This window comes from Hibiscus syriacus, unplaced genomic scaffold (genome assembly GCF_006381635.1).
Source record: "Hibiscus syriacus cultivar Baekdansim isolate YM2019G1 unplaced genomic scaffold, ASM638163v2 tig00116951_pilon, whole genome shotgun sequence".
NCBI lineage: Eukaryota > Viridiplantae > Streptophyta > Magnoliopsida > Malvales > Malvaceae > Hibiscus > Hibiscus syriacus.
Genome location: NW_024063482.1, coordinates 3,613,683 through 3,715,584, shown reverse-complemented (window position 1 = coordinate 3,715,584; position 101,902 = coordinate 3,613,683). Strand labels below are relative to the sequence as shown.

General features: G+C 33.8%; 3 protein-coding genes and 3 pseudogenes across 5 annotated transcripts; 3 read left to right on the top strand and 3 right to left on the bottom strand.

Moving 5' to 3' along the window:
- Positions 1-30,606: 30,606 nt before the first annotated feature.
- LOC120188863 lies at positions 30,607-31,732 on the top strand (annotated as a pseudogene).
- Positions 31,733-34,248: 2,516 nt separating this feature from the next.
- LOC120188847 lies at positions 34,249-48,769 on the top strand (annotated as a pseudogene).
- Positions 48,770-50,117: 1,348 nt separating this feature from the next.
- Positions 50,118-54,643, bottom strand: LOC120189011 (annotated as a pseudogene).
- A 2,113-nt stretch (positions 54,644-56,756) lies between these two features.
- LOC120188710 (ribosome-recycling factor, chloroplastic-like) lies at positions 56,757-60,286 on the bottom strand. The gene is made up of 11 exons (XM_039192119.1): positions 60,090-60,286; positions 59,872-60,010; positions 59,681-59,750; positions 59,509-59,604; positions 59,163-59,260; positions 58,740-58,851; positions 58,157-58,198; positions 57,708-57,764; positions 57,542-57,592; positions 56,921-56,977; positions 56,757-56,826 (listed from the first exon to the last, which is right to left on the bottom strand). The coding sequence occupies exons 1-11, from the start codon at positions 60,175-60,177 to the stop codon at positions 56,809-56,811; spliced, it is 828 nt and encodes a 275-aa protein (XP_039048050.1). The 5' UTR covers positions 60,178-60,286; the 3' UTR covers positions 56,757-56,808.
- A 14,803-nt stretch (positions 60,287-75,089) lies between these two features.
- On the top strand, positions 75,090-76,735 carry LOC120188585 (probable inactive patatin-like protein 9). Its single transcript, XM_039191975.1, has 3 exons — positions 75,090-75,559; positions 75,830-76,295; positions 76,435-76,735. Exons 1-3 carry the CDS (start codon positions 75,090-75,092, stop codon positions 76,642-76,644), a joined length of 1,146 nt encoding a protein of 381 aa, XP_039047906.1. The 3' UTR covers positions 76,645-76,735.
- A 1,724-nt stretch (positions 76,736-78,459) lies between these two features.
- Positions 78,460-80,283, bottom strand: LOC120188586 (cyclin-U3-1-like). Of its 3 annotated transcripts, none has more exons than XM_039191979.1 (3): positions 80,116-80,283; positions 79,187-79,599; positions 78,460-78,938 (listed from the first exon to the last, which is right to left on the bottom strand). In XM_039191979.1, the coding sequence occupies exons 2-3, from the start codon at positions 79,585-79,587 to the stop codon at positions 78,683-78,685; spliced, it is 657 nt and encodes a 218-aa protein (XP_039047910.1). In that variant the 5' UTR covers positions 79,588-79,599; positions 80,116-80,283; the 3' UTR covers positions 78,460-78,682. The 3 variants fall into 3 exon arrangements, with proteins under 3 accessions (XP_039047910.1, XP_039047908.1, XP_039047909.1); XM_039191977.1 differs by having other exon boundaries at positions 79,187-79,594; positions 80,124-80,280; XM_039191978.1 differs by having other exon boundaries at positions 80,119-80,166.
- Between the last annotated feature and the right edge of the window lie 21,619 nt (positions 80,284-101,902).

Here is a 101,902-nt window from a genome sequence, read left to right as displayed (position 1 = left end):
TTAGGTGATTTTTAAATACAAACGTTGTATTATGTGGATTTTATGTGTGAACTTTTAACATTTTCAGTTAGGCATGTATTAGTAACTTGAGTTTGAAAATTGCTATGATCTGTTCAGTTGTTATCACTTATTAGGCATTCATTTGACTATCGCAACGCGGAAATGACTATCGCAATGCGAAATAAAAATCGCAACGAGAGAATCGCAATGCGAAATGAAAATCGCAATGAGAGAATCGCAATGCGAAATGAAAATCGCAACGAGGGAATCGCAAAGCGAAATGAAAATCGCAACGCGAATTTAGTTTCGCGTTGCGATTTTAGTTTCGCGTTGCGATTTTAGTTTCGCGTTGCGATTTTCATTTCGGGTTGCGATTCTCTCGTTGCGATTTTCATTTCGCATTGCGATAGTCATTTTTTTCCTTCAACATAATGCAGATTGAAATCAACAAAATCAACTATTACATTTTAATCAATTAAACAAGCACAAATAAGAATTATGTTCACATCAATTAAAAAAATCAACTTTTACAAATCATCTTTTACAAATCAATTAAACAATCAAAAAATAAGCAATAATTCTTATTTCCTCATCTACTATTGAATCAACTTTTGCAGCCATACATCATTTTCACGCAGCTCACTTCTGAGATTAACCTGCAGAAACCAAACATTTGCTCAAACAACACTTTCTACACATCTAAAACCTACAAACAACAAATTATTGAATTCTAGGTACTTAACCAAACATTTTCAAACCAAAAGCCTATAAACTTACCAATTGTTTATGGACATTTTTATAACGCGGATGTAGGTAGGCAGCGTCTCGTATATATCGATCTAGCCATATATTGCCGAAACCACAAGCCTACTGCAACTCTATCTCTATCGGTGGGAGGTAGATACTTTATACTTCCTGTGATCAAACGCTCCAACGCCAAAGCATACGAGAGGACCACAATCCTCTCTGGGTCCTTTCATTTGTTGTGGTGCGGTCTCGTCTCTGCTAACTGTAATATTGAGCTTCTTTGGCTTCTTGTTTCCAGAACGAGTCCAATAATTTATCGCATCCAAGAATTTAGCCAAATGAGAGCTCCATCCCTTAATAATATCTCTTAAATCAGCCAATGATATGTAATTTATCATGCTGTCATATACTATTGCCTTAAGGGATGAGAGCTGAAGCTCGACGAGAAGCCAATGTTTACGTTCCAAAACAGGGATAAACACCTGCAATCATAAGTAATAATTCATTCATTTGCGCTCTTATTTATGAATATCTTTAAACTCAATCTAAAATAAATACTAACCTTATCGACCTCCCACCATGCAGGATAAAGTTTAGCTTGTCCATTGCCCAACGCAAATGATTCATCTCGTTGATTCTTCAAGTGAACGGCGTTAAAAGACATCGGCATAATTATATATCGTGTATTTCTTTTATTTTCCTTAAGTTTCCTAATTATTAAAAGACGTGACACCCACGCATCGATATGCTGTTTTACAAAAAAAGACATATATTAGTAACTTACATAAATTTTAAAAAAAAATAATCAAATTGAAATATAAGAAAAATATAAGACTTACCCCTCCATCGAAATAGCCATTGTCTTCGACCCCTAATAGTACAGCCCACCAAGACCGATCAAGCAACAAATAGATATCATCGTTGAGCTTGCATATGTCAGTGAAACACCCCTGGCTCCACTCATGTAGATAAAAATCAACTGCGGTCTTAGCCCAAAGGGTGTTATCCAGAATTGTGTCCGGTAGTTGTCTCCTCTCCACTTCAGATACCGGTATGGTACTGGCCGGTAACTCATACGAGAGCCAACTCTCATCCATCATGTATGGCACGTCAGAGGGTTTCTCAAGAATCTTACATATGACGCCATGTGAATCGGGCTCTTGAATGGTGGGAGGGACCTCTTCAACGATGATAGTGGCCTCTTGAACGGTGGGAGGGGACTCCCGAGGAATGATAGGGGCCTCTTCAACGATAGGAGTGGACTCTTGAGGGATGACAGGTGAGTCAGGCTTCTTCTTGTGGTGTCTTCGCACTATTGGGGTGTACGGAGACTTAATAGCACGTGCACGCCGTCTGATGCGTGAACTTTGTCGTGCAAGAAAAACCCGACGTAAAGCATCCACCTTATCGGGCCGCTAAATAATTAAATGCAAAAATCAGTAAATAAACAGACATGATATTTAAACAGTGAAAACAAAGACAAATATGTTTCAAACTTGCATTGAATTCACCCAAGTCATTATTCTATCATAATTCACAAAATGCATAAGATAATAAAGGCAAATATGTTTCAAACTTGCAACACTGTCAACTTAGTATTTGTCTTTGTCTATTGGTTGAAGTAATGCAATTCATTCAAGTTTCAATTTGCAGAAGAAGAATAGTTTCTGGAACTTAAAATCGCAACGTGAAAAATGACTATCGCAACGCGAAATGAAAATCGTAACGAGAGAATGAAAATCGCAACGCGAAATAAAAATCGCAACGAGAGAATCGCAATGCGAAATTAAAATCGCAACGCGATTATAGTTTCGCGTTGCGATTTTTGGTTTCGCGTTGCGATTTTGTCTTTGCGATTTTCATTTCGCGTTGCGATTTTCATTCTCTCGTTGCGATTTTCATTTCAACCAAAAGATAAAACAGTGTTGCCAAAATATAGTTTCAAGAATAAACTATTTCTTATTCTTCTGCAAATTGAAACTTGAATGGATTGCATTACTTCAACCAAAAGACAAAACAAAGACAAATACTAACTTCATAGTATTAAAGAATACACAGTTTAGCAGAATTGGCAGCAAACGAACAAATTTACTCTCAACCAAAAGACAAAACAAAGACAAATACTAACTTCACAGTGTTAAAGAATACACAGTTTAGCAGAATTGGCAGCAACCGAATAAATTTACTTCAACCAAAAGACAAATACTAACTTCACAGTGTTAATAAATAGTTTAGCAGTATTGGCAGCAACCGAATAAATTTACTAAGCAATCTAAGTGAAATGGTTAATCTAAGTGAAATTACGAGTAAATTTATCATCAAGTTAAATATGGAAAATCTTAAACTTACCTCGTTGCGTAGAGTATGAACCTCATTCTGCAATGATACTACCATCTCACGTAGAGCGACAACCTCACCACGTAAAGTAGACACCTCCACACGCCATGCACCATCGTTATCGCGTAAAGTACCGATCTCCTCACGCAAAGCATTGACCTCATCACGTAACTCCCTTAACTCATCCCGTAGAGGTGGAGGTGGAGAACAGGGAGATAGAAGTCGTGGCATCTTTACCGGTCGCCTATCATGAGGTGATGGTGGAGAAGAGGCTCGATGATGTGACGGGATAGGTGATGGCTCTCGTTGTAGAGGTGTATAGTCGGGTCGATCAGGTGATGGCTTTGGGTGAGGTGATGGCTTTGGGTGAGGTGATGGCTCTCGAAGTGGAGGCTGCTCATCATTCGTGCCATCAAGAAAACGCTGACTAGCTTGCCACCAATCAGTGGCAAGCTCAGCCTCCGTGGGTGTCAGTCTCATTAATGGAGTGTTGACCTCCTAAAAATATAAAAACTCAAACAAAGTTAAACGTCTACTATTAATAACTTGTTTATATATGATAGTATTTGTGTTAACTTACATTATTTATTGTCGCATATGGTATTAAGTCTTCCCAATCCAACAGACATTTCCTCTTCCAGGAAATAGCCCTAGGAATATCATTTGAGGTTTTTAATGCATATGCCCGCATGCTGGGGAAAGCCTCGAATATCCAAATCTACAAACAATATAATAACAAACATTAGTAATTGTTAAATAATTAATTATAATTTTGAAAACATTATATAGAAATTCTTACCTTAAAGGCCCAAACAAAGCCTGACAAAGTGTATTTCGACCCATCGCCACGCAAACTTTTACGGTCATCAAAGGCAGACGACAACTTAGTCCAGGTAGCTTTACATATATACGAACCCCACGAAAACAGATTCCATGCATTTAGGTCCTCTACCAATAATATTAGCTCCTGAGGAATAGGTTGTCCGGCCTCTCTGCCTAAAAAGCCGACATACAAAAGTAGTAGAAGAAATACTCGGACAACATCGACGTCATTCATCCGAGTAAAACCATCTTTCTTATTAAACAATTTCTTCAGGTCGTCGACGTGTAAGTTCGGCTTCTCTATTGACTCATCAGGAAAAACCCTGGATAACCATGATGGGCGGGTGATATGACGAGTGTACCGGCCTACATCATCGTGTCCGAATCGTAGACCAGTGATTAAGCAGAACTCCTTCCGCCCAAAACAAGTATACGCCAGTGGAAAATGAAACCATATCTCTTCTTCACCACGCTGTATACTGTCGGGTAGATCGCTAGTCATGGTCTGAAGCCACAAATGGGTCAAATTAGCATCTCTACACGGATACTGTACTCTCAGCCATGGCCCGAAGCAGGTTTCCTCAAACAATTTTCTTTGTGCAGGTGAAAGCTTCGAAGCAATTGTAGTGGCTAGGCTAACTTTATTCCTTAATGTCAATGAAGCCGAAAAAAATTTATACAAAAACAATAAACATACCAAGTTAGATATACCAAAAACTATACTGTGAAGATATACAAAAAACAATAAACATAAATAGTAGTTTATTCTTGAAACTAAAATTTGCAACATTGTTTTGTCTTTTGGTTGAAATGAAAATCGCAACGAGAGAATGAAAATCGCAACGCGAAATGAAAATCGCAATGCAATTTTGGTTTCGCGTTGCGATTTTCATTTCGCGTTGCGATTTTCATTTCTCTCGTTGCGATAGTCCTTTTCGTGTTGCGATTTTCATTTTCATGTTGCGATTTTAAGTTTAGAAACTATTCTTCTTTTGCATTACTTCAACCAAAAGACAAAACAAAGACAAATACTAACTTCACAGGGTTAAAGACTAAACAGTTTAGCAGTATTGGCAGCAATCGAATGAATTTAATAAGAAATCGAAGTGAAATGGTTAATCTATTATTGAAATTACCAGTAAACTTATCATCAATTTCAATATGAAAAACCTAAAATAATGCACAAATTTCAAAATAAAAATAATTAAAAAAACTAACCCTCGGAGGTTGATTTTCCATTTCTGAATGATTATGAGGGATTTCTGACCGTGAATGGTTGTGAGGGATTTCGTCGGCGACGGGGACGGAAATCTTCAGAGATGGGGATGGATTTCACCGTAGAGAGTGAGAGATGGAGATGGGATTGAGTGTTGTGATTTAGGTTTAAGGTTATGAGTTGCGATTACTGTGGACGGTTCAGTTTTCGATATATTAAGAAAAAATTCGTGTTTGGAATTTGAAAAAAAAATACGCGTTAATACGAATGGCGCTATGTAAATCGCATTGCGATAGTCAGATTCGCATTGCGATTTACGAATTTGGGAAATCGAAATGCGATAGTCAGAATCGCATTGCGAATCTGGAAACTGATTTGCGATACCGGAGATCGCGTTGCGAATTATCGATCGCATTGCGATTTAGTTGGTCATTTTGGCAAATCCAAAAAAAGTTGGTTAAAATCGTATATTATAAGGCATTTTTGGTCACTGAGGTTATTTTCTCATTTTTTATTTTTCAGTTTACTTAAAAATTTTAATTAACTCGACTAAAAATTTATTTGACAAATCAAATTAATTCAAATAACTCAATTTGAATAATTTAAAATTAAAAAAAATAATTTTCTAAATCAAATTAAATTTCACCCACCCATTCAAATCAATACCACTTAACACTTCCATTTTTTTATCAAACACTTTACACTTTGATTGAGCCAAGCATTTAGAGTGCCATGATTTTTGTGGCATCACACGAATCATCATCATCATCATAATATCCGTTTTTAAAAGAAAGCAAATGATGAAGAAAACCTATCTGAACCAAACCCAGAATTTAAAATAAAGTTTAAAATTTTTTAAATTGTTTTTTTATCACGAAGCCATTTTATTATAAAGTCCATTTATTATCTATCCTTTTTTGTGTGTGTGTGTGTGGTGTGGGTGTAATCCAAATCCAGTGGTGGAAGTATTTTCCTTGTCTTGAGACAAAGATTGGGTATACAATTAAGGGTAAACTACACGGGAGACTACCAAACTATGCTCATAAATCAATCTTACCACCGAACTATTTTTTGTCTCAATTCGACCACCACCAAACTTTTTAATTGCTTCAATCAGACCACTCTCCGTTAAAAAAAACGGAGAGTCCGACGTGACTGCTGAGTAAGCTGGTTGTTTCCAAGTTTGACATGCAGGACTCCACATCATTGACATGCAGGACGCCACCTCAATTAAAACATAAGAAAAAAGAACCCCATTTAAAGGGCACCCAAAGTTTAAAATTCAAATGTTTTATCATTCTAAAAACCCTAACATAGCTGCTGGCAATTGAAGAAAGAAAGAGTGGAGGAAGAAGAAGAGAAGAATGCCTCAAAACATGGATGAAGAAAATGAGAATCGGATGTGTTTATGTGGAGTTTGTTCGACGCTAACAACCGGATAGACTGACGAAAATTCTGGTAGGAGATTTTGGGGTTGTGGAAAATATGGAAAAGGGGCTCGGGTTTGCAAGTTTTTTTGCTGATATGATCCACCAGTAAGTTATCGGTTAAAAACTATTATTGTTGGTCTTCTAAGAAAAATTGGATCTATGGAGGAGGAACAAAGAAAACGAAAATCTGCTTGGATTTTGACTTATACTCTTGTTTTCTTTGCGGGAGTGATAGTGGGAATTATAATCTCTTAAGTCTTGTTTTTTTGTCTTCTTTGTTGGAGTTATTTCTGGTAATATTATGTTGTGTTGTTAACTACATTGTATGGGTTAATAGACGTGTGTTAGAATTGAAGATGCAAGACTTGTGTTGGAATTGAAGATGGAATGTATGTAACCTGTTATTTTCAGTGTAATGCTTTAAGTATTAATGAAATGTTAAATTTGTGAGATAGATTTGTCTTAAGGAAATGCTTCAAATATAAGGATATAAAACATACAAAAAATTGCATTGAATTCATTTTCAAGCCAATATATGGCATACATCGAATGTTTGACCAATACACATAAGCAAATATACAAAAGATTTAGAGAACAATTGTTTGGACATACAAAAGCTGCTGTCAATTGTCACCACAAAACCTAACAATATCAACTGATCAAAGCACTATAATGTGTATGGTCAATTGTAATACTAAAAATATCAAACAAAAGGTCTAGTTTTGTGGAGATGGTTGGCTGCCAGAAGTATCACTTTTATGCCTCTTTGGAGATGACTGACTGAAATAAGTTTGCTGCCTAATGTGGACAGTGGGGGTAGGCATCCATCTAACCGTATAGCCTTGTAAAGGTGATTATGCCCTTGGACTAGTTCTTTGATTTTGCATCACAACTTGGTTTGGTGTTGGAGCTTGTTGATGGGGAGACGATTGAGTGACACAACTATCTTGACTCAATGGTACAGTAGGAGTGGGCATGCATCAAACAGTATGGACCCCTGCAGGTTGTTGAGACCTTGAACTACTTGTTTGATTTTGCATGACAACTTCATTTGATATTCTAAACTGTAATAAAAAACAAATACAATCAATAAGCTCCAATCAATCTAAAACAAATGCAAGCTAAAACAAGGTCAATCTATAACATACTGCATTTTGATCTTCTTGCAGCAGATGTTTGTTGGAGGGCCTTGTATTGCGACCAACCTGACCCTTGCATGTTCTGACATTATGTCCAGAACCCCCACACTTTCTACATAATATTTTAACTCCCCTCTTTGTCACCCTACAAGAATAAGGGGGTGCTTCATCAACCTCCCTTCTTCTGTTCTTGTGTGGTCTTCCCGGTGGCATTCTCAAGGTAAGTGGTAAGATAGGCTCCATTGTTTCAATAGGAGTCCACTGATTAAGACCTCTTATTGGGTTGATAAAATTTGAGCATATGTCCATTTGGGTTTTCACTAAGTAACATTGGTCCATAAAGTTTTCTGGGTTTTCATGATTCATGATTATAACAGAAATTGCATGTATACAAGGAATACCTAGATTAAAAAACAATTAGTTATTATAAAAATAAAGAAAAGAAAAAATTAACATTATATTAATAAAACATTAAGTTACATGTTAGTTCCCATTTTCTACATGAACAAGGTCTAGTTTCAATGTTGACACAATGCTGATTTGAAGGACCACATGAAACTTGGTATGTTGGTCCACCAGCATGAATAGGCCAACAACTGTATGCATTAACAATATGCAATAACATTATACAGTAACAATATGTAATAACAATATGCATGAAGAATATGTATTACCAAGTTAACCAAAAGCATACATAAGTATTACCAATATGCAATCAAAACAAATGGCAAAAATATAAAAAGTTATACCTATTTGCTTGTGATATTGCATTGCATAGTTTCTTCTGAATTTTAGGGCATACAAGCCCAACAAACTTATTAGCTTGATCCTTTTTTTTTTTTGCAATTCTTTGCATCAACATTGTTCTAATGGACTCCAACAATGTAATAATTGGTTTGTCTCTAGCTTCAAGTATCAACTAATCATAAAATGAAAAAAAAAACATCTTAGATTACATAATAACTGTCGTAACCAGTTTCAGATAAAGACACTAGTTTTTTTATTTCATTTGTTTTATCTATTATTATTATTTTGTTTTAATATTATTATTATATTATATTATTATTATTAAATAAATAATTTATTATTATTACAGGCCCAATTACAAATCAACTCAGTCCAGTTTACATGCCCAGGCCCAATCAGATACAAGCCTACAGGAAACCCTAAACCCAATTTAGGGGTTATATCATCTAACCCTAGCCCCAGCTGCTAATGATCCTTTCTCCACGCGGCCGCCGCCGTTGATTCCAGAACATCCAGCGCCGACGCCTCTGACGCCAAGTGGTCCAAACAACTGTTGCCGACGCTGTTGCTACCACGCCAAGCCTTCACCGAGCTTTCCAGAGAGCCAGCTGCCCCATCCACATCAAGACACTACTGTGAGTCACCAGCATAGCTTTGGTGACTCACCAAGGCTTTCATCCTCTGGACTGGTCCAACGAGAGCCTCGGTGGTGGCTATAAAAGCCACCCCACCTGCAAGACAGAAGAAGGGACGGACAACAAGCAACAAAGAACCAGAGATAACAAAAATGGAGGCAACCAACAGCCACAGAGCAACCAAACAGAGAGCAGAATACGAGCACAAATCAACACTCAATAACCAGAAAGAAGAGGAAAAGAAGCATCTTACCATCGTAGAAGCCTCCAAACCGTCTGGAACCACCAGAATCATTGTAAAACCGAAGGTAAAACCTTCGATTTATTTTAGATCTAGAACGATCTAAAGCGTTTTAAGACAAGCGAAGGCCATATTCGGCCTTAGGAGGTCGAGATCTACACTCTAGGGTAATTTGGGAATTCCGACCACCGTTAGTGGTGGCCGGCAGTGGTGATCGGCGTCGTTGATGGTGGTCGGTCGATGACTTTTAGAGAGAAGCGAGAGAAATGATATTTCTCTTCTCTAGAGAGAGAAGAGAAATGAGAGAGCTGGCCCGAAGGGCCAGCCGTTTCGGGTATAAATACCCCTTCCCAAACGACGCCATTTTGGGAGAGGTATATCTGTAATTTCGTGCATGGCCAAACCCTTTCCGCAGCCATCCTAGTTTGTAATCCTTACATTTTAGTCACTAAAGCAAATTTTAGATCCTTTTAATTCGGTATTCGAATTTTACATATATTCATTTTAGTCCTTTACATAAAACAATATATATTAGGTAAATGTCATATTTAGTCCTTTAATTTTAATAATTAATATTTTAAACCCCAAACAACATTTTTCAATTTATTTTAATTTGACATTCGAATTTAATATAGTTTTATTTTAGTCCGTAAATTAATAAATGAGTAAAATAACATGTTTAATCCCTGTAATTTTAAATAATTAATTATGAATTAGGTATTTAATTCTATTAGGTTATAATTTAGTCACTAATTTCAATTTTTATTTATTTTTTACAAGTTTTATTTATTTTAAATATATAGTTTTAATTTTATTCATTGTTTAGTTATATGTTAATTTTATATGTTTACTTTTAATTATTATTACTATTATTATTATTTAGCCATATATATATATATTTATATAATAAATAATATTTATTTTATTTATTAAAATCTTATTTAATTACTTTTAACTTATTTTAATCATATTTTAATATATATTTATCAATATTAAGAAAGGACTGTCTTAAAGCACCTAGAAGTCATTTTCTGATATTTTTAAATAAATAAATATCTTATTTATATAAATTAATAAATTTACTTAAAATTATAGTAATAAATTTAAATTAAATATATCTTTGAATTTTTAATTTCTAATAATATAGATAATTTATAATTAAAAAGTACCAATTTTGGGCGTTATAGGGGTGCTAATCCTTCCCTAAACGTAACCGACCATGAATCCCTTTTTTATTATTAAAAAGAACGATTTTTTGGTTAAAACGCTTATCAGTTTATCTTTTAATCGATGTTTTCTTAAAAAATCTTTTAAATGATGATTTTTAGGTATTCGACCTACCTGACTCAAAAGGTCGATGGCGACTCCCAAATCATTTTAAAAACCATTTATTCACATCACTTTTCCCGCCAAGTAAAAAATTCGTGCCCAGACGAAAATCGGTTACGACAGCTTGGCGACTCCGCTGGGGACTGTCAAACATTAAAATTAATTATAAATTGTATGTATTAATTAGAAATTAGATATTAAATTTGTCCTCATAAACAGTAAAAACTATCTTTATTTTTTTTATTTTTTATTTTTACTTTATTTTCAGATATTAAATTTTATTATTTATTGTCTGTCAAAGGTTTGAATATTTCTCCTCATACACAACACTTGCATTGCATAACATAAGCTTTCTAATCAAGTTTGTCCCTTTTAAGTGGGAGTGAAAGCGACGTCTTCGTGAGAATTTATTCTCCGTGTCAGACCTAGCAAGTAACTTTCGGGGTTCATATGCTCTATGTCTTCGTGAGAATTTATTCTCCGTGTCAAGCATAGAGAAATGTGTCCCCTCGAATTAAACTCGATCCGCTTAAGTCTGCAATGGACTAGGATTGAGGGTTGACAGCCCAAGGGGGTATCAACAAGGATAGTTCGAGTACCTTTACTCCTAGAACTGAAAACCTATATATAATAAACCCTAGAAACTCTCCCGATCTGAAACCATGCCGAAATTTTGTCAGTAGGTATACACAAAGGAGAAATAAGCTCTAGCTTTTAATTTATTTTATTTCATTTTCTTTTTCCTGAGTAAATGCATGCGAACTAGAAATCATGCGGTTAGGTTAAATTTTCCAAACAAAGCATGGAACTAGAAAGCATGAGGTTAAGATTTATACCTTGATAGATAGATTTTTTTCCATTAGTTGGTACTAACTATTCTATTTTTTCTTATTTTTTCATGCATGTTACATTGCTCTAATATGTTCATATTGATTTCTTTTGTTTGCGTTGCATGATCATGGCATAACCAAAAAGTGTTGACTTGAAAGACTGTTCATCAAATTGGAAAGAAATCGTAAATGGACAAAAAGTTTTATGATCAAACAAAATATGATGCGGCCAAAGAAAGACATCCTGAGGAAACTCCGAGGATAGAAGCAAGCAAAGCAAACAGAGATCCTGTTATATTAATACCAAAAGTACTCCACAAAGATCCTGCCAGATTGATACCAAAAGCAGTCTACAGTAAGAGTATCAGTCGGGACATTCAGAGTAGTGGAGGTTTTTATGAAGCTCAAGCATGTTATTTGAAGGACTTGAACGACCAAAACAAGAAATTGAGCACAGAAAAGAAAACCATGCATGAAGATTTTCAGAAGATCAGTCAAGCCTTTCGAAATGCTGGCATAGGAAACACCCCAGAAGAGTGGATCACAGGGGTCACCAAGCTGAAAAAGAACTGCAACATATATGAAGATCTTATTCAAGAACTTCTTGGACAGAAAGGATCTCTTACAAGGGAAAATGAGAAACTCCGAGAAGTGACACAGAAGATGAAAGAGAATGTCATGGAAGAAGTTGTAGTCCAGACAAGCAATATGGTTCTTAAATGATAGATTTAGCTGACTTTATAAGGAGATGAAGCAAACTAAAGACTCAACTTTTGAGCATGAATGGAAACTAACTGGGCTTTGGAGAAGTTAGAAGTGAAAGATATCCCTATATGTAAAGTTTTATTTGATGTACCGAAACTTTTATGTTCAATGAAATCTGTTCTAAGATGATCACTCTTGAGTAACACCTTTTCATACATACATTTGCATTTTGCATTTTGCATTTTGCATTTTGCATTTTGCATCCTTGCATTTTTCATTTTGCATTTTGCATTTATACTTTTATGTTTCCTTTTGTATTGTACAATTTATATTTTTATTGTTACATTCACATATTTACATTTGCATTTACATTTTGCATTTTTACGTTTATATTTTCATTTTTGCATTTGCATCTTTGCATAATTACATTTTATTTTAAACTATTTTTCATGCATTTAATCATGACAACGTGGAATAATTCGTGGAGAATTCCATGACAGAATTTTTGAAATCAAAGTGGAGCTAACTTGGTCTTCCTAAAGAAGGATAATAGCCATGAATGAGATTTTAGCAAGAGTTGGTAGAATTGAGAAACTGCAAGAGCAAATTATCAAGACTCAACAAGAGATGATTGAACAAGCAAAAAAATTCCAAGATGATTCAAAAGAACAAATGACCAAACTGCTGGACATGATGAATGATATGATCCATGGAGAGAAACCAGAAGATCCTGCTGCGAAGGCTATGAATGAGGTTCTGAATGATAATGACGAGTTCGACATGATAGTGTATGATGATCAAGAACCTATTAGTGAGTATGGTAATTCAAGACAGCCTTAAGATTTGGTCCCAAGAGACATTTATGAATTAATGGTGAATGAAGAATCAATGAAAGAAAGAAGTTCTGTTGTAAGACATAAGCTTTACCCAAAGAAGAGGAGCATAAAAAAGGGTCAAAGGCTGATCAATGAGAAAAAGAATGTTCAGGATTTTCAATTTCCTCCCTTCCACTTTTCGGGTGAAAAATTACATTAAAAAATGCTCTCAGCTGGATTAACTACTCCGCGCTATGTTCAGCCACAATGGCTTCCAAATGAAAAGTGGACCTATATGGAGGTTCCATGGATATACGACATTGAAACTCCAAATTGTTCAGCTAAGGTTCCTAGTAACCTTGAAGGAAATTTCCAAGATCCCTTAGAGCAAGCAATTCAAAAGTGCAAGGTAAAAGAAGGGGTTAAAATTTGATACTCAGAAATCATTGCCTCGACGGAGACTAATGTGATTAAATCTTGCAAAGAATATGGAGTGCAAGAAAATGACAAAGGAAATAGAAACAAAAAATTTCCCATGGATGTAATCCGAGATTGGCCCATAGGTTTAAAAATAAACTGGGAAGATGCGACCATGAAAAAATCTCAAACACCTATATCAGACTTCCTGAGGACAGAGGGAACTTTGGGCAGTGTAGAGAACTTGACAAATACTACACCCATCACAGCTGCAATATGTGTTCAAAACCAGGATAAGGCTATTGTCACCAATGAGAATTATTTTGAGCCCAACTTCCAACTGATAAACGAGGAGATGAGATCTGAACAAAAAGTTGCTAAGAAAGAAGTAGAAACTGGTGCGTCTGAGGAATCATCCAAACAAGCCCAGATAAGAGAAATGATCAAGAAATGGGGTGCAAATGAGGACAATGACCCTGATCCTATTACATACCCAACTTTAGAGGATTAATGATGCATAAACAAGTGGAAGTGTTATCTACCACTGTAGTACTTTCTATTTTCAGCATCTTGTTTGAACTTTTTTTTGTTTCTTTTCTCCGCTTTTGTGCAATAAATAAATGTGTGTTGCTTTTATGGTTATGAGCAAGGAATCAAGTTTTAACCTTGAGATTATTGAGTATCAAGTAGATTAAATATTCTTTTAATTTTTCAAGAGATATAGATCTTTGGCAAGTGGTAAAATTATATCATTCATATCCTATCCAACGCCAATTACTTGATCCTTACAAAAAAACCAAATCCCGACACTACATTTAGCTGAGATTCTGAAGAAATGTCTCTGCCTGTTTTTGAGACACCAACTCCAGATGTTTACTTGTTTATGATACTACAATTACACCATATATATAACCTCAAAAGTCACACATTTGACCTTCCAAATACAAAACCATACAAAAAAAAAACCTCAAAAGAACCAAACTTTCAATTATCTGGGAATCTTCCTGTAAAAAAAGAGACGAGATGAGGCATTATGGATCAACTTATCGAATATAATTTTGAGTGATTGGGGTATACTCAAATAAAAGAAAAAGAAAAAGATGGATTGATTCGAATAAATATGTCATGCATTAATTACATTTTCATGTAAATAAAGATAAATCTTGAATATTCATCCCCTTGGAGATACCTCTTTTTACAAAGGTTTCTGTGTATGAGATGACAAACGACATTGTTTTATTTATCCTTTTAAATATATATATATATATATATATATATATATATATATATATATATATATATATATATATATATCCTTTGTTGTCCTCACTTGAGCCTGAATGATTTTTCTTCTGATTCAACCCTAACCAAGGATCACCCTCCACATTAGGGGGCAAGGTAAATGATATTGGCTCACAAGAATAAAGATTGTCAATACAGTTTTATTACGAAGACAAGTTTCCATGAAGTCAAGAAAGTTTTAAACTACAAGGTATGTCAAATACAGAGTGCTTGAAGATCAATCCAATGAAGAATAATGGAAAATCTCCAAAATGCAAAAGGAAAAGGAGGTGCTCAAAGCAATTGAAGTATTATACTCATCCAGCAAAGAAAGAAGAAGGAAAAAAGAAAAAGGGAAAAAAAGAAAAAAAAAGAAAAAGGAAAAAGGAAAAAAGGAAAATTGAATCAAGATGAGTGACTTATTGAGCCTCAAGTTACAAAGTTGATCAAGTACAAACAAGAAGAGTAGGAAATGTTGGAGATATGAGAAAATGGAAATGAATCCAAAATTTTGCAGTCTAGAGGGATCCAGATGATGGAAAAATCCCCAACAAAGCAGATCCAAGTTAAGCAAGGCAAGGTGAAGGCATCAGAATGAATTGATCCTTGGTTTGATTACCTTTAAACACTTATTTGGGCCTTTTTATCCCTTTCTTTCATAACCATAAGCCATGGGCTACATTACGTACCTGAAAAGTCCATTTTAATCATACATGGATTTCTAAGTAAAAGAGAATATCTTTAGAATTCATTCCGCCTCTCAAGATTGATTTTTTATTTGCAAAAATTAGTTTTTAAAATATTTAATGCATGATATGAAAAATGATAAAAAGAGGGTTCAAGATATAAATTTTTAAATAATATATTAGAACTAAAGGAGGATTCGAGTTGAAAACCTGAAAAGGTGGCTCGAATATTGAATGGTGCAACAACGACATAAGAGATGATTTTAAGCTCTTAAATGAAGCACCGCACATCTCAAAGACGTTCCTGAGATTCTGTAATCAAGAAGTATCTCTACAAGATGAGCATAACAACCATTTCTTCAAGTTAGTGGAAGCCGAAGTGACATATTGAACCAACTTGAAAGAACCTACTTTACCAAAATCAACCTACACCTCAAATCAGTCAATAATTTTGACACTTGCCATAAGACTATGATTTTTGAATGATTTAAAAGTGTAGTTGATTTATTTGATATTCATTAAATTCATTGTTTATGATTTGATTATATTGTGAACTTGAGAAGGGCATTACTTTGCAAAATTCTTTCATTCTTCAATAAAGAAAAGAGAAAAAAACATTTTCAAACAGGACAGTCTCAAATGAAGAAGGTCATTGAAGCAATTGTTGCTTATTCTACCTCTGTTGTAGAAAAAGAATGAACGAGGCTAGAATAATGAAGCACTTCACATTTTTGAAGGCAAGTGGTCCAAGAAGCCAGAAAGTCTGGAGAATTGAACTTGTGACACTCTCCTATGACATTATTAGTAGCTCATCAAGAAAGATTATCGTTTATCTCATGCTGAGGGCGATAAGCATCACCAGACAAATTATTTTCCCCAACCATCAATTCATGTTCTCTAGAAGATTACATCATAGAGCCATGAACAAGTCACTACCTGCACTCTGGTTATACCGTGATGCTGGCTCAAGTCTTGATACATCATTGCTACTTCTTCTATGCCGATCATTTTCTTTGTCAAGATGATATCCATTATGTCCTTCAGAAGATTGCTGAATTTGAATTTGAGGACTTATGGCACAGAATAAGACATTGGAACAGAATCTACCCTTATAGGCCTTTTATATAGGGTAACATTGGTTACAGGATTCCAAAAGTTGAAGATGGCCAGTTTTACTGTCAACTAAACCATTCCATGATTCGAAAAGAGTGGGATATATTGGAGCAGCAGAAGAGACAGCTGTCGTAGCAGTCATTGCAAGAAAATGCACCAACAAAAATCTTCTAGTTCATCCTGATGATGTTTATTTCTTCCAGTAAGGTTGTTACGCTAGATGCCACTGACAACAAGGTCGAATTCGACAAATCTACTCGTCAATTTCTCCAAACGATCATCATTCAGTTCTTGCACATCTGTTTTCAAAGATATGCCAAGACAGTAGAAGGCGACCTTTGCATCACTGATCCCAGAAAAAAGACAGGACATGGATATCACTGGAGAACATGTCTCTAGTAGCTCCTCGTATATGGTTTTTAGGGAAACCTAAAAGCATTTCCACCTTATCAGGTTCAAGTGGAACAATTTTATTCCTTCCAACCCATACCAGATTCCATTTTCAGCACTCATCAAGAACATTCTTCTGGACACTCGAAGGTGACTCATCGTCATAAGCTTCAAGAGCCTTACGGATCTTTCTGTCAATTTGGCACTTCCTGTATATATTTGTAAACAGTTCAACTTTGTTCTGGGATCCCATAAAGGCCACCATTTTGTGTCAATGAAAAAGCATCATGTATGGCGCAAAGAGAAAGCAGAATAAAAGGAAATCTGTTCTCAATGGGCAGATTATGAACATAGCCCCTTTTCAGTGTAGTAGCATGAAAATACTTCGAATCTACAAATTCTGGCTCTACATCAGTACCGTGATATTTCGTTCCAAACACCAACTGGAGCAAGTTCCATGTTCTCATAGTAGAAATAAGGAGGCCCAATAGCATATTCTAGAAGTGTTCTTTGAGTTATCTGATTTGGTTTGGTAGGAACCCTTAAACCAATCATTTAATTTGAAAGATGAACTGCATGATCGTCTTGATTAAGAAGTTTCTTTTCAAGCTTCCTTTGATCCTTCATTTTCTACAAATCATAGCTCGAGTTTTGTCTTTTCTCGTAATTGGGATCATTGCATAATGGCTTCCTATCTTCTACTGGAAGAAGTGTGTCAGCAGCCTTAGCCATTTGAGCAACACATATAAAATCTTTCAACTCTGCAATTTATGAATCCGGACCACATCTTTCCATGGCTATTGAAGCCTCAACCTCTGAATATCCTATTTTTATCAAGTATAACAGTTTATTCTCCTCATCATAATCAGAATTCAGGATTCCCTTGGTATCAGAAAAGCTATCAATATTTGTGAAATCATCCTGAAAGATCGCTTCATAATCAGATGAGTTGTTATCAGAATCAACATGTTGCATGGGTGTGGATTTTTGACCTGTACCACTGTATATGTAGTCTTGTTATTGCATCAGATTACTGTTCGCATAAATTAGTTTCTCTCCCATAGAAAAGTATATTTCAGAGATGACCTTCACTGAAAGATGATAAGCCACTGTGTCAGCCTGAAACGGATTACCAAGTTATTTATACTGCTCTGTCTGACTAAATCCCTCCAGATACAGAAAATGGTCACCTCATTCAGAAGACATATATCTCAGACGTTTTTGTCAGAATGATTGAGTACTTCTTAAGTTTGTGACAACATGAAGAGAATTTCTCCAGTTACTTGACAATACTACTGTTTAGTGACACCAGAATGAGAAAATTCAAGATAAACAGATTTGGGGCACGAATAAAGCTACAAGTACCTACAACAGTTCATTGTCAAAATTGGACCTCATAAGGATCATGACATTTCAGTCAAACAGACATTGAGAGTGAATCAGACAGATCTAGAGGGACATCTTGAGGGCCAATTTCAACCAGAAATAGAATATTGGGGCATTTTGAAGGCTCACAACAATATGAATATTTGGGCATTCTTGGAGGCTCATCTCAACAAGAAATAATGTTGAGCACACTTTTAACATCTGTATCAGCAAATGTTGGGGTATTTTAAAGGTTCTTTCAGACAGATTCATGTGGGGTATTTTGAAGGCTCAAATTAATAAGAAGCGAATATTGTGGTATGGTAAAAACCCTTTTCAATCAGAATCAGGAATATTAAAGTATTCTGAATATTTATATCAGCAAAATACTGGGGCATGCTGAAAGCCCCTTTCAATCAGAATCAGGACTGTTGATGCATTTTGAACACTTGTATTAGCCAATGTTGGGGCATGCTGAAGGCCCATATCATCCTGTGTCAAGATTATTGCCTTGAACAAATATTTCCAATGAGACAGAAAGATATGAAGAATGAAAATGGTGAAACAGTGATAGTTGAGCTGACTATACATAATTGCTTCGTTCATCAGGCAGTTGCATTAAGGTCCTGTTGTTGAACAAATATCTACTCAGCAAGTATGGTTTCAAATACCCAATCTTCTTAACCATGTGTCACATGACAGTGTGTTCTTTATTAAGCTACACCATGGTTGCATGAATAAAGATGATCCCCAGGTAGACCATTCGATCCGAGGTTCAGTTCTTCAAAATCTCAACTTTGAATTTTGCATTCTCTGTGTCGATGACAATTGAAAATATTTCTTTGAGATTCATGGCAGTTAGTTTCAACCATACTGTTGGGGTTACGAAGCTGTTTTTCACATCAGTTTTGCTTACTTGATGACATTGGAAATGAAGACTCGACTTACTTACATTACTGTTATTCCCGTTGTTACTGGGGTTATCATTGCCAGCCATGATGAACTGAGTTTTCATCTATTTTGGTTTTATCATGTACGTTTCATCCCCAGCAGCAAGAATTCTATGAATATCTTTCTGTACATGGATCCTATAGCTGAAGTGTTTCTACTTTCTACAATGTTCATTACAGAAGAAAACATTATCAGTATTATACTTGCCCTTGCCCGAGATAATATCAAGATCAATTAGTGTCTCCTATTCAATTTGACACCAGCACATTTTGTGAATTTGACCAACTTTTTGGTCATACCAGTATTTTACTTGTATTCCCATTGAGTTTTGTTCTCAAGTGGTCTTGTGACATCATACAAAAAATTTGAACACCATGCAAAGAGCTTCACTAACCAGAAATCTGTGCAGAAACCGCAGGAAATGATGAATGTGTTGTCAAATGTTTTACGAACCAGTTATTCTGATGCTAAACAATTGTTGGAATCATATGGTTTTCATTTTTGATACAAGATGAAGTTTGTCTTCTTCAACACCAAGCTTTGAAGTGAGATATGATGAAGATTTCTTTTTACAGAAGGGAAGCGAAAATTTTAACAACAAGAAACTAGTGGATCCAACTATGGTTGAACGACATGTTGTTGTTAAGCATCTCGATATGATATGGTCCAAGTTGCCTTATTCGAGATTTGATTAGATGTGGAGGCATGAAAGGAATTAGGATAAATCCTTCTTGTGATGTGTTTTCAAGAGTCAAATCAGAACAGACGTTACTCACCTAAATAATCTCTGTTGAGTTGGGCATATCTACATCTACATTCTTCAAAGATGATAGATTCTCTCTTCAAAGATGATAGATTCTCTTTTTAAAGATGATAGATTCTCTTTTCAAAGATGAAAACTTTATTGGATTTCTACACAAGTCTAGGAAAAGAAAGTCGGTCTTATCAAAGATAAAATGGGGGCATCAAGGTCATAGTTCTGACTACGACAACAGTTCCACAAATGAAACATTTCTTTTGAGACTTTACTGAAATGAAGAAGACACAAAGATACAAGTTGATCAGATGGTTCGTCAGAAATGCAAGTTTGATAACATAAGTTGCTACACTGATATATGTAGAAAACCTTGGAAATAAATGATCAAGTGAAGGAAGACCGAGTTCACCACTTTGAAATCAAATAAAGATTGCATCAACATTTATGCATTCATAAGAACATTATTTGCATAATAGAAAATGCATTACATTGTTATATTTGATTGCATTCAAACATGAAGTTTTACAGGTTTTCATATGATCAAAGAAGATTCATGAAGAAAAATACCTTACAAAAAGAAGAAAGAGTTCATAATGAGAAGAACCCATCTGAAGAGTAAGAAGAAGTTCATAATGAGAAGAACTTGTTCAACCTTTTGCTCGACTCTATCGCAGAAAGAGATAGATCAGCATCAACATTTCCAGAAGGAGTTCATAATGAGAAGAACTCATCTGAAGAAGGAAGAATAAGTTCATAATGAGAAGAACTTGTTCAACTTTTTGCTCGAATTCATCATTCGATGGATTAGCATTGCCAGGTAGAGTTCATAATAAGAAGAACTCATCTGAAGAAGGAAGAATAAGTTCATAATGAGAAGAACTTATTCAACTTTTTGCTAGAATTCATCATTCGATGGATCAGCATTACCAGGTAGAGTTCATAATGAGAAGAACTCATCTGAAGAAGGAAAAAGAAGTTCATAATGAGAAGAACTTGTTCAACCTTTTGCTCGAATTCATCACTCGATGAATCAACATTTTCAGAAAAAGTTCATAATGAGAAGAGCTTGTTCAACCTTTTGCATGACTCTATCACAGAAGGAGATAGATCAGCATCAATTTTTCAAGAGAAAGTTCATAATGAGAAGAACTCATCTGAAGAAGGAAGAAGAAGTTCATAATGAGAAGAGCTTGTTCAACCTTTTGTTTGACTTTATCACAGAAGGAGATAGATCAACATCAACATTTCCAGAAATGTTCATAATGAGAAGAACTCATCAGAAGAAGGAGAAGAAATTCATAATGAGAAGAATTTGTTCAACATTGCCTTAATTTATCACATATAAAGTTGAATCAATGACACCTCCTTCAAGGATCAGCATTTCCATAAGAAGTTCATAATGAGAAAAACTCATCTGACGAAGAAGAAGTTCATAATTAGAAGAACTTGTTCAAACTTTTTGCTAGATTATATCACAGAAGGAGATGAATTGTCATCCCCAGTGGAAGAGTTCATAATGAGAAAAACTCATCTGAAGAAGGAAGAAGAAATTCATAATGAGAAGAACTCATCTAAAGAAGAAGAATAAGTTCATAATGAGAAGAACTTATCTTGAGAGGAAGAAGAAGTTCATAATGAGAAGAACTTGTTCCGCCTTATCTTAATTCATCACATATGAAGTTGAATCAACACCTCTTTTAAGGATCATCATTTCCAGAAGAAGTTCATAATGAGAAGAACTCATCTGAAGAAGAAGAAGAAGTGCATAATGGGAAGAACTTATTCAACCTTTTGTTCGACTCGTCATAGAGAGAAATATATCAACATTATTTAACCTTTTGTCAAATCCATCACAGAAGGAGGTGGATCGTCATTCCCAGCAGAAGAGTTCATAATACGAAGAACTTATAGCTCAAAAGTTTGGACAATTCAAGCTAAAAATGGTGCTTTTTGTCTTTGCTCCATTCCTGTTCCACAACAACGAGCAAAGAGGGGCAGTTGTAATCACCATTTTTACCTTCCCTATCCAGCAACCAACGACAGCTGCCTCTCCACGTTGCAGCTACAAACGACCTCCAGCAAGCTGGGACAGCAGCCCCTCCATGTCCCAGTTCCAGTGGCTTCCATCACCTCCTTTGGCCAGTGACTCACCGGGTTATCCTTCTTTAACCGGTCCAAAGGGTGTACGAAAAAGCCTATAAAAAGCCTCCATCAATGAAGCAAAGGAGAGGGGGCAGAGCAATCAAACAAAAATAATAATAAAATAGAGTGAAGATACCGAGCAACTTACCTTCGTCGGAGCATCCAAATCACCGGAAAACCACCAAAAACTGAAGGTAAAAACTTAGGTCTATGGAGTTTGGGGTTTTTTAGAACAAGAGGAAGCCGGAATCGGATTTAGAAATAAAAGAGGATTTTTTTTGGGTAATTTTGTAAAATTCCGGTCACCGGTATTCCTCCGGTGAGGGAGCTCTAGAGAGAAGCTAGAGCTTCTATCTCTAAGAGAGAGAAGCAAATGGAGAGAAATGATAATTTAGGCCTATTTTGGCCTATTTATACCCTTACCAAAACGACGTAGTTTTGGTGAGGGCCTCTGTGTAATTTTCCGGATGGGAAAACCATACGCATTATCCTCCTGATTTTATAGACTTATATTTTAGTCACTAAATTAAGTTTTAGAGCATTTTAATTTTGTTCCTGAATTTATTTTATTGTATTTAGTCCTTTCCAGTAATTATGTAATTTAGGGTAAATAATATATTTAGCCCCTGTAACTTTATTAATTTTTAATTCAATCCCAAATAATTAATATAAGATAAATCATATTGTTAATACTTAGTTTTTATAATATTTTAAATTAGAGCTTTTAATTTTAATATGTTATAATTTAGTCCTTAATTTTAATACTTTCATTTATTTTACAAGTTTTATTATCGTTTATATTTTAATAATATAAATTTATTTTTATTTATTTTAGTCGTTATTTATTTATTTTTATATGTTTATATATTTAATTATTATTGATTATTATTATGTATCATATAAATATATATAATAAATAATATTTATTTACTTATTTTTATATTTTATATATATATTAAATAAAAATCCTATTTAAAATTTTAATTTTATATAAATTACTTTTAAGAAAAATAATCATATTTTAATATTTATTTTTTAATTTTAAGAAATGGGCTGTCTTAAAGCACCTAGAAGTCATTTTCTGATATTCTTAAATAAATAAATATCATATTTTTATAAATTATATATATATATATATATATTAATTTATTTTAATTATTTTTAGAAAGATGTTATTTTAATATTTATTTATTTTTAAGAAAAGAGCTGTCTTAAGGTACTTAGAAGTTCTTTTCTGATATTTCTAAATAAATAAATATTTTATTTATAAATATATATAAATTAATAGATTTTCTTAAAAATTATAGTAATAAATTTGTGATAACAGAATTATAAATTAAATATATTTGAATTCTTAAATTCTATTATTAGAGACAATTTATAATTAAAAAGTACCAATTTTGGGCGTTGTAGGGGTGCTAATCCTTTCCTAAACGTAACCGACCACGAATCTCTTTTTATTATTAAAAAGAACAAATTTTTGGTTAAAACGCAGATTAGTTTATCTTTTAAATGATGTTTTCTTAAAAACTCTTTTAAAAGATGATTTTTTAGGTATTCGACCTACCTGACCCAAAAGGCCGATGGCGACTCCCAAAATATTTTTTAAAATCAAAATCATTAATTTATTCATATTACTTTTCCCGCCAAGTAAAATTTCATGCCCGGACGAAAACCGGTTACGACAATAACAATTTTTTAAAACTTTTATGAATTGGTTTGTCATATTCACCTTATTGAAACACTCACAAAAATTGTTTAACAGCATGTCTGACTTGGCTCTGGAAGAGAAGTGTGACTTTGACCACTGTTTAGGATCCTTCTCTGACAACCACTCGTGTGCTGTCCCTGATAAAAGCTGCATGAAATAATTTATTTTAATATACTCTTCATCAACATGAACACATGTAAAATAACAAGTTTACCAAAAATATATATGCATTCATTCCTTCCATGGCATATTCAAACTCCCTAAGATATGTTGCCCTAGCAGCCATCCACAGTTGGTCCTTCAATGCTTTCCCCTCGTGATGACCATTGCTCTTAAAATTTGAATATAAGTGTCTCACACTCTATGTTCTGCATTGGGGAACAATTCTGCTACAGCTTCTACCAGCCCCTACACACAGTAAAATAAAAGATTAGAAATCAATAGAAATCAATATTAGATTGATTTAAATTAAACAAAAATTTAAAATTATGAGAATAAATACCTTTTGTCTATCAGTCATGAATGTCAATATGTGAGAATTATTCAACTCCAAATCATTACCCAATAATTCTAAAAACCAGAACCAGGATGATTGATTCTCACTCTCTACAACTGCAAAGGCTAATGGATAAATAGAGTCATCTGCATTAACTCCAACAACGGCTAGCAGATGACCCCCAAAAAACCCCTTTAGGTGACACCCATCCAAACATATAATCGACATACACACTAGTTTGAACCCATCATTCGTTACTTGCATACAAATATAACCCTCTTGAAAACTCTCTCATCCAAATGACAAACAGTGGTTGTGCCTAGATTTGTGTACCTATTAGGTAATCATACAATTTGGTGTATTGTTCTGTATGGTTACCATGAAGCTTTTCAAGAGCTATGCACTTAGCTCTAGAACACTTAGATGCAGAAACCATGATGTCATAATCATTACACACATCTTGCTAAAGGGATTTAACAGAATAATTGGGATCAACATGGAATGATTGAAACTACTGTTTTGCTATCCAATTAGCAGTTATATTATGATTTCAAACCCCCTAAGACATGTATGTTCATCATTCAGTGACTTAATTTGCCAAGTACCATCACTAGGATCTTTAGGGTTAAGTGGAGAGACCCATAAAACCCAAGGACAACCTGCCTTACATCTTACTTGGATTCTTCTGTTGTCATTTCTTCTAAACTTCACATTATACCTATTTTTAATTGCATACATTCTGATTGCCTCCCTTAATATTGTCTTGTTAGCAAAGATCAGTCTAACCTTTAATTTAGGGTTTGTAATATCTATGGCAATATTAAATTCAGGGTGTCTAGGATTCCTATGTGAACCATCACCATCTAACTCATCTGCACTGTATAATGAGTCAAAATTTCCATTTTCAGAGTCACTAAAAACCCTCATTCCATCACTTTCCACCCCAGTATTCAAATCATGTAATTCAACTTATGAATTTTCAAAGTCATTATCACTAGCAGAAAAGTCAGATTCATCACTACTTATCTGTGGGGCTTCATACTCAGAATCTATCCTCACCTCAGCAGGTTCTGGTTCATCAATTTCAGGTTCATTAATTTCTGGCTCAGCTGGTTCTGATTCATTAATTTCAGGTTCATTAATTTATGGCTCAGCTTGTTCTGGTTCATTAATTTCTGGCTCAGCTGGTTCATTAATTTCGGGTTCAGTAATTTCTTGTTGAACTGGTTCTGCTTCATCGATTTCAGGTTCATTATGTTCAGACCAATGTTGATTATGTTCATTAAGTCTTTCAATGCATTCCAAATATATGTGAATGTTATGGTCACTAGGTAAAACCCTAAGCATTTCAAGGATATCACTATCAGTTAAGAGTGGTTTGACCTCTAGTGGAATGTTTGACACTTGCCAAAATATCTTAAGTGAATAACTAATTTTTAATTTGGTTATCATATCAATAATTTCAAAGATGGACATCTCATCAGCATCACAATTGTCAAAGTAGTCCACTAGTATGCCAGTGTATTCCAGCCTTGTCCTCTTAACAAAAAAACCACCATGATGTACTACAGTTGTAATTTTTTTAGAATTCAAATATGTTAATGAAAAAAATTCATTATTATTCAAATAATTAAAGAATATTTAACTACAACTGAATATACTAACAATATATCAAAAGAGACAAAAAATAACTTTTCAAATAATAGATTCTATCACATAACATGTGGGGATCACATTCAAAATACTATACTAATAGCAACACATAACATGTGGGGACCACAAAAATTGCAAAGTTACATGTTTGCATATGTGCACTGCATATATTCATGCAAAAGTCAACTTGCTGAAATTCATTAAACACATATATTCATACACAACATATACATGCAGAACATATACATGCAGTACTCACATTCATTGTTTTCATGCAAAACATATATATGCATGCAAATAATTCTATCACTACATATAAACTCATGTATTCTATAAAATAGTAAGTATATATAGCAGTAAACCCATGTATACTAACATCAAACCAATTTGTGCAATCAGTAAGCATAAGAAAAAGCCATATAATCTCATATATACTATTCTTATTTGTGTAATCAGTAAGCATGAAAACCATTAATACTAACAGTAAACCCACTAAACTCATACAATCTCGTTAAGCAGAAATATTAACATATATACTAACCATTTATACTAACATTAAGCAGTACACCCAAATAAACTCCCTAACATATATAGCATTTTAACAGAAGAAAGTTTTCAAATTTAACATAATAAAATAAGAGTTTTCAAATTTATTTTGAGGAGCTTCAAAAATATTTTTTAAACGGAAGAAGACCCATTTTTTCAGCGCTTACCATATCTCGCTTTTAAGTCTTCTTCCTAACGATGATATCTACTACCCATTGTTAAACGGGGAGGTTGAAGGCGAATGGGTTTTCTGCGATGAAGGCGAATGGGTTTTCAGACGAAATCTTTCGAAATCTCTCTAAAGTGCGAAGGATTTTTAGATGAGGAGGTTGAAAGTGAATGAGTTTTCTGCGATGAAGGCGAATGGGTTTTCAGACGAAATCTCTCTAAAGTGCGAAGGATTTTCAGACGAGGAGGTTGAAGGCGAATGGGTTTTCTGCGATGAAGGCGAATGGGTTTTCAAACGAAATCTCTCTAAAGTGCGAAGGATTTTCATACGAGGAGGTTGAAGGCGAATGGTTTTCTTTGATGAAGGCGAATGTGTTTTCACTCTTTCAACGAGTGTAATGCAAAAGTGAGGTGAAGGCGAATGTGTTTAGTTTGAAAAAATCCATTGGTTTTCCACGTGTGTACTCAGTTGGCATTAATTATAATTAAAAAATATCACCGTTAGTTTATAACAGCCACGTTGGACTCTCCATTTTTTTTAACGGAGAGTGGTCAGATTGAAGCAATTAAAAAGTTTGGTGGTCGAATTGAGACAAAAAATAGTTCGGTGGCAAGATTGATTTATGAGCATAGTTTGGTGGTATCCCGTGTAGTTTACCCTACAATTAATACAAAAGTAAAAGATCTCGTGGATGATGATGTAGATTTCTTAGAAATAAAGTTTGGCATTTAGGGTTTTTAACTTTGGAATTGTTTTTTGCATTCAGTGTACGCCCCACACGTTGGCCTAGGGGAGGGGGAGAAACTTTTCTTCTGGGATCAGTTAGATGATGTACTTAGGAGCATTCCGGAGGACCAAAGAGTTTTCATAGGGGAGACTTCAATGGCCATATAGGTAGTGCAACCGACGGGTATGACAGTGTTCATGGGGGTTTCGGTTATGGTAGCAGGAACGATGAGGGGAGTACGTTGCTTGAATTTGCTGCTGCACACGATTTGGTGGTCACTAACTCATTCTTTAATAAGAGAGATGTGAACTTGATTACGTTTCATAGCGGGGGACATTGTAACCAAATCGACTACATCCTGGTTCGAAATCGGGATCAATGGGCTTGCATTGACTGTAAGGTGTTCCCTGAAGAGGCATGTGCATCACAACACAAATTGTTGGTTTTGGTGTTCTGCGTACCCCACGGGCGGAGCACTCATAGGAGGGCTAAACTTGGTAAACCTAGGATCCTTTGGAAGAACTTACATGAAGCGACAACTGATGAATTTAGGAGTAAGGTTTTGTCTAATACAGGTTTTGGAACTACAAACTCAAATAATGCAGATTTGTTATAGAAAAATATGGCAAATTCCATCAGAGAGGTAGGCAAAAACACCCTGGGGTTGTCGATAGGGAAGCCCAAGGAACATAAAGAATCATGGTGGTGGAACGACGAAGTCCAAACTAAGGTGAAGACAAAGCAAACTTGCTTCAAGGAGTTTCTACAATGCAATGACGACGCAGAAAGATCGACAGCTAAACAAAGATACAAGGAGGCAAAGCAGGAAACCAAGAAAACGGTGGCTAAAGCAAATGATAAGGCATACAAGGAAATGTACAAGAGATTAGACACCAATGAAGGACAAAACGGCATCTTCAGGCTTTCAAAATCTAGGGAGAATAGGAAAAAGGACCTAGGTAGCATTAGGTTTATTAAGGACAACAATGATGTTCTTTTAGCGAAAGATCATGATATTAAGAGGGTTTGGGGTAGTTACTTCTTTGGCTTATTTAATGGCGGTGCCTCTCCATGTAGAGATAGTACCGTGGATGGGTCAGTCGACCATCATGCTACGACCAATGACTGCCCTACAAGTAGGATTGGGTTTGAGGAAGTCAAAATGGCTCTTAGAAAGATGGGAAGGGACAAAGCTATCGGTCCTAATCAAATTCCTATTATTGTGTGGTTGGCCCTAGGAGAAGAGGGAGTTAAGTGGTTGACCAACATCTTTAATATTATTTTAGAGACTTTCAAGTTGCCAGAGGAGTGGAGAGAGTCTACGGTGATACCAATCTATAAGAATAAAGGAGATCTCCAACGTTGTGGTAACTACAGAGGTATTAAACTACTCATTCATACCATGAAGCTATGGGAAAGGGTGATAGAGGCAAGGCTGAGACAAGTTACTAGGGTTTCGGAAAACCAATTTGGCTTTATGCCAGGCAGGTCTACCACAGAGGCGATTCATCTACTTCGATGGCTTATAGAGAAATATAGGGAAAATTCTAGAGATCTTCACATGGCGTTCATTGACCTTGAGAAGGCTTATGATAGTGTTCCCTGCGATACGATCTGGAAGACTTTGGAAACGAGACGGATCCTAACTGCTTATATCCAGGCGATTCGTGATATGTACTGTAGATCTACTACATTCGTCAGGACTACAGTTGGAGATACCGAGGCATTTCAGGTGGAAATCGGACTCCACCAGGGGTCGGCCCTTAGCCCTTACATCTTCACCTTGGTTATGGATGACATCTTTTGTGCGACACCAGCCGGTGTACCATGGTGTATGCTTTTCGCTGACGACATTGTCCTAGTTGCTGAAACAAAATATGATTTGAATAGTAGACTGGCTACCTGGAAGACTAATTTGGAATAAAAAGGTCTAAGGATCAATATTGAAAAGACAGAGTATTTATGTTCAAACTTTAGTGGGAACCAAAACGATGAAGATGTAGAAGTATGCATAGAAGGACACTTTCTCCCCTCAAAGGATTGTTTCAAGTACCTAGGGTCTATGATACATAAAGATGAGGGTGTAGATGATGACGTTACGCACCGTATAAAGGTGGGATGGCTAAAGTGGAAGGTCGCTACTGGAGTTTTGTGTGACAAGAAGGTGCCTCTAAAACTCAAGGGAAAATTTTATAGAATGACAATAAGACCAGCGCTGTTGTATGGATCAGAATGTTGGGCAATCAAGAAGGATCACGTAAGGAGGATAGAGGCCGCAGAAATGAGAATGCTTCGATGGACATATGGTAGGACTCTGTGGGATATGACAACAAACTCTGCTATTAGGATGTCCTTGGGGGTGGTGTCTATTTCCGAAAAATTGAGGGAGGGAAGACTACGGTGGTTTGGGCATGTCCTTAGGCGACTACCGTCGGATGCGGTCAGGAAGGTAGAGTCGATTACAGTCGACGGTGCCAGAAGGAGAGGACGGCCAAGGCGGAAGTGGGAAGACTGCTTGAGATCTGATTTGATGGATTTAGCCCTTACCAAGGACATGTCCTCTGATAGGAAAGTATGGAGACTTAAGACTAGGGTAATCGAGTAGTGTGGGTCACATCATTAGGGTGTATCATCTCTGTCTTCTTTTAATGCCTTTGTAGTAATTTCCATGACTTCTACTTTTTATACGTTTCTGTTATTGGTATTTATGAAGGCTTAGAACTGGACTTGCTATCGTTGGCTTCTGTGTATCATTCTCTTCATGTTTCCTCTTTTAAATTTAGCCAGGTCTAACGTTACTGTCTATATGCAGAGATTTTTTCGCAGGGTTTTATTTGCAGGGATTACTTCCCATTAAAGACGCGCATAGGATATTAATGACTACATATGAATACTGTTCAACTATGTATTTATGTCTTTATTTATACATGCATTGCATTTTTATCTATATTTTTTATTTTCTGACTGCCGGAGGTCTTCCACGGAAGCTACTCTCAACCTGGCGTTGGAGGCAGCCTACTATCCTACCTCCCCTTACCCCATTGCATATGAGAATTGGGTTTTGTTGTTGTTGTTGTTGTTCTTTTAAGCTTTTATAGTACATATACAGTGAATGTACATGAATGAAACATACAGATTAAGAAATACCCTTTTCAGCTTCTCTTTTCTTTTAAGTTAAAAAACCCAGCGTTTTGCTAGTTTTCATCCAAATTTCTTTTCCATGTATATATTTTTTCCTGGCCCTCCCTTTAAAACTTGTCCAAAACCAGATACCTCAGATCAAGCTGAAGCCTTTTGAGAAATGGGTTTTTGAGTTCATCATTTATCCAAGGTAGGACTGTTTTTACTGTCGATTTTGTTCATTTTTGGTTAGCAAAAGGATACCAAAGAAGAAGAAAATAATGAGGGACTTTCCTTCTTGTTTCGGTGAAAACGGTGTTCAAGTTGCTGATTCATCGTCTTCATCGAGTGCAGCTAAAGCTTCCCAGAACTTCGTTACTTGTGTTTATCAGTGCAGATTACACCGTCGTTTATGCTTGATTACTGTTACATGGACCAAGAATCTGATGGGTCAAGGCCTTAGTATTGTGATCGATGATTCAACCAATCATTGTTTATGCAAAGTTGATATAAAGCCATGGTTGTTCACCAAAAGAAAAGGGTCAAAGAATTTGGAGGTTGATTGTGGTAAAATCGATATCTGTTGGGACTTGTCTAATGCTAGATTCGGTGCCGGCCCGGAGCCGATCGAAGGGTATTTCTTGGCCGTTGCGTTTGAACAAGAAATGGTGTTCCTTCTTGGGGATTTGAAGAAGGAAGCAATCAAGAAAGTCTACGCCGGTGGAGCTCGTCTCGATTCCGATACCGCTGCTGTTTTTTTTTTGCAAAGAGAGAGCACATTGTTGGGAAGAAGTTTTACTACGCCAAGGAACAGTTTCGCGATAAGGGACGGACGCACGATGTTACGATCGAATGCGACACGGTGGATCTTAAGGATCCATGCCTTGTGATACGCATCGACAGTAAGACGGTGATGAATGTGAAGCGACTCAAGTGGAAGTTCCGCGGCAATCATACCATTTTAGTCGATGGAGAAGCGGTGGAAGTGTTTTGGGATGTGCACAATTGGCTATTCGGCAATGCTACGGGGAATGCTGTTTTCATGTTCCAAACTTGCCTCTCTGCTGATAAATTGTGCGGAAACCAGCCGGGTTTTGATCCGTCCGTGTTCACATTGTCTTACTCTCAAAAGTTTAGAGATCATCAAGCACAGAGTCTTGGTTTTTCTTTGATATTGTATGCCTGGAAACATGAATAGAAGTGTTTCCCCCCCTCCATTTTCTGCCATGAAATTCAGTGATATGTGATTAAAAGATGCTGCATAAAACAATTACATCATCCATCATCTCTTAACTTGTTTCCCATGTGATGTCAACTTTGCTTTTCTGACCAGTCATGAGGTGCTTCATCTGTTGAAAAAGACAAACGTGAGAATTATGGAAAGAAATTCTTTTCAATTCATACATAAAAAAAAAGCTTTAGTATACAAAATGTGTCTAATCTATGCCTATTTTTTCAGTTTAATGTCGAACATTTATTTTGTTCCAGTTTAATGCCTAATGTTTTATTCTGTTATTCAAAATGAGTCAAGTCGTGATGGACTGTTAGTTTTTTTTGTTAAGCGACATATGTCACAATCTCATAATTTTGAAAATTATTTTTTTTAAAATAATAAAAATATTATTATATTTATAAAAAACGTTTATTTCTTTTTAATTAAAAAAAATCTCAAAATTCCTAAAATTCTCAAATCCTAACAATAACCCCCCATCGCCGTCCTTTCTGGCCACGACCGCCGTCGCCGCCGTAGTTCTTGTCATCATCTTAATTATAATTCTTCGTATTTATCGTCGATTGGCCGTCGAAATCGCCTGGGATTGTGATTTTCATCCTAGGGTTCGCGGGTTATAAAACATCAATTTGTCAATCGACCGTTGATCAGTAATGATTTCATAGGGGTTTTGGTCGCCGGGGGAGGTGAGGTTGAGTGGAGCTTCGTCAAAGGCAAAGGGCAGCCGCCGGCTTGGGTTTAGGGGTTGAAATGAAGGTTTTCAAAGTTTTAAGATTTATTCAAATTTTATGTGTGTTTTTTAAAAAATATATATATAATTTTATTTTTTTAATTTTATATAAAAAATTTAAAACTATTAGATTGTAACACATGTCACTTAACGGAGGAAATTAACGCCGTTGCCGGCTTGACCCATTTTAAGTAACAGAATGAAACGTTAGACACCAAACTATAACGGAATAAATGTTAGGCACTAAACTGAAAAAGTAAACATATGTTGAGCACCTTTTGTATACTTAAGCCTAAAAAACCCAATACATAATGTTTAGAAAAACTACAAGTTTAGTACCCAACTATCACTTTTATTCCCTTTTAGTCACCCAAATATTTTTGTTCCAAAATCATATCTAACGTTTAGTCTTAGTTTCATTTTGGTCATCCATCGTTAAAAAAAATTAATAAAACTATAGGCATTGCATTATCCTACGATGACATGTCAGAATCACCGTTAATTTTTTAACGGCCGGTGACTAAAATAAAACCAAAACTAAACATAAAGTATGATTTCAAAATAAAAATAGTTGAGTGAGCCAAAATTGAACAAAAGTGATAATTGATATACTAAATGTGTAGTTTATCCTAATATTTATATACTAGTTGAGGTAATCTGTTGGAAATTTTTGTATATTAATTTCTTTAATTTATTTTATTCGATTCATTTAAATAAAAAATTATATTATACATCTTATATTATCCAAATTGGAATTACTTGTAATTTATTAAGTGATAATTTAAATGAAATTTTTAATTAATAAAAGTATCTTAAAAAATAATTCATGTTAGGACAATATTATATTATACCGTCGGCCATTTTTTCCGGTGCCTGACTAACCGTTTTAATATTGAAATGGACTCGAGTTGGCCCAAAGGGTATTTTCAAAGTCCAAACAAAATATTAAACTCTAATCTTAGTCCCTATACATTATACTGATATTGATATTTAATACTTTATTTTAATTCCATATAATTTGATACTGTGTATCTACAATTTTAATAAAATTGTTGTCAGAATCAGATTAAACTGATTAATTGAACCAAAAATTGAATGATTTAACTTTTTAACTAGTGAGTTCCTTAACTATTAAAAGTTATAAAATAGTCACATGACTGTACATATGTTCCAAAATTATCATTTTTCTATTAAAAATTGACATCTATCTGAGTTGGACGTTAATTTATTGACTGAAATATGATAAAATCATATTTTAATGATGTATACTAGTATCATCATTGTTTTTAACCACTGTATTGCTAACATAATGTTTCAAGCATTAACTAAATAACATAATGTAAACGAAGATTCTATATAAAAAATATAACTAAAACAATTATAAAATCAGATTTTATCATATCTTAGTACATGTTAACATCTATCTCAGACGACCGTCAATTTTAACAGAAAAAGATGAGTTTGAAACATATAAATAGTCGATTGACCATTTTATAACTTTTAATAGTTGAAAGATATAATAAAACAATACCCCATAATAATATAGTCTTGACCATTTTATAACATTTAATAACAAACTTAACAAAATAATAATATAGTAGAAGGAATATTCGGGAAACTCGTAAATTTATTATTATTTGATTGATTGAAATTTTTATGTCCTTAGACCGAATAATAATATAGTAGAAGGAATAAATTCGTAATTAGATAAAACAAAATGTGAAAGTGGCCCATCCTAAATATAATCGAACGGACCTGCTTTATCGTTTTCGACCGATAGCGTCATTGACCTTTGAAGTTTGAACCGCCGTTTCAGCAGCCCTCGTCTCATTAAGCTTCCGTTACCGGCGCATAAAGATTGAGATGACAACGATACGCCGATTCTGCTGCAATGATCTTTTACGTTTCGCATCCGTCAATCTCGACCACTTAACGGAAACAGTAAGCTTTAAAACTCTCGCCTTTTAGCTTTTTTCCCTCATTTTTCTAAAGACAAATGCTTGGACGAGTTGTGAATTGTTTTCAACAGTGGAAATTGTGTGATTATTACAGTTTAACATGTCATTTTACATGACGTATTTAGCTCATGACCCGATTACTTTCATGTAGCTGAAGGCCCCGGCAAACAAATAATGGGTTACAGTAAGTTTTCCTTGTTCTTTTCTGATCAACACTATTGAAAAGGAATTTTGACAATCATAATGTGAAAACAAAGAATTGAGTTCTAATTATGATGTTCAGTGCCTTTTATATTTAATTTATTACTATAAGCATCTGGAATTACATCTTATTATAAGTTGGTCACATTTAAGGTGTACTTGAATAGGGATATGCTTCTTATTGACTATTCTGTTTTGAGATTGGAGGATCTAGATTTAATACCTTTGAAATTGGTTGCAGTTATGGGGAAAGTTGTGGGGCAAGGTGAGTCTTGGCATGGCCATCTAACAGCAGTCACTGTAGTGCCAGAATATCGTAGGCAGCAGCTTGCTAAGAAACTAATGAACCTTTTGGAAGACATCAGCGATAAAATGTAAGGATGTTTTATATTATTATTCATTTGACTTTGGGTATTTCTCTACGATGAATTCTCTCTCAATTGATATGAGTAACCTTCATCTGCTGTTTGCCTGTAGCAAGGGCTGATAACAGAATTAGAGATTACAAAAGTATTAAGTTTTATAATAGATTATTAAGAACTGATTACAGGATTAGAAATTACTAGAGCATTATGTTCTTTAATATTTTCTTACTAATCTTTTTTAGAAATTTGCTCAATGCTATAGTCATTTTAATTTGAAAAGCAAAAATAAGTTGTAAGGTTCATTATGAGATGTCCTTAGTGAAACTAATACACGTTTCTAACCGCAAACATCTTTGATTGAAATGGTGATGATGAAGAACTCGCACAACAAGCATGGTCGTTAGCTTCATCTGATACTTTTGTGTAGCTTCCTTTGAAACTAACTTGTATTAGATGTATCATAAAGGAATTGGTTTTGCTTTGGGTATTATTATTATTTTTACTGTGCATTTCTATCTTTACATTGTCTTAGACTATGCAGTGCTCGATTAGTTTTATCTTGCTATGTACTTTCTTTTCAGCTTCTTTTATATGACATCTTGACGTAAGCCAGACTTATATAATATAAAAGCTAGTGTTATTGAATATAATTTCTTGTCTTTCTTTTGACAGTGACAAGGCATATTTTGTGGATCTTTTCGTGAGAGCTTCTAATACACCGGCCATAAAGATGTATGAGAAGGTAATAGTTCTAAAATTTCCGTTTTGGACATTATTGTACCATTCCTTTTATCCCTTCAGACTTTATCTTGCAATCACAGTTTTCCCATGTCATTTTTGGTGTATCAGATTTTGGCATGTAACCATCCTCAGCCTGAAGTTTAAGGCTTTATCCATACACGCAAGCACACATATGCATAAAAGCACTCCATTCATAAGTGAGTCAGGATCGAGTGACTTGTACGAAAGGAACATACCACCATCGAGTTTCGGAAAGTTTTGAGTTTTGGTTTTGGATTGTAAAAGAGATTCCGATGAGATTCATAAGTGTTGAGTTAATCGATCGATGGAATAGGTCAAGAGGGGGTGAATTGGCAATAAAAATTTCGGTGGAAGCTTTTGCAAAAAATTGAAAATATTTGCACAGCGATTTAGAGTAGTTCGACTTTCTCAACCAAAGTTTACGTCCACTACTTTAACTATCCACACTAAGGGTTTTCTACAAATTCACTAATTTGTCTTTCTTTTGAGGATAAATAGTAACCTTACAAATCTCTTAAGAATTATACCTCAAATTCTTGAGAACACTCTCTCCCAAAGAGAATAATACAAAAATATTTGCACAGCGATTTAGAGTAGTTCGACTTTCTCAACCAAAGTTTACGTCCTACTTTAACTATCCACACTAAGGGTTTCTCTCACTAATTTGTCTTTCTTTTGAGGATAAATATAACCTTACAAATCTCTTAAGAATATACCTCAATTTGAGAACACTCTCTCCCAAAGAAATAATACAAATTTTGCAAACTTACAAGAAAATCCTCAAAAGACAAGATGTTTGCACAATTCTAGAACAAATAAAAAACACTCAAGAATAATATAATTGAGCACAATATGTGTTCTTGAAAGTAAAAATGAATATTGAATGAAATATGTTTGAAAATACTCAAACTTAAGGTTTGATGCTTTCTCTTTGATTCTCTCTTGATTCTTGTTTCTTGTTGTTTCTTCTTGTTGATCAATGACTTCTAAACTTGCTTAAATACTCCTTCAATTGATTCTGAATGTTGGGGATGATTAGTGGAGTCAATAGAGTAGTTTAAGTACGAAAACAATTAATAAAACATGTGGGAGCGTATGGTGCATAGATGTATAGGGCTAGTGCATCGGTATACTATGTGTAAAATTCAAATATTTCGACCGTTGGAAGACTTAGTGCATCGGTACATTGAGGGTGCATCGATGCATAAAATACATTCGGTGTTTTAAAATAGCCTGAGTGCATCGATGCATAGTTTGTGCATTGAATGCATTCGATGTTTCTATTTGTTCAAGAGTGCATCGATGCATAGAGAGTGCATCGGTACACTAAATGCATTTGAAATTCAATTTAATTGAGAGTGCATCGATACATTTTTTTGAAAATTGAATTATTGGCTCGTTTTTGGTTCGAAATACTTTGTGAAAATTGTTTCAAAAACATTTTAAGATTAAAACATAACTTTACACTTTAATAAGGATTGAAATTGAACTTTGAAAGACTTGGAGTAATATTTTGATATTCAAATAAATATATCAAATATTCTTTAGAAAATCTTAAAATTCATTTAACTTAATTTGTTATATAGAAACATTAAAATGTTTTCAACAATCTCTCCCTTTTTGATATAACAAAACATTTTAGTAAATTTAAGATTTTTTAATAAATTTTGAAATCAAGTTTTGAAATTACTCCCCCTTACTTTAACACTACTCTCCCTTAACACTTCTCTCCCTTTTTGTTAAATCAAAAAGACTCTAAAACGTTTTTAAACAAGGTTTTGAAAAAGTAGCCAATTGATATTTAGAAATTTAAAGCTTAAGCAGCTAAGATCACAATCAAGAGAAATGCTAGCTATTAGTTGCATAATTCAATATTCATACATAAAACGTGTAATGGAGAATTGGTCATATATGTTTAAATGATGCAAAAATTAAGATAAAAATTCAAACACACCAAATATGTATTAAGTTCAAATATCTAAGCATCCAAAACATAAATCCAAACATATAATCATCCAAAATCAAACAACTAAAGAACATCAAAATGTTTATCAATCCAAGTTCTAAATCCAAGAAAACATTACAAGTAAAGATCTACTCCATTGGAGGATTGGAAGGAGGAGGATAACGTACTCGCATCTCAAGTGTGAGCGCATCTAAACGGACGTTCATCTCCCGTTGTTGAGCCCCCATAAAGGATAACTGAAACTCGATGGATACAAACCTGAGATCAAATGTCTCCGTGAAGGACCGAAAGTATGGAGACATTTGTTCGTCTTGTTGTGCTGTTTCTGGTGCCAGAGGATCGTCTGGTATTTCATCGTCAATATCTTGCATAAGCTGTTGAAGCTCAGGATCATCGTCAGCAGCCAGTGCCAGAGGAAGTGGAGCACGAGAGGAGCTAGGTGCAGAAGGAACTCGTGAAGAACTAGCTCTCGGAGTTTGCTTATTGGGTCGAAAAACCCATTGACCAGTTTCCTCGTCCTGTTTTCAATCAGCTTTCTTCAAAGAAGCGAGATTGATTTGGTTTTAAAGAGGGATGAGATTGTCAAGAGAAACTCTAAGACCTAGTTTGATAAAAAGATTACTAAGTAGACACCCATAAACTAAACTTTCTGCATGTTTGGATGGGACTACATTTATAGTATCTACTAGTTCACTAAAAATGATTTGTGGCAAATTTATCTTTCTGTTATGTTGGATACAATGTATCTACCATAAATCTCTGACACGAAGAGTGGAGTACCTACCTCCGGATGGTCTAAACCACCAAGAGATCATCAAATGAAGGAATCGATCATGATGAGACCGTAAAGTACTAACACTAACATTGGGAAGATAGGGATATGCCACAGTCTCTTTTTCATTATATAAACCATTGTCATCTAGCCCAAAGTGAGTAGCGATTGTTTCAGAATCAATATAAATGTATTGTCCTAAAAGATATGATCTAGTTCCTATGGTACCATTTTGATGCGCATTTTGAACACAAATCGCATTAGAGTAGAAAATGTGGACTAACTGATGATAGACAATTGGTTTAAGGTGAAAAAATTTATCAAACTTCCAAGACTTAAGAGTTGGTAGGTATTCAAAGTTGATATCTACCATTGCTTGAATAGAGGAAATATGTTCTTCTCGGATTTTGTATGTTCGGAAGGAATTCATGTACCTATGGTAGAGTTATTCTCTATTACGACCAGGCATATTAAAACATGAATTTAGAATGGTCATATTGGGATCGTTTGAATTTGGAGCTTGAGGAGGAATAGGATTAAGAGGCCGGTTAGAACGACTCGAAGAGGACCTAGGTCGTTTTGGATTAGACATGGTTTAAGGAATGGAATGGGATAAGTATCCTGCAATTTGAAAAACATGTATGCAATATAATCAATCCCAAAACTCAAGTGAGTCCGCAATAATTCAAGGTTATCGAAACCGAATCCTAATGGGGAAGATTTTGAAAACTATTTGAAAATAATATTTGAAAAATTATAATATGTATAGTTTTAATGAAAACAACACAATTAAATAAAAACAAATTAATAATTTTCGAAACTAATTAATTTTTTTTTTTGAAATTCAAAGAACATTTTTGAAAAATTGTTTGTTTTTGACGAAATTGATTGTAAAATATAGTTTAGAATCATAATATCATCAATGCCCGATATAATGTTCATCCTAGAACTAATCTAAACTAGTTCTAAAATCAAAATTTGATAAATAGGGGTTTTAGAAAAATACCTTGAAAAATTCAGATTTGTGAGAATGAGATGTTTTGCACGATTCAATGATATTAGCAGGATTTAGAGATGTAATGCACGAAGAATCCGACTTGTAACAGTTGTTTTTTGAGTCAAATTTGAGAGGAGAGAGAGAGAGGGACGAACGACGGTTTGAGAGGTGTTTTAGGGGTTTGAGAGGTATTTTAGGTGTTTGAGAAAAATAAAGGAAAACAAGCATTTTATCCCAAAACCCGACGGATGCATCGATGCATGGCAGTGTGCATTAATGCAAATTCAAGGAGTGCATCGGTGCATCTTCATGATGTATCGATGCACATTAAAAGGGATGCATCGATGCACTATTTAGTGTATCGATGCATTATGCACAAAAATGTCAAAAATCCATTTTAAACACTTAAAATGTTAAATTATTTAGCTCTAGTAGTATTGGCAACACATATATTGAAAATTAATCATGTTCAATCAATCAATTTTATCCTTAAACTTCATTTGAACATAAAATTAATTAAGAATCATAAACTCTCCCTAACTAATAATAATATTATTTATTATAAACGTTTTCAAATCTAATTTAAAAGTGTTAAAATTATTTTAAACACCGAGTGAAGATAGGTCAGTTAAACCTAATTCTCTTAAGTGTCCAAAATTTTTATTTGTCTAAAGATTTTGTAAAGATATCTGCTAATTGGTGCAAAGTATCAACAAATTCTAGAACTACATATTCCTTAGTGACATGGTCTCTAATGAAGTGATGTTTAATTTCAATATGCTTAGTTCTAGAGTGTTGGATGAGATTTTTAGTGAGACAAATATCACTAGTATTGTCACACTTGATAGGAATTGTACCTACTTCAATTCCATAATCAAAAAGTTATTATTTCATCCATAAAACTTGTGCACAACAACTACCGGCTGAAATGTATTTCACTTCAGTGGTAGATAATGCAACACAATTTTGTTTATTTGAAAACTAAGAAATCAACATATTTTCAAGGAATTAACAAGTACCGGATGTGCTTTTCCTATCTAATTTGCATCCTCCATAATCCGCATCAGAGAATGTATGCAAGCTAAAGCTAGAGTCTCTAGGATATCAAAGTCATAAACTATGAGTATCTTTAAGGTATCTAAATATTCTCTTAACAGCTAGTAAATGTGATTCCTTAGGACATGATTGAAATCTAGCACATAAGCAAACACTAAACATAATGTTCGGTCTACTTGCGGTTAGATAAAGCAAAGAGTCAATCATTGACCTATATAATTTAACATCCACACATTTACCTCCTTCATCTTTGTCAAGCTTTGTTGATGAGCTCATTTGAGTGTCATGAGGTTTTCCATTTTCTAGTCCAAACTTCTTGAGCATATCTTTGACGTACTTAGCTTGATTGATGAAGATTTCATCTTTTTTTGCTTGATTTGGAGTCCCAAGAAAAATGAGATCTCCCCCATCATGCTCATATCGAATTCACTTTGCATTAGCTTAGAAAATTCTTGGCAAAGAATATCATTAGTAGAACCAAATATTATATCATCAACATAAATTTGTACTAATAAATATTTATCTTTATGCTTTAAAAACAATGTAGTGTCAACATTCCCTTTTAAAAAACCTTTTTCAATTAAAAAGTTTGACAATCTTTCATACCAAGCTCTAGGAGATTATTTTAAACCATAAAACTCTTTTGTCAATTTAAGAACATGATTTGGAAATTTTGAATCTTCAAAACCAGGAGGTTGTTCCACATACACTTCTTTTATAAAACCATTTAAAAATGCACTTTTAACATCCATTTGATATAATTTAAATTCATTGAAACATGCAAATGCTAATAACATTCTAATTGCTTCCATCCTAGCTACGGGAGCATATGTTTCATCATAGTCTATGTCTTCTTTTTGAGTATAGCCTTGAGCAACAAGTTTAGCATTGTTTCTCACTATATTACCACTTTCATCAAGCTTATTCCTAAATACCCATCTAGTACCTACAGTTGACTTGTTACTAGGCCTTTCAACTAATGTTCATACTTTGCTTCTCTCAAATTGATTTAACTCTTCTTGCATAGCCATAATTCAATGTTCATCATTTAATGTTTCTTTAATATTTTTAGGCTCTATGCATGAGATAAATACCACATAATTACAAATATTTCTAAGAGAAGATCGAGTTGTTACCCCTTTGGATGGATCACCTATTATTTAACCATCATTGTCATAGTTGTATTCCCTTGGGTAAGAGACTTCCCTTTCTTCAATGGTTGGATTCTCGAGAGGATCTTGAGTTTCCTCATCTTTCGTTTCTTCCTTTGATGATAGTTCTTCAACGTTATTTATGTTTATAATACATACATCATCATTCACACAAGAATCCTTCCTCGGAAGGGGATTATCATCGAAAACAACATGTATAGACTCTTTTACAACTAAAGTTCTTTTATTAAATACTCGATAAACTTTAAAATTTAAGGAAGAACCCAGAAAAATTCATTCATCACTTTTAGCATCAAATTTGCCAAGATTGTCTTTACCGTTGTTTAAAACAAAACATTTACATCCAAAAAGATGAAAATAGCTATTAGACTTTTTATTTTTAAAAAGTTCATATGGAGTTTTCTTTAAAATAAACCTAATCATTACTCGATTAATAACATACAAGCGGTATTTGTGGCTTCCGTCCAAAAATATTTTGGCAAATTGTTTTCACAAAGCATGGTTCTAACAATTTCTTCTAAAGTTCGATTTTTCATATCAACAACTCCATTTTTTTGAGGAGTTATAGGTGCTGAAAAATTATGGCTAATACCATTAGAATTACAAAATTCAGTAAATTCAATATTTTCAAATTCAGTTCCATGATCACTCCTAACACTAGTTATAGAGTAACATTTTTCGTTTTTGATTACTTTTGAAAACGTGATGAATTTTTCGAATGCTTCATCTTTAGTACTTAAGAATAGAATCCAAGTATATCTAGAATAGTCATCTACCAATACCAATGCATATTGTTTTTCACCCAAGCTAGTAGTTCTAGATGACCCAAAAAGATCTAAATGGATCAATTGTAATACTCTACTAGTGGATACATCATTAATTGATTTAAAAGAAACTTGCTTTTGTTTTCCTTTAGCACAAGCATCACAGATTTTATCATTATCAAATTTTAGTTTAGGAAACCCTCGAACTAAATCTCTTTAAATTAACCGTTGCAAAACACTCATAATAGCATGTCCTAGTCTCCTATGCCATAACCAACTATCATGCTTATTCTTAACAACTAGGCATAAATTTGTCATATCTATAGAATCTAAATGCACAATGTAAATATTTTATATTCTATGACCAACAAGCATAATCCGATTAGATGCAATGTCAATAACTTTACAACCATTAATATCAAACATGACATTGAATCCCTTATCGCACAATTGACTAATACTCAATAGATTATGTTTTAATCCATTCACATATAAAACATTCTTAATTTGTATGGAAGAGGTATTACATATAATGCCTATACCTTCGATATGACCTTTTGAGTTATCATCAAAAGTCACATCTCCTCCATTTTTGGCGTTGAGCTCTATGAACCGGTTTTTGTCTCCGGTCATGTGTGTTGAGCATTTACTATCAAGGTACCATGAGTTTGAATTTGTTTTTCGTGCCTTGTAGCAATGCTCCTTTTCATACAAACATAGATTAATTTTTTATTTTTGGTACCCAAATTCTTTTGGGTCCATATTCATTAGTTTCCAAAATCCTAGTCCCCTTAGGTATCCATTTGTGTAGGATATCCTTATCTTTAGTAGTAATGAGTTCTTTAGAAACCCATATACTTATAACGATTTTTCCATTAGAGATTCTACCTCTATGATTGTAGTTTTTAAAACTTTTTCTATCAAAGTTGGATTTTGAATTTTCTCCATTTTCAAAAAGTTTTAATTGGACTACTTGAAAAATCAGGAATTTAATTGTGTTTGAAGGGGGGGAGTTAGATATGGCAGAATTCTTTTTCTTAGCAAGATATAGGCTTGCGTCTTGGTTCCTTGCTAAGAATAATGAGGTTTCTATACTCTCTTATTTCAGATCCTTCTATAGGGGACTCTTGTTCTTTCTATTCTAATCAGATTGTTTCTATTTTTCCTTGGTCTCCTCCTCTATTGGGGTTTGTTAAACTTAATATTGATGCTGCTACTACAAGAGATTGGAAGAAAAGTGGGTTAGGAGGAGTTTTGAAGGATTCTTCAGGATTTATTTTAGGCTCTCTCAAGGATTCTGCTGGTCCGGGGCCTCCGACATTTATGGAGCTAAAAGCTATTCAAAGGGGTTTGTTATTCTATACTTCTTTTCGAGAGCGGATCAAGGAGCGTTTGATTATTGAAAGTGACAACAAGGTGACAGTGAATTGGGTTAGGGAGGTTGAATTATGTCCTGATGTTTATGCTTATATTATTAAAGACATTGTTCATAGACTTAATGTATTTGAAGGTGTTATTAGATGGGTTAATAGGACAACCAATCTAGAGGTTGATGCCTTAGCTAAAGAAGGAATAAGCTGAATTTATGTTGTTGTTTCTGGTTGTTTAGGTTTATTTTCTGTTCCTAGGGTTTTGTTTGAGGTTTTCTAGATGTACCTTATGTAACTCCTTTTGTTGAATAAAATCCTAATGCGCTCTTTTTCTCCTTCCGCTGATTAAGGAGTTTAACTACAAGCTCCATTAATTATTAAGGGAGGTTTTTAACGAGGCCTGAATTCCTTATAAAAAAAAGTTTTGTTCCAACTTTATCAAAAGAAGCTTTAAGATCATTAATTTTCTTTTGATGATCATAATTGACCTTTGAAAGTAAATTTTGCAAATCAAAATTTTTCTTTTCAAACTCTTCTAGTTTGATTTGCAAATTTTTAATTTTACTTTCAAGATCATTGTTGGTCTTGGATATGAGATTATTTTCATTTTTCAATTTAAAAATATCATTTTTATACTTTAAAAATAATTTCTCATAATCCGAAGCCAACCCATTATATTCCTCTAATAGCTCATCAAACGAATAATCTTCAAAATTAAATGAGCTAGAGGTTACCTGAGAATCTTCCCCGAATGCCTTCAAGCACAAGTTTGCTACTTCTTGTTCCTCTTCATCGGAACCTTCTTCATCACTTCATGTAGCCACATGAGCCTTGTGTTTATTCTTGGATTAACCCTTTTTCTTTAATTGAGGGCAATCGTATTTGACATGTTTCGGTTTTTTGCATTTGTAGCAAATGATCGAGTACTTCTCCTTTGGTTCAGTTTTGAAGCCTTCATTTCGTTTGAATTTTCTTCCTCGGTTGGGCCTCATTAATTTTTGAACCGTTTGGCAAATAATGTCATTTCCTCGTCATCGTCATCTTCATCCAAATCACTTCTCATCTTTTGTGGATTTGAGAGCAACTCCAACGTTCTTCTTCTTCTCATTCTCATTTGGTGTCTCATCAATCTTATCGAGGTCTACCTCATCTTGAAGCATCATTTAATGAGTGAGGAGTGAACCGATTAGTTCTTCAAGGGTTAAGGACTTTAAGTTCTTAGCCTCGATGATTGTCGTCTTCTTTGATTGCCACGATTTTGGAAGTGAGTAAACCAACTTCCTCACAAGCTTTTCATTTGAAATGATCTCTCCATATGATTTGAGACAATTGACAATCGTGAAAAATTTATTCGTCATAGCTTTGATGTCTTCATCCGGTTTCATCCTGAAATTTTCATAGCTATAAGTTAGAAGACTAATTTTAGATTCTTTTACCTCGTCGGTGCCTTCATGAGTGACTTGTAATTTGTCCCATATCTGCTTGGCGGTTGTACAAGATGAAATTCTCTCGTATTTATCCGGTCCAAGAGCACAAAAGATAATATGTGTGGCTTTGGAGTTGAGCTGGAACATTCTTATTTCTCCTTCACTCCACAATCTTGGATGAGTGGAAGGTTTGATGTATCCGTCTTCTATAATATTCCATGCTCCCATGTCATTTGCTTGAATGAAATACATCATCATATTCTTCCAATAAGCATAATTAGCTCCATTAAAGAAAGGAGGCATGTTAACGGGCAATGAATCAAGACCGAAGTCGGAGTTTAAAGTGGAGGCCATTGATGACTTGATTATCGATTTACCTCTTCCCGGATCTACTCAAGAGGCAATTAAACCTTCAAATGAGTCAAGCTATGATACTAATTGTTGAGTTAATCGATCGACGAAATAGGCCAAGAGGAGGGTGAATTGGCAATAAAAATTTCGATGGAAGTTTTTGCAGAAAATTGAAAATATTTGCACAGCGATTTAGAGTGGTTCGACTTTCTCAACCAAAGTCTACGTCCACTACCTTAGCTATCCACACTAAGGATTTTCCACAAATTCACTAATTTGTCTTTCTTTTGAGGACAAAGAGTAACCTTACAAATCCCTCAAGAATTATACCCTAAATTCTTGAGAACACTCTCCCAAAGAGAACAATACAAATTTTGCAAACTTACAAGAAAATCCTCACAAAGCAAGATGTTTGCACAATTCTAGAACAAAGAAAGAACACTCAAGAATAATACAATTGAGCACAATAAGTGTTCTTGAAAGCAAAAATGAATATTGAATGAAATAGGCTTGAAAATGCTCAAACTTGAGGTTTGATGCTTTCTCTTTGATTCTCTCTTGATTCTTGTTTTTTGTTGTTTCTTCTTGTTGATCAATGGTTTCTAAGATTGCTTAAATACTCATTCAATTGATTCTGAACGTTGGGAATGATTAGTGGAGTCAATAGATCCGTTTAAGTGTGAAAAAAATTAATAAAACAGGTGGGAGCGTATGGTGCATCGATGCATAGGGCTAGTGCATCGGTACACTATGTGTAAAATTCAAATATTTCGACCGTTGGAAGACTTAGTGCATAGGTACATTGAGGGTGCATCGATGCATAAAATACATTCGGTGTTTTAAAATAGCCTGAGTGCATCGATGCATAACTTGTGCATCGGTGCATTGAATGCATTCGGTGTTTCTATTTGTTCAAGATTGCATCGTTGCATAGAGAGTGCATCGGTACACTAAATGCATTCGAAATTCAATGTAATTGAGAGTGCATCGATGCATGGACTAGTGAACCGGTACATCTCTTTGAAAATTGATTTTTTGGCTCGTTTTTTGTTCGAAATACTTTGTGAAAATTGTTTCAAAAACATTTTAAGATTAAAACACAACTTTACACTTTAGTAAGGATTGAAATTGAACTTTGAAAGACTTGGAGTAATATTTTGATATTCGAATAAATATATCAAATATACTTAAAAAAATCTTAAAATTCATTTAACTTAATTTGCTATATCGAAACATTAAAATGTTTTCAACAATAAGTTATCTTCACTACTTTGTCTTTTAAGAAGACTAAACTAGGAGTAAATTCAACGGTGGAACTTAGAAGTACAGATGCTCGTACTTGTACGCTATTAAATCTTTCTTCATCATTATATGCACGCCTTTTAAAACCCAGATTCCTATCTTTCTTTGCGCGCCTAGGCGCAAGGTGCAGTCGGGCGATGAAGGTAGCGTCCGCCTGGGTTGAGGCGAGGCGATTTACAAGAGGCGGCGAGAGGCGCGCGCCTACGGGCTTTAGGCGCAGCGCCTTTGTGCTTTTCAGATTTTTTTTAAGATATTAATATTTTTAATAAAAATTTATATTTTTAGTATTAAAAAAAAACCCATCTAACTTTACTAACTCTCAGTCTCTCACGATACACAATTGGAGAGGGAAAAAAACTCACCAAACAAAATCCCTAACATTCTTTCTCTCCATCACACGCCACTCTTCACTATAATATTATTTATCATGTTAGTTTGAGTGCAAAATATAGCTTAAACTTGATCTATATTATATATTACAAACAATGTGCCTTGCATATGAAAGGCGCGTGCTTGCGCCTTGCACCTTGGCTTAAGGGACCTTTTGCATGCCTTGCGCCCTTAAAAACCAAGATAGGAATAGGAAAAAGAGGAAAGAAAAGATCACACTAAGATTATATATGTTAAAAATCCTTCATTTAAGGACCTTTTAAAATGCTATGTACTTAGAATTGATTAAATGAATACTTTGATTCAAAATTTTCTTGCCATAATCATGGAAAAAATTATGCATTTAAAGTCAAAATTAATTGTCATAAGTCATTATTTCCTCTTAAGTTCAAAGTAAGTTGGGCGGTCTTAGTAGCATTAGCTCATGGCTTATTGCTCCATATCTTTTGAGAGGTAAATTTTGGTTTTCTCCTAAACTATTTCTATTTTAGGAGACTGCTTTTTGAAGGCCATATTATTGGGTTTTTTCTGGCTAATAATGTCAACCACGTAATGTACAACATTCCATTGTTAGCAATTTGTTTTCTATCTTGGTAGTAATTTCTTGTTACCTACAAACTGCATCTGATATTATAGAGGTTGAATTCTGGATCTTCTTGTTCTTTATTTGGAATGGTTCTACAACATAAATAATTAGTTGGAAGCTTCTAGTTGTCAAAACCGTTTTTCGTTTTGACTAATATGATTGCGAGTGGAGTGTTGCATGAGTGATGGCTTTCATTCCCGAGATTCTTTTCACATTAAACCAGTTTGGTTCTATGGAAAAAATGCGCTCTCTTTCTCATGTTTTCATGTGTTTGTGTCTGCGAATGTAAATAAATTCAAGAAAGGCTTATCTACTCTTTTTTTTAAACAGCTTGGATATGTAATATAAAGAAGGGTGCTACTCTATTATTCTGGAGAGGAAGATGGGTTAGGTAAGGGGACTTTGATGCTCAACCAGAATGTTTCTTTTTTCTTTTTGGTCTGCATATTTGTTTCTTACCTTTCATTTTGTGGCTTGGTTTTAGATATGAGGAAAGCATTATCTAGAGATGTTGAAAAGAAATCAATCATACCCCTCAAGCGGCCGGTTACGTCTGATGAACTGGAGTATGATTAGATCCCCTTTCTATGGAACTTCTCCGTACTATTTTTTATGCTGATGCTTCAGAACATGTTCATGTTTTTCTTCAGATGCAGAGGTGGGATATCTGAGAGCTTTACGTATGTCAAACATGTGAAACAAGAAACTGTTCTTAGTTATGACTCATTTAGTGTTTTCTATGTGGTCGTGAGCTTTATCTTTTATCGTATCTTGTATTTTTGTAACCCTTGGATTATGCTTTTACAATGTTATCCTTTATAAATTATGATACTTCGAATTTTCCTTTCCAAATATTTCTAGCTTCCAATTTTTGTGATTAGAACTGCCTGCTGATCTGATGTCTACCTGGCGTTGCATATTTTGTAAAGTTCAAACTAGATTCTTAGAGCTCACATTCAAGCGAGCATGTCAATAGGTCATCACTTTGTGGAGATTCAAGTGTGTTTATGACGTTTCCATTCCTACAGTTTTCTTTCAATACTAGTTTCTATGTACATTTTCAGAGGGGATGCCACAGTGTGCTGGACTATCAAATTTAGCAAGTAGCCCCTAACACTATTATCTTGAGCAAAAGAAGAAAAAAACCCAATACATCTTTCGGTTGTGTATCAATATATTTTTCAAATAATAAGTTTGTTTGGTTATTCTAGTAAGACTAATATATAGTTGTCAAACATGATTAAAAAAAGATTGACAGGAAGTTATCCTGTTTTAATCCAAAGGAAATGGTGTTTGTGGTCTAAATTTGGGCAAAAATGGTAGGATGCCTCAGGAATAAGTTTGCCAACTTGTTTATGGGTCTGACCCATGTGCATGTTCGCCTCTTTGGAAAACAAAGGGTGTGCTCATGAACCCACCTCTGCTTCAAGAAGAAATTATGGATCAATAGGTTTGGTCATCGAAGCAGCATATCACATATTGCTGGATCCTTACTAAAAATGGGTTTTCATCCAAATGAGGGTTCACTTTCACTCATTTCATCCTTTGTATCGTTTCTTGCTTCCACATCGCCTATGCATTTTTTTTCTAATTGAAATTCTAAGTAGCTTTGTTTCCTAGCTAACATGGTCATGGGTGAGTAGTTCCAACTTTAACTCTGTACCGTTAAGTGCCCTTCGGCCTGGTGGTTTTCTTATGTTTTACATGATTCCAGTAAATGCCAAACAATAAAGAGCTGATGATGCCAACTATGAGGGTTTAGTGTGCATGCATAGCTTTAGACCAGCTTTAGGATCCTGGTTCCTTAGTTGAGCTAACCAATTTCTATTTTCATGATCTTTGAGTTGGATTGCTTAGATTGGAATGGTTTTAATCTATTCTCATGGCTGAAGGATATCACATGATCATAATTATGCAAAGTTTTTGATTAATCTATCCAGGAGTTCTATCAGATTAGTTTTGGGTTAACAATACCAATATTATTATATTAAATCGGTCTTTTCTTTTTGGAATTTTGTACTCATTTTTTTGACAAAGTTATAGAGTATTGTCATTTCATTTTGCTTTGCATTTTTTAAAGTTTTAAACTTTGCAAGTAATTTAAGCAGATATTTTTTTATAATTGGACAAACCCATGGATCTTGTCTAAGACTTGATTTATGTGAGCAATTGCTTCCTTTTATCATTTTCTATTTGGTTTACCTTAAAACTAAAAAACAGTTCCTTCAATTTTCTGTGGCCATAACTTGGTTTAGGCATGAAGGAAATTTATTTTTCAAGAGTGATCACACGATCACATCAACCTTAGAAGAAGGTTGATCAGTCTACTTTCTCAAAGAGTACTTTAGCAATGTGAAATACGGTAGTCTCCAAGTCACAGTGTGCAGCATAGTAAAAACTTCGTGCCACTGTAAGAAAAGTTTGCTTGAATTCTGAGTCGATGTCTTCTGAGGAATTTTGCAGTACTAATTGAGCAAGTTCTTGCATGGTGGATTCTATTTCCTGGGCTCTCCTCTGTTCTGTATCAGTATTATTAAAGCATCCATTGTCTTGCACCTGCAACAGTTGAAACCATAAACGATGAGGAAATTCTTTGAGACTGTCGATAGGTATTCCTTGCCATTAAGATTCTCCCCTCAGATTAGTGGAAGTTCTACAATGTATGTGGGAAGTATGTACTTTTGGATGTGAGTGTTCGATATGGATATATTCTTTTTTGTCATGTTTTCTAGTGGGTCCTTAAGAGGACCATATTCTCATACTCATTTCGGGATATATGTCGTTATTGAATGTCAGACATAATTACTTCAAGAAAAATGAAGACTCGGAGCAATATGTTGTGTATAAATAGAATGCAGCCAAATGATATAAAGATTCGAGCTAAGCAAAGGCATAAGGTACATTTATTCTCTTGGTTTCATGCACCTCACCTTTTGCTTTTGGTAGTAACAAAGCTGATAGCAAACTGAATCGGTGAGGTCGGAGAGTCGTTTGTATTGGGGGTGTGACACTAGCTCCTCCATGGACCAACAGCCAGAGGTAAGATTTATCATTTGCACCACTAATTCTGCTACTCCTTGGTGCCTGTCACCTTCCTCTACCCATTTCAGCATCCATTTTTCCCACTGTTTTCAACCCCCACAAGAAAAATATAGACATCATCATATTGGCATGAGTCTTTCTAGTTTTGGACACTAGGTTAGCTGTTCTGTATGATTTTACTCGTAAAATGAAATAGATTGATAGATACATAGATAGAATGATCACTTACAGCATGGCAAATGCCGCGGCTAATGTCTCGACCATGAGCCACAAGTGCATCCAATGATAGGTGGTTTAGGGTCCGAAGCAAAGTGTCAATCAGCTTTTGTGTTGTCCTGTTTGAATCCAACTTCCTACAATATAAGTCACATGTAAACTTCACTTCCTTTGTCTGTCTTTTTTAGGCACAACACATTGACCCAAACTTTATGATTTAGTTTAGATTAATGTAAGCAATTGAATTAGTTTTACCTTCCATTAATGTGGCTATGAGGTTCATCAACCGAATTTGTGAACGCTTGCACAAAATATTTCTCTGAGTTCATGATCATCGGGTTTGATTATTCCTTCATCAAAAGACGAGGAGATGGTCTCGACCAAGAAGGCAGTCTTAGCCCATGCCAGCCGCTCTTGGGACCTTTCTGGCTCGAAAATGCTAGCCGCTGCCATAAAATAAGTTAAGAGAAGGGATCTTCTGCTCATTCCAAAAGCACCAAGATCCATTTCCGAGTACCACCTGCTCCAATTCATAGAATACAGAACATGATTGAAGTATGAATCAATAAATAAACAAAGGATGCACTCATAATGTATTTCACGTATCAACGAGAATTGTATACGATTGGATTTCTTACTTTTGCATGCTAATCCATTCCATCTGATGTAAAGCTTGGCAATTGTTAAAGTCTAGTTTTGCGAACTCAAGATATGTATTGTTGTTCACATATGGCATCCTGCATTAAAAAAATCATTGACATATAAAACATTTTAGATGGAACATTACTTGATTTTTTAACCATGATCTTACACAAAATCAAATCATTATCTAATTAGTTTTCTGGTTTAAGCAGTGTTGATGATAAAATTAGGGTTGTTCACCTATTCTGATTTGGATAAAGTTTTGTTAGTCGTCGTGAAGAATGGAGAGTCAAAGACAATGAGCCATGAGAGGAGAGAGAGAGAGCCATCTTTTTTTTTATACGGAGATTCATATGATAACTTGTAGGTTGGTAGGGTGAATGAACGATCGTCTGACAATATATATGACTCTGAATTTACCAGATGTCATGTTAAAAGATTGTCATTGATAAGAAAATATGGGTTTCCGGAGGCTATGATCAACAGAGAAATCACTCTGAAAATTGTTAATCCGCGAATGAATGAATAGAAACGTAACTCAATAACTCATGGAAGAGATATGGAAGGGGTACAACAAGCCATTATCCTTTTTTTAATAATTATATGTAAAAGGAAATTATTTTATAATTATGCTGTGAGGGAAAAAAAATTGGAAGGGAAGAGGAAAAGGTACCTATAAAGAGTCTTGCCGATCCATATATCATCTTCACCTCCGTACTGTTGTATGTAAAATCTGGATTCCACCCTTGGGAGGCTTGCATGCCATGGAAACCTCAATGCGTACCCAACCTGTTAATGAATTCATATGACTTCTATGACATGATTAATAATATATGTATGTTTTCCATAAATATCCCAGGTCTTTCTTAAATTTCAACAATACGTAATATAATATATTATTACCTCACCGGGTAAGTCTTTGGTTATGATCCATTTGTCTAAAAGTTGACGAGCAGCTTGTTTTTGTCTCAAGAAATTGGTTGAAAAACGGCTGGCATCCTCAAGAATCTTGTCCCCAGGGAACCGCACCTGGGATGCCCTATACAGGTTGAAAATCCCGGTCACTGCTTGGTTTGACTGTCCCGCAAAGCAGAAGAACTCGCCACCTTTCTCAAAATGTCGGAAAACATCTGTTTATGAAGTCCACGAATCGCATATTAAAAAACAATGACAACATCGCATGTGCAAAACAAAGTGGTCCAAAGCTTTGTACCTGCAGAAACGTCGTATCCATGTAATCTTAGTAACCTAAACCCCATGGCCGTATCGTCAATGTCATTAACCCTTGTGTTTCTTGCCCAACATATCCCTTCTTCAGTCCAGTATCTGAAGATTTTAAGAAATCAAAGCTTCCGAATACCAGTTTGAAGTTGTGAAAGTTAGAATAATTCATTATATGTTGCAGATTGCACGTACCTATGAATGTAGTCCAGGCATTGTTTGATTTCTGGATTGAAATATCTCGAAATCCCGAGGCGTTGCAATCGGTCGATGGTCCAGATATGTTCAAAGAGATCGACAGGGTATACGTTTGGGACTCCGCCATCGAATCTTCGAACGATTTTAGTCAAGTATTCGAGACAATTTTGGTCTTTGGTTTGCATGAAAGCAAAGGCAGTGGAAGAAGGAGAGAACAAGAGAGACCCATCTTGGCATTGTAACTTCAAAAGCTTTTCCCAGTCCAAGCCTTGCATCCCTTCAAGGCTATGAAGTAGTGTTGTGGGAACATTGTGCATTATCTCCTTTGGTATCCTATTCCACACAAATAAAATATGCATTATTACATTACATACATGTAAATAATAAAACCTGTAAATATATATTTAGATACTCGAACTCGTTATTTTAAAATGTTACGTACTTTGTGAGCTTTAGTTCTCTTTGTTCATAGATGTCTTGAAACATGGGGGAATCATATGGCACTTCTATGTTCAGGGTTCGAGCTATTTCTAGAAGTGAAGGAAATACCACTTCGAAACCAATTGGCATATGCTCTGCATTCTCATCTTTGAGTTTGCTTATGTTCTCTTTGAAGAATGACACTCCTATGTGAAGGAAAAAGAGAGTTAACGAAAAATAAAGAACGGGTATGTGTCTAATATTAATATGTTCGATTTTACGATACCTTTCTCGTATTTTTCTGGATGGATATTCCAAGTTTTCAAAGCAACAACACAAGCTAAAGTGTTGATCAATCGATCATGGGACACGAATATGTGTTCATCGCCCCATGATCCATCTGAAAGTTGATTGTTAGCAATCCATTCGAGAGTAGAAGGGAACTGAGGAGAACCGGTGCCATTAACGTCTTCAATGAGAGCAACCCAAGCTGTGTCATAAGCTGAACAGCTTATCTCTCCATTCTCCATGAAACCCAACATGGATTTAATATCGTAGACAAGTTCCTTAATCTTGTTCGGTTCCAAACCCTTGTTGGATAAACAAACAAACCACATTACCGCACACAAACACACATGTATATACGTATATATATATATATAGTCTTTTTACCTTAAAAGCTTCCTTTTCTTGGATGTCTTCGTCCACAACCTCGTTCCACTTTAATACTGGCGAATCACTTTGAAAAACACCACCATTTTCTGCACATAAACAATAAAAGTGGGTGAATTAATTACTATGAAAAGTTGTAATCAAGTAAAACATCGTACCTTGAGCGCGGGGCTTGGATACAACCGCGAAAGGTGTGCGCTGGTGGCTGTAGGAGAATGAGATAGAAAAAGGAGGAATAGGGGAGGAGGAACGGAAGCGATGGCGGTGTTTGTGGTGGTTGTGGTGGCGGAGGAGGTTGAAGGAATGGGAAGACATATCTATGGAATTAAGAACAGTCTCTCTGCCTCCTCTCGTTAGCAATGAGCATGAAGAACTACATAATATCTATCTATCTATATATATGCGTTATGAAGTTTCATACGAGGCTGTTTATGGTAAATAATTTAATTCAAATTTCATGCCAGATATGCATGTGTAACTTTTTTTAATTATTTATTTGATTTATTAATCGACTAATTTATGATATTGTAAAAATTCATTATGAGATAACTCTTTTAATCCACTTTATTTCATTCACTTGAACGATCTATTTACGTGACATTGAGCTACATTTCAATAATAATTTATAATAATTAATGTATTTAGAAGAAACGACAAAAAATAATAATAGAAACTATCGATTTAGTCTCTATAAAAAAATCATAACTCACACGTAATATGTTCAAAGAACGATAATATAAACAATCGATTCAGTCTCTTCAAGGAAGTCACAATTCTTACCGACACGAGTATATGATTCGATAATTTAAGTTACCAAAATATTGTGAAAATAAAATTATAATTTATATATTTTCATATACTTTCTATTAATAAAAAAAACTTAATTATTGGTACAACGCAGATTAACGGCAGTTGAATAATACTAAATTTTGGAGCTGTATAATTTGATTAATTACATGTTTTCATTAAATGCAAAAAAAATATAATTAGTTTGGAATTTAATGACATGATGACTAGTAAAGTAAACGAGAAAGGAGGAGTTAATTGCACCCAATTAATGGCATATACTCTCCCTGTACACGGCTGGTAACAGAAATTGTTAACCCAGATTAATGAAGAATCCATATATGCACCCAGCAGATGATTTGTACACAAATCAAAGCTGTAAAACCCTAATAAATATGCACCAAATTAATTGCTGGCATTCATTGTGTTTTTGGGAGTCAAAATAAGTATGGAATTAATAGCAGATTTAGAAATTATTTTAGGATGAAGACAAATATATTAATAACTGGGACAAGGACAAATAAAATTTCACGGTGGGTACCATTAGTAAAATAGTAATTAATCGAATAAAATTCGGATTTCGGAATGGGTTCATGCCCATCCTAGAATAGCTATAGATCCACCACTGCATGAACCCCTAATCAAAGCAAAGCTGTAACAGTGTGAAGAGAATAAGCTGTAAAACCCTAATAAATATGCACCAAATTATTGCTGGCATGCATTGTGTTTTGGGAGTCAAAATAAGTATGGAATTAATAGCAGATTTAGAAATTATTTTAGGATGAAGACAAATATTTTAATAACTGGGACAAGGACAAATAAAATTTCACGGTGGGTACCATTAGTAAAATAAGTAATTAATCGAATAAAATTCGGATTTCGGAATGGGTTCATGCCCATCCTAGAATAGCTATAGATCCACCACTGCATGAACCCCTAATCAAAGCAAAGCTGTAACAGTGTGAAGAGAATATGCATGAACGATTTAAGAGCATGATGAAAGTAAATAAGGAAACAAACTTCATTTCTACGACTCTTCTTTGTTGAATTTTTGTCCGTTTTTATCCAAGATAATTTTAATCATAAAGTATAATTTTGGAATTTCATAATTGCATACTTGAAGATAAGAATTAGTAGTAAAGAGTAATGAGAAATTTCGTTTGAATTAAAATTATCGTATTTGGTTACTTAAATATGAACAAGTAACATACAAAGACAAAGTGCTCGAGGTTTATTAACGAGTAGGTTGGAATGTTAGTGCGTCGGATTTTACGATATCCATCTTATTTCGAATTTAATTGGGTAGGCATATGTATATGTATATGATTTGTATTAGTTTTAGATCGTTATGGATCAAATTATAAATAAGGAAAAATTTAAGGATTAAAGTGTAAGTTTACAAAGAAAATAATGATGGATGTTTGGGATTCTAATTCAATCACAACTAATACTTATAAAATTTCATTAGTTATGGTTTGGGGATATGAGGTGTAAAAGATGATAAAAAAATGAAAATGACACGACAATAACATTAATATGGATATTTTTACTAAATGAAGAAAAATGGGATTGGAAAAACAAAAGTGGATGAAGATCTCTAATGCGTTCTAAACTTTGAGATGCACCACAAGTTTCATTTTTGGGTCTGAATGGAAAGGAAGCTTATCAATTGACATCATTGTACAAAACAATCACTAGACCGTCAGCAACTCCTGAAAGATGAAAGCAGAAAGGAAAGATAAAAATGTGCTAAAAGAGTCTTTGGTATCTGAAGCAAAAGAATATGTTCATTTTGACAAGAGATACCTTCTCTTTCTGCTTGAAGAGGCTGTCAATCTTCTTCATATACTCATCTGTTAGTTTCTGCATTAATCAAAAGATTTCACAAACTTCAGTACTAACAAGAATGTGCAATCAACCAACGTAAGTGCATACATACCAAAACAAAAACATATGCATTGCACATATAGAGTTATGGCCGGAGATTAGAGTAAAGCAAATAAGAAGGCTCTATAGTCTGTTTATTTGAGGGATGCCTGCGAAACAAAGAGTTTCAGCAGTTCCCTTTACGGAGTTTTGTCCATTGTACATTTTCTCCGTTCATCAAGGAATGAGGTGCATACCCAATTAGTGAAAGTAGCCCATACATTATGAATCACCTTGGCAACTATTTCCATATACCTTTGAGAAAGTGGTTATGAATATTAATCATTTGACTAACAAATTTTCCATCCTCACTCATTCTCACTCCTCACATCTAAGCCGTAGTTCTTCTTGGTGTCATAAGCAGTGGGCAATTGCATAATATGTTCTACCTATAATGACAGAAGCGCTTCTTCCCTTAATTTTGTTCATGGGAGAGCGGGAAGTAAAAGCATAAAAAGAAATTGATGAGAATGAAGGTCAAGAACTTGTATCTAAAGTTACCTGCAAATCATTTGATAAGTCCTTCACATTGTCTTCAGACAACTTTTTCTCCTGGATAAATTGGGGGGGATGTCAACAGAAGATAAAACAAACGTAAACCAGGGAAAAGAAAGCAAAGAAACATGAACCAAAAGTGAAAGGGATGGATGGCAGTAAAGATACAGGCCTTCTCAAGTTTTTCATAGGCTTTAAGGGCATCTCTTCTTATATTCCTCACTGCCACCTATAAACCAGTTGATCAACAAAAAAAATTCAGGTAAATCAGCAATAAAATTTAGTCTAAACCCATCGTGAACCAAATATTAATCCAACAAGTGCAAATTTAGGACACATGTGATTAGATACTCATGTGATCATACAAGTAAATCTCAGCACTTCCATGTTCTTGGAAGTAATTAAAAGTAAATAAGATTACTATAAACTGAATATGCATACTCCATTTGGTCGTTGCTTTTTTTTTTAATGAATATAAGCTTGTAAGGATCATTAAGTGTACTTCAAATTTAAATACGCAAGAAACAACTTATTTTATTTTTTCTCTTCAAGTGTAATGTAAAAATAAAGCCTCGAGAGTAGTGGCTGAAGTTCAAACCACAGTTATTAAAGTTTGAGTACCTTCCCTTCTTCAGCTTGTTTGGCCACAATTTTTGAGAATTCCTGCAGTCATGTAACATATAGGTAAAACCAATAAACAAACTTTATGAAACTTTCTGGAAGAGTTTGTTCAAGAAAACTTTCTGGAAACAATTCTAGATAATACAATATCCCAATTAAATCTACCACTGATACATCCATTTATCTACTAACAAAAGAGTATCTTCCCACCACTTCTTTCTAGGGAATATGTATGTGCTCCAAGAACACAGGTAAATTTTAACAGTATTTGAACTTGTAATAATGCATAACCAAGGGTAAAACAGAAAATAAATAATAAGTTAGTTGCAAGCAATTATATAGTGCTCACATGGTAAGTTACCGGACTATGATTCGAAGGCATAAAATTTCAAATATATATATATATATATAAAGATTGAACGAGTGAAATAGATTATAGATATATATATTTAGAGAGAGAGAGAGAATGATAGACACATGCACAGGATATGGAATAGTTCCAAGAAAACAATAGGAAAAAATGAGTTCCAGCCCCCCCCCCCCAACCCTCTCCATATGCTGAAAATTCACGAGAAGAATATACCTTTCTTCTTTCGGTGGTCAGTTGAGGAAGAGACATGCGGATGACTTCACCATCATTGTTTGGAGTCATACCAAGATCAGAGTTGACTATAGCTTTTTCTATAGCCTTTAAGCTGAAAAAGTTTTACACGTCAAAATAGAGTACAAGCCACTAATAGAAAGCACAAAGATGCTTCATGAAGCACTTCTGAAGATACTGGACGGCAGTTTTCAATACCACAAGCTATATTTAACAACTATATCTAAGTAGAGATTGTCAACATATTGATAAAGATACAATGTATTGCCCTTTATTTGCTATGTATTTTCAAAAGAACATGTTATGGAAGCCTTCAAGCAAATGTGTGCTAAATACATTGCAGAAGAAGAATCATACAAGCAAAAAATCTGAACTAATGCCTATCAGCTCTGGTTTATATTATACCTGGATTTGTCATATGGCTGAACCAATAGAGAACTTGAATCGGGTGTACTTATTTGAGCGATACTCTTTAAGCTGACAGGAGTACCGTAGTATTCCACCTAAAATAGCACACCATTAATCTCATTAGATAAAAAGATGATATTTTACCTTTAGAACAAAATTCAACATGCCATTTTAAGATCAACTTCATATATAACAGACATAAATATCATTAGACATTCAATTCAGCAATTCTGATACAAGCAATTCAGTCTTTCTCTGATAGGCCTCATAACAATTTCGATATGTTTAGATTGTGCCCTTAGCAAGTGTTGACATAATATCCCATAATTCAGTTGAACCATACCTCAACTTTGTCGAGCATTGCCGGGTTTGCTCTCCCTGTCCTAATGGAGTTGAAATTTGTTCGAACTGTCTCAATTGTCTTCTCCATTTTTTCTTTCTGATAAAAAATAAGAACAGTAATAACAATGATTTGGTTTCCTTGCTAAAGTTGAATTTATAGAAAAGAAACTCACAGCCTCGTTCTCAATGGAAGATTTCTCAGCTTCGATTTCTTCAATAGTTGCACACCTCACATTCCCAACTCTACACACTCCAAAAACAATAAACATCTTAAAAACAAAAAACCCAAAGCACTGCTATCTTAGAAATTCGCTGTAACGTTTCTTCAAACACATAGAAAGTTATTTTTCAGGAACCAACTTGCCTCTTACGTAACAGATGATTAACAACGATGGGTTTGCTGCATAATTTAACGATCGTGTAGCTAGCAGATGAGCTCAATGAATACACGCTAAAATTGCAGGAACGGCACTTGAAGCAATCGCGTCCCTTCTGGAAACAATCTGCAAGCGGGAATTGTCAATGCCCACTAAAGAAAACAGTGAACAATGTACTGAAAAAAAGGAAGAGTGCAAACAGAACCTGAATGGGAGAGGAAAGATTTCAGAGGGGTACGAATGGTACTGAAAACGGATCGAATGGGAGAGGTTGAAGAAAAGGGAGCTGCCATTTGATAGAAGAAAATTGGTTATGGGTTCTGGTTTAGCTTCTGTCAACTAGAGCGAAGAAAGGAGGGAAAGGTGCAGGGATGTGGATAAGAAATTGTTTTTCACTCTCATTTTCAGCGCTTTCGGATGTGGATTTGTTTGGTTACAAATTTACGCTTGTTCTTGTCCGGGTTGGGTTTAACTTATACTCGAATTAATTTTGTATGAACCGGGCCATTGCCAAAGGATTGGACTTCATAAATTCAATCCCTCATGGGCCCAAAGTCTAGAAAATCCCAACCGATTATAATTCTATTTAAAAAATATCAAATAGTCTGATCTTTATTTATTTATTTTTAAGCATTTTGACCTTTAACATTTTATTTTGAGATAAAAAAGTCTTTAACGCTTGATCCAATAGCTATTTTGACTTTTCTTATTTTTTATAGCATTTTGGTCCTTAACATTTCATTTTATAGTAAAAAATGCTTTTATTTTGAAGCGTTAACTGCTTGTTAACTAACGATTTCATCTATAGAAGAGTCTTTTATCCCAAAATGAAACATTATAGTTAAAATACTCCAAAAATTAGAGACTAAAATAATTATTTAATCAAACAATTGTGTTGAGTTAATCGATCGATGGAATCAGCCAAGAGGAGGGTGAATTGGAAATTAAAATTTCGGTGGAAGCTTTTGTAGAAAATTGAAAATATTTGCACAACGATTTAGAGTGGTTCGACTTTCTCAACCAAAGTCTACGTCCACTACCTTAGCTATCCATACTAAGGATTTTCCACAAATTCACTAATTTGTCTTTCTTTTGAGGACAAAGAGTAACCTTACAAATCCCTCAAGAATTATACCCCAAATTCTTGATAACACTCTCTCCCAAAGAGAACAATACAAATTTTGCAAACTTATAAGAAAATCCTCACAATGCAAGATTTTTGCACAATTCTAGAACAAAGAGAGAACACTCAAGAATAATACAATTGCGTAAAATAAGTGTTCTTGAAAGCAAAAATGAATATTGAATGAAATAGGCTTGAAAATGCTCAAACTTGAGGTTTGATGCTTTCTCTTTGATTCTCTCTTGATTCTTGTTGATTGTTGTTTCTTCTTTTTGATCAATGGCTTCTAAGCTTGTTTAAATACTCCTTCAATTGATTCTGAATGTTGGGGATGATTAGTGGAGTCAATGGAGCCGTTTAAGTGTGAAAATGCTCAAACTTGAGGTTTGATGCTTTCTCTTTGATTCTCTCTTGATTCTTGTTGATTGTTGTTTCTTCTTTTTGATCAATGGCTTCTAAGCTTGTTTAAATACTCCTTCAATTGATTCTGAACGTTGGGGATGATTAGTGGAGTCAATGGAGCCGTTTAAGTGTGAAAACAATTATTAAAATAGTTGGGAGCGTCTGGTGCATCGATGCATAGGGCTAGTGCATCGGTATACTATGTGTAAAATTCAAATATTTCGACCATTGGACCCTTATTGCATCGGTGCCTAAGAGTGCATCGATGCATTAAATGCATTCAATGTTTCAAACAAGCCTGAGTGCATCGATGCATGTGCATCAATGAGTGCATCGGTGCATCCCTTCTCAATTTGATTTTTGGCTCGTTTTTTTGTTCGAATACTTTGTGAAGACTTGGAGTAATATTTTGATATTCGAGTAATTAAATCGAATATACTAGAAAATCATTTGTAAAATCTTAAAATTCATTAACTTAATTTGTTATATCGAAACATCAAAATATTTTCAACAATCTCCCCCTTTTTGATATAACAAAATATTTAGTAAAAACAAGGTTTTGAAAGCATAGCCAATTAATTATAAATATAGCTTAAGCTGCTAAGATAAAGATCAAGAAAAGTTAGCCATTAGTTTCATAATTCAATATTCATAATCAAATATGAAATGACATAATTGGTCATAATGCAACTAATATGTAAATGATGCAAAAATTAATAAACATTAAGCTCAAAAAGAAAGTTAAAACCAAACCAAATATATATATAATAAGTTCAAACATCCAATCATCCAAATCATAAATCCAAACCAATTCAAACATTCAACAACCAAAGTAAAACAATCCAAAAACAACAAAATGTTTATCAATCCAAGTTTTAAGTTCAAGAAAGCATGGCAAGTAAAGGTCTACTCTATCGGAGGGTCGGGAGGAGGAGGATAATGTGCTCTTACTTCAAGAGTGAGAGCGTACATACATTCACGCATATCCCGTTGAAATTCAGTTATCTGAGACTCTATGGAAGCAAACCTCAGATCAAACGACTCTAAGAAAGATCGAAAATATGGTGGCGTTTGATCTTCTTGCTGTGTTGATTCCGGTGCAGGCTCATCGTCTGGTATGTGATCATCAATATCTTGCATAAGCTGTTGAAGCTCGAGATCGTCGTCAGCAGTCGGTGCCGGAGGAGGAGGAGGAGGACGAGAAGAGCTAGGAGCAGAACGTGAAGAACTGGCTCCCTGAGTTTGCTTATTGGGTCGAAAGACCCATTGACCAGTTTCCTCGTCCTGTTTCCAATCAGCTTTCTTCAAAGAGGTGAGATTGATTTGGTTTTGAAGAGGTATGGGATTGTCGAGAGAGACTCTAATGCTAAGTTTGATAAAAAGATTACTAAGTAGACACCCATAAACTAAAGTTTCGACATGTTTAGAAGGGACAATATTTATGGTATCTACTAGTTCACTAAAAATGATTTGTGGAAATTTATCTTTCTATTATGTTAGATACAATGCATCCACCATAAATCCCTGACACAAAGAGTGGAGTACCTACCTCCGGATGGTCGAAACCACCAAGAGATCATTAAATGTAGAACACGATCGTGATGTGTACGTAAGGTACTAACACTAGCATTAGGAAGATAGGGATATGCCACAGTTTCTTTCTCATTATATAAACAATTATCATCTAGCCCAAATTGCTTAGTTATAGTGTCGGAGTCAATATGAATATATTGTCCTAAAAGGTAGGATCTAATTCCTATAGTCCTACATTGACTCTCGTTTTGAATACATACTGCATTAGAGTAGAAAATGCGGACTAACTGATGATAGATAATAGGTTTAAGGTGAAACAGTTTATCAAACTTCCAGGACTTGAGAGTCAGTAGGTATTTAAAGTTAATATCTACCATGGCTTGAACAGAGGGAATACGTTCTTCCCAGATTTTGTAAGTTTGGAATGAATCCATGTACCTATGGTAGAGTTCTTCTCTACGACGCTCAGGCATATTAAAACATGAGTTTAGAATGGTCATATTGGGATCGTTTGGATTTGGATCTTGAGGAAGAATATGATTAGAATGTTGGTTAGAATGACTAAAAGAGCTTAGGGCATTTAGGGTTTGACATGGTTTAAGAAATCGAAATTAGAAATGTAACCTGCAATTTTGAAACACATGTATGCAAAATAATCAATCCCAAAACTCAATTGAGTCCACAATAATTTAAGGTTCTCTAAACCAAATCCTAATGGGCATGATTTTGAAAACTATTTGAAAATAACATTGGAAATATCATAATACATATAGTTTTCATGAAAACAATACAATTAAATCAAAAACATCAATAATTTTCAAAAATAACAAAATTGTTTTTATTTCGAAAAATCAAAGACAATGTTGAAAAATTGTTTGTTTTTTACGAAATTGATTGTAAAATCTAGTTTAGAATCATAATATAATTAATGCCCGATATAATTTTCATCCTAGAATTAATCTAAACTAGTTCTAAAATCAAAATTTGATAAAATAGAGGTTTTGGAAAAATACCTTGAAAAATTCGGATTGAGTGGAATGTGATGATGTTTTGCACGATTTAATGATGTTAGCAGGATTAGGAGTTGAAGAACAGTTGGATTCCGACTATTTTTCGTTGATTTTGAGCAAATTGAGAGTTTAGGGAGAGAGAGGGACGAACGGCGGCTAAGAGTGTTTGAAAGGGTTTTGAGAAAATGAAGAAAAGCAAGGTTTTTATCCAAAAACCCGATGAATACATCGTTGCATGGCCTTGTGCATCGATGCACATTCAAAGAGTGCACCTGTGCATCTTCATGATGTATCGATGCACGTTCAAAGGGATGCATCGATGCACTATTCGGTGTATCGATGCATTATGCACAAAAATGTCAAAAATCCATTTTAAACACTCATCATGCTAAATTAATTAGCTCTAGTGGTATTAGCAACTCATATATTGAAAATTAATCATGTTCAATCAATCAATTTAATCCTTAAACTACATTTGAACATAAAATTAATTTTCACCAAAGAGCATAAACTCACCCTAACTAATAGCAAAGATGCAATCAAAATTATTATTATAAACATTTTTCATTTATTCTTAAAAGTGCTAAAAATTATTTTAAATACTAAGTGAAGATAGGTCAGTTAAACCTAATTCTCTTCTAAGTGTCCAAAATCTTTCTTTTTCTAAAGGTTTTGTAAAGATATCCATTAATTGATGCAAAGTATTAACAAATTCTAGAACTACATCTTCTTTAGTGACATGGTCTCTAATGAAGTGAAGTCTAATTTCAATATGCTTAGTTCTAGAGTGTTGGATGGGATTTTTAGTGAGACATATAGCACTAGTATTGTCACACTTGATAGGAATGGTACCTACTTCAATTTCATAATCAAAAAGTTGTTGTTTTATCCATAAAACTTGTGTACAACAACTACTGGCTGAAATGTATTCCGCTTCAGTGGTAGATAATGCAACAAAATTTTGTTTCTTTGAAAACCAAGAAATCAGCATATTTCCAAGGAATTGGCATGTACCAGAGGTGCTTTTCCTATCTAATTTGCATCCTCCATAATCCGCATCAGAGAAGGCATGCAAGCTAAAGCTAGAGTCTCTAGAATATCAAAGTCCTAAACTAGGAGTGTCCTTAAGGTATCTAAAGATTCTCTTAACAGCTAGTAAATGTGATTCCTTAGGACATGATTGAAATCTAGCACATAAGCAAACACTAAATATAATATCCGGTCTACTTGCGGTTAAATAAAGCAAAGAGCCAATCATTGACCTATATAATTTAACATCCACACATTTACCACCTTCATCTTTGTCAAGCTTTGTAGATGAGCTCATTGAAGTGTTATGAGGTTTCCCATTTTCCAGTCCAAACTTCTTGAGCATATCTTTGACGTACTTAGCTTGATTGATGAATATGCCATCTTTTCTTTGCTTGATTTGGAGTCCCAAGAAAAATGAGAGCTCCCCCATCATGCTTATCTCGAATTCACTTTGTATTAGCTTAGAAAATTCTTAGCAAAGATCGTCATTAGTAGAACCAAATATTATATCATCAACATAAATTTGAAATGCTAATAAATCTTTACCTTTATGCTTTAAAAACAATGTAGTGTCAAACTTCCCTTTTGAAAAACCTTTTTCAATTAAAAAATTGACAATATTTCATACCAAGCTCTAGGAGCTTATTTTAAACCATAAAGAGCTTTTGTTAGTTTAAAAACATGATTTGGAAATTTTGAATCTTTAAAACTAGGAGGTTGTTCCACATACACTTCTTCTTTTATAAAACCATTTAAAAATACACTTTTAATATCCATTTGAAATAGTTTAAATTCATTGAAACATGCAAATGCTAATAACATTCTAATTGCTTCCATCTTAGCTACGAGAGCGTGTGTTTCATCATAGTCTATGCCCTCTTCTTGAGTATGCCCTCTTCTTGAGTATACCCTTGAGCAACAAGTCTAGTCTTGTTTCTCACTATATTACCACTTTCATCAAGCTTATTCCTAAATACCCATATAGTACCTACAATAGACTTATTACTAGGTCTTTCAACTAATGTTCATACTTTACTTCTCTCAAATTGATTTGACTCTTCTTGCATAGCCATAATCAAATGTTCATCATTTAATGCTTCTTTAATATTCTTAGGCTCTATGAATGAGATAAATGCAACATAATTACAAATATTTCTAAGAGAAGATCGAGTTGTTACCCCTTTGGATGGATCACCTATTATTTCACCATCCTTGACATAGTTGTATTCCCTTGGGTAAGAGACTTCCCTTTCTTCAATAGTTAGATTCTCGAGAGGATCTTGAGTTTCCTCATCTTTCGTTTCTTCCTTTGATGATGGTTCTCTAGCGTCATGTCCAACATTATTTATGTTTAAAATACCTATATCATCATTCACCAAAGAATCCTTCCTCGGAAGGGGATTATCATCGAAAACAACATGTGTAGACTCTTCTACAACTAAAGTTCTTTTATTAAATACTCGATAAGCTTTAGAATTTAAGGAATAACCCAGAAAAATTCCTTCATCACTTTTAGCATCAAATTTGCCGAGATTGTCTTTACAGTTGTTTAAAACAAAATATTTACATCCAAAAGGATGAAAAATAGCTAATATTAGGCTTTTTATTTTTAAAATGTTCATATGAAGTTTTCTTCAAAATAGGCCTAATCATTACTCAATTAATAACATAACAATCGGTATTTGTGGCTTTCGCCCAAAACTATTTTGGCAAATTGTTTTCACAAAGCATGGTTCTAGCCATTTCTTCTAAAGTTCAATTTTTCCTCTCAACAACTCCATTTTGCTGAGGGGTTCTAGGTGCTGAAAAATTATGGCTAATACCATTAGAATTACAAAATTCAGTAAATCTAAGATTTTCAAATTCAGCTCCATGATCACTCCTAACACTAGTTATAGAGTAATCTTTTTCGTTTTGGATTACTTTTGAAAACGTGATAAATTTTTTCTAATGCTTCATCTTTAGTACTTAAGAATAGAACCCAAGTATATCTAGAATAGTCATCTACCAATAAAAATGCATATTGTTTTCCACCCAAGCTAGTAGTTCTAGATGGCCCAAAAAGATCTAAATGGATCAATTGTAATACTCTACTAGTGGATACGTCGTTAATGGATTTAAAAGAAACTCGTTTTTGTTTTCCTTTAGCACAAGCTTCACATATTTTATCATTATCAAATTTTAGTTTTGGCAACCCTCGAACTAAATCTCCTTGAATTAACCGTTGCAAAACACTTATACTAGCATGTCCTAGTCTCCTATGCCATAACCAACTATCATGATCATCCTTAGCAACTAGGCATAAATAAGTCATATTTATAGAATCTAAATGCACCATGTAAATGTTTTTTATTCTATGACCAACAAGCATAATCCGATTAGATGCAATGTCAATTACTTTACAACCATTAATATCAAATATGACATTGAATCATTTATCGCACAATTGACTAATACTCAATAGATTATGCTTTAATCCATTCACATATAAAACATTCTTAATTTGTATGGAAGAGGTATTACCTATAGTGCCTATACCTTCAATGTGACATTTTGAGTTATCGCCAAAAGTTACCTCTCCTCCATTTTTGGCGTTGAGCTCTATGAACCGGCCTTTGTCATCGGTCATGTGTCTTGAGCATCCACTATCAAGGTACCATGAGTTTGAATTTGTTTCTCGTGCTTTGTAGTAATGCTCATTTTCCTACAAACATAGATTAATTTTTTATTTTTGGTACCCAAATTCTTTTGGGTTCATATTCATTAGTTTCCAAAATCCTAGTCCCCTTAGGTATCCATTTGTGTATGATATCCTTATCTTTAGTAGTAATGAGTTCTTTAGGAACCCATATACTTCTAATGATTTTTCCATTAGACGTTCTTTGGGGACCTCTATGATTGTAGTTTCTAAAACTTTTTCTAACAAAGTTGGTCTTTGATTTTTCTCTTTTTTCAAAACATTTTGATCCAACTTTATCAAAAGAAGTTTTAAGATCATCAATTTCCTTTTGATGATCATCATTGACTCTTGAAAGTAAATTTTGCAAATCAGAATTTTTCTTTTCAAACTCTTCTAGTTTGATTTGTAAATCTTTGATTTTACTTTCAAGATCATTGTTGGTCTTGGATATAAGATTATTTTCATTTTTCAATTTTCAATTTTGAAATATTATTTTTGTATTTTAAAAATAATTTCTCATAATCCGAAGCTAACCCATTATATTCCTCTAATAACTCATCATAAGACAAATCATCTAAATCAAATGAGTTAGAGGTTACCTCAGAATCTTCCCCCAATACCATCAAGCACAAGTTTGCTACTTCTTGTTCCTCTTCATCGGAACCTTCTTCATCGCTCCATGTAGCCACGTGAGCCTTGTGCTTATTCTTTGATTGATCATTTCTCTTCAATTATGGGCAATCATATTTGATATACCCTAGTTTTTTGCATTCATAGAAATGATCGGGTCATTTTCTTTTGGTTCATTCTTGAAGCCTTCATTTCGTTTGAATTTTCTTCCTCGGTTTGGCCTCATCATTTTTCTGAACCGTTTGGCAAACAATGTCATATCCTCATCATCGTCTTCTTCATCCGAATCACTTTCATCTTTTGTTGATTTGAGAGCAACTCCCATGTTCTTCTTCTTCTCCGTCTCCTTCTTTGGCTCGTCTCTTTTCTCGAGGTCTTTCTCTTCTTTAAGCATCATTTCATGTGTGAGGAGAGAGCCAATAAGCTCATCGAGAGTCAAGGATTTTAAGTTCTTAGCATCGATGATCGCCGTCTTCTTTGATTGCCAAGCCTTTGGAAGAGAGTAAACTAACTTCCTTACAAGCTTGTCATTTGGAATGATTTCTCCATATGATTTGAGACTATTGATAATCGTGGAGAATCTATCCGTCATAGCTTTGACATCTTCATCCGGTTTCATCTTGAAATTTTCATAGCTATGAGTTAGAAGACTGATTTTAGATTCTTTTACCTCGTTTGTGGCTTTATGAGTGACTTGTTGTTTGTCCTATATTTCTTTGGTGGTTGTACAAGATGAAACTCCTCCATATTCATCCGGTCCAAGAGCACAAAAAATGATATGGATGGCTTTGGAATTGAGCTGGAACATTCTTGTATCTCCTTCACTCTATAACCTTGGATGAGTGAAAGGTTTGATATATCCGTCTTCTATGATATTCCATGCTCTCATGTCACTTGCTTGAATGAAATACATCATCCTATTCTTCCAATAAGCAAATTAGCTCAATTGAAGAAAGAAGGCTTATTGACGGGCAATGAATCAAGATCGAAGTCGGAGTTTGAAGCGTCGATCATTGATGACTTGAATATCGATGTAACTCTTCCCGAATCGACTCAAGAGACGATTAAAACCTTCAAATGAGTGAGGCTCTGATACCAATCAATCGATGGAATCGGCCAAGAGGGGGTGAATTGGCAATTAAAATTTCGGTGGAAACTTTTGCAGAAAATTGAAAATATTTGCACAGTGATTTAGAGTGGTTTGACTTTCTCAACCAAAGTCTACGTCCACTACCTTAGCTATCCACACTAAGGATTTTCCACAAATTCACTAATTTGTCTTTCTTTTGAGGACAAAGAGTAACCTTACAAATCCCTCAAGAATTATACCCCAAATTCTTGAGAACACTTTCTCCCAAAGAGAACAATACAAATTTTGCACTTACAAGAAAATCCTCACAATGCAAGATTTTTGCACAATTCTAGAACAAAGAAAGAACACTCAAGAATAATACAATTGAGTACAATAAGTGTTCTTGAAAGCAAAAATGAATATTGAATGAAATAGGCTTGAAAATGCTTAAACTTGAGGTTTGATGCTTTCTCTTTGATTATCTCTTGATTCTTGTTGATTGTTGTTTCTTCTTTTTTTATCAATGGCTTCTAAGCTTGTTTAAATACTCTTTCAATTGATTCTGAATGTTGGGGATGATTAGTGGAGTTAATGGAGCCGTTTAGTGTGAAAACAATTAATAAAACAGTTGGGAGCGTCTGGTGCATCGATGCATAGGGCTAGTGCATCGGTACACTATGTGTAAAATTCAAATATTTCGACTGTTAGGCCCTTAGTGCATCAGTGCACTAAGAGTGAATCGATGCACTAAGAGTGAATCGATGCATTAAATGCATTCGATGTTTCAAACAAGCCTGAGTGCATCGATGCATGGTTTGTGCATCGATGCATAAAATGCATTCGATGTTTTCATAAAACTTGAGTGTATTGATGCATGGTAGTGCATCGATGCATAAAATGCATTCGATATGGTGAGTGCATCGTTGCATCCCTTCTCAATTTTTATTTTTGGCTCGTTTTTTGTTTGAAATACTTTGTGAAATTTGTTTCAAAAATATTTTAAGTATAAAACACAATTTTACAAATTAGTAAGGATTGAAATTGAACTTTGAAAGACTTGGAGTAATATTTTGATATTCGAGTAATTAAATCGAATATACTTAGAAAATCATTTGTAAAATCTTAAAATTCATTTAACTTAATTTGTTATATCGAAACATCAAAATGTTTTCAACAAATTGACTTTTTTATGTTATTTGTCTTGATCTTGACCTAATCACTTCATAATAAGCTTCAAACTTGAGGAGTGGCTTATGTTATGGCCAACCAAAAACTTGGTAAGTTGAAGCTCGAGACTAAATGTAAAGGACATGCATTACTACTTTAAAACGGGTCTCTCGTTATCTTTTTATACCCTCTTTTTTGTGGTTTACAATCTTAGCTACCATTTAATAATAAGGTAAAGCATACACATGGTGCTTTGACTCTAGGCACTATTTTATTGAGTCACCCAATTATAAAAGTTATAAAATAATCCTTTAATTATAGAATATTATTTTTGTTGAGTCCCCCAACTAATAAGAGTTATAAAATGATTGCTCACTATTCATATATTTCAAACTCGTACTTTTTTCGTTAAAATTAACGATCGTTTCAGTTAGACGTTAACATGCTAATCGGATATGATAAATTATATTTTGATTATGTCTACTTACACCACATTTACTTTCAAGCACTAGCTTGATGACATAATGTTTTAAGTACTAGCTCGACGATATAATATGATGGAGAGTCAATCCATAAAATACAACTCAAACAATTATGAGAACAATTTTATCACACCTTAGTAATAGGTTAACATCTAACTCAGATGGTCACCAACTCTTTAACGGAAAAAAAAACAAGTTTGTAACATATAAAGAGTCGGGTGACCATTTTGTAGGTTTTAATAGTTTGGGAGACTCAACAAAATAGAATCCTATAGTTAAAAAATCATTTTATAAATTTTAATAGTTGGGGACTTAATAAAACAATACCATATAATCATGAGACCATTTGTATTTTTTTTTTGGATAGATTAATTGCATTTATATCCAAAGCAACAAGTTGCAATAAAAGAACAAGTATCATAGAAAAAAGATACTCAATCCTACATGTCTTAAGCTATACAAAGAATTAAAAAAAAGCTATACAAAGAAAAGAATTAACAGTATCCATTCTATCTATGCATCTTCCTAGTCCTAACTCTAATGATTTCATTGATAGAATTCAAAATTGACTCTCCATTCCTACTAATATTCTCAAACAATCTTATATTTCTCTCTTCCTAAATGAAGTATATAAAAGCAGTTCAAGAAAGTTTGAAATGAAAGTAATAATACACTTACCTCTAAAAATGGTGAGCGTTTGATAGAGTCAAGTCAAAATATTTTGAGTTATTCGAGTTGATGGGTCCTATTTTATAACTCAAACTTGATTTGAATTTTTTCGAGTTGAGTAGAGTCGGGTCGAGACTTCAAGTTTTTGTTTAAATTTATTTGAAAATATTTATAATATTATGATACTATTTGATTCTAATTTAAATGATTTTTTATAACCATATACAATACATATATATATTTTTTCACATTTTTTCGTATGTGATATACATATACCATACAGAGTCGAAGGACTCTACTCAAACTTAAAAATCAATCCACTAATTACTAAAAATTCCGAGTTATTCGAGTTACTATTTAAGTTATTCGAGTTGTATTTTATAACTTTATTTGAACTTGAAATTTTTTGAGTCGAGTCGAATTTATGAAATTACAATTCGAAGTCGATTCGAATGAAAAAAATTAATTTTTTTTAAATTGAATTGAGTTTTGTTCACCCTTGCCTCAAATGCATGTCAGTCTAACTTACCTCCTCGTCCCATGTAGACACTTCTCATCACAAACCACGATTAAACAGTACATTTTGTCAAATACATCGTGAAAAATGGAACTCAAATAAGATGTAATTTTTTATTTTAGCTGCAATACTATGCAGCAAACACACACTATTGCAAGCCTTCCCAAGATGCCTAACTAAGCTATAACAATGTGCTTCAACACATGAAACAACAACAACAACAACATCAACAACAAAACCCTATTCCCATATGTAATGGAGTAAGAGGAGGTAGGGTAGTAGGTTGCCCTCAATGCCAAGTTGAGAGCAGTTTCCGTGAAAGACCTCCGACAGTCAAAAAAGTAAAAATAAAGATAAAATACAATGCATATAAATAAATAAATAAATAAATACATAGTTGAACATTCTTCATATGCTTTCTTCATATACGCATCTGTAATGGAAGTAATCCCTACAAATAAATCCCTGCATAAAAAATCTATGCATATAGACAGAAACGTAAGACCCGACTAAATTTAAAAAGAGGAAACATGAAGAGAAGAATATACAGAAGTCAACGATAGCAAGCTACGAGAAGGAATAAAGTCAAAATGGGTTAAAACCTAAACTAAGGCAACATTACTCTGCTACCCTAGTTCTAAGCCTTCATAAATTCCAATGACAGAAACGTATATGAAAATTACTACAAAGGCATTAAAAGAAGATAGAGATGATACACCCTATGGATGTGACCCGCACTACTCGGCTACCCTGGTCTTAAGTCTCCATACTTTCCTATCAGAGGTCATGTCCTCGGTAAGGGCTAAATCCTTCAAATCAGATCTCAAGCAGTCTTCCCACTTCCGCCTTGGTCGTCCTCTCCTTCTGGCACCGTCGACTGTAATCGACTCTACCCTCCTGACCGCATCTAACAGTTTTCGCCTAAGGACATGCCCGAACCACCGTAGTCTTCCCTCTCTCAATTTTTCAGATACATGCACCACCCCCAAGGACATCCTAATAGCAGAGTTTGGTGTCATGTCCCACAGAGTCCTACCACATGTCCATTGAAGCATTCTCATTTCTACGGTCTCCATCCTCCTTACGTGATCCTTCTTGATTGCCCAACATTTTGATCCATACAGCAGCACTGGTCTTATTGGCATTCTATAAAAAATTTCCCTTAAGTTTTAGAGGCACCTTCTTGTCACACAAAACTCCAGTAGCAGCCCTCCACTTTAGCCATCCCGCCTTTATACGGTGTGTAACATCATCATCCACACCCCCATCTTTATGTATCATAGACCCTAGGTACTTGAAACAATCATTTGAGGGGAGAACATGTCCTTCTATGCATACTTCTACATCTTCATCGTTTTGGTTCCCACTGAAGTTTGAACATAAATACTCTGTCTTTTCAATATTGATCCTTAGACCTTTTTCTTCCAAAGCAGTCTTCCAGGTAGCCAGTCGACTATTCAGCTCAGTTTTTGTTTCAGCAACTAGGACAATGTCGTCAACGAAAAACATACACCATGGAACACCGTCTGGTGTCGCACAATAGATGTCGTCCATAATCAAGGCGAAAATGTAAGGGCTAAGAGCTGATCCCTGGTGGAGTTCAATTTCCACCGGGAATGCCTCGGTGTCGCCAACTATAGTCTTGACGTATGTAGTAGATCTACAATACATATCATGAATCGCTCGGATATAAGCAGTTGGGATCCGTCTCATTTCCAAGGTCTTCCAGATCGTATCGCGGGGAACCCTATCATACGCCTTTTGAAGGTCAATGAACACCATGTGAAGATCTCTATTTTTTTCCCTATATTTCTCCATAAGCCGTCGAAGTAAAACTTGTGTAAGAGGATACGAATATAAAAAATTATATTAAAAATTTAAGGGGTGCAAGATCATAAAATCTCAGAGAGTGTGAAATCAAATAGTTCATATAAAATACAAAGTAAACATCTAATATATAAAGAAATTTAAAATTTCTAAAGGATGCGACCGCATCTAACACTCCTCGATCCATCCCTGCTTAGAGGCTTAGCACACACCACAACAACAAAAGTGGAATGAACCTCCTACGCAATAAAAAGATCTCTCATGGAACTCTTCTTCTCCAATTTCCAAAAATCCGTTCTCCTGATAACATAAGTGTTTACCATTTACATATTTTATCCTTGATAATACATAGCAATATACTATTACGTGCTTGAGTAATATTGATATAAGAATACTCTAGTTTAATTAAGATGTCGGGTTTATGATTTTAAAAATATAACATCTTTATACGTTTGACGAAGCGCTTTGTCACCCTTATAATCTTATTTAGCTTGATGAAATTAGTGTCTATTTACACTATTAAATGGTTTTGTTTAATTTTAATACGATAATTGTTAAAATTAAACTCAATATTTTAAAAATAAAATAAAATGTTTTTTAAATAGTAGTTATCGTCCAATTTTAGATTTAATCTTAAAAAGTCATTTTCTTCACAACAATCGAAAAGTGAATAAATTGCTTGAATTAATTGGACATTGATGCAATAAAATTGGAATGCTCAAGAGAGAGGGTCTATGTATTCTTTATTAGCTCATTTCCTCCCCGTTTTAGGTTCCAAGACTTTCTCTGGACTTTCAGCTCATTAGTCTGCAGGAAAACTGAAAAAAAGTAACTGTCTCGAATTTCCCTCGTCAGGTGGTCACAGAGATTTGGAATCAGAGAGACAGCAGAGAAACAAAGAAAGAAGCAAAAGAACCATAATTGTTCTGCCTATGCTCATCGCCACCATTAATGCTTATCAGCAACAAAGCGTGAGCAGAGCCAAACTATCTCTCTTTGGCCTTTGCTTCTTTCACAGACTTATCAGTCGCCAGCATTCAAGGTTTCAATAAGTGGCTAAAATGGAGCTGAGTAAGGTGAGTTTGGAGATCTTTACCAAACTGGAACAGAAATGGTTATTGCACTGTGAAACTAGTAAGAAAATTCGAATCCTCAGCATCGACGGTGGCGGAACCACTAGCATTGTTGATGGAGCTGCTCTTATCCACCTTGAAGACCAGATCCGCCTCAAAACCGGTGATCCTCATGCTCAGATTGTTGAATTTTTCGACATAATCGCTGGCACTGGCATCGGTGCTGTTCTTGCTACCATGCTATCTGCCGATGATGATACCGGCCATCCGATTTTCACATTTACAGAAGCTGTGGAGTTTATCTATCGGAATAACTCCCAGCTCTTCAAGGTTAATAAGCTCGCCGGATTTCTTCACCGCCGTAAGAGATTCTCTGGTAAGAGCATGGAAAAGGTGCTCAAGGAAATGTTTAGGAGAGAAGATGGAACATTCTTGACACTGAAGGACACTTGTAACTTGTAAGTGTTAAGCAATGTAGAAACTGCAGCAAACGATGTAACATAAACGAGTAGAAGAAGCATTTTCTTTATATTGAATCAGCTTACATTGCTTCACCTTACACTTATCATTTATATTACAATTGTAACAACCTCTAACAACCCTAAACCGTTTCCTAACAGCTTCCCTATGATGGTTAGCAACATCCATCATCATCTCTTTAGTTTACATGCATGGTATGCATGAGCACTCTAGCTCACGTGCATACACAACTTTAACTATCTAAACAGTAAGCCTCTTCTGGTTCCTTGCTATGATCTCAAGAGTTCCGCTCCCTTTGTTTTCCCTAGGGCCGACGCTTCCGAATTACCTGATTTCAACTTCGAGCTTTGGAAAGTCTGCCGCGCCACTACAGCCATCCCCAGCCTGTTCAAACTATTTTCTTTGAAGTCCATCCAGGGAAATACCTCGTGCTCCGCTGTGGACGGCGGTTTGGTCATGAACAACCCAACAGCGGCGGCAGTTACTCACGTGATCCACAACAAGAGAGATTTCCCCTTTGTTAATAGCGTAGAGGATCTGCTGGTTTTGTCTTTAGGAAACGGCTCGTATTGTAAAAGGTCAAAGATCCGTAGTAACGGCAAATGCTCAACTTCTACCGTTGTTAACATTGTGCTCGACGGAGTCTCGGAGACCGTCGACCAGATGTTAGGGAACGCATTTTGTTGGAACCCTACGGACTACGTTAGAATTCAGGTGTGCATATTATTTTTTTTTTATTAAACCAGTTTCTCGTAATTTTCCTAAGCTTTCTTAGTAGCCAAACAGATTCCAACGGTTTTAAGTTTTATTAGTAGCCAAACAGCTCCCTAATCCGAGGGTTGTTAACATGCAGACAAATGGAGTGATGGGGCCGAGAATGGAGGATGTATTGAAGGAGAGAGGAGTCGTATCGTTACCGTTTGGCGGGAAGCGGTTACTGACGGAAACTAACGGACAGAGAATTGAGTGTTTTGTGCAACTTCTTGTTGCCTCCGGAAAAACCAGTGTCTCTCCAAGTCCCTGCAAGGAGTCCGCCGTTAGTCCCTTTCCCAACGTCTGTTAACTTTGTTTTTTCTTTAGATTTTAACCCTTTGTAAGTCGTAACTCGTAACAAACCCCACGTTTTACTTTTAACTGTCCCCTAGGTTGAAGTAAAAATAGCTGTTAAATAGTTAAAAATATCAGCTGTTGCTAATATTTGGTCAATTAGTAGGATTAATGATGAAATTACACAAACTAGAAACGGGGCTAATAATAAGAAAAAACTGAAACGCATCCATGAAAGGCTAGCAAACGAAGTGCAGGAAATTAGAGAAAACTGAAACTCAACGAAAAGTGCAGGAATAAGATTTGTAGAGATCAATTGTTCAACTGCTCAACAATCCACTCTACATTTTATCTCCACTCATCCTTAAAAAATTCAATGCAGAGATCAAACGATAAGATTTGTATTAGGTCATTTGTCATGTCAGTTGAAAAAAAGCGGTTTTAGTGTAATAGAAGAGAATGTTATATATAAAAAAAACATGTTAATATAATTATATTTATAGAATATGTATGTATTATTAATAGATTAAAAAGTGTAATAGAGGAATGTTATATATAAAAAAAACATGTTAATATAATTATATTTATAGAATATGTATGTATTATTAATAGATTAAAAAAATTGAATTAATATTATTTTATAATCATCACAATCTGTTAATTATCAATATATTTTGTCATGAAATGATTACTTGACGGTTATTACCCTGTTAATTCTAGAAATATAACAATATGTAACTTTTTAGCTTTCAATTGGGAGAAATACTGTTAAGTATAGCTTTGGGTTAAGCACCGACACCGTACATAAGAGCTTTCGATCGGTGTTTAATGTCCGTCTATTGAGGGTGCCTAAAATTAAACATTGAAAAATATTTTTTTATCATAAATATATTTTAAATATTTAAGAAACAAATAATCAAATAATACAAAAGCAAAACGTGGAGTTTGAATTTTCTTTTCCTCCTATTTTGTATTGTATAACCTGGGCCCATTGGTTTTGCTCGAGAGGTGGAAAGCAATTCACAATTAATTTTTATATTTGTCATATTTATTATACAAAGATGAAAGGAAGTTACATAATACTTTCGTATAAGTTAATAATGTATAATTTTATATAAAATCAATGAATTAAATAATAATAATAATAATAATATAGATTAATTATTAATTTATCTAAATGTAATTCTAAGTTGTTATAACGTATGGCATCATATAATATGATTCATTAATAATTTATAAAATTATCGATTAATATTAATTTTATTTTATTTCGTGAGTTGCTAAAATCGAAGATTGTTTTTAAAACAAATTTTGATGAGAAGGGAATAGAGAACCCAATTAACTTAAGACGCAAGTTATACTCTATTAAAAAAATGCTTTGGCCAATTCCCACGGAAGCCAAGCATTGTGGTAAGCTTAATATAAGCACAGTGATCAACACTGTCTTTTCTGTAGATTCTTTTGCTATAATGAAGCAATGACAACTTTTGATTAATGTGTCCCAAAGCCCCAAAAGGGTTTTTGAAGAAGCAAAATGGACCACCACATGCTTGGAAAATACTTCAACTAACATCGCCTTTAGTTTATACAGTGATACATAATGTTTCAAATTTGATGCACATATTTTAAACATACTTTGCAATATATTTAATTTGATATTTCGTGCTCAAATAGATTGTTGAACTAATCGAAGGACATGTTTAAAATTATATTGATAGTTTAAGGACTAATTTAGAATATTTCAAAGTGTGGGGACTAATTTAGAATTTAAGCCTAGTTGGGGTTGGAAAACTCCACCTGCTAAATTTCATAATCACAAGGTTAAATCTTTAATATACAACAACAACATTGCCTTTTGCGCTACAAAAGCAATAACACAAGATGCACGCTAAGTAATAACAAACCTTCATGAAAACGATGGAAACCATCATGCTAACTAACGCCCACACAACTGACGTAAAAGGACCAAGCTTTGCTGTTTCTTCAAGAATCATCACTAAACCTACATTTTCGGCATCCGTATGTATCACCCGATGTCGACAAGCTCCGTATCTTCATCTCAAAATTGTGGTAGCACATTTTTTATCACTTTTGCTCTGCCAAGTATCTTTAATACCACAGGCTCGGATTGGCCGTTCGATTTGATGAACGTCCAAAGATTCCTTTTGCAGCTGGGAACAGTATCTTTGGAACGTATTGACGGTTACTTGAAGTCTGAAATCTAGACTGAACAAGAAACTCATCTCCAACCTGTTCAACTCAGCTGTGCTTACCCCGCCCACTCGAGCGTAGTATGCGTTGTTGAAAAACCTGCATTAAGACAGTAGTATGAAATGCTGCAAAATCGGAACTACGTTTCTCCTAAACAGGCTGATTCGTCTTTATCGGGAATCCGAGTTCAAAGGATATCTAAGATCAACCTATAATCTCATAACATATACTTCTCTCAATGAGTATCAATACATGCACCTCATTTTTCTAACAGTAGTTTCTAAAATAGTAGTTCCGAATTCCATCAGTGATGAAAGGAGAGAGGTTATAACACAGTTAACACTTACGCATCATCACCAAATTTTGCGGCCACCAATACACTGGTTATAAGGAGACGATGGACATTAAGGGAAGTCAAATGCACATCGGTTTGTTGAACGAATCTGTCCACATAAATGTACGCAACGAGAAAGCACGAAGGACTGCAGCCAGCATACTTGAAGATACGATCAATATAATGCTGAATGCTTATGGTGGGAGCTCTTAAACCATGAAAGATTGCAACATCATCTTTAAAGTTCACCGTCTCCGATTCCGTTTCATTCTTTTCGACAGATTTCTCGAGTAGTGAAGAAAGAAGTGATAAAATCCGTGGAGTTCCAACAACTCCTTTACCCAATTCTTTGAATCCCAACGCACTGTATATATCCGAATCCACACCAGAGGTATCGATTGCAGGAGTTCCCATAGCTAACCTGAACTGCAAGTGATCAACATTAAAAAGCTCGTTAGTCGAAACTAAAAAATCGCTGTTTCGGGAAACTACGAGACCCCTATCTGCCAGATCTAGAAGAAACTTGCAAGAAACATAGAAGCCATGTTTAGAGGCCAATTGAAGTGCTGGAAAAAGGGTAAGAAATCCAGTTTCCAAATGAAAACCTGCAGCTTCGATTCGAGCCATGTTAATAATCATTCAATCGAACATATTAAATATCAGATCTTATTGCCACCATTTTCATCATCCCAACAAATAGTCAATTGAAATTTATTTCATATGATTAAGTGATGTTTAAGCATAATAAGATCGTCATCTTCGCAAGGCTCAAATTCAACATCCAACCAACTGAAAAATACTACAGAAATCACCTAAAAATCCAAGTTTCTTAGCTCAAACAGAAGAATACAACAAGAATTACGAGAATTTAAGCAAAACCCACACCCAAAATCAGAAAAAAGAACAAGCTTTTAGCACAAACAGAAGGAAAAAAGAACTTACAAAAAAATCTTTTGAAGCTTCTTTCACAGTATCCCTGAATCAGCTTCTTCTTTTGTTTATTATACAAAACAAGATAGACATAAGAGGGATAGATCGACCAAACATCTCTCTCTCTGTCTGGTTCTTCCACTTTATTGCAGAGACAGAGAAAAAAAGAACAGTTTTTTTAACAGTCCCCACCCCCCCCCCTCAAACTATGTACCCTTTATTGGTAATGTTTGAGGATGGTGTCTGAAACTTACTGTCTTGTTTTACTATGTCATGTTTGAAGCTTTACACGGAAAACAGTGTCGGTAGTGGATTTTAGTTTCACCCCATTGTTAAAAGTGGAGAGAGAAACGAGCAAGAAGGATAGCCTTAAACTCTAATCACCTTTCACTTTGCTTTTCCCTTCTGGTTAAAGACTCCTCGGGCCCCACTTTCATCCCCCTTCTTCATCGCCGTCCGTTTTGGATTAACTTGTATGCTTTGACCCGTGCTTAGATGGAGGGAGTAAAAACTCCAAGAAAAAAAAGATATTAATGATGTACTTTGAAAGAATGAAAAAGATGATAATAAATAGTGTTACATGAATAAATTGAGAAATATGTAATGTTTTAAGAAAAAACGTTGAAAAACGTAAATTCATTAAAATGGTTTTATACTCTTAATGATATAAAGAAATATTTTTTTAAAGTTTTGATTTCGAAACTGTTACATTTGTGTAATGTATATATTATCAAAAGTTATAAAAAATATTGTTGAAAATATTTTGATATTTCGATATAACAAATTAAGTTAAATGAATTTTAAGATTTTCTAAAAAGATTTTCTAAGTATATTCGATATAATTATTTGAATATCAAAATATTACTCCAAATCTTTCAAATGTCATTTTTAATCCTTACTCAAGTGTAAAATTAAGTTTTAATCTTAAAATAATTTCAAAACAATTTTACAAAATATTTCGAACCATTTCAAAGCCAAAAATTCCAGATTGCTCAGAGGGAACCGATTCCCCTCCAAGGGGTACCAATTCCCCCTGATCAACGGTCGAAATATTTGAATTTTACACTTAGGGAACCGATTCCCCATGAGGGGGTGCCGATTCCCCCACGCTCCAAACAGAAATATTAATTGTTTTCATACTTAAACGGTTCCAAAAACTTCATTAATGATCTCCCAACGTTCAGAAGTGATTCAAGGTGTATTTAAACAAGCTTAGAAGCCATTGATCAACAACAAGAAACATCAAGCAACTAGAATCAAGAGATAATCAAAGAGAAAGCATCAAACCTCAAGTTTAAGCATTTCAAGCCTATTTTTCATTCAATATTCATTTTACTTTCAATAACACTTATTGTGCTCAATTGTATTTATTCTTGAGTGTTCTTTCTTTGTTCTAGAATTGTGCAAACATATTTGCCTTGTGAGGTTTTTCTTGTAAGTTTGCAAATTTGTAATCTTCTCTTTGAGAAAAGAGTGTTTTCAAGAATTGAGGTATATTCTTGAGGGAATTGTAAGGTTATCTCTTTGGCCTCAAAAGAAAGAACAAATTAGTGAATTTGTTAGAAAATCTTTAGTGTGGATAGCTAAGGTAGTGGACCTAGACTTTGGTTGATAAAGTCGAACCACTGTAAATCGCTGTGCAATTACTTTCAATTTTCTGCAAAAGCTTCCACCAAAATTTTTATTACCAATTTACCCCCTCTTGGCTGATTCCATCGATCGATTAACTCAACAATTGGTATCAGAGCCTAACTCATTTGAAGGTTTAATCACCTCTTGAGTCGATTCGGGAAGAGTTACATCGATAATCAAAGTCATCAATGGCCTCCACTTCAAACTTCGACTCCGGTCTCGATTCGATGCCCGTCAACAAGCCTCATTTCTTCAATGGGGCTAATTATGTCTATTGGAAAAATATGATGATGTACTTCATTCAAGCAAGTGACATGGGAGCATGGAATGCCGTAGAAGAATGATACATCAAGCCTCTCACTCATCCAAGATTGTGGAGTGAAGGAGAGACCTTAACTCTTGAAGAACTAATCGGTTCCCTTCTCACTCATGAAATGATGCTTGAAGATGAAGTGAACCTCGATAAGATTGACGAGACACCAAAGGAGAATGAGAAGAAGAAAAACTTTGGAGTTGTTCTCAAATCCACAAAAGATGAGAGTGATTCGAATGACGATGATGATGACGAGGAAATGACATTATTTGCCAAACGATTCAGAAAGTTGATGATGCCCAACCGAGGAAGAAAAATCAAACGTCATGAAGGCTTCAAAACTGAATCAAAGGAGAAAGACCCGATCATTTGCTATGAATGTAAAAAGCCGGGGCATGTCAAATATGATTGCCCACAATTGAAGAAAAATGGTCAATCCAAAAAGAAGCACAAGGCTCATGTAGCTACATGGAACGATGAAGAAGGTTCCGATGAAGAGAACCAAGAAGTTGCAAACTTGTGCTTAATGGATATCGGGGAAGATTCTAAGGTAACCTCTAACTCATTCGATTTGGAAAAATTATCTTATGATGAGTTATTAGAGGATTATAATGGGTTGACTTCGGATTATAAGACTCTATTTTCAAAATACAAAAATGATATTTCAAAATTGAAAAACGAAAATAGTCTTATATATAAGACCAACAATGAGCTTGCAAGTAAGATCAAAGAATTACAAATCAAAATTAATGATTTTGAAAAGAAAAATACTGATTTGCATAACTTACTTTCAAAAGTTCATGATGATCAACAAAAGAAGATTTATGATCTTAAAACTTCTTTTAATAAGGTTGGAACAAAAAGTTTTGAAAAATGTGAGAATTCAAAATCCAACTTTGTTAAGAAAAGTTTTAGAAGCTACAATCATAGAAGTCCTAAACGAACGTTGAATGGTAAAATTGTTAGGAGTATATGGGTTCCTAAAGAATTCATTACTACTAAAGATAAGGATGTCCTTTGTAAATGGATACCAAAGGGGACAAGGAATTTAGAAACTAATGAATATGGACCCAAAAGAATTTGGGTACCAAAAATTAGAAATTAATCTATGTTTGTAGGAAAAAGGAGCATTGCTACAAGGCATGGGAAACAAATCCAAATTCATGGTACCTTGATAGTGGATGCTCGAGACACATGACCGGAGACAAAAGCCGGTTCATAGAGCTTAACGCCAAAAATGGAGGAGAAGTGACTTTTGGTGATAATTCAAAAGGTCACATTGAAGGTATTGGTACTATAGGTAATACCTCTTCCATACAAATTAAAAATGTGTTATATGTGAATGGATTAAAGCATAATCTATTGAGTATTAGTCAATTATGTGATAAGGGATTCAATGTCATGTTTGAAATTAATGGTTGTAAAGTCATTGACATTGCATCTAATCGGATTATGCTTGTTGGTCATAGAATAGGAACCATATACATGGTGCATTTAGATTCTATTGATATTGTGCCTAGTTGCTAAGGATGAACATGATAGTTGGTTATGGCATAGGAGACTAGGACATGCTAGTATGAGTGTTTTGCAACGGCTAATTCAAGGAGACTTAGTAAGAGGGTTGCCTAAGCTTAAATTTGATAATGATAAAATCGGTGATGCTTGTGCTAAAGGAAAACAAAGCGAATTTCTTTTAAATCCATTAATGGCGTATCAACTAGTAGAGTATTACAATTGATCCATATAGATCTTTTTGGGCCAACTAGGACTACTAGTTTGGGTGGAAAACAATATGCATTTGTCTTGGTAGATGACTATTCTAGATATACTTGGGTTCTATTCTTAAGTACTAAAGATGAAGCATTAGAAAATTTCATCACATTTTCAAAAGTAATCCAAAACGAAAAAGGTTACTCTATCACGAGTGCTAGAACCATACTTTGTGAAAATAATTTGCCAAAATATTTTTGGGCGGAAGCCACAAATACCGCTTGTTATGTTGTAAATCGAGTAATGATTAGACCAATTTTAAAGAAAACTCCATATAAAATTTTCAAAAATAAAAAGCCTAACATTAGCTATTTTCATCCTTTTGGATGTAAATGTTTTATTTTAAACAACGGTAAAGAAAACCTTGGCAAATTTGATGCTAAAAGTGATGAAGGAATTTTCATGGGTTATTCCTTAAATTCTAAAGTTTATAGAGTATTTAATAAAAGAACTTTAGTTGTAGAAAAGTCTGTACATGTTGTTTTCAATGATAATCTCCATCCGAGGAAGGATTCTTGTGTTAATGATGATGTAGGTATTGTACAAGCAAATGACGTTAGACATGACGTTGGAGAATCATCATCAAAGGAAGAAACGAAAGATGAGGAAACTCATGATCTTCTCGAGAATCCAACCATTGAAGAAAGGGAAGTATCTTATCCAAGAGAGTACAACTATGTCAAGGATGGTGAGATTATAGGTGATCCATCCAAAGGGGTAACAACTAGATCCTCTCTTAGAAATATTTGTAATTATGTTGCATTTATTTCATGCATAGAGCCTAAGAACATCAAAGAAGCATTAAAAGATGAACATTGGATTATGGCTATGCAAGAAGAATTAAATCAATTTGAGAGAAGTAAAGTATGGACATTAGTTGAAAGGCCTAGTAATAAATCTATTGTAGGTACTAGAGATGGGTATTTAGGAATAAGCTTGATGAGAGTGGTAATATAATGAGAAACAAGGCTAGACTTGTTGCTCAAGGGTATACTCAAGAAGAGGGCATATACTATGATGAAACATACGCTTCCGTAGCTAGGATGGAAGCAATTAGAATGTTATTAGCATTTGCATGTTTTCATGAATTTAAATTATATCAAATGGATGTTAAAAGTGCATTTTTAAATTGTTTTATAAAAGAAGAAGTGTATGTGGAACAACCTCTAGGTTTTGAAGATTCAAAATTTCTGGATCATGTTCTTAAATTGACAAAAGCACTTTATGGTTTAAAACAAGCTCCTAGAGCTTGGTATGAAAGATTGTCAAACTTTTTAATTAAAAAAGGTTTTTCAAAAGGGAAGGTTGACACTACATTGTTTTTAAAGCGTAAAGGTAAATATTTATTAGTAGTTCAAATTTATTTTGATGATATAATATTTGGTTCTACTAATGATGTTCTTTGCCAAGAATTTTCTAAGCTAATGCAAAGCGAATTCGAAATGAGCATGATGGGGGGAGCTCTCATTTTTTTTGGGACTCCAAATCAAGCAAAGAAAAGATGACATCTTCATCAATCAAGCTAAGTACGTCAAAGATATGCTCAAGAAATTTGGACTGGAAAATGGCAAGCCTCATGACACTCCAATGAGCTCTTCAATAAAGCTTGACTTAGATGAATGAGGTAAATGTGTAGATGTTAAATTATATAGGTCAATGATTGGATCTTTACTTTATCTAACTGCAAGTAGACCAGACATTATGTTTAGTGTTTGCTTATGTGCTAGATTTCAATCATGCCCTAAGGAATCACATTTACTAGCTGTTAAGAGAATCATTAGATACCTTAAGAACACTCCTAGTTTAGGACTTTGGTATCCTAGAGACTCTAGTTTTAGCTTGCATGCCTTTTCTGATGCGGATTATGGAGGATGCAAATTAGATAGGAAAAGTACCTCTGGTACTTGCCAATTCCTTGGAAATATGTTGATTTCTTGGTTTTCAAAGAAACAAAATTGGGTTGCATTATCTACCACTGAAGCGGAATATATTTCAGTCGGTAGTTATTGTGCACAAATTTTATGGATGAAACAACTTTTTGATTATGGAATTGAAGTAGGTACTATTTCTATCAAGTGTAACAATACTAGTGCTATTTGTCTATCTAAAAATCCCATCCAACATTCTAGAACTAAGCACATTGAAATAAGACATCACTTCATTAGAGACCATGTCACTATGGAAGATGTAGTTCTAGAATTTGTTGATACTTTGCATCAATTAGCGGATATCTTTACAAAGCCTTTAGACAATGAAAGATTTTGGACACTTATGAGAGAATTAGGTTTGATCAACATATCTTCACTTAGTGTTTAAAATAATTTTAGCACTTTTAAGAATAAATGAAAAATGCATATAATAGTAATTTTTTTGATTACATTCATTGCTTTTAGTTAGGGGGAGTTTATGATTTTTGGTGAAAATTAACTTTATGTTCAAATAATTTTTTAATTATAAATTTGATTGATTGAACATGATTAATTTTCAATATATGAGTTGCCAATACCACTAGAGAAAATTAATTTAGCATTTTGAGTATTTAAAAATCAGATTTTAGCATTTTAGTGCAGAGGGAATCAATACCCCCTTGAAGAGGAACCGATTCCCCCTTTGAATGGGAACCGATTCCCCCCTAGGGGAATCGATACCCCTCAAGGGTTCTGGATATACTCGGCCAGAATCCCTTTTTCCTCTTTTATCTCTCTTTCTCTTCTTTGCCGCCTCTCACTCTCTCCATCACTCAAAATCTCCACTTTGCTTCAAACATCAATTTTTATTCGGAATCTCTTCATCTTTCAATTCCTAAACCTATTGGAATCATCAAACTAGTGCAAAAATCATCACATTCTCACAAAATCCAAAAATCTTCAAGCTTTTTTTCTAAAACTTCTATTTTGTTAATTTTTTAATATAGGACTAGATTTACGTAGTTCTAGATTTACGTAGTTCTAGATTGAAATAATGATTGGGCATTGGTTGTTTAGTGTTTAGAAACTATATTTTACAACCAATTTCATCAAAATCTAACAACTTTTCAAATAATTTTTGAATTTTCGAAATATTTTAAAAATAATTATTATTTTTAAATTGTTGTGTTTTGATTTAATTATGTTATTTACATGTTAACTATACATACTATAGTTTTTCAAACATTATTTTCAATATTTTTCAAAACTTTGCCCATTAGATTTGTTTTAGAGAACCTTGAAATATTAAGGACTCAATTGAGTTTTGGGATTGATTGAATTGCATACATGTGTTTTTCTAAATTACAGGTTATCCATTCTATTCCGATTTCTTAAACCATGTCAAAACGAGCTAGGTCTAGTCGTTCAAACCGTCAATCAAACCCTCCTCCAAATCCTCATCCTATCCCACCAAATCCTATTCCTAATCCCATTGATCCTAATTTAACTATCCAAAACTCGTGCTTCAATCAACCTGGTCCTAGAAATCATCATTTTTGGTATTATCAGTATTTTGACTCGTATAAAATTAGAGAAGAACGTCTCCCATCTCTTCAAGCTATGATTGATATCAATTTTAAATATCTCCTTATCTTACGAGAATGGAAATTTGATAAACTCTGTGATCTTGAATCTAAGGTTTACCATCAGCTTGTTCGTATCTTTTATTCTAATACTGTTTGTATTAAAAACCGAAATCAATCTAAAACCATAGGAGTTCGTTCCTACCTTCTAGGTCAATACTTCTATCTTGACCCGGCTTACATAGCCAATGCATTAGGATTAGATAATGATGGTTTATCTAATGAAAAACAATTATTAGGTTCTCGATATAAAAGAAAGGATAGTGCAAGTGTCTTAGATCTTCATGAGTGTTTTCTTCATCTAATGATCACTTGGTGGTTTCGACCATCCGGAGGTCGTTACTCTACTCTTAGAGCTTTGGATCTTTGGTGGTTACATTGTTTTGAAAATAATATTAAAATAAATCTTCCTGAGATTATTTTTGCTGAAATTGTTGAAACCGTAAACTTAGTTCCAAATAATAAACTTTGTTCTTCTCTAGTTTATGGTTGCATTCTGAGTAATCTTTTTTCTAAAGCTGAGCTTAGAGTTGGTCTAGATTCCTCCTTTCCTCTTAAAAAACAAATCAATCTTCTTTCCTTAACGAGATCGGGATGGGCCAAGGATAAAGAAACCGGTGTATGTGTTCGATCTGCTGAACTTACTCCGGGAGCTAATTCTTCACAAGCACCAGCAGCAGTTGATGACGATTCTGACGATGAAGATGAACTATATCAGCCCGCGGAGCAAGCACAACAAGCGGATCAAATGCCTCCCTATTTTCAATCTTTTATGGAGACATTTAACTTACATTCTACATCCATGGAATCACGATTTTCTTTCATTAAGTCCCAGCTCACTTCTTTGGGAGCTCAACAACGGGAGATGAACGATCGTTTGGATGGACTCTCTCTTGAGATGAGAGCTCGATATCCACCTCCTCCTCCCGATCCTTCTATGGATAAATAGATCTTGCTTTGTTTTAGTTGTGTTTGGTTTGAATTTAAAACTTAAAATAGTTAAAACATTTTGAATGCTTTTGGATTGTTTATTTTTGGTTGTTCGAACTTATGTTTAATACATTTGATTTGGATTTCGTGTTTATTTTGCATCTTTAGACATATATGACCAATTATCCATTACATGTTTATGAATATTGATTATGAAACTAATGGCTAACGTTTCTCTTGATTGTGATCTTAGCAGCTTAAGCTATTTATCTATATATAATCAGTCGGCTGAATGATTTCAAAACCTTGTTTAAAATCTTTTAAAAGTCTTTTTGATTTAACAAAATTGGGGAGAAATGTTAAAAGTGTTTTAAGGGGGAGAAGTGTTAGAGTAAGGGGGAGTAATTTCAAACTTGATTTCAAAATAAAATCTTAAAATTACTAAAATGTTTTGTTATATCAAAAAGGGGGAGATTGTTGAAAACATTTTGATATTTCGATAAAACAAGTTAAGTTAAATGAATTTTAAGATTTTCCAAAAAGATTTTCTAAGTATATTCGATATAATTATTCGAATATCAAAATATTACTCCAAATCTTTCAAATGTCATTTTTAATCCTTACTCAAGTGTAAAATTAAGTTTTAATCTTAAAATAATTTCAAAACAATTTTACAAAATATTTCGAACCATTTCAAAGCCAAAAATTCCAGATTGCTCAGAGGGAACCGATTCCCCCTGAATGGGTTGGCTCCGAGAAATTCCAGTATGCTCGGAGGGAACCGATTCCCCCCAAGGGGATACCGATCCCCCCTGATCAACGGTCGAAATATTTAAATTTTACACTTAGGGAACAGATTCCCCATGAGGGGGTACCGATTCCCCCCACGCTCCAAGCAGAAATATTAATTGTTTTCACACTTAAACGGCTCCAAAAACTTCATTAATGATCCGTATTTAAACAAGCTTAGAAGCCATTGATCAACAACAAGAAACATCAAGCAACTAGAATCAAGAGAGAATCAAAGAGAAAGCATCAAACCTCAAGTTTGAGCATTTCAAGCCTATTTTCATTCAATATTCATTTTACTTTCAAGAACACTTATTGTGCTCAATTGTATTTATTCTTGAGTGTTCTCTCTTTGTTCTAGAATTGTGCAAACATATTTGCCTTGTGAGGTTTTTCTTGTAAGCTTGAAAAAATTTTAATCTTCTCTTTGAGAAAAGAGTGTTCTCAAGAATTGGGGTATATTCTTGAGGGAATTGTAAGGTTATCTCTTTGGCCTCAAAAGAAAGAACAAATTAGTGAATTTGTTGGAAAATTTTTAGTGTGGATAGCTAAGGTAGTGGACGTAGACTTTGGTTGATAAAGTCGAACCACTGTAAATCGCTGTGCAATTACTTTCAATTTTCTGCAAAAGCTTCCACCAAAATTTTTATTGCCAATTCACCCCTCTTGGCTGATTCTATCGATTGATTAACTCAACAAATATTTTAAACAAATATTACTTTTAATATATATCTAAATTCATAAAAAATATTTTGAACAAATATTACTTTTAAAACACTATAAGACTATTGAAAAGCATCTAAAAACGTCTATTTTTACTTATAATTTAACTCTAAATCAACTTTATTTAATAATAGAGGTGGAAATAAAATTCACATATAAAAATATCTATTTAAATAATTTAATATGATTATAAGATTATATCTATTTAGAATTTTCTTAACCAACTGACAACGCGCATAAACCCTACAAATATAATTGCCTAAAACTTAAATCTCTAAAATCAATAATATCTTCTTTTATCACTAAGTCCACTTAATTGATTTACAGATAAAAAATTATTAATTTGATCTAAATGATCATTTTCTCATCTTTTATATATTTAACGATACTTATTATTCCATAATTTCTTTCTATAATTTTTTTACAATTATTCCTATCTTATTAATAAAAAAAATTAAGTCAAATCGAAGATCATTTTTTTACTCTTACAATTGAGATGAGTTCAAAACATGTATTAAAATATTAACAAGGCATAATACTAAAAATAGCTCCTAATATTGATCAAAAATGTCATTTTAATTCATATTATTCTTTTTGGAGCATTTTTGACACTCACTGTTTTACTTTGGGGCAAAAAACTCTCTTTATAGACGAAAATCATTAGTTAATACACGATTAATGTTCTAAAAAAGAGATTTTTTAACCTAAAATGAAACGTTTATGGCTAAATATCCCAGAAAAAAATGAATAAGAGACAAAGTGTTTATTATGTCAAATGTTAGTGGCATTTTTGTCATAAAATAAAACATTAAGGGTCAAAATATCTAAAAAATAAAATAGGGGAGAAAATAACTATTTTAGTAAATGCTTGGGGCTAATTTTATCATTATACCTATTAACAAATATCAAAATAAATTAAAATAATTTTTTTTTAATTTTCGAATCAGAATTAGAACAATTAAAACTTTGACTAGTCCAATTCACATCTTTAATTCTGAGTTGTATGTAACTTTAAGAAAAATAAAGAGAAGTAGGGCTGGATTTGTGGTTGAGCATGTGAAGCTGCTAATGCAATGTATTTCGCGAAGTTTTGGAGCAATACAGTATTAAAGTTTGCCACCGCCATGGGTTGCTTCACCCTAATAAAATTAAAAGAATCTCTAAATCCACGTGAGACTTTTTGTTCTTTTTTGTTTTGAGAAATATTTGTTGAAAAAATAATATAAATATATTTAAGAGGCAGGTTACAAATACACATTATAAAATTAAGAAAAAAATTATATCGATTTATAATTGTTAGATGAGTGAAAATATACGATTAAGATTAATAATATGAAATGAAAAGATATTTACCGAAAATAAAAATAATAAATTAATCTCAATCGTCTATATTCACTCATCGAATGATACTAAATCAGTGTAAATTTAAAAGTATTTTACATTGTATAAGTGGATATTAACCCATTTAGAGGTAAAATTTGGTTTCACATTGTAAAACTAAAAAGTTTTATGCTGATCTAAAATCGTTTGATAAGTGAAAATAAACGGTTGAGATTAACGGTATGAAGTGAGAATATATTTAATAAAACAAATAATGAGATAATCTTAACCGTCTCTATCCACTTATCCAATGAGCCTAAATAAATGAAAAATTAAAAGTTTTTACATTGTGTAAGTATATCCTAACCCATTTAGAAGTAGGATGTAGTTACACAACGTAAAACTAAAAAGTTTTATATTGATTTAGAATCGTTGTACGAGTAAGAATAAAATAATGAGATAAAATCAACAGTTTATATCTACTTATCTAACGAGTCTAAACCAGTGTACTATTATAAGTTTTTTATATTTGTGTGAGTGGATCTTAACCTATTTAGAGGTAAGATCCAGTCACACAATGTAAAATTTGTTTTACACATAATCTTAACCGTCTCTATCCACTTATCCAATGAGCCTAAATAAATGAAAAATTAAAAGTTTTTACATTGTGTAAGTATATCCTAACCCATTTAGAAGTAGGATGTAGTTACACAACGTAAAACTAAAAAGTTTTATATTGATTTAGAATCGTTGTACGAGTAAGAATAAAATAATGAGATAAAATCAACAGTTTATATCTACTTATCTAACGAGCCTAAACCAGTGTACTATTATAAGTTTTTTATATTTGTGTGAGTGGATCTTAACCTATTTAGAGGTAAGATCCAGTCACACAATGTAAAATTTGTTTTACACATAATCTTAACCGTCTCTATCCACTTATCCAATGAGCCTAAATAAATGAAAAATTAAAAGTTTTTACATTGTGTAAGTATATCCTAACCCATTTAGAAGTATGATGTAGTTACACAACGTAAAACTAAAAAGTTTTATATTGATTTAGAATCGTTGTACGAGTAAGAATAAAATAATGAGATAAAATCAACAGTTTATATCTACTTATCTAACGAGCCTAAACCAGTGTACAATTATAAGTTTTTTATATTTGTGTGAGTGGATCTTAACCTATTTAGAGGTAAGATCCAGTCACACAATGTAAAATTTGTTTTACACTGATTTAAAAAATTAGAATTATTTTATGAGTAAAAATAGACGATTTAGATTAACAATAAAAAATAGAAAGATATTTACTGAAAATAATAATAAAATAATCTCAACCATCTATGTACACTTATCCAACGAGCTTAACTAAAATTAAAGTTTTCTACGTTGTTTGCATTAACTTCGGTCTACATCAACGCCAGTTTATGTGGAAACTAATCTAGGCAAATAAACTATTTAATGAAACAGGCAAAAGAATCTAATATATATATATATAATTAGAAAATTATAAGGTTAAAAATATCAAATAAACACATTAGCTAAGTTGAATTACAGAAAAATAAGAAAATGGGACTTTTGAAAATATTGATATTTATTTTTTTTAAAAATGGAAATAAAATAAATTAAAAAAATATTTTTATAATATTGAAATATAAATCAACAATTTAAATCAAATATTTTAAAAATATTTTTCCTTTTATTTAAAATGTCGTAAACTAAACTCCAACCTTATTTATAAAGATGTAAAATCAATTAAAAAATCATTATTGACTCTGAGAAATTATGAGAATGACTGATTTTATTTATTTATTATTAATTTTCCCCTTTTGACACACCACCAGGGATCAACTAATTGATGTTTGTTAAATGTTAACATTTTTTAATTAATTATTAATATCTAATCCATTGATTAATTGATTAAATCATATTTTACAAAAATTCGTTATAAGTGTGATCATTTCAATATAATTTCTCCATTCACAATCGTAGAATTAAAACCCATAATTTAAATGTTATCATTTTTGTTGGGCGTCTAAGTTTCTATGCTGCTGACTCAAACATCAAAAGAATGTTAAAAATAGTCATTATTTTTACTTTGGATATACTTCACCAAAAGAATTATACTAATCTAATTTTATTATACAAATTTTATCAAATAATATGATTTTTTAGTATAATAATTGACATCTGATTTATTAGTTGATTAATTCGAATTGAATACTATAGAGATGAGGGTAATCATCTCAACCTTGTTTGTTCTATTCGCATATGTCAAGATCTAAATCGTTGAAATTTTGACATTATTTAAAGAATCTAGTATATCATCAATCATATGATGATGAACAATTAATTTATCATTTAAAGAAAAAAAGTAAATAATTATTTGCCTTTTAAATTATATGTATTTCGTTAAATTGTTTTTATTTTTTTAAAACCTTTAATTATTTAAAATTTAGTTCTATTATCATTTCATCCTAAATTAAATCTAGTATCATCATCATATGATGATGAACATTAATTTATCATTTAAAAGAAAAAAAGTAAAATTATTGCCTTTTAAATATATTTCGTTAATTGTTTTTATTTTTTTAAAACCTTTAATTATTTAAAATTTAGTTCTATTATCATTTCATCCTAAATTATTAACCACCATTTTCAAAAGAATTGACCAATCATATATAAATTAAGGGAAAATGATTGATTAACCAAAAAATGATGAAAATGATATTGATATTAGTATATATTAAAACCATAATGGACGGTGGGATTACGTGCTAATAATATTATATAAAATACCCAAACGAAAGTAAAGAAAAATAGATGTAAATGAATTCATCGAGTTAACTTAATAATAAAAAATATTAATCTATTCAAAAATTTAAAGTTTGAGCAACAATCTCTATAAGATATATGTTGTTAATACATTAAAAATATTATAAACGTATATTATCTTATAATAATTTTATATAATTAAAAATAAATATAAATACGTGTAATAAAATGGTTTGATAAATAAAGGTGAAAATAGTTGGCATGTCCATCTCATGGGTACATCCGAATTATGCCAAATAAATACCATCCATCCATCCATGCTATACACTAGGCACGTTTTATTTTGTAAGAATAAATCCCATGTTACTTTACAGCTGGCAAATTGTCGGTTTTCATACGGTATAACGTTTATGCCATCATGCCATGTCATAATTTCATAAATGATCTATACTTCTCTAAATATCAATTATATAGAAATAAAGAGATAATAACATCGGCAAAATTTTGGAGATAATGTTCTCGAAAAAATTATTTCACGAGATAATGCGTTGGCCAGATTAATTGCTCAAATAGGGTGAAATCCACAGTGTTGGTCGTTGGTCGACATGCCTTCCGGGCGAGTTGCGGAAAGAGAATGAACCTTGCATGTGCCAGGCACGTCGCCAAGCACTCATATACCATGTCGCCATACCTTCCGGGCGACATGCTTGGTCGCCATGCCTTCCGGACGACATGCTTGGTCGCCATGCACGCCATGCGACCAAGCTTCTGTTCCCTCGTGCCATAGCTTCGAGACTATCCCCTCCCGCTATCATAGTTGTATTGTTGCAACGTAAAATTAGCTGATGCATGCAGCAATTAGTGCTGCATTATTGCAGCGTTTAACGGTTGAAAAATTTGCAGCCTTAACGTGAATTATACAACTCAAATTGATTGCATCTTACCAACCGTGCAAAGATAATTATATATTGGATATGAGGGGTTTAGGGTAGAAGCATAAGAAAGAAAATTTGCCGAGAGAAAGAAAAGGAAAGGGAGAAGAAGAAAGGGAGATAAAGGCTCAAACATCGTTCGTGAGGTAAATTTTTATTGTTTAATTTAGTTTATTATATGAAATAATTAGTTTGTTAGTTTAGGATTTAGGGTAAAACAAAAATTTAGTTAATTAGTTTGTTAGTATAAATTATTAGTTTGTTAGTTTAAGATATATATTAGATTATATAAAAAATTAGTTAATTAGTTTCTTAGTTTAAGTTATTAAATGTAAAAAAATATTTAATTAATTTGTTAGTGTGTTTAAACGTATATTAGGTTGTTTGTTGAAGTTGAAATTATATTATATAAAAAAGTTAATTAGTGCTTAATTAGTTTGTTATTTTAACTAAGTTATATTATAATAAAGAAATAGTTTATTAGTTTAAGTTATATTATAATATATTATATTATATAAAATTAATTTGTTTAATTTATTGTTGTTTAAAGAAATATTTTTTATAGGTACATAGCATTATTCCACAACATTTGCCCACGTACAGATTGATTCGAAGAAAGAAACAAGAAAGGAAAAGAAAGGAAAAGAAGAAGGCATAAATACGAGGGTTATTTATTATTTTTTGTTGTTCATTTTTTGTTGTTGTGTATGTGTAAATTAGTTAGTTAGTTAGTTAGTTTATATTAGATTATATAAAATTAATTTGTTTAATTTATTTCCGTTTAAAAAAATACTGTGTTTAAAAATATTTAGTGTTGTTTTAAAAAATATTTTGTTATATTAGATTATGTGTAAATTAGTAAGGCATACTTTATAATAGAATATAATCTTAAAATTTATAACAATTAATTAACAAATTTGTTTGATATTTAAAAAAAATAAAAAATATTATCAAACTAATCATTATTATTAGTAATCATTAGTAAATGATTAGTATTAAATCTAAATCATTAAATATTTATAATAAATAATTATTAGTAATCATTACTTAATCATATTATTATTAAATCATTAAATATCAAATTATTAGATCAATAATAATTATTAAATCATTATTAGTAATATTAGTAATCAATCAATCAAGTTAAATAAAAAAAATTATTTTATCGTTAATATAATAGTATATTATATTATATTTATTTATTTAATGATTTATGAAATTATCTTATTTAATTTTTTAATCTAAATTCATATTTTTTATTTGTAGAGAAAATGAGCAACAACTTTTTCACGATTGTCCATTACAATGGACAGATTATGGAAAATGAGACCGGAGTTAATTTTTCAGTCTGAAAAACCAATAAATATGATGTTCAAAAAAGACATCACATTTATAGAAATAAAGCAGAAGATAGAAAGAAAAATTCGAGCTGCAGTTGATGGTTTGAGGTACAGGTTTATGATATGTCCCAATCCAGTCAGATATGCTGCAGTACCAGTTGAGGATGATGATATTCTTGGGTCATCAAGAGATGTGGCTCGAAATCCATATGAAATGGCTTTCGATAGTGAGTTTGAGTACCCGACACACAGGCTCCAGAATAGTTTTATGGAACTATTAGAAAGTGGAAATGAAGTCGGAGGGACATCTGCAACAGCAGAGTATGAGACGAGAAACATACCGGAATTGGCTGTTGATATTGATGCTGAAAATCAATGGGGAGAAATTCATGATGATTCAAGCGAAGATGAAGAAACCGAAGAACCCGTTTTGGACGACGATGAATTTTTCCGGTGGAAGTGCAATTGATGAAGTTCCGACACCATATGAAGCTACTCCTAACATGTACGAGATAGACTATGATGCGATGAAGGCACCTGAATTTCCAGACATGCCACATTTACCTCCGTACCAAATGGCTGAATCATTTGATAATTCTGGTGAATTTTCAGTTGGGGTGCAATTTAGAGGAAAAAATGAAGCTACGCTGGCGATTAAAGAGTACTGCATAAAATGCCATGTCGATGTCTATGTTGCAGAGTCAAACCAAAAAGCCCTTTACGCGAAGTGTGTAAAATATGGCCCAGAGTGCAAGTGGAAGATCAGAGTGTCGAAAATTCAAAGGCACGATGCTTGGGTCATCACGAGGTAAAATGGTCCGCACACATGTTTGCGAAACTCCATCGAACAAGACCATCGACTATTAGACTCCGATGTAATATGTGAATACGTAAAGACGATGGTTGAAAATGATCCAATGATATCTTGTTCAATGTTAGCTGCATCTATTCGAAGCCAATTTGGATATCAAGTAAAATATGACAATGTGTGGAATGCGAAGATGAAGGCAATGAAGCTGACGTATGGAGATTAGGATACATCGTACAATGAGCTACCACATTTGCTACAAGCAATGAAGCGATTTATCCCAGAAACCATAGTGAAGTCTCAAACCATCCCCACATATAACGAAGAAGGTCAACTTGTACTAGGGAATAAAATATTCCATAGACTATTTTGGGCATTCAAGGCATGTATTGAAGGATTTCCATTTTGTAAACGTATGATCCAAGTAGATGGTATGTGACTGTATGGTCAATATAGGCATGTACTCTTGATGGTAAATTCGCAAGATGGTGAGCGAAATATCTTCCCAATTGCATTCGCCATTGTTGAGGGAGAGACAACAGAGGCTTGGGATTTCTTTCTGACCAATAGACGTCAATATGTCGTTCGTGAAGATGGAGTTTGCTTGATATCCGATAGAGGAACGTGTATTTTGGCAGCAATTGAATGACCAGGAAGTCGTTGGATACCTCCGTATGCATATCCGACATTTTGTATCCGTCATGGTAAGAATAGTATCGACCAATTTCATAATGCACACATTCGTAGCGAGATAGTCAGCATGGGTAAGTTTTATTTTCAATATTTGTGCATTTTTTATGTGATTTTTTAATTGTGATTTAACACAATATTTTATGAAACAGGATACGAACTACGCCGACCAAATTTTGACAAGAGATTGGAGAATTTGAAGGTATTTTACGATGATCAGCGTGTTTGGAAGTGGGCTTCAAAAATAACACGGGAAAAATGGTCGCAAGCATATGATGAAGGTCGGCGATACGAACATATGACCACAAACCTTGTTGAGGCCATTAATTCAGTACTAAAATGTACACACTATCTCCCAATAGCGAGTGTGGTGAAAGAGACGTACTTTAGATTAGCTCAGGTTTGGTTCGATAAAGGCAAGAAAATTGAGAGTCTCATAAATAAAGGGCTTCTACAGTGGTGGAATCAATGGAAGCAAATGAGCGATTGGCAACATCAATGGTTGTTCATAATTTCGACCGAGTTGGTCATACTTTTGTCGTGTCGCGCATACGCCGTAATATCGGAGGAGAAGACCAAACATTTAGAGTTGATTTATGACACAAATGGTGTGATTGTGGTCGTTTTCATGCATGAAAATATCCATGTGCTCATGCAGTCGCTGCATGTATGTATGCTGGTGTAAGTGTATACACTTATGTTGATGAATGCTTTCACCAACGTAGGATATTAAATGTCTACGGCTATGTGTTCAGACAGATCCCGAATGAATCATATTGGCCCAAAAAGGATCATGACGAATGGATGCCAAATCCAATGCTTCGTAGAAGTCCAAAGGGTCGACCAGAGTCCACTCGTATTCATACCAGTATGGATTTTCATGCTATAGAGAGAGGTCAAGCAAAGAGATGCGGATTATGTAGGGGTGAAGGCCATTCAAAAAACAATTATCCTAATTTACCAAGATATAGGCCTCATCATTAGTAATCATATATGTATTTCTATGTATTTATCCGAATTTAATTTTGAAATGATTTATAATTCGAGGACTTGAACAGATTTGAATGGACGTGTGGTTCAATTAACCATGTTTTCGTTACAATACTAATACTCATCCATGGAACACTTGTTTGGTTTATAATAATAATATGATTTGATTTAGTAATGATTTAATAATCATGATTTAATAATGATTTTATATTTAAAATTATAATAATAATTAGTAATAATGATTTATTATTAATATTTAATGATTTGATATTAATGATTTAATAATGATTAGTAATAATGATTTATTATTAATATTTAATAATTTGATATTAAAAATTTAGTAATGATTAGTAATGATGAAATTATTATTAATATTTAATCGATATTAATGATTTAGTAATGATTAGTAATAATGAAATTATTATTAATATTTAATAATTATGGAATAATAATATTTAATGATTTGATAAATTAATAGATCTTCGAATTGAAGTTGAATTTATGTAATTTTTGTCGATAAATTATTTGAGCGGACTTTTTAAATAGAGGGACCTAATTGATATGAAATTTATAATTCGAGGACCTGAACATATTTGAATGGACGTGTGGTTCAATTAACCATATTTTCGTTACAATACTAATACCCATCCATGGAACACTTGTTTGGTTTATAATAATGATATGATTTGATTTAGTAATAATTTGGTAATCATGATTTAATCATGATTTTATATTTAAAATTATAATAATGATTTAGTAATGATTAGTAATAATGATTTACTAATGATTACTAATAATGAAATTATAATAATGATTTGATACTAATGATTACTAATAATGAAATTATAATAATGATTTGATACTAATAATTACTAATAATGAAATTATAATAATGATTTAATACTAATAATCATAATAAATATGTCGAATTTGTTAAGTTTCAATATTTAATTTGTAACAAATAACAAACGAGTTTACAATTGTTGCCGATGTCGGGGTGTTGTTGAATGATAATGTCGGGGCGAACGTCTGATGCGTTGTGGTCGCTCAGGAGAATGGTACACATCTTCCTCATGCATTGGGGGCATTTGAACTGCCATTCCACCAGTTCGCGATTCCATCCCACTTGCAAACGTTGACTGACAAATACTAGTATTTGACATCATATATGTCATTTGGTCAAAGTCATACGTCGACTCAAACATGGGAGAGTAGATGGGTGCCTCAGGCTGCACAAACTCTGGTATGTATGCCGGGACAGTAGAATCATCAAATACGTGATGCAACGATCCCGCATCGTCGAACGGTTGTGGTGCGCTATTATCCACATCGGTCATTTTCGCTTTAGGTTGTTGAGATGAACTCTCACTCCCACTCGATAAAGAGTATTCAGTTTTACCAAATCTTTTCTTAAACCTCAAAAATTGTCGCCTCTCTACCATTATTGTTAAGAACGGCTTTCCATTATCCCAAAAATAAGTAAGGTAAGCCGAAGTCTCAAAATTAAAGTCATCGTCTTGAATGGGGTCAAGAGTTGGCATGAATGAAGCCCTATTGTTCCAAGTATTAATATAGGTTGCATGCTTCTCAACCCAATTCACCTTTTCTTTACGGCGACCATCAAATTTGTGCAGGTGGTCATGTGTCTCAACTCAATTCACCTGACGTCGACCATCTAAGTTTTGGAGGAGGTCATGATCCTATGGACTCCGCGGAATAGGTTGGTGGAAGTGGAATTGCCTCAGCACTCTATCCCCAAATTAGATCTCAACAAAAGCAAAATTGATCAATGGTGTAACAGCACACCAATATTGAAACCCATCTAAAACATCGTGCGACACCAACGCCAAAATTTCTTCATTCATGTATGGTCTCCAATTAAACTGTCAAATTAAAATAACAATAAAATTTATTTAAATCAATTAATATAGTTAATTTAAATAATAATTAATAATAACAAATTATACATACCTCCTTTTTGGCCTTAATATTGATCTTCAGCCTGAACTCTTTAATGTTGTTGTGCACCAACCCCGTGCCTTTAATTTTATGCCTCCATCTGTATATTAATTAAAACAAAAATATGGCAATTTTGTTCAATAGTTTTAATCAAAATAAATAATTTATAATTTATATTAAAATAGAGATTTCATATTACCTTCCGGCAAGTGGAAAGTCAACTGCAGTCCGACTAATAGGCGTCAAAAACGGAAGTCTATGCCAAGCTCATGATTGTAGCAGCAGCAGACATCCACCGATTTCTGATGTATTATTATCATCCACGACTAATGATGCCTTACACATCTCACGATACAAGAACGCCAATATCGCCGATCCCCAGCTATATTGCCCACTATTCTCAAAATTTCTTAAAAAAAGAAGATACTGAGTGTGAACATAACGACCGGATTTATCCGACATCAAAATTCCCCCAATCAACTGCAGTATATATGCTCGTGTTGCATATATAATTTTGTGCTCCGTACTATTTGGTTGAAGCTGAAATTAATTCTTCAACCATGACCACCTCACACGCCACCCTTTACACTCTGGTGGTACGGGTGTTTTCCCAAGAAACAAACTGCAAAGTTGTGCCACATTATTAAACTCATGTGTCATTACCACTGGCATCCCATTAGTTTGGACCCCGAGTTGCATTGCCACATTCTCCAGAGTTATCGTACATTCGCCACACGGCAAATGAAACGTATGCGTTTCTGGTCTCCAACGTTCAATCAACGCACTGATCAAACCTGGGACCAACTTGTAATCTCACACAAATGTTACATACCAAAATCCAATCTCTTGCAAGTTTTCTTCTATCAATCGGTGTGGCTTGGGCACTTTATGTAGCCGATGACGAAGGACTCGCTGCTCGTCCTCATGCGATTAAATAATACAAATAATTTATCACAATCATAAAATAATATTCAAATATTTATTAATAATAATTCATTAAACAAATATTTTATTCACCATTATTCCTAAATGACTTGAAATATGTTCGTTGTTAAGTCTCAGCAGCGGAATTTGGTCAGCCATTCGAATGAATCTGTAAAAAAATTAAACAACAATATTTAAAAAATCATTTAATATAATCTAATGTTAACTAACTAATTTACACTACACAAGAACAAAAAATAACAAATTATAACTTAAACTAATAAACTATTTTTTATTATAATCCAACTTAACTTAAAATAACAAACTAAAAAAAATTAACTAGTTTTTTTCATA

Bases quoted from the DNA above. Each gene is read 5' to 3' on its own strand.
- LOC120188710 (XM_039192119.1), bottom strand. From the start codon at position 60,177: ATGGCAGCTCCCTTTTCTTCAACCTCTCCCATTCGATCCGTTTTCAGT. The intron at 59,261-59,508 runs GTATGGTTCAAC...GTGCTATTTTAG, and splicing joins CAATGCTCGACAAAGTTGAG to GTGGAATACTACGGTACTCC. The intron at 57,593-57,707 runs GCCTGTATCTTT...CAATTTATCCAG, and splicing joins CCTATGAAAAACTTGAGAAG to GAGAAAAAGTTGTCTGAAGA.
- LOC120188586 (XM_039191979.1), bottom strand. From the start codon at position 79,587: ATGGGAACTCCTGCAATCGATACCTCTGGTGTGGATTCGGATATATAC. The intron at 78,939-79,186 runs GTAAGTGTTAAC...GTCTTAATGCAG, and splicing joins GCAAAATTTGGTGATGATGC to GTTTTTCAACAACGCATACT.
- LOC120188585 (XM_039191975.1), top strand. From the start codon at position 75,090: ATGGAGCTGAGTAAGGTGAGTTTGGAGATCTTTACCAAACTGGAACAG. The intron at 75,560-75,829 runs GTAAGTGTTAAG...CTATCTAAACAG, and splicing joins CTGAAGGACACTTGTAACTT to TAAGCCTCTTCTGGTTCCTT. The intron at 76,296-76,434 runs GTGTGCATATTA...GTTAACATGCAG, and splicing joins CGGACTACGTTAGAATTCAG to ACAAATGGAGTGATGGGGCC.